The sequence below is a fragment of the Solanum lycopersicum genome, chromosome 7, assembly GCF_036512215.1.
Source record: "Solanum lycopersicum chromosome 7, SLM_r2.1".
In the NCBI taxonomy this organism is placed as follows: domain Eukaryota; kingdom Viridiplantae; phylum Streptophyta; class Magnoliopsida; order Solanales; family Solanaceae; genus Solanum; species Solanum lycopersicum.
In genome coordinates, this window is record NC_090806.1 from 67,413,785 (window position 1) to 67,557,963 (window position 144,179).

The 144,179-nt window shown below is 30.3% G+C and overlaps 15 protein-coding genes and 3 long non-coding RNA genes across 22 annotated transcripts; 6 read left to right on the forward strand and 12 right to left on the reverse strand.

Moving 5' to 3' along the window:
• Positions 1-960: 960 nt before the first annotated feature.
• Positions 961-2,823, reverse strand: LOC101248797 (probable receptor-like protein kinase At1g33260). The gene has a single exon (XM_004244245.5). The coding sequence runs from the start codon at positions 2,613-2,615 to the stop codon at positions 1,257-1,259; it is 1,359 nt and encodes a 452-aa protein (XP_004244293.2). The 5' UTR covers positions 2,616-2,823; the 3' UTR covers positions 961-1,256.
• Positions 2,824-10,517: 7,694 nt separating this feature from the next.
• LOC101248500 (protein VTE6, chloroplastic) lies at positions 10,518-15,074 on the reverse strand. Its single transcript, XM_004244244.5, has 5 exons — positions 14,569-15,074; positions 13,275-13,528; positions 12,379-12,502; positions 11,064-11,168; positions 10,518-10,976 (listed from the first exon to the last, which is right to left on the reverse strand). The coding sequence occupies exons 1-5, from the start codon at positions 14,965-14,967 to the stop codon at positions 10,890-10,892; spliced, it is 969 nt and encodes a 322-aa protein (XP_004244292.2). The 5' UTR covers positions 14,968-15,074; the 3' UTR covers positions 10,518-10,889.
• A 687-nt stretch (positions 15,075-15,761) lies between these two features.
• Positions 15,762-22,363, forward strand: LOC101248220 (large ribosomal subunit protein uL13c). The gene is made up of 4 exons (XM_004244243.5): positions 15,762-16,160; positions 17,904-18,089; positions 21,466-21,636; positions 22,020-22,363. The coding sequence occupies exons 1-4, from the start codon at positions 15,933-15,935 to the stop codon at positions 22,134-22,136; spliced, it is 702 nt and encodes a 233-aa protein (XP_004244291.2). The 5' UTR covers positions 15,762-15,932; the 3' UTR covers positions 22,137-22,363.
• LOC138337263 (uncharacterized) lies at positions 15,936-21,466 on the reverse strand. Its single transcript, XR_011210836.1, has 2 exons — positions 20,747-21,466; positions 15,936-18,422 (listed from the first exon to the last, which is right to left on the reverse strand). It is a non-coding gene; the product is annotated as an uncharacterized lncRNA (long non-coding RNA).
• Positions 22,364-28,427: 6,064 nt separating the features above from the next.
• Positions 28,428-30,435, reverse strand: LOC101250527 (transcription factor bHLH118-like). The gene is made up of 3 exons (XM_004244330.5): positions 30,007-30,435; positions 29,177-29,515; positions 28,428-28,644 (listed from the first exon to the last, which is right to left on the reverse strand). The coding sequence occupies exons 1-3, from the start codon at positions 30,364-30,366 to the stop codon at positions 28,582-28,584; spliced, it is 762 nt and encodes a 253-aa protein (XP_004244378.2). The 5' UTR covers positions 30,367-30,435; the 3' UTR covers positions 28,428-28,581.
• A 4,510-nt stretch (positions 30,436-34,945) lies between these two features.
• Positions 34,946-38,423, reverse strand: LOC101247939 (protein trichome birefringence-like 41). Its single transcript, XM_004244242.4, has 5 exons — positions 37,998-38,423; positions 37,101-37,272; positions 36,489-36,664; positions 36,016-36,174; positions 34,946-35,412 (listed from the first exon to the last, which is right to left on the reverse strand). Exons 1-5 carry the CDS (start codon positions 38,291-38,293, stop codon positions 35,031-35,033), a joined length of 1,185 nt encoding a protein of 394 aa, XP_004244290.2. The 5' UTR covers positions 38,294-38,423; the 3' UTR covers positions 34,946-35,030.
• Positions 38,424-39,500: 1,077 nt separating this feature from the next.
• Positions 39,501-44,709, reverse strand: LOC101247637 (protein trichome birefringence-like 41). Of its 2 annotated transcripts, XM_069287156.1 has the most exons (6): positions 44,587-44,709; positions 43,960-44,274; positions 42,775-42,946; positions 41,212-41,387; positions 40,957-41,115; positions 39,501-39,873 (listed from the first exon to the last, which is right to left on the reverse strand). In XM_069287156.1, the coding sequence occupies exons 2-6, from the start codon at positions 44,250-44,252 to the stop codon at positions 39,579-39,581; spliced, it is 1,095 nt and encodes a 364-aa protein (XP_069143257.1). In that variant the 5' UTR covers positions 44,253-44,274; positions 44,587-44,709; the 3' UTR covers positions 39,501-39,578. The 2 variants fall into 2 exon arrangements, with proteins under 2 accessions (XP_069143257.1, XP_004244289.2); XM_004244241.5 differs by lacking the exon at positions 44,587-44,709 and having other exon boundaries at positions 43,960-44,392.
• Positions 44,710-47,240: 2,531 nt separating this feature from the next.
• On the forward strand, positions 47,241-49,724 carry LOC101250235 (uncharacterized). The gene is made up of 2 exons (XR_011210833.1): positions 47,241-48,178; positions 49,129-49,724. It is a non-coding gene; the product is annotated as an uncharacterized lncRNA (long non-coding RNA).
• A 5,521-nt stretch (positions 49,725-55,245) lies between these two features.
• Positions 55,246-56,229, forward strand: LOC101249941 (uncharacterized). Its single transcript, XR_011210835.1, has 2 exons — positions 55,246-55,714; positions 55,900-56,229. It is a non-coding gene; the product is annotated as an uncharacterized lncRNA (long non-coding RNA).
• A 23-nt stretch (positions 56,230-56,252) lies between these two features.
• On the reverse strand, positions 56,253-63,068 carry LOC101247345 (uncharacterized). 3 transcript variants are annotated; one of them, XM_010326094.4, is made up of 8 exons: positions 62,829-63,068; positions 61,904-62,599; positions 59,987-60,226; positions 59,397-59,486; positions 57,584-57,733; positions 57,349-57,473; positions 56,868-56,997; positions 56,253-56,786 (listed from the first exon to the last, which is right to left on the reverse strand). In XM_010326094.4, exons 2-8 carry the CDS (start codon positions 62,588-62,590, stop codon positions 56,661-56,663), a joined length of 1,548 nt encoding a protein of 515 aa, XP_010324396.2. In that variant the 5' UTR covers positions 62,591-62,599; positions 62,829-63,068; the 3' UTR covers positions 56,253-56,660. The 3 variants fall into 3 exon arrangements, 2 of the variants coding, with proteins under 2 accessions (XP_010324396.2, XP_004244288.2); XR_011210834.1 differs by having other exon boundaries at positions 56,868-57,262; positions 61,904-63,015; XM_004244240.5 differs by having other exon boundaries at positions 61,904-63,068.
• A 1,575-nt stretch (positions 63,069-64,643) lies between these two features.
• LOC101247043 (BES1/BZR1 homolog protein 4) lies at positions 64,644-68,164 on the reverse strand. The gene is made up of 3 exons (XM_004244239.5): positions 67,699-68,164; positions 65,224-65,951; positions 64,644-65,072 (listed from the first exon to the last, which is right to left on the reverse strand). The coding sequence occupies exons 1-3, from the start codon at positions 67,912-67,914 to the stop codon at positions 65,069-65,071; spliced, it is 948 nt and encodes a 315-aa protein (XP_004244287.1). The 5' UTR covers positions 67,915-68,164; the 3' UTR covers positions 64,644-65,068.
• Positions 68,165-77,075: 8,911 nt separating this feature from the next.
• GGH1 (gamma-glutamylhydrolase 1) lies at positions 77,076-81,464 on the forward strand. The gene is given in 9 exon segments (NM_001247505.1): positions 77,076-77,584; positions 77,905-77,991; positions 78,453-78,637; positions 79,245-79,305; positions 80,102-80,191; positions 80,306-80,368; positions 80,530-80,618; positions 80,944-81,036; positions 81,122-81,464. Coding segments are annotated over 9 exon segments (1,023 nt in total). The 5' UTR covers positions 77,076-77,287; the 3' UTR covers positions 81,180-81,464.
• Positions 81,465-81,919: 455 nt separating this feature from the next.
• GGH3 (gamma-glutamylhydrolase 3) lies at positions 81,920-85,479 on the forward strand. Of its 2 annotated transcripts, NM_001247509.1 has the most exon segments (10): positions 82,072-82,382; positions 82,743-82,829; positions 83,023-83,112; positions 83,732-83,826; positions 83,924-83,984; positions 84,139-84,228; positions 84,427-84,489; positions 84,660-84,748; positions 84,938-85,030; positions 85,120-85,479. In NM_001247509.1, coding segments are annotated over 10 exon segments (1,014 nt in total). In that variant the 5' UTR covers positions 82,072-82,091; the 3' UTR covers positions 85,175-85,479.
• A 156-nt stretch (positions 85,480-85,635) lies between these two features.
• Positions 85,636-88,969, reverse strand: LOC101246736 (uncharacterized). Its single transcript, XM_004244238.5, has 4 exons — positions 87,779-88,969; positions 87,551-87,676; positions 86,481-86,600; positions 85,636-85,991 (listed from the first exon to the last, which is right to left on the reverse strand). The coding sequence occupies exons 1-4, from the start codon at positions 87,813-87,815 to the stop codon at positions 85,927-85,929; spliced, it is 348 nt and encodes a 115-aa protein (XP_004244286.2). The 5' UTR covers positions 87,816-88,969; the 3' UTR covers positions 85,636-85,926.
• A 244-nt stretch (positions 88,970-89,213) lies between these two features.
• On the reverse strand, positions 89,214-93,493 carry LOC101246450 (uncharacterized). Its single transcript, XM_004244237.5, has 7 exons — positions 92,995-93,493; positions 92,671-92,739; positions 92,377-92,544; positions 92,085-92,255; positions 91,695-91,904; positions 90,798-90,874; positions 89,214-90,369 (listed from the first exon to the last, which is right to left on the reverse strand). Exons 1-7 carry the CDS (start codon positions 93,077-93,079, stop codon positions 89,710-89,712), a joined length of 1,440 nt encoding a protein of 479 aa, XP_004244285.1. The 5' UTR covers positions 93,080-93,493; the 3' UTR covers positions 89,214-89,709.
• An 8,212-nt stretch (positions 93,494-101,705) lies between these two features.
• Positions 101,706-106,899, forward strand: LOC101246157 (protein GRAVITROPIC IN THE LIGHT 1). The gene is made up of 3 exons (XM_004244236.5): positions 101,706-101,961; positions 102,238-102,357; positions 105,077-106,899. The coding sequence occupies exon 3, from the start codon at positions 105,077-105,079 to the stop codon at positions 106,442-106,444; it is 1,368 nt and encodes a 455-aa protein (XP_004244284.1). The 5' UTR covers positions 101,706-101,961; positions 102,238-102,357; the 3' UTR covers positions 106,445-106,899.
• Positions 106,900-132,674: 25,775 nt separating this feature from the next.
• LOC101249386 (multiple organellar RNA editing factor 8, chloroplastic/mitochondrial) lies at positions 132,675-133,476 on the reverse strand. Its single transcript, XM_019214758.2, has one exon. The coding sequence runs from the start codon at positions 133,464-133,466 to the stop codon at positions 132,675-132,677; it is 792 nt and encodes a 263-aa protein (XP_019070303.2). The 5' UTR covers positions 133,467-133,476.
• A 7,414-nt stretch (positions 133,477-140,890) lies between these two features.
• LOC104648586 (uncharacterized) lies at positions 140,891-141,559 on the reverse strand. The gene has a single exon (XM_010326143.3). It carries the CDS (start codon positions 141,557-141,559, stop codon positions 140,891-140,893), a length of 669 nt encoding a protein of 222 aa, XP_010324445.3.
• Between the last annotated feature and the right edge of the window lie 2,620 nt (positions 141,560-144,179).

The window sequence follows — 144,179 nt, forward strand, 5'->3', positions numbered from 1 at the left end:
TTCAGATATTCAAGAATTGCCAGTTGTGTTATAAATTAAACAGGTCTAGTTTAAGAAATTATCAATATGTAAGATGCTTTATTTGGATTATGTTGATTTCGTCAATGTTGATCCCAAACTCTATAGCATGTTTGGAATAAAATTTCCGACTTCGTCATAAACCATAAGCAAAAAAACACATTGGTTTTGCATTGAGCAATGGTTCAAAGTTTTGGCGTAGTGGTATAATCCGACTGGCCTTATAAGTTTGCTGATAACATAAACTGTTCTTTTAGATGCTTTAAAAAGCCTTAAAAGACATAATAAACGTGCTAGCCTTTTACTTTACGAATCTTTAATAAAATAGTTGTGGTTGCCCATCATGTGCTTAGGAGCCATTTTTCTCCTTTTTTTGAGGGGTCACTTCTCTTGTACGTTATTTATGATGCGTGAGGATCACCTTTTTCTTTTCTTTTTTTTTTCGAATTAATCATAATTTTTCGAGTCAATTTGCTCAAACCTCGACTAATTTCATAAAAATACAAAGAAATTATTTAGCATTTTCTTTTTGTCTCTATTGAGATATGGTTATATCTTTAAGTACTAGACCACGACTAACTTTATCAAATATTTACACAAAAACTTGAACAAATGATAAAAAGCATATCATAATATATCTCCAAAAATTTGAATCTCGAACTTCATAGTTTTTAATCCATTTTATCTTTTTTTTGTTTTTCACCCTGAATTAATTGGTCTCTCGCTTCCTAACAAAAACGATTTTATATTTAGAAAAAAAATAAATTTAAAATTTTTAATTAAAAATAAATGAGTACTTATCAGTTCGCTATCGGTCTTATTTGTTATTGATTAGCAGGTCAGTTACACATTTAGTTGCATTATCATGTGTCAGGGACATTGTGCCCTCCCATTAATGTATGCCTGTAAGATTGACTTGGAGGACCTTGAAAAACTCAACTGTTGACAACTCCAATTGCATCTCATAAATTATTTAGCACAGAAAACAAAAAAAAATAAAAATTTAGAAATTAAATATGAAAACTACCCATTCAAATTCCAGCTCAAACTTGAACTGAATTGATTGCCCTATGAGTACCAAGTATAAACTCCATTTTTTTTTTCAAACCAAAAAAAAAAAAAAACAGAACCACCCTATACATATTAATTTACAGAACCTAAATCATCACACTCATAGTGACAATATTACTTATTCACTCTTTTTTTTAAAGATACTAATAATTATCAAATTATTTTTTTTAACTTTTTTGATCATGAGGAAACATAAAAGACATTGAAGAAATTTTACTTGTTATAGTATCCAATATTTCTGATGCAGATGGCCTTAGGCTTGGTGAATCACCAAGACAAAATCCTGCTAATGACACCATAGCTTTAGCTTCTTCCAAATTATAAGCTCCGTTAAGCTTTGAATCCACCATTTCTATAACTTTAGATGAATCCCTTAATATAGTTCCAGCTTTTGATATTAATCTTTCTCCATTATCCGATGAAAGAGCTTCGAATCCAGAAATTAACTCTAGAACGATTATGCCATAGCTGTAGATATCGTTCTTCTTCGAAGCAATGCCAGTTCTCAAGTAATGAGGATCTGTGTATCCTGGAGAACCAAGCATCATTCGATTTGCTGATGGTGGTAGAATTGTGGAAGAAAATCCCATTTTGGCTGACCCAAAATCGCAGAGTTTAGAGTTGTATTTCTTGTCTAGTAAAATATTAGAAGCCTTGATATCCCCATGGACGATTGGGAGTGGGCATTTGTCATGGAGATATTCTATGGCTTTAGCAAGTTGAAATGCTATAGCCATACGATTTCTCCAGGAAAGTGATTTTCTACCATCAACGCCGCCGTGTAGTTTCTCCTGTAGAGTTCCATTAGGCACATATTCAAAAACTAACATACCTTCTTCTCCGTTGTCACAATTTCCTAGAAATTTCACAATGTTTTCGTGTTGAATTTGCAGCAAAATGTCTAATTCTTGCTTGTAAACTCTCTGAAAACGCTCAGAGCTTAAATCCATGATCTTCACAGCAGCAAGCATTGAATCTGGAAATTGAGCTAAATACACCATACTAAATCCTCCATAAGCAATCAACCTCGACCTCGATAAATTCATAGTGAATTTCTCAACTTCATCACAAGTAAATAACCTCTTCACCCCTAATTTCTTCAAATCCCCATTTTCTTCTAAATCCCCTGTAACCCTAGCATCAGTACCCTTTCCCCGCCGCCTTAACTTGAACCCCAAACACTTAAACAACGCCATTAAAGCAAAGCAAACAAACACCAAAACTGAAACAACAACAACAAAAACTCTGTTATCGTAAAATGTATTTTTCTGGGTTGGAGTTGAATCAACAATACTATAAAGGGGTTTCGTCGGTGGAGTGGCGAGTAAGGGTTTTGATGAAGCAGAGGAAGAAGAAGAAATGGTGAAAAAGAGAAATATAGAAAAGAAATAGGAACAAGTGAACAAAGAACCCCACCACCTACAGACAAATGGACTATTTCTATGTATAGAGTTGTTTGATTTTGAAATTTTCTTAATATTTGACAATTTTTTACTCTTTACAGTGCTGGAAGGTGAGGCTTCCATGGAAGCAACAAAATCCAACAAGGGATTTTTTCTTTTTTTTATTTCTAAAAACAAAGATATATTATACCGATGAAAAAAATAAAAATAAGTGGAGACATAAAAAAAAATAAAAAAATCTATGTAGTAGGAATATGAATAGGAATAATAAAAGTAGGAAAATGCATATAGTTTATAAAAATGTGAAGGGGGTGACTCGGAAAACAACAATTGATTAAAATAGGCTATTTAGTGTCCCTCCGCGGTAGAAAAATCGAACCTACCGATAAGTCAGAATGAAAAAAATATTATTAGGTTAATATATTTTTTATAATTTTATAAAAATATAAAATTGGATTATCGATTTGATATCAATTTTTGATATTGAATAAATTGATAATTCATTAAAACCATAGTAAATTATTACTATACTCTTGTAAAAATATTAAATACTATTAATAATTTAACACAACTAGATTCTGCACTGTGATCTGCGAACTCATATGTCATAGCATTTCTACTTCTCATTAGAAATTTCATCTTATGTTTTAGTTATAACATGTTATTATAGTCTTCGTATTATATCTGCTCTTATTGATAAAATTTATCATTATATTTTTTTATATCATAATATTAAAGCATATACATCTAATTTGTTTGTTTTACTGTATCATACCAAATTGTTAAACAAGTAAAAAATCATATATTTATTTTATGAGTTTTTCTTATTCGTAAACCTAGAGTAATATGATTATAATTATACTCCTTGTATTAAGGGTTTAGTTTGAGTCAACTTTTTCTATAATGGAAATCAAATAATCAAACCAATTAGGAGTAATTGATTTCTGAAATATTTGAATAACAATTAAGTCGTTTTTTCACCTATTCATTTTAATTAAATTTTCAATTTTTTTTGTTGGCTTTTAAAAACGTGGCATACACTACCAAATAAAAAATTCCAGTGTCTATATTTCAAAAATAATATTACCAAGTCAATTGCTCTTTCAACCAGAAAACCGTATGCATTTGTCTAAAAATTTAGTCATTTTCAAATATTATAATAAAACTTTTCTTTTTATGATTAAAAGATGGGAAGTACTAAAATATTTCGAAACAAGAATTTTAATAGCTCAATTGATTAACATTTATAAATTTTATCTTATTATTAACGGTTTAATTTCCAATCTTATAATCTTTGGACATTATTTCTCTCATGTGTAATCATTTAAAAAAGAAAAAAAAATATAGAAGAAGTCATTAATTGAACATCTAAATGAAATTTTTGCACGTTACTATTCCCTCGTCCAATATTGTTTGTCATGATTTCTATTTTTCGAGTCAAACTATAAAAATTTTGACTAATATTTTAAGATGTATTTTTTCATCATATTAATATGTAAAAAATTGTTATTTTATAGTAACTTTTAGGATATCTATTCTTTTTTGTTTAATTAATTGAATTAAAGTGATCTAATTTACCTTTGAAAATTAGTCAAATTTACTTTGAAAATTAGTTAAATTTACTTTTAATAAGCGTAACATGACAAATAATTCTGTACGGAAGGATTATCTATTTAGCCTTTTACCTACCATAATTTTAACACATTCACGTAAAAGTCATTTAATAGCACTAATTATAAGGACCATTTGATTAAATTAATACTCGTTTCGTTCATTTTATTTATCGTGTCATGCTTTTTAAAAATCAATTTGATTAACTTTTAAAATTAAATTATATTACATTGATTTGATATTTTAAAGAAAAAAAATTAGATATTTAAAAACTATATGAAAAATTGTATAAATTGTAATTTTTTGCATATCAATATGATGAAAAAATACAATTTAAAATGTTAGTCAAAATTTATATAATTTAACTCTAAAAGTAAAAAATATGACAAATAATAGTGAACGGATAGCGTATTTATCTCCCAAATTTTATTTTACTTTTTGAAGAGAGGTCGGCTTTTTAAGAAAATTAATGTAGATTCTTCATAATTTTTTTTAGTAAAGAAGTAAGAACAATTAGTGCAATTATTTCGAAGAAACATTATTTTTTAAAATGAAAAATAAAAGAATAGATAAAATATTCTTTTTGTCCCAACTCATTTTTTTTATAATTCGTCTTAAAAAAATGTAATATTTTTATAATTAGAAAGAAAAGATTTAACTTTAAAATTTTTTAAATAAAATGATTTCTAGTCACACATTTTTAAGATTAGTATTAAATTGTAATTTTCAAAATTCTTTCTTTCTTTATGAAATTTTTTGGTGTGAAGTTAAACAATGTTACATAAATAGAAACGGAGACAGAGAACTAAAGCATCTTCGGGATTAACTATTATTCCCCCAAGGAACGTAGTACCAAGTACTTCCTGGCGAGCTTTAATATGATTCGATTTATAAGTAAGCATCTCTTATAAAATATGAGTAGTTAGCTTCGTATAATTTAGAAAACACTATTTTTCTCGAAACTTATTATTCATATTTCTCATTAAAAGGTATTATTCGATAATGTATTTCTAGCATACTCCCTGAATATCAATCATGACTAACAATCAAATCAACATAATTGGACTAATAAGAATGGGAAAATGACTAATTTAAGTTTATTAAACATGAAAGGGCCAACACTTGATTAGATAATTGCAATTAATAATTCATAATTGTAGTTAGTACATAGTTTTCAGAGGGGTAAGTAGTAATTAAAATAAAAGGGAAAGAAGTCTATACAAGGCATGAAGACAGACACAATGAAGATTTGGATCTAATGGTCAACTCAATCTAATAGTGACATCCTAACAGGCACTACTATTTTTCTTTGTGTCTATTTGTTTTTTTTTTTTTTCAAAATTCTTTTGGGTTGGTAGCCCTAGTGAGTCATGCCAAATGGCGGAGTTTGATTTTGAGTTTACTAGTTTTAGATTATTAAAAAGTCATTTCATTCAATTCTCAATGAATTATACTAAACATTAATTAAGTTGTGAAGCATAAATATAAAATTCATGTTAATATTATTGAATTTCATAAAATATACGGATAAAAATATAGTTATGCCTTAAATAAATCGAAACATATCAAAATAAGTTTTTATCCTCCTAAAACTAAAATACATTAAATAGAATTACGTATTAAAATTCAATTAGTTTTTATCGTCCAAGTCAAAATTTAAAACATGATCGATGAAGTTGACCTCGTTCCTGACCTACGAGCAAGCTTGTTCTTCAATCATAGTGACTGGTGATCAAAAAAGTTGCTTAGGAATCTACGGACCTAGTGACCAAAGCGAAATCAGGTCATATTAAAACCAGAAGAGGGAATTCAATATCAATCGCTATCTCCTAGGCACACATGACTGTTGTCACCTCTACCACGTTCTCCTTAACGTCCCTTGTTTTTTCGTGTGGAATTCTTATTATTAATTCAAGAATTTAGATTTGATTGATTTACTATTGGAAAGTTTTATTCATTTACTTTAATTAATCAATGTCTTGTAAAGAATTTAATTAATTTTATTATGCAAAACTATAGTTCATGTCATAAATTATTATGAGGGTAATTAAACACATCAAATCCATAGTCCATCAGTTTCCGTGTGTCACTGCATAATAGACTTTAGTTTATAATATTTTTTTTTTCTGTGAATAGTTACTCATATAAATGCAATTTTATTGGTGTCGGTGCAATCACTTTCCAATGACCTACATATTATATATAGTTAAAATAATTTCACAATTTTTATTTATACGAGTTATTCATATTTAATAAATAGTGAATAATCGATTCATATGTATAGTTTATCGATGACATAATTTTAAATTAAAAGATTTGGAAGTTGAAAATTATTAGTGTAGAAAATTAGTAGGTGGTTGAACGTTATCTAGTTTAAACTACTTTTTTGTTATCTCGCTCTTCGATTTTATTCTTTAAGTGTTATTTCTTTTGCTTCAGTTAAGATATTTATTTGTTGTTGCTATTATTTTATCTCTATTATTTTCGACATGACTTTTTTTTATTGTATTTTTTCTGTACTTATTTTGTACGTTTAAATTTTATACTGAAACATGAACAATATAATATGAACGATTTTTCTATTATCTCAATTCTTTTTTCTTAATGGATCTTTTTTGCTTCAGTGCAAATTAAATATGAAATATTTTATTTTTCTATATTTAATTTAGTTGATTGATATTTTTTTTTCTTTCTTTCTAATATTCATTACCAACCAAATCAAGAAGACAAACGAATCGTGACAAACATCCCGTGTACTATATTGAAAATGTTGATTAGGTTTTGTTTAAATTGACAAAAAAAAAATATCATACATCGAATTCTTCCTCTTTTTTTTAATCTTCATTTTATTTGTTGGTTTGTTGAATAAATAATAATAATGATAATTAAGAGAAGTATAGAGAATGAATGAAGTTTCACTTTAACAAACCACGTTTATCATATAGGACACAATTAAGTTTGAGCATATTTTTTTTGACAAAGAAAATTGATTTAAAGAATTTGGCTTTTTCTACCAAAATAAAAAGTTATTCTCAATCAAGACCAAACACAAGAATAATAAAATGCCATGCAAATCTAAAATTTCATGGATTGATTTATTAGTGCGAAAAGATAGATTCAAAATTTATATTTTATGTGAATTTTTAAAATTATTTTCGTTTTTTTAATTTATTTATCTGATTTTGATTAGATACGGAGTTAAAAAGAAAATAAAAAATGTCATTTTGAATCTGTTAACTATAGATATGTAGAATGTATCAAAATGCATGTAAACATGTAATGTGAAAATTTGAAATTAAACAATGATCAAAAAAGAAAAAGACATTTTTTAAAAGAAAAAAACAAACTAAAAAAGAAAATCAGACAAACAGATAAAAATTTATTGTATAGAGTATATTTCTTTTGAAATTTTAGTAATTTTTCACATTGAAATGTTTTCACTTTTAATTAGAACTGTTGAATTTAATAATCTAAAAAATAATAATAGTAAGATAAGACGTTTTACCTCTCTGATTAGATCTTTTGAGTACAAATCTAAATTAGGTGAATTAATCTGAGTTTAAGATGTCAAATCCATACAAAAACTAAAAGGATTAGCAACGAATTTCTTCTTTTCCACTAATTAACTTTGAAAAAGTCGTATTGTGGCTCCCATCTAATTTTTTCTTCGTCATATTCCCATCTTTTCATTTGTTGGCCCAATTAATACGTAACAAATTTAGTTTAATTATATAACTTTTTTGTTTGACTAAAGAAGAAATTAGGAGTAATATCTTTTTTTAGAGATTTAAATAGAGTACTCCAAATTTAAAAAATTAAAAGAAAGTAGTTAAAGCTGATTTTAATTAATTTATTTTAATTTCTTTTTTTAAAAAAAAATCAAAATAGTTTTAACTTTTAAAGTATCTTTATGGTGTTTAGTAAATAAAAATGATTTTATGCACTTGGTTTAAAGTTAAAATAGCAAAATTAATCAAAAGTTATAGATCATAATTGAACTTTGAAAAAGTACTGGAGTGGCTCCCATTCAAATTTTTTTCTTTTGTCATGTTTAATCTTTTCATTTATCGAAGCAATAAATAATTATTTTATTTTAATTTATATGAAGTAATTTAAATAATTTAAACTAAAATATTTAATATTTGTTGTAATTTTATCAAACAAAACTAATATAGTAGTCAATCGAGCTAATGACTCAAAATATCATATTTAAAAAAAAAAAAGTATACCTTGAAAGTATTATTTATTTCTCCACATAATAATATCTTTACGTAAATTAAAAATAAAAAAATAATTAATACTATGAATGCTTTTTCCCGCAATTGACGTTGTTATTTGCTTTTCATTCATATTCATAACTATCAATCAATTAAAATCTATCAAATACAAATTCCATCTTTTTGATTGAACTTAAAAAAAAAAAAAAACCTTGAAATTAATACTTTAAAATTTTATATATCGCTATTTTTCATTATGAATCTGAAATCAAATAATCAACTAACTTAGCTGTCATCTTCTTTCTACTGTACAAGAATTTAATTGGACACCTTGTAGTGATTTTGATACGTGATGAATATATTGTGTGTTCAGAGACAGGGCTAGATCAGTTCAATTGAATTCGATAATATATATATATTTTTATATAAATTTATATTTATATTAAAAAATTAAATAAATAAATATATATATTTACTCATAAATCACTTACAAAATTAATTAACGATTCAGTGCTAAAAAAGAAAATATGAAAATGTTTTTCTCATTAAAGCTGTGGATTTGAACCCCTTTCAAATAAATAAAAAAAAGCTACTAAAATGTCAGATACAATAATGATAAACATTCTAAAGTTCACAATAAGAAATAAAAATTAATCATTAGTGGCGGAATTAAAATTTCTAATAATTTAAATTTTTTTTTTTTTTTACTTGGTTACATAAGGTACTTTGTATTTTCTGAAGAAAGGGTGTGAATAGTAATGAGAGTGAAAGTCTAGCAGCAGAGCCCAGAGGTGATCAGTTAAACATCATTAGTTAATAAATCATAATATATAGAATATTTTTGACTTCGTTAGTGAATACGTTAGTAAGATGCATACATCACAGATTTGAATTTTTTAATATGTAAAATCATAATATATAAATGAAGAAGGATAAAAAATACGTCAACTAATTTTAAATTATCTAATTTTAGCGACAAAGTAAACAAAAAGAAGTAATAAGTTTGTCCTGTTGTATCCTCTTTGGTGGATCGATGCTTCCACGTAACTTTTTCCATAACCATATTTTAAAAATTATAATCGTTAATATTCCCTATATATTACTATCACACATTCAACATATCTTTATATATAATCTTTTCTTTTTTAACTTTTAAATTTTCCAAATTTGGATGGCTCGAAAGAGACAATTGCTTCAAATACAAAAAAAAGAATCAACGTGTGAATTCTCTAGCAAGTGTTTTTAATTAGGTAAAAGACAATTACATAGTTCTCATAGTTTGATTTATCTTACTGAGACGAATTATCAAACAGAAAATAGATTTTTTCTTCTTCTTTGTTATACTATAAATAAGATTACGGTATCATTTGTTTTCATTAAAATTAAGGCGTCTGAATTGGAATATATATCTGAATGCTAAGATGTAGATGTATAAATCTGAATATTTAGATGTTGTCTCTGAATCTGAACACTGAATTATTGGGATTGTTTGTTTTTAATATCTGAATGTGCATATGAAATTAAAAGTCATATTCAGTAAAACATTATAAAATTCTCATTTTAGTAAAATAGGTATTTTTACCTAGAAAATAATATTTGAACAGTTTCATCATAACAAGGTAAAAATGATTTATCTTTTAAGAATTTAACTTTAAGTTACATCATTAATATGCCTATTATTTCCACTCAAAAACTTTTAGAATTTCATAGAATGCAATGTAAAATAGTATATTAAGTTAATAAGAATAAAAGAAATTATAACGGTAAGCATGTAAAATGATTAAATAAAAAAACAGCTATTATGAGTTGTTGTAACGTATTTGAATTAAAATATGAGTTTTATTTTTGAGTCTGAACGGTGTCAAAAGTATGTTACTTTCATTCAAATATATTCAGACCAATTAAGAGACTTACAAGGAAATAAAACAAACTTAGTTAATGAACTGAAGTGCAAACAAATGAGATCTACATCTCTAATGAGTCTCTTCACACTAATTATATTCAAATTAGTAATCTACAAATACTAACAATTTGCATCTTAATATAATACATAAATGTGTCATTAACTTGATGTTATCTCTTCTCTATCCTCTAACTTTGGATAGGTAAAAAAAACATTCAAATTTATATAAAGTCAAACAAAGTACCACATGCCTCATACATGCCATGCACGTCCTACGAGAATTATAAGTGTTCATTTGTATACAACCAAGGTTCGAGAGCAGATATTATAGATATCAATTGAGGTAAGTTGACAAGACATAGTATTATGCCTGGGATCTTACATAAACAAATTTGTGAGTAATCAAATATAAAACTCTGTACAATACTAATGGAAACAATACATTTGCCACTGGAATAGGGAGTGATTTAGCAGAATTGTTTCTCAACTATACCAACAACATGAATATTCTAACAAGTGTTCGTTTCTAGCTCGGATGATTCTATCCACCTCTAAGTCCCGTTGCTGGTCTCTTTTATGTCTCGATGATATGCTCTACTCTGTATGCAATGGAAATCGGGAATTCAAGCTCCATACTACAAGTATGTGCATTGATTTAAGTTATCGCTAGCTTTGGAGTATTATTTTCTGCATTAGGACTGCCAAGATACTTCCCAAGGATATGTTTATGACGTTGACAACGTCATTGTTGAGCTGAACAACGAAGGATAACAAAAAGGTGAGTAAAATTACTTACATCTCAGAGTAAACGTTAAGACATTTGTTCAGAAAAGTACATACCCAACGAAATCCTTCTTTCTCTTGAAGTGAAGCGCCTATTAGACTTTCACCAAAGTTTGCTATCTGGGCGGCTACTACACATATTGCAGCCCCAGGTACGTTAATCTGGAAAAAAAATCTGGTCAGAATACGGATGATGTCTTCCTAAGAGTTGAATCAAAGTAATAAACGAAAAAATGAAGAGAGGTTAGATCAAATGTTATTGTATCTGTCTCTCAGCACGGGCAAGACAAAGCTATAGATGTAGTGAATGTTTCGACAGCTAACTGATCCAAAATAAAATAAAATAAAGATATGCTAGATGGGCGAAAACAATGGAAATCTCTCTGCCTCGGGTTGCTCAGCCATAAACATTTGCAAGAATATCAGCCAAACAGGTAATATAATGCAAAAATTTACCTTCATTGAAAATCACCCATGTCATAGTATATTCGGATAGAAAAATAGTTAGTACTCTTTTTTTCTAAAAATTCGTTAGTACTCTCTTTGTCTTAAACACTTCACATAATAATCACTCCAGCCTTGCACACCTTCATAGCATGAAAAACTCAATATGTTCACACAAATCCTAGAAGGGAAAGGAGAAGAATAGGATTGCTAAATGCAGACACTTTCAATTTACACTCTTTATGATTCTATCAACAAGGTTTCAAAAGGATACATTTGTAAGTTTAAAATAAAATAAAACTATGGTAACTTGGAGACTATCAAGACTGATATGATAATCATAACCTTCAGTCCTTGCCTGATTAGATACTGATAGGCAGTACGATCAACATTAATTGAGGGTGGAAGAAATACTTCAACAGCACTAACAATATCATATGCTATTGCTGCAAAAGGATGATCTTTTCTTTCTCACAACCTCGAGTAATAAGCCAAAAGTCCCATGAAAACATGAATCCCTGCCCATTGAGCCTGCAACAGTGCCACATTTAGTCCAAAACTTCTTTTCTGATAAAGAAGTCCAACACTTTCTTCTACAACTACTCTCTAGTCCCTATAACAAAATTCTATTACAGCTACTCCCCACAACAATTTCAATGTGTTTAGCTCCCAAATTTTTTTCTCCATCATTTCTGATCACCAAAATTCTTTAATGGCCTCAACCTGGACCATTGTAGACCTCAGGGGCTTAAGAGTTAAATCATGTGATAGAACCTAGATGCAAGAAAAGGCAACGTGACATTTTTGTTTCCATTTCCTAAAGCCCATAATAGACTAGTATCTCCAGGTTATTGTACTATATAAAACAAAAACTACATGGCACAAAGCAAAAAGTTTCAAAACATAGAACCATTTATGGAAGGCATACCTGACCCTTTAGATAACCAACAAAAGCAAGGAGAACTGAAGCAAGAAGCCCAGCTAAGGTTCCCTCAGCACTCACAGCCCCTTCAGTACCCCGAGGCACTACCTTGAATGAGGTGACAAGATACCTGCAATTGTTATGCAAGTACTCAGCAGACCATTCTTAAAGAGGGCCATCTGCTCCTCCTGATGACTGAACTGAGCAAATAAAAGTGATAAGTGGTCTGAGTTGCTTATGATTTCCTTTCAAAGATGAAAACTTTGTAGCTACTATCTAAAATTGTATATGAACTACAATTCGCACAACACTTAAGTGTCAAATCACAGAGCTCATCACACACCTAACTACCTCAAATGAAAGTAAACTTATGTAAAATTGCATGTTGCAATATTGACGGGCAATTCCAGCACCTACGGGTGTGGCCTAATGGTCAACAAAATGGGTACAAAGTGCAAACGTTGGAGGCCATGATCCAAATCTCAACGGAGTTAAAATATTAGATGATTTCTTTCCATCTACCTAAGACTTGATGGGTAGAGGTAACCGGTACATGCATTTATGGGAGGTAGCAAGTACCCGGTGAATTAGTAGAGGTACGTGCAAGCTAACTTGACCGGCAATTCTACAAAATTATGACACTTTTCTAGTCCTTGTTTTCAAAAGATAAATTTTGCGGTCTTCATTTTTACATGTAAAATACCTGTGTTTTTCACTAGGTCTTCAAAGGATAAATTTTCAGTCTTCATTTTTACATATAAAATACCTGAGTGTCTAGAATTAAGAATTAACAGATCTCCATACAATAAAAGAATGTATTTCCAGTTTCTACGCAAACAAGTCTTTGTTTTCAGTTCATCAAATTCTTAGTAGTTAGCCAGAGGTGAAGAGGCTGTACTCACGTAGTTTTACCATATGCCTTTCCTATCTCGCTCGAGACAGTATCACTCAACTTGGTACAGAAACTGGCTACAAATGCAAGTTCCCACAGGCGAGTAAATGCCTCCCCACCAACACCATTAATTGATAAGAATGCACAAACACAACCGGCTGCACTAGAGCCTATCACGCTTCCAGGTCCTCTCCTTCCTTTCCTCTTCTCTGCAACCCCTTGAGCCTCTTTCTGAGCCATTTTCACCTTAGTCGCAGCTGTGCCCTGTTTGGTTTAACTTATTAGTCCAAGATTCCTAGCATCTTTTTATCAGAATCATCAGCCTAAGCAGGACAGAATATGCCAATTATATCCATCATTATTTCCAGTCGAAAGACATCCAAAGATTATCTATATTGAAGAATGTGACTATCTCATCTCAAATATTAAGTTGGTAGAAAGAGCACACATTTATTATATTTTCAATAGGACCCCCCACGTGCGGGCTGAATTCTTTTTTTTTCATGAGTGAAGCACGTGGAAAACCTTTTTTTGACAATGGGGGGTATTGAGGTTAGATCCTAGGACCTTTGTCTGGACTGATACAACATCCACAAATAGATCTTCGATCTAAATCAACCCCACAAGCTAGCTCAAGAGGGAGGACGACTGCCTAAGCTATATAAGGAGTCCAAGAATCTCATTTCTCACCGATGTCAAATATTTCTCTTCAACAAACCCTTCACACACAAACCCGTTCCCGTACTAGAGTATGCACATTCATGGGCTAGCTTTTGAGGTTGAGTTAGACTCAAGATCCATTTCTTTTACATGGTATTAGAGCTAAGCCCATCACATGTAGCCCCCACACCAATTGAGGGGGGATCACCCCCCCAGTTCATGAATGTACACGCTCTAGTTTGGAAAATGATCTTGGCATAGGGAGATTGAAGAGAAATATTCTACATCGTTGAGGGATGAGTTATATGGCTTTGTCAATCTACTCCCTTTAAGCTAGCTCCTAGGGTGTGAGACCTAATTCGACAATATAGATCTGTTAATATCAATACATTTTCATCTTTGCTTATAAGGGTTCCACTAATCAATCAAAAGGATGCAATTTCTCCTTCTTTGCTCTTCCAATTTTACTTATTATCAACTATTTCATTTAACCAAACAAAAAATGAGGGATTTGCAAGCAAGCATTCATCATTAAGTATTCCACTTCATTTTCCCATTGATCTAAAATATACATAAGCATAACTTATACAAAGTTGAATCCTCAAAACAACACTTACACTACCAAAGTTCAAATTTTTACTTACAATAACAAAATATGTGGCAACAAGAAGAAACCCAGAGGAACCAAAAGCTCTCCAAGTAAGTGTACCAAGCAAGAAAGCAGCCGCAATACCAGAAAGTGACAATCCAGTAACTAAAAGTGGAGAACCCAAAGAAAAAATGATAATATTACTCAGCAAAGCAGATTGCCACGTGGGTGGTGAAGATTGAATCAATTGAATTGCTCTTTCGACAATTCCAAGATCAGACACTGATGCTTGTGCTTTCATTGATGATCTTCGATGATGTCTAGGGTTTAAAGTTGACAAATGAGGAAATTGGTCAAATGGGGTTTGGAGTTTTGAGGTTAAAAATGAAAACTTTGGTCTTTGAATATGGAGAAGTAATGGAAGTCTTGGTATTGAAAGAGTTGAAAAAGCCATTTTTAAAGAAGTTTTAGAGCTTCTCACGTAAGACTCCGGAAGCCGTGGAGTCGTCAATAAACCGGAACCAAGGTTCTTTGTTGGGGTAATTTGCACATTAGATCCTTGGATTTTGATGTGTATCATTTGTAAGCCCCATCATTTTTAAAATGTTACACAACCTAACACAAATTCAAAATTTTAATTTTGTGAATTCTTATACACAACCTCCTTAAGCTTATATATTCGTTTTTTTTTCGCACTAAATTAGATGTAAATCACCCAAAAATCCCCTATCCCAATACTTGCCTCATGCATAATGTTGTTTTTGGGAATTGAACTCACGATATCAAATAAAAAATTATAGCTCATAGTGAATAAATAATTTTATTTCTTAATTAAAATTTATCAAGTAAGCGTCGTGTTCTATCATGACTCAAACTCGGAACACCCAACCCCTGGAAAGCCTTGTCATAGGCAGGATATTAACATTATCTATCAATTTCATTTATTATTTGAGAACTCTTCTTGAGTTTTGGTGCTTGAAGATGAGATCTATGAGTAAAGTAAGATACCAACGAGTCTAAGAACTAAGTGTTCATTAAGGACTAATAAGCAAATAAGAAGTACCTCGTTTTTGTACAAATTCAAATTCTTTTTTTGAAACTATAGTTAACAATTTTTTTTTAAAAAAATAGAATTAAAAATTTTTATTATTTTTTGATCAAATAATAAATAAGATATATAATTATTAAAACAAAAGAAATAGTATATTAGTAAGTTTTAAATTGTCTACATCCAATATCTAATTTCACATCAACATTAATTTATACTTTGAATCAAGCAAAGTAAAATAGAAGGATTACTTTTTTTTTTTTAAAATAATAGTTTGCTCATAATATATGTAACAATCAATATAAATAACCCCTTCTATCTGTTCTTTTTTTATTTCTCTTATCCATTTTATATCATTGCAGCCATTTTCCATGGCTGTGCAATGCTCTTCTTCTGTAATATTTGCCTCACATTCACCAGCAAAAACCTTATCTTCCTCTCAGAATAAGACCCTTTTCTTGGGTTCCTCCATCTCTTCAAAGCCCTCCGTTGTTGTTGCTAAGACCCATCGAGCTACTCAAATTTCTTGTCAAGAAAAGACAGCACTTGTTCCTCTGGAACAAAGATGGATGTTTGAAGAGTCTGAAATTAATGGCCCTGTAAGTATTTTATAACTTTTCTTTTATTTTTGTTGTTCATTACTTGTCTTGATTTTGTCATTGTTGCTCTGGGTTTTTTGGGGTTATTGTGGAAATTGAGGATTTTATAGACTACCCTTTTCTCTTCTGTATTTGAGTTTAGTCATTTAAGGTGTAAAAGACTTGAACTTTAGTCTTAATTTGATATGCATTTGGACTTTTAAGGCTCTGGGGTTGTTTTGAGCAAGATGCTATCTGTTTAGTTTTGGGGAGAATTTGCTATGTATAGGTCAGAGTTGAAAGTTGAAACCTAGGTAGCTGGAACATATACAACATACTCAATATAATTCGATAAGTGGGGTCTGAGGAGGTAGGGTGTATGCTTCATTACACCTTGTGAAATTTAGGGAGTCTATTTCTGAAGGACTCTCGGCCGAAAAGGAAATACACTAGTGAAAAAACCATGTTGAAAATAATGGAGAAAAGAACAGTAGCAATAACTAGCACTATGATGATCTAAGCAAAAGGTAATAGAAACAAACACGTGATAAAAAGTCGAAGAATAAGATAGTAGGAGAGTAAGACTAATACATCTGATAGGAAAAACTAGGCAACACTTGACTACTACTGCTTTGAATTCATTGAGAATCAAGAATTGAGCTCAGCTTCCAGTTAGAGGTACTTTCTCTGTGAAAACTGATAATTTTATAGACATAATTTTATAGACTATCCTTTTTTCTTCTTGAGTCATTGGAGGACTTAGTTTTCCACATTAAAAGTGTAAAAGATTTCAACTTTCATCTTAATTTGGTATGGATTTGGACTTTGCTCAGGGTTGTTTTGAGCAATGTGTTGTCCATTTAGTTTTGGGGCGAATTTGCTAAGTTTGCGATTAAGAAGACATTTATAGGTAAGATTGAAACCTATGTAGTTGACACATATACCCTGCTTTTAAGTTCAATTGAGAATCAAGAATTGAGCTCAGCCTCCAGTTAGATAATTTTATAACTATCCTTTTTTCTTCTTGGTTCATAGGAGTACTTCGTTTTCGACATTTAACTTGTAAAAGACATCGGCTTTCTTCTTAATTTGGTGTTCAGTTAGACTTTGCTTGGGGTTGTCTTGAGCAAGTTGTTATATCTGTTTTTTTTGGGCAGTATTTGCTATGTTTGTGATTTAGAGGAGAACTATAGGTGAGAGTCGAAACCTAGGTTGTTGGCACAAATACCATGCTTTAAGTTCATTGAGAATCATGAATTGAGCTAAGCTTCAGTTAGTTGTTTCAGAGGTACTTTTTCTGTTTATCAGAACCTTACAGTTGATATCTTTGAGTTCTTCTTATTCTACCTAGGTGTTTATTTCTTCTCTGTCCACAATATACTACTTGATGTGGAAAGCAGTAGAATACAGAACTACCACAAAATCTGCTGTCCCATTTCATTTTAATCCCGACTACCTATGCTAGCTTTTGTTGATAATGCCTCAATGGTTCTTCTGATACCTGAAATACGAGATGGCAAGGGCCATATCAAACTAATGTAGAGCAATTATCACCGACTCGTAGTGATTAAAAGCTCAGGCAACATTAAAAGGAAAATAAAAGGGGGAAAGGCTGCGGGCCAGTGCTTTTGAGAAGTGAAATTAACAAAGAACGTATTTCCTTGCTTTAATTATGCTTCAGTACTTCGACAAATCTTTTGATCTTAATGAGTGCATAGAAGAGTTTTTATCTGATGGATGTCATTGTGTTTTTCCTGCATCCAGGACATTTGGAATGAAACATGGTATCCCAAGGGTGCAGACCATGTGAACACAGACAAACCTTGGTACATTGTTGATGCCACCGATAAAATTCTTGGAAGATTGGCATCAACTATTGCAATACATATCAGAGGGAAGAATCTGGCTACATACACTCCAAGTGTGGATATGGGTGCATTTGTAATAGTGGTATGTTCCTGTGCTAAATGCTTGTTCATTTCTCTGCATTGTCATTAGAAAGAAGAAGAGAACCGGACAAGTCCTACTTTTCGTATTAGGACTTTCTGGTTCTATTAAGGCCTCTCTTTGACTCTAAAAAGAATATAGGACATGTAGTCTTAAAAGACTATGATAGTAGGTAATAGGCCATGAAAATATAATGTGGAAATTGAGTTTTTTCCCTTTTACATTATCATGATAAGTGGTGACTCCACCTTAACGTTACGCTAGTACGTGCATTCTCCGAAGGTTTCTTCATTTTGCAATGTTCTTCCTTTTTCATAATTGTTCGAGTGGCAATATCTGTTCTGTTGTGCGGAATTTGAGATAATACGAGAAAATATATAAACGCGAAAAACAAGACAACAGATTTACTTGGTTCACCAATAAATTGGCTACGTCTACGGGAAAAGAGGGAGCAGTTTTATTATGGAGAGGCAAAAACAGAATTACAAAAATAGGGTTTGCCATAGCGAGACCCCCGTCCTTTCTGTTTGTAACGGGTCCGATTCAAGGCATTCAACAAATCTCCACCTTGACTTGAATTCTCCAAACAGATTCTTCAGACGCACTATGATAGTGCCAGGCCTCCCCCTCTTCCTCAGAATTGTCCCGCAGGGCAATTAACAGCTTCTGATGTTGAGCAAGTCCAAACAGTGTTGAAACTTGCTCTGTGGAACCGGCTTTGTGAACATATCAGCAGGATTATCAGCAGTTCCTACTTTCTTCACCTTGATTCTCTTCTCACTTCTCAGAAAATGATATCTTACGTCAATATGCTTGGTTCTCTCATGATGGACTTGATCCTTGGCTAGACAAATTGCGCTCAAACTGTCACAATACACCGTAGCCTGATCATGATGCAGACCAAGATCACTAACCAGCCCTTTCAACCAAATCCCTTCTTTTGCAGCCTCTGTCAAGGCCATGTACTCCGCTTCCGTAGTAGACAAAGTCACTGTAGGTTGCAAAGTTGCCTTCCAACTGACGACAGATCCTCCAAGGGTAAACACATAGCCAGTCATCGATCTTCTTGTGTCAACATCTCCAGCATAGTCTGAATCAGAATAGCCAGTAACCAAGCACTGAGTATCACCTCCATAAATGAGACCAACGTCAGATGTACCTCTAAGGTACCGGAAAATTCTCTTCACAGCCTGCCAATGTTCTCTCCCTGGTTGTCCCATGAATCTGCTCACTACACTGACTGCATGTGCTAAATCTGGCCTTGTACAGACCATAGCATACATCAAATTTCCTACGGCACTGGCATAAGGGACTCGTGACATATACTCCTTCTCTTCTTCTGACTGTGGAGCGAACATGGCAGTGAGGTGGATATTGGCAGCACTGGGGGTATCAATAGGCTTAGATGAAGACATGCCAAACCTCGCCAAGACCTTCTGAATGTAGCTTCTCTGTGACAAGAAAAGTTTCCTTCTCTCTCTGTCTCTAATGATCTCCATCCCTAGAATCTTCCGAGCAGCTCCCAGATCCTTCATCTCAAACTCAGCACTAAGTAACCCTTCAGCTTCTGAATGTCATACTTCTTCTTTGCAGCTATCAGCATATCATCTACATAAAGCACCAGATAGATGAACGAATCATCCTTGAGCCTATTGTAGTAGACACAACAATCATATGAGCTCCGAGTATAGCCCAACTTCGCCATATAGCTGTCAAACCTTTTGTACCACTGCCTTGGAGACTACTTAAGTCCATATAAGGACTTCTTCAACTTGCAGACGTGATTTTTCTTCCCTGGAACTTGGAAACCATCCGGCTGAGTCATGTATATCTCTTCCTCCAACTCTCCATGTAGAAACGCTGTCTTCACATCAAGTTGTTCAAGCTCCAGATTCTGATGTGTAACTATCGCTAGTAACACTCGGATGGAAGTATGTCTGACCACTGGTGAGAAGATCTCATTGTAGTCCACTCCCTCTCTTTGGTTGAAACCTCTGGCAACAACCCTGGCTTTATACTTGACTCCTTCTGCTGGTGATATCCCTTCCTTCTTCTTGAAAACCCATTTGCAAGTAATAATCTTTCTCCCCGAAGGCTGTATGACCAGATCCCATGTCTGATTCTTGTGTAGGGACTCCATCTCATCTCCCATAGCAGCAAACCATTTTTCAGAATCAGGACTTAAAATGGCTTCTTTGTAAGTAGACGGCTCAGATGTATCTACCTCTTCAGCAACCTGCAGTGCATAACCCACCATGTCCTCAAAACCATACCTCGTAGGTGGCCGAACTCCAACCCTCCTTGACCGATCTTGAGCTATACTCTGATGGATATCTGATGGCATAGATTCTGGAATATCAGTTTCTGTCTGTGGCTCTTGATCCTCCTCTTCAGGTTCTTTCAAATCGCTCTCGCTCTGAATGACTTGAAACTCCACCTGTTTATCAAGACTCCCAGTTTCTGACGTAGTTGTAGGCTTCACAATGGTTCTAAGCAGAGAACTTTCATCAAAGACAACGTTCCTGCTCATAATGACCCTCTTTTCTTCTGGAGACCAGATTCTGAAACCTTTCACTCCATCTCCGTAGCCCACAAATACTCCCTTTTTAGCTCTTGGTTCTAACTTACCTTCACTGACGGGTCCGATTCAAGGCTTCAACATGTTCTGTTCTAGTTCCCCCGCTAATATAGAATATTTAAGTATAAGTTTTTGAATTATATAGGTCTGGTTTAAGAAATTTGGAAGTACTTCTGTGCTCTTTTAATTTTCTATTCAAGCAAACCTTAAATTTCGTCCCTTTGGAACCGTTTTTGTTTTTAAAGAAAAAAACAGCAACAGGTCCTTTCGAGGATATTCAATATAAAAAATTCAAGATATCCAGACAGTATGGTATTGATTTTAAGGTGTGCCATCAATTTTTTGACATGCAGATCACTCTGCTTCTATAAGGTTTATTAAGAATGGAATGTGATTTCTATTTAGAGGTCCACCGCTCTCCTTATCCTTTCTCTTTTCCTCCTATCTGAATATTGTTGATTCATGTATGGTTTTGCATTATGCATATTTTATATTCAACTATGTTGAGATTTCTTTGTGCGTAAGAACCTTGGTGATGCTCAATCGTTCTATTATCTCTTTGCTGAGATGAAATTTGTAAGACACTTCTAATGCCGCCTTCCGGAGTCACCTAAGTAATAGAATATGGATGTTGTCAATTTATCTTTTCTGCCTGCTTGATAAGTGTCCATTTCATCATTGAGTTGCTAATTTCACTCTATAACCGTAAAATCATCCTTCTCTCCTTTAAATGTAAACTATTTGCTATTGCATGGTTGCTTTAGTATCTGAGCAATTGTCTTTGTAATTGAACATTAAAAGGTTAATGCTGAAAAGGTTGCTGTATCTGGGAAGAAGAGGTCCCAAAAGCTTTACAGGAGGCACTCGGGAAGACCTGGTGGGATGACGGTAGAGACTTTTGATCAACTTCAACAGAGAATTCCAGAAAGAATCCTTGAGCATGCTGTCCGTGGCATGCTCCCGAAAGGGAGAGTAAGTCTGTGTTACCTTTTCTCGAGATTCCATTCACTCGATGACCTGTAGTGATGTTTCTCTGCTGTGTCAATTAAACCAAGAAGATGTTGGACAGTGTCCTCATCACGTTGGACTAGGAAAACCAGAGTTAGGGACTCCCGTACTAAAATTCCATTTCCTCTAGCATTAAAGCTGTTTCTGATAGACCCTCGGCTTAAAAGGGAGGTTATTTATAATCGCGCCGACTTTACCCCTACCACACGTTCGAAGGGCAGGAAAAAGAAGGAAGGAAAAATCATTTTTTTGTTTGATAAGAGAGAGGAGAGGAAAACAAGAAAACTCTCTCACTCTCTCTTCTATTTTCTTTTCATGTACCAGTCCTAAATTGTTTGTTTGTGCAGCTTGGTAGACAATTGTTTAACCATCTTAAGGTGTATGAGGGTCCAGATCATCCTCATGACGCGCAGAAGCCAATCGAGTTGCCTATACGAGACAAGAGAATTCAAAAGCAACGGTGAACTCTAGTTTCCATGAAACGTCATCGAGAGATCAGCCTGCAGTTTCACATTTCCCATTTCTTAGCTGTTTTTTGTTATCCAGTACAAATTTATTTGATTCCAGAGCTCTTGTTTGTGTAGGTTTGTTAAGCAAATAAGCATTCATCTTCTGGTTTCAGTTTTGTATGCGAAATTTGCAATATTTTGACCTTCGTCTATAGTTTGGTCTAACTATGTCTTTACCGTCACTTCTTTCAGTTTGGTTTCCATTCATTGTTCGGAGCCTGTAGTTGAGCCCCACCCCACTAAACCCGGATCACTGCAGGGTCCATTCGGGTGAGTCTCTCAATAAGAGTTTTTTCATACCCAGGGCTTAAACCTCCTTATCGTTACTTAGTTGCTTCATTATTTCACAAATGACGTCAGCTGGTACAATTAGAAGACAAGTTAAACTTGTGAGTGTAAAACCCCAACCCCATGACCAATCAGGTAGTATCTCGTTGTTTGATAGTTGGTTAGAACTTAAAATTATGTAAAAAAAGAAAATATATAAAGTGACACGAGAAACTGTCTCGAATTTTTTTAAAAAAAGTTTATGGTGGGTGGGTGTACCCCCATTAAACCATTTCAAATCACAATAGATGTTCACTTTTTTGATCCATCTTTCACATTTGTGTTCACACATTTGATGGGCACATAGAGTAAACTACACTCAAACCAGTGTTAAAATATCACGTGGCATTGCCAAATTGAATTTTCTTTTTATTATATCTCCCATGAAATCGTTTCAAGTCACAATAAATGTCAACTTTTGATCCATTTTCACATCATGGTGTAAAAATACCCCCTCGAACTAGTGTAAAAATTTCACGCTGTCGTGTAATAATTCATCGTACCAATTCACTTTTTGAATATTTTTTTAATATTATTTTATTAGATAAATTTTTGATTAATCATTATATAAATTGTATGTTTTATTTAAATCTCTTGTATATTTAATTATTTTTTATGCAATATTTTTGTAATATTAATTTTAGATATAAAATTTAGATTTTTTATAAATTATTTTTTCTATATATGACTTTTTAAAAAATTTAAGAAGTTACTTGATATATTAATTTCATGTATTATAATGTGCAACATGATAATTGAGGATGAGCGTGATGTTAATGCACCTATTTAAGATGCGTCGAATGGTACAACTTCGACCGTAGAAATGACAAGATGAAAAATTATCAATTTCAATAATTTTTAACTCGATATAAAAAAATAAAGGACAGACAAGCTCATTTTGAACTATGTAATGCATTAATAGAGCATTATGCGAGCACCGTAGTGATCTTGAAAGTTGAATATTTATATAGAATTTAAAATAAAATTTTAATTATATAATGGTTATTTAATTGTATTTCGTTAATGATTTCACTTTTACTTGTATTATCCATTATTATGTATAATGTATAACATTTGCTAGCAATTTATATTATTTAAAAAAATTATGGTAAATAATAATTTTATATTAAACGATTATAAAATGAAATAATATAAATTATATATGGTGAATATTTTAGAAAGGACTTGTTTTATGAAATAAGAAAATACAAATGAAATAATAAATAATAATATAATAATAAAGAGAGAGAGAAATATTCCCTTTTTAATGTAAAAATTGATACATTGGGTTGGAATTGATCACATCAGAAGTAGTGATGACGCCTTATTTGATGTAAAATTTGATGTTTTGATGGGAAATGCCCAAAGGATTAAAATGTGAATGAACCAGCATTTATTTGATCTTTACTAAATGAGTTGGAAAAGAATAAATAATTATATTATGCATTTAGAATACAATTCGTGTAAAATGTGTGTATTTATTTTAATTTGGAATGTTTCGTGGGGTAATAAAACGTCCACAAATATAAGATATTTTTTAAATAATTTTAAATATCTTTTCATGTCGGTTCTCTAAAATTAATAAACACTTTATTTAGGATAAATAATGAAATAACTAATATATAAATAATTAAATTCTATTAAACCTATTTCTGAAATTAAAAAAATACACAAATTTTCTCGTAACTGAATCTTGAATCATTAATAGCGACATAACTCTGATAAACCACCCAACAACTCTTTTAAGGTACAATTATTGTCAAAATTTTAACGAGAAGGGGTAGATCGATAGATACATAAAATAGAAAAAATATATTTTCTATCTGACCAAGTTGATTGCTCTAATCGCAAATTCATAGATCTATTTTTTTTAATCATGTCTGATACTTATACTAGAGTTCAATTATTCTGAATTTGTGTCATATAATTAAGGTCTCATCCAAGAGAAAACACTCTCCTTCAAAGATATTTCTATACACAAGATTTGAACTCAAGATTTCTAGTTAATTTTTTTTTCTTTTTTCTAATTCTTTCATGTTTTTGTTACTATACCAAATTATAACAATTTATTTATGTCATCAATTCCTGCTTATTAGAGTTCTTTTTTTTTTAAAAAAAATTATGAATTAAGTGACATGAATAGTATAAATATATCGTCGTGCATTTATGAAAATTAAATATTGAAAAAAATTCCAAAAGGGTAATATGAATTTTTTTTAAAATCAAAACGATAAAATCGCTGGTGATATAGTGATTTAGGTGGGTGGAGTTAAGGAAAATCACTGCAGTGTAAATTTATTTTTTTTGAAAATTATAAATCGCTGCATGTGCAGCTATTTTACTTATTATTTTTTTTAATTTTGAAGTAAATCGCTGCCTTAGCAACGATTTTACTTAATTTTTCTTAAAATTTTTTTTTGAAGTAAATCGATGCCTTGGGCAGCGATTTCACCTATTTAAATTTTTTAAAATTTTTTTGTCATAAATAAATTATAGTTAGCCAAAAAAATTCACATTATCAAACTTCCAAATTCACATTTCACATCCAGACATAAATATAAACATGCATGTGAATTTTTTTTTCTACAAATTTGCGTGTTAATTTACTTCAAAATTTTTTAAAAAATAAAATAAATAAAGTTTACTTCAAAAAATATAAAAAAAAATTTTAAAGTAAAATCGCTGTATAGGCAGCGATTTATAATTTTTTTTAAAAAAATCATTTACCGAATCGCTGCCTTGGCAGCGATAATTTGTAAAAAAAAAAATTAAAAAAACAAACTTTACAAATCGCTGCTACTGCAGCGATTTACCTTAACGATACCATCTAAATCGCTACATCACAATGATTTTACCATTTTAATTTAAAAAAATTTTCATTTACCTTTTTAAAATTTTTATCAATATTTTTTACCCTTAAGTTTCGAAACTCATTTTTATATGAAATCGACAAAGTCTATTACGATCCACTCAAAAAACAATAATTGAAACAATAGAGGAACACCATAGAAAATATAAATAAAGATAATTCACAATTTATAAGATATTCTTAATAATTCGAGATTTTACTAGACTTTGACACCTTATATCGAATGTTCACTCGTTAAATGATTAGCCCAAAAAGATACGTTACATCACGGTCACATGAACATTTTCTATTCATATAATATTTAACTAAATATGTAAACATTTTTTTTATGTTATAAAATTCATCATTTTTTAATCATTCTCCATGATAAATATGTTAAAGATTGTATTTGAGATTGAGTTATTTAAGTTATTAAAAAAGAGTTCGTCCAAAAAAGAAAAAAAGAAATACACAATTAAAAATTTGGCTAAAATTGTTTATGTGATTAAAGAGGATGAAATTTATTATTTTGGCTAAAGTAACTCACGTTTTCTTAAAGATATTTGGACTGAAAAAGAAGAAATAAACCATTGAAACAAATAACAAATTGCACCTAAATAAGAATACAAAAAATATAAAGTCTAAATGTATGATATAATAAGAAGTAAGAGATATAGGCATATTTACAATTTTGAGATGATAGGTGTACTATTACAAAAAGGTGGGATCTAAAATATAAATTTGATCGATTTAACATTAAGTTTTAATCACTGAAAATCATTAAAAATTTGAAATTGAAGGTTTAAAATTATCTTTTTTCTATTCAAAACCACTAAGAGGGGAGTTATTCAATTTAATAAAATAAAATAAATAAAAGATTTAAATTTCTAGCCTCACTTAAAGAGTTGCATTCAATCATCATCTAACGACATTATATGATACTTTAAATGCGAGTTTACTCATCTATATTTAATTTTCTTTAAAAAAAATATAACATTAATATGTATAATTTCAAGAAGAAAAACATGAATTCATTTAAATCCAATTACTTCTACAATACGCCTTTGAAGACATCCGCAATGTGAAACAAATAAATCATTTGACGTATATGGTTATGTACCAATTAAATATTTAAAATATTTTATTTAAAAGCTGTTGTTATTTTTTCGTATTTCTTCATTTGCTTCTACCTCTTAGTCCTATGATTTAGCCATTTATTTCCTTTTATTTGATTCGTACTATAATATATATTTATGGAACCTCATCAAAGGTCAAATTAGTTAAACAACTAATTATTGTTTCACAAAATTAATATTATTGAGATTTTATTATCTCGCTTAATCTGAGTTGAGCGAGCTAATATTTGTTACTTTGTTTCTCTTTCAAAGGAAAAAAAAATGTACATAAATAGTTGAAAATTGAGTAAAGAGAAGATTAAGTAACTTACCTTAGATTGAATAATGTGATGAAGACTTTGATCAATTATTGAGGAAACACAACTATTAACCATAAGTCCTTCCATAAGAAATTTAAGAACTTTTAATAGAAAAAGTCTTCATTTTATTGAAATTTCCACTTGATTAATGCATAATTTCACTATTATTTTATCTTCATCATCATCACTATAAATAATATTATTCAATTTTTCTCTTTTTCTTTCCAAGTCCTCTATGTCCTCCTTCAAGTCTTTTACATAATCCACAATCTCTTATAGTTGATCAGATATAGCTCTTTTTCCCTATATCATCATTTAATAAAATAATTAGATTTATATACTATAAGGTTTACCATAAAACCTAATTCTTGAAAATTAGAATTGGTTAAGAGTGTGTTTGGTATGAAGGAAAACAATTCCTAGAAAATTTATAAATTCACATCAATTAGAGACTCTAATAATATATCCCCTAGCTTATATGTAAAATTAAATATTTAAAGCGTAAATAATATAACACGAAACTTACTATCAGGTAAATAAAAAATTGAGATAAATCAGATAATCTAATTTAATCCAAAAAAAAAATATACATATTTACAACAATATGGTACGACTACATATAAATCCATTTTTTTACTAGGAACGTCATAATTACAACACATTTACTATGATGTAGATCTGAATCCATTTGGTACGAATGAAAACAACTAGGTACATGGAATTTCATGTGGAAAACGAGTATGATACATGCACACACATCGGATAAATATTTGTTTCGTTTAGTTCAGTTGACAAAATCACAAATATAAGAATTTAACTAACAAACAGAGTCAAGTCCAAAAATTTTTTAGATCATTCCGCTAACAATAATTCATATAAACAAAATACATGAATAAACTAAGACACCATATTTATAACTCACACTTCATATTTTTTTTATAAATAAATATTTGTGATTATTTTTTAAATACACATAATTTTGTAAAGTCAGCCACTGACAAAATGTAACGATATGACTCGACAGTTATAGCATTTATAGCAGTAAGCAATAAATTCAATCGACCAATTATACTGGCTATATATAAATTTTATTCTTTAATTATGTAAAAATTCATTTATATATATGAATAAATTTTAAATAAAAAAATTAATATAATTATAATTATGTGAAAAATATTTTTGTAAAATAACTAAAATAAATCCATAAATATCATCATTAAAAAAAGAGCCATAAATATCATATAATATATGCATAATAAGTGATGTCCCTACCCTTGTTTAAGTTTCTGTCCTTTTTGTGGACTATTTATTTTTATTTTTTGTCTGAACGTGGTATTAGGTTCTTTCTATGATTGTTTTATACTTACTCTACTCGAACAATAATTGTTGATTATTAATTCGATTCATCACTTAGCTTAAAAATAAATAAATAATAAAAATAATATTACTATATAATTCTTTAAATTTATTAAATTTAATTCTTTGCTAAAAAAATAGTATTTAATAGTAAGGATAAAATAGACACAATAATTAAATTATCTCCTTATTCTCTAAATTGAATAAATATTATTAAATAACTATTTGTAGTATAATGTATGACTATTGTTGAATGAAGAAAGTAATAAGGAGACATTGATTAAAACCAAAAAGAGAAATATGGAGGGTATATTTGATATAAAGATAAATATTTTATCTATAGTTAATATTTTTTTTTTCTTAATAATGAACAATAACTTAAATGTACATCAAACAAAAAGGATCTAAAATTTAGAAATTTCAAAATATTATGCCTAAAACAAACCCATCAACTTGGATCGTAGTAATGCAAGATCAATATCTCCTCTTTTATTCACCTGCACATAAATAATTTCCAAATATATTTAGTTCTTTCAATTAATTAGGTCACCACGTACAAAACATTAAGATTATGATATATTTTATCCTCCTTAATAGTATTTTCTCGAATCAATTTATTTGCATGATTTTAATTTATATGGAGTTTAAAATTGTAATTTATTTTTTTAAGTTTGTGATTTCAAATTAAAGATACGTAGATTAATGTATCAAAATGCGTTTTAATTTTATGTTCTTAAACATGCAAACGTTGAAAGTTAGAATTAAATAATTGTCCAAAAAAAAAAAGAAGAGAAATAGTAAAGAAAAATGTTTTTTTTTTAATCAGTAAGTGAGTTTACCTACCTTTTTCTCAATTTAGTACTTAAAAGGTAGGACAAATAAATTAAAACGATTACTTTGATAATATTAATCTCTTTATATATATATATATATGGGAGATGTTATATTTTGTTACTTTGTTACTCTTTCGGGAAAAAGAATGTACACACATTGTTAAAAATTGAGTATAGAGAAGATTAAGTAACTTACCTTAGTTTGAATAATGTGAATAAGCCTTTGATTAATTGTGGAGGAAACACAACTATTAACAATAAATCCTTCTTTCATAAGAACTTTAAGCACTTTTGAAATAGAAAGCCCTCCTTTTATTGAAATTTCCACTCCTTCATTGCATGATTTCACTATTATTTTATCATCATCATTTAGTTTCATAGATGAAGAATTTGGTGCCAATGGAGAGCTAATATTAGTAATATTTTTCATTTCTTTCAATTTTTCTCTTTTACTTTCCAACTCCTCTATGTCCTTCTTCAAGTCTTTTACATAGTCCACTATCTCTTCTAGATGATCAGATATAGATCTCTTTCCCTGGATTATCATTAGAAAGAAAATATAATTAGAACTGGACATTTGAAACATGAACAATATAATCATATATGAGGTTCAATATCGAATAAAAAATCAATTGAGATGGTTTAGCTGACTAGTTATGCTACTATGAGAAGATATTGATTATCAGTCTAATTCAATTTTAAAAAATTAATTTCAGAAAAAAATTGTCTGGAGTCATATAATTAGAACTGGGCGTTTGAAATATGAACAATATAACATATGAGGGCCAACCCATATATTATATTTAGTTTGAGTCGAACAATAAGAAATAAATATTAGACTTAAATCGACTTCAAAAACTAGCTAAATTTAAAGATGAGTATTATCAACTAGTCAACCCTCCCACAAACCATATTTTGGAGCTCAACAATGTGTGGTTGCAAAGAATATTTTCATTCATTAATCAGATAATTTGAAGAAAAATATTTTTATATTTTTCTTCATATCAAACACACTCTTATACTAACCATGAGATACTTAGATGGAATAAGAAGGCGTAAACGTTGATAAAGCTTAGCCATATCGCGCCTTCTTTGCCTTTCAACATCTCTTCTCATAACTTTCTTCTCCACCACCATCTCTTTCTCTTTAGGTAAATCTTGAATTACTTGATCATCAATAATATTGAAATTGGTGATCAAAATTGGTTTCTTTTTAGGTACATTATGAGTACTTGTAAAAACAATATTTGAGTTTTGTTTTTGTAATGAAAATGATGAATCTTGATTACTTTGAAGAGTAGTTGGAGGCGGAGGAGGAGGAGAAGGAGAAGAAAGAAAGTTGAATAGTTGATCTAATTGGCCAAAGTCAAATTCGGAATCATCCATTATTTTTTTTGTTTTAGCTCAAGATGATTCAATTTTTTTTTAGTTTATGAAACGATGAATTAGTCAAGATTTTATAAGATCTTTTCGAATTTCGTACGTTGAAAAGATCATAACTATTACAATATTACTCTATAAAGAAATTATTTGAGCTCTCAACGTCATTCAAAGAAACATTATTTTTTAATGTAAAAACATAGTTTTATCAGGCAATAAAATTATTGAAGATAATTTTTAATCTCACATGATCAATGTGCCATAAATCACCTACTTTTTCACTTAGATAAATAATGGGAATCTAGGCATAGCCCAATGTTATTTTTGTCCATATATTATATACTTTTTTATTTGTTAATTTTCAACCCCTCACTTATTTGATCTTTCATGTTTAACTTTTATCTAATAAGAGCGAATATTCATTAAAAAAAAAAAAGTTAAAAGGGCCAAAATGTAAGATATGACACAATTATACAACCTTTTATCCCTGCTAAAAGAAAATATTTATCTCAAAATGCTTGTTATTTTATGAAATATAAATATATATATATATATATATATATATATATATATATATATATATATATTTTGTATTATCCTTATTTAATTATTCTTAAATCTTAAGAGACCAATTACACACTGCTAAATAGGATCAACAATTTTCTAACAACTTAAATGTTTGTCTTTAACTTTTATAAAATTTAAATATTTAATAGATTAGTATTTATAGTATTTAGTAGATTATATAGGAATATACGCACATATCCAAAAAAAAAAAAATTTAGGGCACTAATTAAGTTTTGGATTACTTCTAAGTAGAAGCAAAATCTATTGATTTGGCTAGTTGATTTTCTCCAATTTAAAGAATCTTGAGAAAGACTCCTTCACAATTTAATTCTATAATTTGCACAAGTGTCAATTATATTATGCATGTGTAAATTTTAAATTGTATTACCCTCCACCACTCCAATAAATTAATTATATGTCCTTCTAAACTTTTTAACAATCCCTTGATAGATACTTTGATATCATTAATCGAAAGAGTGCCTCTTTGAGTTTTCATTAGACAAGAATCAAGATATATCATAGCTTCGATCTACCGAAAATATGACCCTAAATAAAAAATATAAAAATTAAAGATTATGATAAAAGAATCATAAATAGTCAAGTATTAATACTTTTAATGTGGGAACATATGAGAGAGATTTTTCTTTTCTATTTTTTAGTATTTAATATTATTTAGTAATCGTATATTTTATTATTCTTCAATGTATATAAGTATTTGTTAGCTTCCTTGCTTATAAGTCCTTTGCTCTTTAGCTATAAAGTTTATCAGAAATAAAATCTATATAAGCTCACAAAAACAAAAAGGTAACGTTAGCATATACATAACAGTCAACATATTTATACCTTATGATTATAATATGTGTGATATTGTTGTTGTTGTTTATGTATCAAGACCACACTTAAATGGTTTGATTCAAAAGGGGAGAATATAAAGAAGTTTAAAGTTTGAGGTGTTGACGATAACAATAAATAAATCAATAGCTCACAGATAAAATAGAGTAAAATACACAATAACTTACTATTCTATGGTAAAATTTACTACATGTAACAATTTCTGGAATGATAGCATAATGTAATTTCACCAGTAAAATAATTTGAGAGATAAAATATGTATATCTTATTTATCTACTTTTATCAAATAAAAATATTCTTTTTTTGATAAATCTTCATCTCAAACAAGATACTAGAAAAATAATGATAATAAACTAGTCTGGTATAAAGAAAATTAGAAAACAAATAACAATATAAAATGAAAATATAAGATACTTGGATCAGAGGCGGAACCAGGATTTTCAATAAGGGGTTCAAAACGTGTAAAAATAAATAGCCGATGGGAATTCGATATCTACTATATATACATTAAAAATTATTTAACCATGTATAAATAATATAACTTTCATTCGAATCCCTACAGACAAGGTAGGTGGTAGCTCCGCCCCTGACATGGATATTAGGTAAAACTACTAAATAAGGCAAAAAAAAGACTAATTTCTGTCTCTTTTTCATTAAGTACTCTCTTTCTATTATAATCTTCGAATTTCGTATCTTCCCTAAAAATAAGTATAGAAAATGTAATTCAATTTTATGGACAAAAGTTATAGCGATTAAATATCAAGTTTGTAGTATTAATTAAATACAATAGCCTTGTCATCACTAGATTTCCGAATCTACCAAAAGAGATTTAATAATGGCGTCTAAAATTAAGTTTGCACAAGGATATCATTTTTATTTTCTTAAAATTGACGAGAATAAAATATAGATTCCTTCTGGACCCCATTATATTTTTTTTAATTTTAGATGTCATCCTTTATACTTAAATATTTAATTATTTCTTTAATATTATAAACCAAATAAAGAGATGCATCATAGATGGTAAAATTTACCCATACCAAGTACTTATTTAATAATAGATTTTAATTAAACACATGATGCACATAAGTTTTACCCTTTACTTCTTTCGTTTTGATATATTGGCATATTACATAATTAATTTCATTTAGATCTCAAATGTTTCATTTAATTTCTGTATTTACAAAATAAATACTAAAGAAGTGGTTAAATATTGTTAATTTGATTAAGAAGACGTCATATCAAGACACATACTTAATTTCATTAATTAGTTGAATTTGGTGAGATCATAAACCAATTATGAATATTTAGGGGAAATGATTTTTTAGTCCCTGTATTAAGGCTATATTCTTATTTTAGTCCTTGTGTAATCTAACTTAGCACTATTGACCTTCAATTATGTCAAGTGAGTGATTTTGATCCTTCAACTAACATATTCAAAAAAAATAACAGAGAGTTCACTGCTAAAAGGGATAGTTCGGATATTTCATTTTAATTCTCTCTTTTTGAAAAACAAGCTAAGTCTTTCATGTCTCTATCTTGAAGAACAAGCTCATCAATCTGAGCTACAATTTCAACAAAACCAACTTAATAAGCTTTAGCTCTCCCTCTTACATCGACGAACAATAGATTTACAGCGAAAATTCTTTTTAAAAGTTGTATGTTTTCTCAAGCAATAACTTTAAAAATACTCGAATTACTCCTTTTAGCCGTGAACGCTCTGTTAACTTTTTCGGATCTGTTAGTTGAAGGATTAAAATCACTCCCTTGATATAGGTCAATAGTACTAAGTTAGATAACACAAGGACTAAAATAAGAAATTAGCCTTAATATAGGGACTAAAATGTCATTTTTCCATATATTAATAATTCATAGCTTTATGTAGCCTTTAGGTAATAGGAATTAGCACGTACATAAAATAACAAATCAAATAAATAATTAAAATGTTTAGTTGAAACATCGTACATGATATATACCTAATCCCTTTAGAAATATATATATTAAAATAAATATTTACTTTAAATACACATATATTTTGAACTTTTTTTTTCATGGGATAGTGACTGATTTAACATAACATAAAACATTTTGAATTTGGAGCTTTGTCTGTATTATTAATAATAAAACGTGGTAATTCAAATCCAAGAGTAGGAAATATCATAAATCAAAAATATTTGACAATCATATATGCTTTTATTTAATTAATTAATTTTAATATAATGACATGCTAGTCTAATTAAGGTCTATGAGGCTATGCTAATCATTCATCTGATTATCAGAATTTACTCTTAAATAAAAGAAGCCTAATGTATTTTTCCATTAGTTTAGTGAATTATTGTCGTAAGTGGCATCGTTTAACATAAATGATTACCAACTGACTAAATATAATTGTTTTGCTAATCATTCCCTAGAGGTAAAAACTGTTATACTAATTACTATCAGGCACATTGGTTTGGTATAAAGACAAACAATTTTTTATTATTATTATTATTAATAATAATTAATAATAATAATAATAATAATATAGTTTTTTTGGAGCGTGGTATAATTTTCAAGGAAGTTGGTATTTGGTAATGAATTAAAAAGAAGTTGCACTTTTGGAAGAAAATACTTAATATATATTTCCTTGAATTTGGAGAAAATTATTTATTTTGGACCATAGAGAATATTGCAAATTCATTTATTATGGATGAAAGGAGTATCAGACATGCAGGATGTATATTAGTCAAAAAATTTATATATAAATAATTACTAGCTAGGTAGACAACAAACATTTCATTTAAAACTACCTTGTTCTAAATCAAGAAGTTTATGTACGTACAAATATAAATTAAATATTTATTGATTTGTCTAAATAATTTTAAGAATACTTTCATTTTTTTTTACCATGTCATTTGAGTTTCTGTCTCTTTAACCTCTATCAGACTTTTCTCTTATTTGCCTATTGAAGAAAATTTTAATTTATATCACTTAAAAAAGCGAGTGAAATTCTATTTATCTTATTAATCAGTGTGATGCAAACGAGCAAGAGATAAAGTGCGCTAAGATATAGCCTTCTTCGTGCAATTGTTATTCTCTTACCCTTTTTTTTTCGAGTCGAAATATACTGGATATCAAAAAATATTATGTGAAAGTAAAACATGACTTATATTAAGCAAAAAGAATAAAGTTTTGAGATATCTAGCTGTAATCATAATAATTTCAAAACAAAAAGTAAAACAAGAATTGGATTGTTATACACCTTCATATTTTTGTCATATAGTATTTGATGATTTGGTTTGTTGGTTTAGAAGAAGAGCATAAAAGAGTTGATTCCAAGTATCAGGCACACCAGCAAGACACCAATGACTACAATCATTACCCTTTTTGATCTTTGTATCATTATTATTATTACTATTATTATTATTATTATTATTATTATTATTATTCATACCATAAATTGAAGGGTGTCCATCTTTTCTTAGTTGAGATAGTAATGTAATGTCAAGTAATGTCACTTGTTTTGACATATTGCCAATAATTTCTTTCACAATTGTTGCTGCTGCCATTGGTCCTCCAGGATACACTGAGCCACTAATTGGTTGTGTCTCTCCATTGCAATTGCTACTTGGTTTGCTAGCATTCCATTCTTGCCCACTGATTTAATAAATTTGTACGAGTTAAAATGAGCTGAATTAATAAATGAACGATTTTTCAAAATCATAATCAAAATTAGTTAGGCTATGATGAGTGAAGCCAATATGGTTAAATAAAAAATGGTCATGACCTAATCTGTTCAACTCTTACTAAATCTTACAAAAATGGTACTCCTAACTTACATAAATGGTACTCCTAATGTATAAATCAAATATACAATAATTATATATTTATAATGGTAGGATCAAAAAGGAAATCGAAGAATATTCCTCTGTCTCTATTTGTATATCGTTCTTATTAAAAATATATGGTTTTTAATATTTGTTATTTTACAAAATCAATGCATAAATGACATTATTTTTTTTATTTTAATTTACCCTTCAGTTATTAGCTTTGAAAATACATATTTAACCAATACAGAAAAATTAAGTAAATAATTCATATTCATTGATTAAAATAAATTAATTTATATTTATTGATTAAAAACTTGAATTCAAAGAAAACATTAAATAAAAATAGAATAATAAATTTACTTGATTTTTTTAATGTAGGTAAAATTTAAAATATAGACATATAAATAAGAAGAGAGAAAGTATATAGTACCTGTAATGTGTAGGAGAAATGCCTTGAAAGAATACTCTTGTTTTGGTTGGATCAATATTTGATTCTACCCAATTGGACCAAGTTTTAAGTCCCTCTTTAAAGGCCACTAAACGATCCATGTCTTTATATATTTGATCTCCTTTTTGTATAAAATCCCATCTGATTTAAATACATAAATTTCATCATTTTGAGATGTAAAAAAAAAATGTTTTGGACTAAATTAGAGGCACACTTGGTTAGTGAAGAAAAAATATAAATATATAAGTTATTAATTTTAAAATTTAATATTTATGTTGTAAAAAAATTAACACATATATATACAATCGTATGTTAAAATTTATAAATTTAAATGAACTCATAGCTAATACATTATATATGCCCTTGGGCGTGAAACGAAGCAAGTTGACCAGTATATAAATAGACGTGTAATTAACCCATTCAAATTTAAAGGAGATTAATCAAGTAAAACTTACGATTGTTGGCTTCCCTTGTGGAGCCACCAATGCCAAGTATTGAAAATGAGCATGTCGAATCCTTTCCAAGCGTCGCCGTTTTGGATTGAATCAAGCTTTAGAACTCTTCCTATTTTCTCTTTTACCAAATCTACCAAAAATGCATTTCGTGATAAAATCAAAGAAACATTATAGTCCTGCCACAAATTCCCAAATGTAATTATAATTATGAACAAATTATTATATGTACATTTATATTTGTAAAAAATTCATATATGCAATTAAACTTAATAATTAAAATTGTAGCTTACCTATAATAAGTTAGGAACTATCGACAAATTCTTGAGCTAATTTCATGTTTTCTTATAGTGAAAATTGGGACATTATATTCAAAATCAACTATTTATGAAAAGGTTCATATATACTACTCGTAAACATGATGAGAGGAGAGAAAAGAATTGATAAGTAACAAAATGTTTAGATAATGCCACGTGATATAATGAATAAATAACATGTATGGTCCAAATTGATAACGATTGGATATATTCAAAATAAATTATAAACAAAAAAAATATATGTGAAGATATTCATTAAATTTAATGACATATTTAAACAGTTTTCGTTAAACTTTACCTGAAAAACAAAATTGGAAATATCTCCTTTTCTTTGGAGTGTGTAGTTGAGCTTGGGAAAGGCTGCATGCAACATACATGTGAGTGATTGCCATTGATTAAGGCTCAATGAATCCCCTATGAACATTATTTTCTTCCCCCTCACCCTCTTCAAAAAATCCAATCCTTCAAATCTGTTCACAAAAATAAATATATAGAATTTTTAATTTAATCAAAGACGGAACAAGAGTTTTTTCAAAACAAAAACAAAACCCAACACCAATAGACTGGGAGCCTACGGGTGTGGGGTCTAGGCTAGATCCTTACCATGTGATATATATAAAAAAGTACCTTCAATAGATTAAAGGGGATATAAACCTTGTTTTTAACGAGTAAAAAAGACTAATTAAACAAATTAAAAGAAAGAAAATAGCCTATATACAAATTCCTTTCCGCGACTACTACAATTAATTAACTAACAAAAAAAAAGTTACGTTTCTCAAATCTTCTTCTAATCGTGGGGAGTTGCCATTTATCGAGTTAAAATAATCCTCTTGCGCGCCTCTCTACTAGAGTTCTCGCTATAGATTTGACAAAACTCCAATAACTTTTGCCAAAATTCTGTATTTGTATAATCAAAAGCTTAGTGAGGATATTTAGTTTATAGACTTAATTTCATGATATACAATTCTTTGTTTAGTGGGTTCTGGATATAGATTATATGTACATATTGAATGAATTTTATAATACAAATATAAAGTTTGAGTCAAAATTACTGAATTCTGTCGAATCTGTAATTATCACTCGCATATATAATTCAGGATGTATAAACTCAAAATTCAGGATCGACCTCTCATTATTAATGCAAATAAGCCACAATGAGTACTTAATTAATTGATGATACTATATATAAACTTACTTGGGCAATTCACATGAATTAGGCTTCCATTTGTACTTAAGATAGATTTTATCAGGTCTTCCATTTCCTTGGCAATTGAATTGTCCTTCAATAAAAGAACAAATAGATGAATTATAAAATGGATATGAATTATCATAAATCCAATTGCCCTGAAATAAATCACATGAGTTGTTTGATTTTGATCCTCTTGAGTGGCTTAAATGTTTCAATAGTACAACAGCACTAGTTAACTCATAATTTAGGCACAAAATAGCATAAATTAAACAAATATAATTGAAATATTTTCTTGTTTCCATCAAGGAATTAAGTTGGAAGAAGAAAAAAAAGGAATTTGGAAAAAGGAATTTTTAAATTTTTTTTTTTGAAAAGGATTAGTTTTGGATCAATATTGGTGATGTATATATTGTTGGGACATGATATTTATTTGGAAGAATTTATAATTATTTTCACTTTATGTAGTGACCTTAGGTAAAGCATAAATGTTCTAATTATTATTGCTTGATATTAACGATTTGTTTGTAGGAAGTTTCAGCAATTTATAAAATTGATACTTCGAAGCAAAGTTATATATATAATTTTCTTTATTCATCTTCACATTTGGTTGTCAAGTGATATTACATGGCCCTTTTTACTTATTTATAATGTCCTTAATTTGTTCTCGTTTATGTGACATTTTTTTTTGTATATTTATAAAAGATAAACTTATTTTTAAATATAAAAATAACATTTCTTGAACATTTCATTTTACCATTATTAACAAGTTTGTTTAGCCACACAAATAGTTAACATGTTTAATATCACGAGTTTTAGAAGTATGTTAAACCACACAAATACTATGACAAACAATATGTGTATATAAGACCATAAATTTTTAAAATCTGTTTTCAATTTTGGACTCTATAGATAATTGACTATCGAATATTTTACCTTATTTGTGTGGATTTAATTATTTAATTACTATGATTTTAAACCACGTCATCCCTTGACCCTATGCAAAAACAATAACATAATACCAATATAAACTTAGAAAATAATATTTAAGGATGTCTAATTATTCAGGCGGTAGTGATAATATCTTGTATTTGAATTGATAGTTCACTTTTTCTAAGTAACGGAAGAGGATTAAAATGTGTCACTGAGTTTAAAAAGGATCATCTAAGACTGATCAATGTCCTCTTAAAATCATGAGAAAAATCTATATATTCATAATGCAATAAAAGAATAATTCACTTGTACTTAATTTCCTCTATTTCAATTTACGTATTTTAGTTCTTAAAAGAACAATTACCTTGCACTTATCTCTTTATTTTTCAAACTTTATGTGTTTCACTTCTTTTTAAAATTTAATCTTCTATATTTACAAAGTTTTTAATCTCAATATTTCATTTTACTAGTAGCGACATTATATGTATAACACAACTCGTCTAAGATCACATTATTCAATTATGTTTTTCTTCATTTAAGACTACAAGACTCAAACTAATTTATTTAAGACTATAAGACTCAAACTAATTCTTTTCGTTTTTTTTATAATTTCATATAACTGTTTAAAAAATTACATCGTGCATAATATATAGCAAATCACATAACAAGGTTATATAATATTTCATTCCAAGTATCAGGAACTCCTGCTAGGCACCAATGACTACAATCCATTCCTTTTCTTCCATTCATTCCATAAATTGAAGGATGTCCATCTTTACGTAATAACGAAAGATTAGTTACATCAAGCAATGTCACTTCCTTTTTAGTCGTTCGTAATACATTTTTTTGCACTGTCAACGATGGCGGTAGACCGGCGGGATACATCGATCCGTTTAGCGGTCGCATCTGTCCCGAGCACGATTTTATGCCTGGTTGACCCCATTCGGTACCACTGTTTATTTAAAAGAGAGACGAATTTAAAATTGGACAACTTTCACATATAGCAAATAAAAAATTCATATTTGTATGCTATAGCAAAGTTTGCATAATTGCGCTCCATATCAAACACAAAAACTGTATAATTCGCTATACATATACGGTTGAAGCAAATTGTATAAAACGAAGTGTATAAAACAAGAAAGAGAAAGACACTTGGACAGAGAACTGTATAAAAACGAATTGTATTATTATAAGTGTATAGAACGATTATATACAATTTGAATTTGTATAAAATGAGAAAGAGAGAAAGACAAAAGAGACTTGACAAGGAATATACAATTATCGAATTGTATAAAACGAGAAAGAGAGAAATTAGATACAATTTGAAAATTGGATAAAACGAGAAAGAGAGAAAAGCAAAAGAAACTGGGCAGAGGAATATTTTTATTGTATAATTATAAGTGTACAGGACGAAAATATATGTACTTGCATTTGTATATGCAATTTTCTCACGCTTTATACAAACAGAAACGCAATTTATACATTTCGCTTCTGTTTGTATAAGTGAGAAAGGCGAGGGTGGCGAGTGAGATTCGGGAGAGTGGCGAGCGAGATCTGGAAGAGGGGAGAGAGAGGAACAAAAATATATGTATTTATACAATTTTCTTTGCTTTATACAATTAGAAACAATTTTTATACACTTGTGTTTGTATAAAAAGTGAGGAAGCGAGCGAGAGATTGGAGGAGAGTGGCGAGCGAGATATTTGGGAGAGAGGCGCTTGACAATTTTTTGCAAACGTTTGCTATGTAGCACAATTAAATCAAACCCTAGCTACTCCATTTATTTTAGGTTATTAGTTTGCTATTATATACAATTGTCCCTTTAAAATTTGAATGTCAGGCTAGTTGTTGGGCTGCTTGTTAATCTATTTAAGCATCGATTGAAATGTAATTATGAAAACTCACATGTTACTAGTGGGAAGTGACAGATATCTTATGAAATAATTAGTCGAAGTGCGAAAAAATTAATTTGAATTCCACGATCATAAAATACATTTTAAAAAAAATAATTGGTATGTGCTCTAATTACACTTACTTGTAATGTGAGGGTGAAATTCCTTGAAAAAAGACCAATTGTTTTGAAGGAACAATGTTGGTGTCGATCCATTTAGCCCATGTAAGCAAGGCTTTCTCAAAAGCAACCATACGATCCATATCTTTGTAATATTTGCCTCTTACTTTAATATAATCCCATCTACAAAGATTATAAAATCAAAATATTAAAAAAAATATCTTGGCAAACTTAATAATAATAATAATAATAAGCATATTACTAGTTATGTATACTAACGGTTGAGAAATTCCTCTACGATTCCACCAATGCCAAGTGTTGAAAATGAGCATATCAATTCCTTTCCATAATTTACCACCTTTAATTGAGTCTAATTTTAATATTCTTCCCTTTTTTTCCATCACAACATCCACTAAATATACACTGCGGTCTAACATCACTTGAACTCCAAAATCCTGAAAAAAATAAAAAGGTGAATTTATTTTTTTTTATAAATTTTAGGTTTTGAAGTTAAATTTAGAGGGAAAATAGAAACAAAAGAAGTTTTAAAAAAAAATCATGAAAAGGGTGAGTTTTAATAGTATGTGATATATTAATTATTAATGTGTCATTTTATGAACTATTTTTTGTACTTATCCGATTAATCTGAATTCATATTTGTCACGTCCATCCTTGGTGGGGTGGATCGACACATAGAGAAATTGTGAGACATAAAGAAACATATTAGCATAGAAAAATCACACTCTTGGTATAAAACGATTCTTAATTTCCTATTTGAAGCGTCTTCATTTTCGGTCATCAAATACAAAATCTATTATTAAAGTTGGAGACAATTATAAAATCTACGTATAATTATTTTATAAGTAATATGATTATGTATATTTATTGTCTACACTTTTAGTACATAAAGCTTAAACTCGAAAAAAGATACTAGAAAAACTTGAGATATTTCCTCAATGGCTCTAATTACTTCGCTGACCATGCTATTCCATAACGTGGAAATATGTACGAAGCTGAAACACGACCTAACTCAATTTTTAAAAGTTAGCTCAGAAAGGGACGTTTGTTCAAGTTCATGTAAGAACACCAATTTCCCATCCCTCTATCGATACGAAACTTCTTAACAAAAATATTTTTTTTTTCTAAAAAAGGAAGTGTCTTCTCTAGCTCTAACACTTTCTTTTCAATTATTGGTACATTGATTGTTGAGGTCTTGAGATAGTAACAGTTCTAACTCCTAACAAATAATTTAAAGGCATGTGGTTCATAAATAACAAATTGATAATTTTTTATATTTTGAAAAATGTAACAATTAGATAAGATATATACGTGAACCAATTGCTCATATGTCACTATAGGAAGACAACTTATATGGTTTACTTTAGATTCATTTTCAGTCAATTTCACATTTTAGGACCCCCCCCCCCCCCCCCTCCATACTTAATAATTTGTATGTTTGTATTTAGATAAGATTCACAATAATTAGTCATGTCTAGACACTGTTGATTAATCAATATTTAATAATCCAGCCAAATCCTTCACTATCACAAAAGACTTGTTATTAAATATGTATAGGTACAAATAAGACGTTAAGTGGACGAATTTGATTAAATTTAGGAATAACGGAGTTAATAAAATAAAGGAAAAACTGCAGTCTAATTAGATGATTTTGTTTATAAAATATGTACCCAGTATATAAATAGTATATACTAAATATACATAATATATCTTTGATATACATATCTATACACAACATGTACGATTAATTTTTTTTTTAAAAAAAGAATCTTATTATATGGTGCAAATGAATATTTAGGATAAAAATGAAAAAAGGGAATTTACCAAAAAGGTGAAAATGGAGACATCACCAATTCTTGTTGTATTATAATTGGCTTTAGGCTGTGATGTGTAAAGAAGGCATACAAGTGACAGCCACTGATTTCTGCTAAGAGAATCTCCCACAAACATTATGCTTTTTCCTTTGAATTTCTTTAAAAATGCTCCTCCATCAAATCTGTATATAATATGTATATAAATATATTATAATATATATAAAGACAAAAAAAATAGTAACCATCTTTTTGAAGAATCCACTAAGAGTTTGTTATCATTTCTTTAATTATAAGATGGAATTACATGAGCTTTTTAACTAACTTCAATTATAGTGATATGAGTGTAGACTTAGCCTAGTGTAGACTCATAATAAGATGACCTACTAGGGTTTTAATAGTTATAGCTTAGTCGTTTATCGAAGAAATGTAGAGTATTACTATCAGATTCATTTGAACACAATAATCTACACTTTATAAAACATTTTGGGGGCAAAAAGAGAGAAATGTATTAGCCAATTACTAAAAGGTAAAAGGCAAAGATATTGCATTGTGGTATTTCAAAATATGATTGCCCCAACCACTTTTCTTGACTAGTTAGGCGTCACTATATTTATTTACTCTTTGAAAAAATAATTTTGAGTATAAGTTAATAGAGTTACCACCTCAAAAATCTAGATCCACTATAATAATTGCATATATTTATTAACTCTTCGGAAAATTAATTTTACAATTTATATGAATAAGCTAATAAAGCATCATCCTAAAATTTTAGATTCGCCACTCTAAGCTAATTTGACCAAAGCTTAGCCAAACCCATGCTCTTATAAAGTTATGTTTCCATTAGACTTCAATACGGAGGATACATATTGCAACTCAAAATTATATATAGCATATAATATTAGTATATATATAACTTAAATTCTTACTAAAATAATTTAACACATGTAGTAACAAGCATATTATTAGAGATAGAGGGCAATAGGTGTATTACTTTTGATCGTACACAGAATTTAAGAAATAAAATGAGATTTTTGAATTTTATGATTTTAAATTACAAAATGAATTATATATTCATTTTTATGGTCTCAAACTAGTTGGAATTGAAAAAACTTACATAACATTGAAAGAAACATTATATTTGAAACAGATTAAAAAGAAAATAAGACAGTTAAATCGAGATAGGCAGAGTGCGTACCTTGTTAAGGAACAACCATGAGGCTTCCATCTATATTTAAGGTAATCTTTATCTAGACGACCCTTTCTCTGGCAATTGAATTCATGTTCAATAAAAGGACAATGAGTTGAATTATAAAGAGGATAATTATTAGTTTCATCCTCGATCCAATTTCCTCTGAATAAATTGCAGTTTTTCTTGTGCGGCTTCGCCGCAGTTGTGTGGCGCAGAAGAAGAACTAAAAGACTTATGAGAATACAAATTAATAGTGTGAAAAATGTCCAGCCGATCCGCAAGCCTATCGATCTCATCATTATAGCTTTTGAAGATGTAAAACTATTTTAGAGAGAAAAACAGAAGAAACAGAGGTTAATAAAAAGAATTAAAAAAAAAAAAAAGAGGGTACTATTTATATAAATTATCTGTGGTATTTAAAATATATATATATATATATATATGATAAGTTTATTATTTTATTCTTATTAATTAGCAGATTCTAAACAAAAGTATTCCGTATAACTTTTTAAAGAAAGTAATTTGATACTATTAAATAAAGGATATAATAGAAAAAAATTATACGATTAAAAATAAGAAGTGAAAATAAAAATTAAATTAAAAAATATTTAACGATATCTGAAGAAGACATACTTGATTAAAGAACACAAGGATAAAAAAAAAATCAATATTTGAGGGACTAAAGTACATATATCTCAAAAGTTATTATTTTTGGGGACCATACTTTAGGAATAAGATGCTTTGGTTTATTTTAATAAATATATATTTTTGGTCAATTATCTAGTGATTGGTATTTATATTATTAATAAGGTACGTTTCTGTTATAAAGGAAAGGAATGAGAATTTATATAAACGATTTACATTTTAAAAAATTTTATTCTTAAATTTAATCTCCTATTAATTCTATACATAAATTTTGTTGTGTTTAAAGGGGGTGATAAATTATCTCTGTTTTTTCGATCCACACTCTTTAGACTATAAAATGAATTATATCTTTTAGTAAATATTGAATCCTAAGACATAGAAAAATGCAAAGACTTGCCCACCTGATAATTATATCAAATTAAATATTTTAATCTCAATGATTAAAACTCAAAATGAAATCAAATATATTAGCACACATTTACTATTTATTGATTTTGTATAAACACTCGTTTTGATTAAATATTTGTAAACTTAAACTAAATTTTTAGGATCTTTGAGACACTATGAATCAGCCATGGCCCATGGGCCAGTTTAGTGGATGAGGCCCATGGTTATGATATAGGGCCTTTTCTGGACTAACTTTTGTAATGGACCCTAAGTCCAGTTAATCTATAAGTTTAGTAAAAATAATTAAATTCTAATTTATTCAGATTTATTTTTTTTCCACTTTTCTTCCTAACAAAGTCGACTTCAAAAACGAAATCTCTCACTAAAGAAGAATGACATTCCATTTCTTTTACCAATTATTTGCATGGCAGTGGTTTTTCTGTAACACAACATAAACCATTCTTTTTTGCTTTTATTTTTTTAATCATTAATTATATTGTGTAATATAATTAATGTAATGTACATATTCCTCTTCCAGTTATTGAGATGGTAGACTAGTAGCTTATCCTTTGATAATTATATTGTGTAATATTTAAAAATAAAATTTAATGTAATGTACATATTCTTGTTGAGGTAGTAATGGATTCCCATGCAGCCATAAAATACAAAAAGAAAATTGAGCTGCGGAGAGTCGCAATTTATCTGGATATGTGTGCCCATTCCATAAAATGTCTGACATTTTGGCTATATTTCTATTTACTTTCAAAAAAATTACAATTGTTAATATTATTAAATTGAAAAGTTAGTTATTTAAATCCACACTCGATGAGGGAGGACAGCTCAGTGTATTAAGCATTAATATTTACAAGAGGATCACATATTTAGGGGTTGTGACCTAGATATGTTGATGTAAGTATTAATGAGGTATTTCATGACTCAAATTCATGATTTGTTGATTACACAAAGATAAATTTTATTTTGCTTCAAAGCATCCCTTATTATATTATAAGAGTGTATAGAAATTATGATGTGGCAAATTGTCTAAGATATATTCGAGTTGATTTATATAATATAAAGTCAGATAGGACATATATTATGTCTTATATAAGACACATATTATGAGATATAAGATATGTGTTTACTTATTTAAATTTATATAATTTTAAGTGTCTACTTGTGCATATTCAAAATTGAAGAACATAAATATAACATTCAGACGAAACCTAAAGAACACGTTTAATTTATATATTTTCAAAATCTTATTAACTCATTTTTTTTTTCAATTTGGTTAGTCAATCTTAGTTTTTTGATGTAAGTGTTTATGTTCTTGTTTCTTTAATTTATTTTTGCCCATTTAATTTTCGAATCTTAGATGGAATTAGTTAATCAAGGATATTGATATGTGTGACACACTGCAGCATAAGTTATCCTGAAGCAAAAATTGAGCTGAGAATCACAGAAATCAGATAACAATTTATCCAATTAATTATATTGGACTTTGAATGCATTTTAAGAATAAATAATATTTACCAGCATATCCATAATAATTTTATATGGTTTTAGGTCAGTAAAATGATTTGGTAATAGGATAGATAACTTTTTTTACTAATATGTTATTAAAACTTAAAAGAGACAGGAAAATATGAATAAAAGAAGTACCAGATATAGTTTATTAAATTAACCTAATCTAATGTAGATTGGTTTTTTCCTCTTAAATATTGCACATTTTTCTTTAATACTTTCTCCATCTCATATTTAACAGATCACTTTTTATTTTTTATGGTATTTAAGAAATCATAAATAAAAAGTTAATTTTACTAATTCATTTCTTACAATTTTTTTTGAAAATTTTACAAACAAATATGAATACTTTCAAAATTAGTTACAAGGGTGATATAGGAAAATTTTAGTTAATGTTTTATTGATTTAGTGAGATGATTAACTGATGTGAGATAACTATTTTCTAGTATAATGATCAATTAATATAAGATGGAGGGATTACTACGTAGCTCGAAACAACAACCAACTTTAAACTTGAATTTCTACAATGGTAATTATTTTGGGATAATATTATGAGATGAAACTAAAGTTAAAATGAGACGAAGTAATTTTTATTTTTATTTTACTTTGCTATTGGCTAATGCAAATAAGCAAATCTACCAATGTGAACCGTCCAATTGTTTAGCATTCCAAGAAAATAAAAAAAAAATTCTTCCTTATAAAATAGGCATCTTGCCTTCATTAATTATTTTCACAGGGAAGACCCTCTTTGTCCACTATCAAATTCTTGAATTAATTTTTTGACATCACATCTATGGATGAACAAGCAACGTTTGGTGAAAATGTTGTTGAATTTAATTGCAAAAAATCACCAAATTATGTCACAAATTTGGTGAAGTATTCCTTGTTACTCGGAGCTGAAAAGGTCTTAATGGATCGAAAATCTCAAGAAGCATTTTCAAGCTCTAGTTTAAATTCGTGGACCGATGAAGCAACCGCGCGCGAAAAAAGGAGAAGAAAAGGAAAATCAGTCCTTATCGATGACAAATTAGCATGTGGAACGTCTAGGAACTTTGGCATCGAGTCAAGTAAAGAGCATTTTAATTCGTTCGATTTCACTTCATTTTTAGCAATAACAATGCTCAAACTTTTTGGGTTTCAAATGAATATCCTAGTAAAACTCTTCACGTTTCCAATTTTCTTGATGAATTTTTGGATAATGGTATTGACATTACCATTAAATACACTCACTTATGCCAAAAACAATTTTAAAAAACAACTAATGAATCTTGGTACAAAATCTTGGTTAAAAATGATGTCTTTTGTATTCAACCAAATTAAGGCCCAAAAATCTTTGTTAAAGTTGTCAGTAAGGTTTTGTTGGGCTTTGTTTTGGGCTGCTTATGTTTGTTTTCTTCTAGTTGGGCTTTTGATTATGGGCTTTGTAGTAAGTGGGCTTACTATGAGACGTTTGTTGGAAGAACCAATTGAGACTACAAAGGCCTTAAATTTTGATTATACAAAAACAAGCCCAGTTGCTTTTGCACCTCTTGCATCTAATGGGCTTTCTAGTCCATTAATTTCAAAGCCCAAAATTGAAGACAGGCCCATACCATATAATCACAAGCTGCAACTTACTGTTTCATTAACCATGCCAGAATCTGAGTACAACAGGAAGCTTGGGATTTTCCAGGTATTTCTTTTCAAGTTAATTTATTTTGGGATTTTTTTCGAGTTAATTTTACGTATGGTCATTGATCTTTATCAACTAATAGTAAAAGTCCCGAAATGTATCCATTATAATAGTAAAAGTCTCAAAATGAATGGTACTTACGTACCAATGTTGTTCAGACTCAAGTACAAGTATCTGATCTAGTGTGTGGATCTTCTTAAATCACATAACCTTTACTATTAGTGGTTATGGAACTACTAGGATACAATCAATTAACACTCTCTATGAATGTCTCAAAAGCTTATACTGACATTAGATCGAATATTACCTCTGTCCCAGTTTATATACTTAATTTCCTTTTTAGTTAGTTCCAAAAGAATGACACATTTTAATATTAAGTAATAGTTTAGCTTTAAAATGTCTATTTTATCTTTAATGAAATAATTTATTACGACACAATTTTTTATCATTCATTTTTTTTGACCGAAAGTATTAAAGTTTTTTTTTTCTTAAGCTTCGTGCTGAACCAATTTACCTCACATAAAATGAGACGGAAAAAGTAATCATTAGCTAATGACTATAAAAATTTTATCGCTCCTTATTTAGTGCCACTACCCGTAGTTTTTATTGTAGAGAGCATAACAATAGAATTACTAGATTTTACTTACTATAATGAATGACTAGACTAGATCTACATGTTTAAGTAACTATTATACCATTAGTCCATTACAATGAATAAAGTTTTTATGTGATGTTAATATTAAAATGGATAACCTTTAAGAACTTTAATAAGACAAAATGAAATCATGATTGCACTATTATAAAGAGTGTAATATGTACAATTTGGTTGTTTGATATAATTCTAATTAGCTATCAAACGACCTCTCTAAAATATACGTAAAATCTGTGAAACTAATCCTTATTTTTGCATAATTAGATCTTTATTGTACTAATAACTTTTGTATTTAAAGGTAAGGGTGGATTGTTTATCATCAAATGGCAAAGTAACAGCAACTTCAAGCTATCCAAGCATGTTGAAATTCAAATCACAACCAATTCGATTAGTCGAAACAGCAATCAAATCAATTCCACTTGTTACTGGATTTCAATCAGAAGTACAAAATCTTAAACTTGTTATAAATGATTTCACAGAAGGTTTTGAGCCAACAGCATGTTTTAAAGTTGTTATTGAAAAAAGAGCAGAATATCAATCACAAGGTGCTGGTATACCAGAAATTTATTCAGCAACATTACATGTCGAAACAGAGTTACCAAAAATTAAAAAAATCATATGGATTTGGAGAAGAACTGTTCTCGTGTGGATTGGGATTCTCGCCTTTCTGAGTCAACTGAGTTTTTCTTTAATATTTTGTCGAACCTTGATTTTACCAGGGAGAAGGATTATGAGTGTTCTTGGAAATAAAAAGAATGTCCAAAAGAACAAAATTTCATGGTAGGTCATTGATCTTATTATAAGATAACAATAATTTGTTGTTCAAGAATGCATTTAGTATTTCATTTCTTGTTGTCAAGTTTGAATGAATAAATGGAAGTGTTATATTTTAAAGGGTGTGTGTTTGGTATGAAACATTTCTCTAAAATAGTTTTGTGGATTTTTTGTTTATTTTTTATTTTTGGATAAGTAAACAAATAATATTGTTTCTAGTGTATAGGGTAATTAATTTCAAGCAAGAAACTTGTTGAGTATTAGCTAATGACACTGTATATACATAATTTTATATTTGTTATTTCATTTCTAATTTATTATAAGCAAGATTACACATATAATTTTATATTACTATTTCTTAGGATTGTATATACATAATCCTATGCTACTATTTCTAATCCTATTTTTATGCTAATTAAGATCATATATATATATATAATCATATACTGCTTTGTAAAAAGGATTTTATATACAAAATCCTATACTGCTATTTTTATTTTTATTCTAAATAGAATTGTATATACATAATCGATAGACTTTGATTTCATTTTTGGTGCATAACTAGCTGAACTTTTGCAAGACTATCATTTTTGTTGCATAACTAGCTGAATCTTTTTGCAAGACTATAACAAAGAAAATTACGTACACTGTCAAGTAAAAGTAAATAAGCAGAAATTAAAATAAAACAAAATAAAGTGACTGTCAAGTAAAAGTAACTAAGCAGAAATTAAAATAAAACAAAATGAAGTGTAGAAACGAATTTATTCAAATTTCATTTTAAATTTCTTTTGTGAATATGGCATACCACTTTTTTCATGCAATATCATACTTAAGACATGTTTGATATGATCACTTTCATTTTTGCATGAAGCAGAGCATATGTCAGTCACTAATTTTCAATTAAATCGTTTTCACAAAATCAACAAAAATATATGAAAATGACTTTGACTTGATTAATGCAAATAAAATCAATTTGAAAAAGAAAAATTAATACAAAAATAAAAAGAACATATCAAATAATATTAGTATTAAGAAAAACCTTTTATAAAGTGATGTACACTGCATTATAACCTTTTTTTTTTGTATATTTTATAATACATTAATAAACATATATAAAGTGATGTACACTGCATTATACCACAAATGTTTAGGTAATTTGTTACTGATTATAGTTTTGAAAATGTTTTCACCTAACTAAGCTGTTACATAAATTTATTAAAATAATCCTAGAAGTATTTAAAAATTGAAATAAGATTTTTACCAAATTGTATATTTCAAATAGAGTATCATTTTTTAATTGTAAAAATAAGTCAACATCCAGACATGTCGTTTTACATTTAATTATTTGATAATTTGATTAGTTTGAATTTGAAATGCAAGACACCTTAAGAAATCAAAGATAATTTTACAATACCAATGTTAAAACGTGATCAATCTCAAATTGAAATAAATTAGATAAATTAAGAAGTATAAAGTAATAACAAATTTAATTGTGTACAACTTTTGATTAATAATAAAATCAATTACTCTTTTAGAAACTAGTAAATTTTGAAAATATGTGTATAAGAATTGCTAAAAGGTTGACAACAAGAAAATTTCAATTAATACAAATATACCAAGTATTAGTAAAATTATTTGTGTCTTATATGAGAATTTAATATCACACGATTTATAAAATAATACTTAAAATTTATCCGTCGTTAAAAAGCTAAATATTTAATTGTGTAGAAGAAAAAAAATAAAAAGTTTGGAATTTTCGTTGTTTTAAAATGAGATGAAATCCGTATATTTATAAACGAGAAAGGATAGTGTGAACAAATATTTATATATAGTGCCTTATAAAAAAAAGGTCACAACTATTTGAAAAAGTTGCAAGCCTTTGAAAAGGTCACAATTTTTTATAAAAAAAGTCACAATTCTTCATTAAAATCACTACTTTTCATAAAAGAAAGAGTAGTTTTATAAATAAATAAAGTAAAAGGAAATCTATATATATATATATATATATATATATATATATATATATATATATATATATATATTATTGAATAAATTTGAGGTTTTATTAGTAGTTTTAGGGTTGAGACGCCTTGTATTCAAACTTCTATAATTAATAATGCATTATTTAAGTCTTAAGCCCCTACTATTATCCCCAAAATTGTTACTCTACGAGATCCACAAACCACACTCCAAGAAAAAATAGTATGTTATCCTCGCTCTTTGATAATGTATTTAAATTTTCTATTTGTAGATTGCATTCATATAAATTTAGATATAGAATTAGTAAGTATTTAATATATATAATGGGTATACCCCATAAAATATTCCAAATATGAGTAAAGTCAATGTAGGTTAAGAAAATATTGACTATTAATATATGGGGTCTATGAGGAATGGATGATGCTTGTTGAAAATGAAAAAATTGTTATGCAAATTGGGAAAGATAATTTTTATGAGAATTAAGTTCAATCCATCCAGCTCTCGCCCCGCCCCCACGCTGCCCCAATTGCCATCCCTACGTATTGAATAAGATGATTTGTCATACCCCATAAATTATAGGAAAACTTTCACGTATAGCCACTTAAAAATAATTAATTACTCGCCATAGCTATAGTTTGATAATTACAATTTGTAGCTACATGTTATATGGAGGAGAGATGCAAGCGAGACTGGGAGAGAGGGAGGAAAGAGTGGGAGAAAGGTGAATTGTATATGTATATTGGTTAGATAATTGTATATATTTTACATATTTATTTGTATATATGGCCAGAGAGATTGGGAGAGGGAGGAGAGAGGCTAGTGATACTGGGAGAGGGAGTAGAGCGGCGAGCGATATTGGGAGAGAGAGGAGAGAGGCGAGCGATATCGAGAGAGGGAGGAGAGAGGCGAGAGAGAGAGGGCAGAGAGTGGAGAAAGGTGAATTGTATATGTATATAATTGTATATAACTGTATATTATACATATACATTTGTACAAATGGCAAACGAGATTGGGAGAGGGAGGAGACAGGTGAGCGAGATTGAGAGAAGGAGGAGAGAGGCGAGCGAGAGATGGCAGAGAGTGGGAGAGAGGTGAATTGTATGTGTATATAGGTTAAAAAATTGCATATTATATATATGTATTTGTATATCCTAGCAAATTATACATATACAAAGATGACTAATTATACAAACTCCAAGCTAGCCCACGTAATTAATGTATAATGTTAGTCGCGAGTGGTAATTATAGCAAACTGTAGCTATGATAAATAATTAAATAGCATAAGTTTGCTTAGCCACGTAATTTTCTCTAAATTCTACCCAAATTTGTTTTTTTCTCAACACTTATAATAGGAGGCTTTTCCTACCATAATTACTTTATTCGATTTTCCTATTTCCTCTACAATTATCATATTTACCTTTTCTTATTCCTACCCCAACACGAATTCCCATTTAGGATTGACTATAAGTAATCCTGAAACAAATGTTTAATTGAATGACTTCCTTCTTTTGTTTCAAATGCTATTTAAATTACGAAATTTAGCACACTTTTATTCTTTAGGCAATCAACTGATTATCTTTCTCTCCAAAACCTATAGTAATACTAATCGACATTAAAAGTACCTTCAGTATGAAATACAGGGACACATAGAATCATAAGGGTCAAGTTTGACACAAGTATGGAATATTTGAATTCTAGATAGTGTTTGAGTTCCGAGTCTTTTTCCTTTTTGCGTGGATAAATAAAAGTCCAAGGTTTTGGATTTCTTTTCTAATTTAAGTCCTATTTGACTAGTTCATTTATGCTTATAAGTCAACTATTATGGTGCATATATAAGACTTTCGCATATGTAAAGCTTTTTTTAAGTCTTATTTTGAAGTATCAAGTAGAAAGAAAAGTGAGAGAGTACTGATTTTCGCATAAACCCTAGCACCTAATTTAAAATAGCAATTCCCGCTTCGCTACTTGTCTAATTGAGCTGATTTTTGGAAAGATTGTTTCCTTCAACTTAATCTTTGATTGAAAGTAAGAGTTGAAAGAGTTCAATTTAGAGTGTTTTAGCTTTATATTTTAACTCATGAATTGTAGCTGCGTTTTTGATGATTCTGCTCCTTTTATTCCTCTAACTTTTGGTGCTATCTTATAGTTGGGACACTTGAGACACTTTTTTTATTACCATTTTTCAAAAACACTTTTATAATTGGGAAACTTTCACATATAGCCACTTAAAAATAATGAATTACTCTTTATAGCTATAGTTTGATAATTACAATTTGTAGCTATATGTTATTTGGAGGAGAGAGGTGAGCGAGACTGGGAAAGAAAGGAAAGAGGCGAAAGTGAGGGGAAAAGAGTGGGAGAAAAGTGAATTGCATATGTATATTGGTTAGATAATTGTATATTATACATATGTAATTGTATATATGACATGAGAGATTGGAGAGAGAGGAGAGAGGCGAGCGAGATTGAGAGAGGCAAGGGAGAGAGGGGAAGAGAGGTGAATTGCATATGTATATAGTTGTATATAATTGTATTATACATATACATTTGTATAAATGACAAGCGAGATTGGGAGACGGAGGAGAAAGGCGTGCGAGATTAAGAGAGAGAGAGGAGAGAGGCGAGCGAGATTGAGAGAGGCAAGGGAGAGAGGGGAAGAGAGGTGAATTGCATATGTATATAGTTGTATATAATTGTATTATACATATACATTTGTATAAATGACAAGCGAGATTGGGAGACGGAGGAGAGAGGCGTGCGAGATTAAGAGAGAGAGAGGAGAGAGGCGAGCGAGATTGAGAGAGGCAAGGGAGAGAGGGGAAGAGAGGTGAATTGCATATGTATATAGTTGTATATAATTGTATTATACATATACATTTGTATAAATGACAAGCGAGATTGGGAGACGGAGGAGAGAGGCGTGCGAGATTAAGAGAGAGAGAGAGGAGAGAGGCGAGCGAGAGAGGGCAAAGAGTGGGAGAGAGGTGAATTGTATATGTATATACGCTAAAAAATTGTATATTATATTTGTATATCCTGGCGAATTATACATATACAAACATGACTAATTATACAAACTTGAAGTTACCCCACGTAATTAATGTATGATGTTAGTCGCGAGTGATAATTATAGCAAACTATAACTATGATGAGTAATTAAATAGCATAAGTTTGCTTATCCACGTAAATTTTTTTCTTTATAAGGAATTCTTGTTGATTTTTAATAAAACTTTGGCCGTGTAATATTCAGTTTAGGTCAATACTCGTTGATGCATTAACAATCCTTATTTATAATAGTGTATCCTTTATTATATTCGGACAGACCTTATTTAAATGTAAACATGCAAAATTCTACCCAAATTTGGTTTTTTTCTCCACCGCTTTAAATGGAAGGGCTTTCCTACTTTATTCGATCTCCATATTCCTCTAAAGTTACAATATAATACCAACACAATATTAAGTTACCTAATTAAACAAAAACAAGGCTTTATACATATTCCTATTCCTAATTTAATACAAACTGTCAGACGTAAAAAAGAAGTCTATATATATACATACAGACAAACCTCGCACCAATACAGACAAACCTCGCACCAATACTTATACCGACGTAAAAAGTTTCTATATATAGAGAGAGACAGACAAACATCGTTGTTACATTAAGCTCAAACATCATGGCTCAAACCATGACCTACAAACCAGAATGTATCTCGTATTCTGCGTATACAGAGGGATTTCGATTTCATCCTACAGATAGAGAATTGATGAAATACCTTTTACATTACGTAATAGATAATCCGTTGCCTACATTAGTTCCAATTGAAGAAGAAGATCTTTATTTAAAAGACCCATGGGTATTTTTTGATGCTAGAAAAGAGAAGACGATTTATTGTTTTACAGAGCTGAAGAAATTGAAGAAAGGAAATTTGAGATTTGTTCGAACCGTTGGAGATGGTTCATGGAAATCACAAGACAGAGGAAAAGCTATAATTAGTGAAAGAGGTTCGGTTTTGGGATACAAAAGAAGTTTAAGGTATCAATTGAGAGGGTCCGAACACGATGGACAATGGCTTATGAAGGAATATTCGTTATCAGCGGAAGTCAAAAACCAATTGCGTAAACAATTACGTGTAAGTTCACCACAATTCAGAATTCTTGAGGTTTTTGATTTAAAAAAAGAAAAAGAAAAAAAAATCAAAATAATTATTCGATACTCGATATTATACATTTTTTAAATATGTATGATAGATATCAAATTTCCACCCACGGCCTCATTAAAATGACATATTAATTTCAATTTTTATTTTTTTTTTAGGAAAATAACAAAGAAAATTATGTACTTTGCCGAGTTAAAAGAAAGAATGGGGAATACAGAAAGAATGAGAAAGACGGTCAAAATGAGGCAATTGAAACTGAAGAGCTCAATGCTATTATTAGTGATCCTCTTAATGGCGTATTAAAGCCAGTACCAACATTGAATCTCGCTCTCTAAGCCTGTAGATTCTAACCATTTTAGATGATAGCTTTTATTATTATTTTTTCGTCAGAATGTCAATTCATTCTAATATTGTAAATGAATACTAATTCATTACCATTGTTTATAATTAATAATACATAATTAATAATAAAGATGCACGATTATTTATTTTTTTGTATGAACATTCAATGCAACTGAAACTGAAACACGTTTTATACATCAGTTATAATAATATATTCTTTCGAAAAGCATATATTAGTTTGCTGATGGGATGGAATTGGAAAAGGAGTAGTCCAAAAACCAGTCAGTTTGGAATAAAAGGGATACATAATTTACAACAGCTTCCCTCCTGCACACCATCGGCATAACGAGCTCGAGACTTCTAAGAGAGGAAATTTGGATACAAAAATTAGAAGATCAGCCCCAAAAATACGCTTATCTTTGTGTGATTAAAGAGCTACTGATTTCCCCCTTTTCTGCCATTAAAGAAAAATAACCACAGTAAAGAGATCAGTAGATGAACTATACATGTAACAGTCCTATTTACAGATGATTGCAGTATTATGTGGTTTTTGGGCAGGGGGGAATTCTCAAGTGTATTAAAACTCGATGCCGCTGTTCAACTGAATGGAGAAGGACGGCCTGCCAGTGTTGCCAAGAGGGGTTTCCACCTTAAGAACAACCCCTGAGCTTCCAACGTTTCCATTCCACTTTGACCGCCCAAGCTGCATTTGCACAAGAAAAAGATTTCTATCAAACAAAAAGAAAGAAGCAGGAACGTGGGTAAAAGTTCAGGAATGACTCACAGCTAATGATGCAAACGCAGAAGAGTGTGTTGCAAGTGCACAGCCACAGATGATATTTAATCCCTCCTTTAGAGAATGTGTGATGTCTGCCTGCAAACCGGGAGTGCTCCCACCAAATGTCGGGCATACGCTGATAGTGTAATGAGATTAGAAGGTGACTCATAATCTTGTTACCGCATTAAAGAAGGAAGAGATGAACTATACTTATCAAGCTCTAAGTGACTGTACATGTAAGCAGAATGCAAATGCAACGAACATAATTGTCACAACAGAGAGAAAACCAGGAAAAGGCTATCATAATTGAAGATTACAGCCTCACATTAAAATGTAGAGAACTTCTAACCAAAAAACTCCACACAATTGTGGCAGAAACGTCTCAATATTTGCTAATGCAACTGCACCATCAGATGTTGATAGAAACACCATAAACAGCAAATAGCAGAAAAGTCTGTGTTAATAAATATGAAGCAGTCAGTATTACCTTATTTGAATGGTTGGCCTATACATGAGACCAGATCTCTTCCAAGCTAATGCCTGGGTAACCCCAAAACTAAATGATTTGTCGGGCCAATGCATCATCGGTGTAATGCATGTTCCCCATTTATTCTGCATATAATAAGTGAAAATATTGTTCTTAAATAAACACCAGATAAAGTGGGAAAAGGTACAGAAATCATTGAATGTCAAATACTTCCTCACATTAAACATCACCTCACCTTGCAAGAGAAACTGAACTTGAGATCCCCCGGGTATTGACCCTGGGCTTGAAGCAAACCTCCACATAGAGGTAAAAAGGCACTGGTGGACAAACCCTCCCCAGATACGTAAGTTATTTGACCATTTGGAAACTGCAAGTCCATAAACGACTGCAAAATAAAGAGGTTCAATAAGTTACTAAGAAAGAAAATAAAGTTACGATTCCAGAAAAACAACAGTGTAGAAAAGCATCTGAGATCAAATCCTTGTGAACCAAGTCTGCTACCTAAGTGGGGAATGGTCACATACCCATCTAAGCCAGAACTGGAAAGAAAGATTACCAGGTTGTCCAAAAAAGCATCTAGATTATCTGCATGAGAGAAGTTACCGTGCTCCCTTAAAAAACTGTTCTTGCTTGTGTATAAACTAAGCATGATCACCAACAAACGAGTTAATGAAGATGAATACTTCAACGCCGCATCCTGTATAAAATATCAGGTTTGCAAGTCACCTCTAATCACTGGGTCTCTGTTCTAGCATGTGCTAAACGTAAAGCAGTGTTGGGGATTTCGCTATGGGAAATTACCGACGCGAAGAAAGTATTGTGAGACAAATAACTGTTTTCTCCAGGCCTTAAAAAATTTAGGACATCATGGCTGAAAGGTCTACCAAAAACAGCCTCTCTACCACCACCACAACCCCCCCCCCCCCCCCCCCCACCCACCCACAATTAGGGGTAAGAGGTCTGCATAACCTCCCAGACTCCACTTGTTTTTGTTGTTGATATGTGGCTGAGGGTATGTAGTTAGTAATAAAAAAATTTAGATCAAGTTGAAGCAACTCAATAGATTATGTTGTAGGATTCACTAATGGACATATATAGTTGTGCTACTGCATTTCTGAATTAATTGATGAACACCAATCTTCTTCCTTCGCCTCTAATGAGCAATCTATACTATAGTAATATAATGGCATAAGAGATGCAAAAAGAAGTTCTCAATTAGTTACGGCCTAGACCTGGAGATACTGGAGAAGCAGCAATCTTTCAATAAACACTCAGGAGAAGTGAATGTTGAGGCGAATTTCGTAGTTTTAATAGAGAACCATATAAAAATGACGCAGGTTCTCTACTTTGTATATATCAGTGGTAACCAGGACTTCCTGCCTATCAATGAACTATTACTTTATTGGCAAGGAAAAGCACCCTCAGGTCTGAAGAATGTGGAGTATGACTATTACTTAGTAAATAAAAATCTAATGCAATAATATGCTTTTCCAACAGCACCTGCCGTTTTTTACTTTTTTTTGTGGGGGGTTCAAGCAGCAAAACGTGCGCGCAACAAACAAATCAATTACATAGGTAAGAAGAGAGAGCAATCATGTGCACACCATCTCGTTACCGTCACCAGAGCCCTTAAACATGACAAAACAAATAAGAGGTACAACCCTCATCCAACAAAATCATGGGTCACTAGACTGTGAACAACACTGACATAACAGGAGAGTGCCGCAATAATCATCACCTCAACAATATGTGGACTAGAACATAAGGCAAAAATTTCAAGGATGCATGAATAGGGAAGAGTGACTGAGAGCATGCTGACTAAAGCTTTTCAGATCTTTCTGTAAAAATTAAAGACTTAATAGAGCGTGACCGCCAGGGGAATGTTACCAGCTATATCCTCAGCTAGCACAAAGTCAAAGAAAGTAACTCTCCAATGAAAGAGAAGTGGCATGCGCAAACATGATAAAAAAAAAAGAACGGGAGCAACCAAAACTCCACAAAACTAGCAGAAATACCAGTAGTGTACATGAATATAAAACTCTACTTACGCAGGCCAAAGGATTCAGACAGATCATCGACATAAGAAGCCACCTTCGATGTTTCGACCACACAGCTGGACAAATAGAATGCATTCCACGCTGTCCATTTGTCAAAAGAGACAAGTAAATTAACGTAATTATTATACACACAACTAATGTAAAAAAATGAGTCATTTTGGTATGCAAGGTTTCTGAAATTATTCAGTCAATAAGGTAATAATTTCTTGACTAAATTTGGTACACAGGGACATCAAGCAGGATCGGTATTAAAAATGATTTCATGGCATCTCATCTCCAGAATATAAGATAAACTATGTGAAAATTAGAGATGGTATATTCATATAGCGGTACCCTACTTCTAGACTGCAAATCACTTAAGACAAATCTGATTCAACAATTACATTAAACCTACCACAAACTACACTATCATGAATAGATAGACTAGTGTCTGGACAACAGAACATACTACAATAAAACCAGTACCAGTAACCCCCCCCCCCCACACACACACACACCCCCAAACAGTGCCCAGAAGGCCAAAAGTACTGGAAGACTTTTCAATACAAGCAAACAATGTCCTAAAGTTATAGTCTGGATACCTTCCTGTCATAGCCATACCAAAGAAGGTGTTGCTTAGACAAGTGAACTGGCAGAAGTAGTGTTGAATCACGGACAAAAAGTACTGGTCCAAGTTGAACAAGGAACAGGGAAGAATTATCATTTCCTGAAGTGTAACTGCCCTGTGATGCCTCTACTCTCCACAAATCTCCTCTAGCAGCCACAGAACTTTCTACATTCCTGGTCCTACTTTCATATGTTGACGAAAAGTTGATTGTACCCTGCATTTGGAGATCAAGAAAGTAAGATCTCAAAACTCGCAACAGAGGAGCATAAATCACAACATATTTCTCATCTCTAGTCAACCCACAAAAGTTTAGAACAGGTACACTCCCATAACTGTAACCACGGATCAAGAGAATTGTTACTTTACACATGCATGATACATGAAATGACATGAACACGCAGTCACTTGGTGATCTGTTTGTTATTTTTTCTATCTACAGAAACAAATTGACATTTAAATGTGGAACATCCAAGCCAGGATCTAAAAACAAGGAGCACTCAGCATATCAGAAGACAATTGCAAGCTAATTGCTAGTTGAGCTTTGGATCAGTTGTGGCTGAATGCCAGCAATGATGAATACTTTACTGAAAAACTGATAACAATAAGAAACACACAAAGAAGCTCCGATGCTACAACATGTCCTGCATAATATAAAATAACAAGGAAAATCTAGGGCTATCACCACTAAATATGAAGTACTCATTTCTCATATGTGAAACAAATTTTGTCCATACTACAGCTATCTACGTACTACTCTAGTTTTTTCCAAGGACCGAGAAATCTGTCTGGAGCCGGCTTTTCGGGCCAACCACAGCCTTTGAAACAGTGGGATGATGGGCTTGTCCCCTTTACCCTTCCCTACTTAAACACCAGAGTTGGTTCGCTTGGCGTAGGGCTTGGACATACGACCAAAGACACAAGGCCATCAAGCTTTCTCAATTGAGCTAAACACCAGGGGCACTACACGGGTAATTTAGGATTTGAATTTTAGTTTTCTTTGGTTTAGATAATTTTGTCATTCTTGTTTCCTTGTAAAATTAGCATTTCTTTATATATTTCTTTTTCCTTTTAAATGTTTCTTGATTTACAAGGATTCCGTGTTTGCTTCGGATCAGAGTTTTTTTTGCCACCTATTGTAAACTGAATGCTTGGCAACTATTCAACTTGTTATTCTCCATAAATGTTGCCTTTGGCTTAACATTTTTCTAAAGGAACTTTCAGGGTTTGGCTTTAGGTCCCCTCAAAGGATTTTCCCTCAGTTATCCTCTGAAAAGCTACGCGAACACTTCAACAGGTCTTCTGCCTACATATTCACTAATAGAACTTAACCCACACATTTGAAGGGGACCACTGTCACTACTTATTATAGGGCGAACACCATATGACGGAAAGAAAGCGAACTAAGCATTAGAAAGCAAAGCCTTTGACGTCACTAAGGTCAATTCCTACACCTCTACCACTACCTTGAGTCCTTGATCAATTAGTGCAGCATTCTAAACCTGTAGACTGTAGGCGCATGTAATATTTGCTAATGCTTACAATCAGAGTACAAGCTTTGGAAATATTCATATATCACATATTGCAGCTTAAGTATCTTCCAAGTGCAAAATCTAAATTATACTTACTAAGGCGTGACTCCAACAACAAACTTATGGAAATCTTCATTTTATAAAACTGCACCTTAAGTATTCTATAAAACAAGCATCAACCAAATGTTTGTAACATGCTAAGCAAGGAATCATATGCGTGACTGAAAACATATAAGTGACTCCTCCATCCCTGTACTGTTGTTGTCATCTTTTCATGTGTCAAAAATATGAGTGAAAATATGAAGAAATTATAGATGTGACTTCACAAGAACATAGTCCTTTCAATTTTCACTAAAATTTACCTGTGATCTGCCGAAGTGTTTGAATGCCTTCAAATTAACATCAAGAAACTCCTCTTCACTTGGTTTATCTTCAGCTGAATCATTTTCAGCATACCCATATCCCCTAAATCTTTCGGCCAACAACCCCAAATCCTCCTGCAGGTTAACACTCAAATCAGCTCTTTGGCTCTCTGTCCCAGCCATCAAAGACAATCTTAAACTCTCATCTTGCCGAAAAGGCACTGGCAACTTCCTGAAAAACTGGTGAACCATTCCATTCAAGCAAGCCCCAAAGTCTGCTCCAGCCTGCCCTATCCTGTTTCCAATTTCAAAAATCGATGAAACCCCTGGAATTGCAGAGCTATCCACGGCTATCCCAAAATCCCTCGGAATGAAATTTTGACTTGGCAACTCTACATCAAAAAGCTTAGAAGCTTGCCCTATTCTGTTCCCCATATCAAAAATTGCTGAAACCCCTGCAATAGCAGATTTATCCACAGCTATCCCAAAATCTCTCGGAATAAAACTTTCAGCCATCAACTCTACATCAAAAAGCTTGGAATTTTGAGAATATGGCCATGGAAACGACGGAGGAGTTATATGCGATTGAATCAAACCAGTAACTCCTTGAGCAAGCTTATCCGCTAAATCCTGCCCATGTCTTTGCACCTCTTCCCATGCTTCAAATGATCTCTCCACAGACATCATTTTCCAAAACTTCACCAAAATCACCACTAAATTCTTTTATAATATTCGAATAAATTCAAATCTATAACAAAACAGCATCAAACCATACTACTACAACAAGCATCGATTATAAGTTAAACAGCCTCACTTGATCCATCACAACTTAGATTCCATACGTAATAGTCTATCTCAAGTTCAACAAACTAAAATCCAAGTTCATAAACACATAAACTACCAATAAAAGTTTCCAGAAATATACCAGGATCGGCGAAGCTTCTAGAACACAGCTCTAGCTCAAATTGAACCGTTTCCGATGGCGTCGGTGCCCAAAAACAGTGAAATTACCTTATCAGAATCCACGATTAGGGTTTTTAAAAGACCATGAAAATAGATTTTTTTTTTTTCTATTTGAAGAGATAAAAAAAGACAAAAGGGAGTGGGGAAGATATGTTTTGTGTGCGTAATGCGCACACCCTTTCTCATCTAGTGCCACGTAAGCAGCGATGACTTCTGGTGGTTCTGAAGATAAAAAATTGTTTTCAAATTGGGCCGACTGGGGCCCATTGTGTTGACATCATGGCATTTTCCTATTGGGCCTTTTAAGTCAGAAACCGTGGATTGGAGATTTTTAATCCTATACAAACGCGGCATGTGTTATTTATTACTCCCTCCGTTGTGTATTATTTGTCATGGTTTCTATTTAAAAATTTTGACTAACGTTTTAAGATGTATTTTTTCACTTATTGATATGTAAAAAATTTCAATTCATAGTATATAGTTTTTTAATATCTAAATTTTTTGTTTAAAATATCAAATTAATATAATCTAATTTAACTTTGAAAATCAATCAAATTGACTTTCGAAAAACGCAATATAACAAATAAAAGTGGACAGAGGAAATATTAATTTTCTTTGGAGGAAAAAAATACTAGTAAAAGATTATTACTAAATATATACTTACTTATGTGTATATGGGTTGCTAGTGCCTTTTATTGAACCACTTAATTGTAGTGAATTTATATAGGGTAACTTTCACATATAGCAAATAAAAATTTCATATTTGTATGCTATAGCAAAGTTTGCATAATTGTACTACATAGCAAACATAAAACTGTATAATTCGCTATACATATACAATTGTATAATTCGCCGGCCTAAATTGTTTAATTCGCTGGCCTATTTCGCTGCAATTGTATAATTTGTTTTGCATACAGTTGAATCGAATTAAAATGTATGTATATTGCATAATTATAAGTGTATATCAAGAAGATATATGTTTTTCTCGCTTTATACAAAAACAGAAACACAATATATACACTTCTGTTGTATAAAGCTAGAGAAAATTGTATTTCACTACAATTGTATAATTCGCAATTGTATAATTCGTTGGCCTTTTTCTCTGCAATATCTGAAGTAAAATGTTTGTAAATTGTATAATTAAGTGTATAACACGAAGATATATATTTTTGCATGTGTATATACAATTTTCTCTCGCTTTATACAAAACAGAAACAGAATTATACACTTCTGTGTATAAAGCGAGAGAGGCGAGAAAGAATGGAGAGTGGCGAGCCAGATTTTTGGGAGAGAGACGCTGACAAATTTTAGCTAACGTTTGCTATGGAGCACAATTAAATCAAACCCTAACTATTCCATTTATTTTAGGCTATTAATTTGCTATATGGCATAATACTATGATGGTAACCTAAGTATTTATTTGGAAAAATAGTCATAATAATTAATAGTAGTTAATTTTATACGGCTTGAGATATGTTATGGAAACGTCAATAAATTGATAATAACTCAAATTAGAATTATCATTTAGTTTATAATAAACTTTATAAATCTAAATTTATTTTTAAAATGAATTTAAAACTAAGACTTAAGTTTATTTTGTACATGAAGTTTATAGCACGTTTTGAATTTCTTGAAAAAAATCTTCAAAAATTATATTTTCAAACTTCAGAAAGATATTCTGGAGACCAACAAGTGGGGCCTCCGTCTTTTCCCTATATGCTATTATTGACCACAAATCATATTAACTTTTTCCCACAATAATCCCAAAATTGCATAGTTTTTACACCAAAATGATTTTTCATATACTACCAAATAGTTTCTCAACTTCCTTTTCGTAGATTTTTTTAAATGTGTTGAAGTATAACAAAATACTAATGTAGTTTTAAAGATAGACATAATCAACTTCTTGCAGTAGTTATATGCCTTTTTTGCTCAAGTTCAACTAACATTCAAATAATGTGGAGTAATTGAATTCTGCAACTTACATTTTGCTACAAATTTTTGAAGTTCACATTATAGAATTACTGTTCTTCCATTATATAGCAACTGATTTGGAAGATGGGAAGGGGTGGATGCTATAATAACAACATGATCTCCAGTGAAAAAGCCTAAGACTTTTGGTTCATTTTAACACAACCCCGTCGACTGTCGCACCTTGACATCAATAAGAGCCAATTCTGCTTGCTTGCACACTTCCAAGTTTTATCTGCATATTGCATTGTATATGAGAAACAAAACCAAAGAGTAGGATAGAATAAAATGAACAAAAGGATTTGATTAACATATGGTGGTGTGAGTAGTTAATGTTTTGTAGACGTCATATATAGTTATCTTTTAGGCGACCTGAATGAATATACCTTGTCTTTGAACTCCCAAGAGTAAGCTCAAGATCATCTGGAACACAGTCCTCATGGATCCTCTCTCCTTCCCACGGCTTCACCATCCCTGCCACGTTGCTTCCGAATGCAAACTCATCAGAGATCATCACTTCAGCCATGGGAACATCGGCATTATGATCTAATCCTGCAGCAATAGCAGGTGAACATGCACCACTCTGTCCAGGAGTGCACATTCGAGATCCACCACGCGATAGACCATCCATTTTGAACCCAAACGGATTTGGCGAAACAAGACTATATGTTGGAGAAGGAGGTCCACTTATTCCAGCAAAACATTCTGCATTAATGAAATTCTGACGACCAGGGCTAGCTGGTGTGGATGATGGAAGGTAAGGGTAACGAAATCCAGCCCAGCCAGCATCTGTTTTAATCCGAGGGGTCCGGGCAGTTGGTGAGCTGAAAGGAGGAGTCACTGGAGCACTGATGGAGCCAGTATGGATGTGAAAGTTAGGAAGTTTGGAGGAGGAAGCGGACGATGATCCAGAGGAGAGGTTTTTAAGCCACGGGATGAGGGATTTTCCGTCCATGTTCAGGTTTGCTGCGTATGAGGACGAAGCTGGACTAGGAAAGGAAGAGGAAGCAGGGCTTGGGTTGTTGGAAGTGAAGGGGCTTGGCTGGTAAGATGAACATGGACTTAATGATGTTGAACCACCTAAAAAGTCCAATCTCTCCATTGGTTTGCAGCCCTGTCAATGTTCATTAAGGATTTCAAGAGAACTTATGAGGTGTTGCAATAGCCATTATCATACTATATATGCACTAACATCTTTGTTATGAAAAAATAAAAAAGTCAAGTTTTGTCCATTCAAATTGTCCTGCCAATCCCATAATTCTTGTGAATAACAGCCTTATCAATTTATAGATTTCTGCTGCTTTAAAACTCTTCGTATTAATGAAGGTACTTTTGTTCTAAAAAATCTTCATATTACTTAAGGTACTTTTGTTCTAAAACATACTACTCATTTGATATCCTTAGTGCTGGTTAATAAGCTTTAGACTGTCAAAAAGACAAAAGTCATTGCCATCATGTAATAAAATTGTCTAAACCACCAAAAGTAAGTATTATTTTATCTTTAATCAGATGTCTCAAATTTGAATCATAGAAATGGAGATTGGAGTGGCGCTGAGTAGAAAGTGTTATACCCCAAAGCAAGATTTCCAGTTCCAAGCACGAATTTGAATTAGTCAAACTACAAATCGAAGACCACACAACGTTCACCAAGTGAGAAACAAAAACCAAATTGTCTAAACTTCTATTTTGGATCACAACCTGAAAGGTTTTTTTCTCTTTTTTTGAGTCCACATAGCAAGTCTACCTTTCTCACACAAAAGACTCATTTTATCTTAACTCCCCATAATTGAGTTTAATACCAGGTGAATATTTTGAATATAAATTAATAGCCTCCTACTTAGGTCTCATTTTAGTTGATGCATTTCATTAAATCATTTCACTGATTACAAGGAAAAGCATGTGTAATAAGACAAGGTAAAAAGAAACATTATAGGCAGAGCCCCTATAAAGAAATGTTGAACACCCTTTAGATCACTCCCTAAATTATGCAGCTATCTAATAAAGAACCTTTCATCAGAACAGCAAGTGATAAAGAAGGAAATACTCACTTCTAAAGCTGAAAAAAGGGTTCTTTTTCCACATTTAAGCAAGGTGAAAAACTCAACCTCCCTCCCACCTTGTCACTCAAAAGTTCTCAAAAAATGTTAATTTGGCCCACAAGAAAAGCAGAAAAGAAGAAACATAAGCAAGTACATTTCTCCTACATTTTTAAACACCCACCCCTAATTCAAGGCAGACATGTGAATACCAAAAGGTCTAGTGAAATTATTGCAAGGGTATTATTGTCTTTCTAAATATCAAACTCACTTTTTCAGGTGAGAACAGGTTTTACTGGGAATCTTTGCTCGGGCCGTCGATAGAGCAAAAGACGAAAACTGACTGAAGTTATCTAATGCTTGTGTTTTGTGTTTGTTTGATAAAATTAGTAGTAGTCAGTAATAATAAATTAATTGAAATATGCACAAATCGATTATACGATATCTGTTTACTCTAACGTAGCGAGATGATTAAAGCAAAGGAAAAAAAGAAGAATCTAAATCTTATAATGACGCAAGTATTATAACAGCAAATCTCAACAAACGCCTGCTAGTGCTGCAGATAAGCTTTGCAGTACGTAGTACACACTGCGGTACTGCTACTTTAATTAGCATAAAAATCGATCCATTAACCAAAGCTACTTGTACTCTTGCTACACAAAATTACAACCACCTAACGTGCAACACGAGACTCGTTCTGACGACGGATATTTTGAATACAGAACCAACAACATTTTTTTCAAGTGAACAATTTGATAGTTGTGATATGAAAAAAAATGAAATTTAATGCGACTGCAACAAATTAAATGCTTCTATGGAATTTACCTTGCGGTAGGTGGTGCCATCGGGCTCAACTGTCCATCCGGCTTCATTGCAGAGGGCTTTTAGTACTTCATTATTATCGCAGTGTTTAGGAAGTTGATAGTTACCGTACATTCTTAATCCGGCGAATATTTTAGCTGCAATGGCTCTTCGCCGTCGTTCTCTCCTCTTATTATTCTCCCGCTCCTTCCACGTCGGCATCCTTGTTCCCGACGTCATGTTAATCGGTGCGATTAGCAAAACGACGCCGTGTAGTGCTCAAACTGCATGAACGTACACACAAATCCAGAAACAGGGGAAACTCTGAGAAGTGGAACCAACAAATGGGCAGTAAAAGATGAATTTATGAATGATGAAACGCAATCGAAAAGGAATAATTGAAAAGAGAAATGGTTGAAAATTTGATGAAAGAGTGTGGGATAATTGAAGCACTGAAAATGGGAATAGTGATGAGTCCCCACTTTAATACGAGGAAAAGGAAAAAAAGAAGAAGCAGGGGATTTCATGACGTTCAGACGTAACTGAAGTAATTGACAATAATGCCCCTGAACATAACAAAAAGCAATACTTATAAATTTTTCCATGAAAAAAAATGCGTAATACATATATTGGACCCTAAATTTGGCTTTAAATTCTAACTTTGATCTCCAATTTTCATAATGCATAAATAGACACTTTAACTATCCAACTTTTAAATAAATAAACACATAAGTCCTACATGGCAAAATATATGTTGGACACCATATGTGACAAAAAATGACATGTAGGATGATATGTAGCTATCATGTGTGTCTATTTATTCAACTTTATACAAGTTTAAGTATCTACTTGTACACATCCAAAGTTGAAAGACATAAACGTAATTTGAAGCCAAGCTAAATGACATATATTATATATTATGTCAAAAAAAAAAGTCACCTTAGTTGATTACCTTCCAACAAAATAAAGCTATTGCTACTTTGCTAGTTTATTTTGAAAAAATAGTATTTGACCATAAATTTTGAGTTAAATTTTTTTAAAAAAAATTGAATATTCATGTTTAACTAGATTTTTGTATTAGATTTAAAATTTCACCTTCAAATGTAGGTTTGACAATAGATTTTTTTTTGTTAAATTTTAAAAATTATCTTTCAAAATTAGTTGACTATAGATTTTTTATAATTAAACTTTAAAATTTACCTTCAAATATTAATCTAACTATAGATCTTCAATCAAAATTTACAAAATCACCTTCAAATATTAGTTTGATAGTAGATTTTTGTTCAAATTTTAAAAAATTACCTTCGAATATTAATTTGACTATAGATATTCAAATCAAACTTTTTTAAATTTTATTTTTAAATATCATAGATTTTGATTAGATTTGAAAAGTTTATGTTCAAAGATTAGTTTGTCTGTAAATTTTTGAATCAAAGTTTAAAAATTTACCTTTAAATATTAGTTTGAATTTTTCTTTATCAAATTTTAAGAAATTACCTTCCATTACCTTAGTGTATAGATTGACTATACGTTTTTCAATTAATTTTAAAAAAATTGACCTTCAAATATTATAGGATCACACCATAAGTGCAAATATTAGTAAGTTCTTGTGGTTCAAATAAAGTTCATTCCCAAAAAAATATAAGAATATCTATGTATAAATAATTTCGTGATAAGTTATTTTATTATATATATAATGAAAAATTTTATTTCATAATTAATCTAATTACTATTTAATACCTTTAACCAATCATAAAATAAAATAATCTTTCATTTTATTTTAAAATTATTATATCTTATATCGCACGTTAAATAAGCCTAATAATGTATTTTAAAAAGGCAAACTACCAAGAAACCTCATCTAGTTACATAAAATAGATATTTTCTTCTTAGTTTGAAGTAAAGAACATTCCTATCACTCTCCATATATTTAATGATTTCATTAAATGAATCTATCTTAGTACTATTATTAGATCAGCCATTAAAAGCAATAATGTAGTTTATTTATTTCATTGTATTAGAGTATAAAATTGACAAGATTAATTAATGTCATTTGTACGGAGTATTAAGGATATTCATGGTTTCTACTTAATCTAAGACTATTAAATCTTCCTAAATTGGAATTAAAGTTTACGTAATTATGCCGAATTTTCATCATCATCGTATTTATAAGTTGTTTATTAATAAATTGAACGACTAAAAAGATTTATAATCTATTAAAAATAGTACTACTTAAATTTATTGAGAGAAGAAATTTTATATTTTTAAACACATTTTTTTAAATAATCAGATCTTCATCATATTTGTCCTCTTCGTTTGTCAAAAATCAATACGTTGGTTTATGTGTTTGTTAGAGGTTTCATTGTCATTCAATAAATAAATGTTATCTTCAGTAATATAATTAATATAGTTATAAGCTAGTGATACTAATTTTAAAAATAAAACCAAAAAATAAGCATAAGTAAAAGTGGATTAGGATTTAGAGGGGGCCACTTGCAGCGAAGCGTGACATGCTGATTACGAATCACGCAACCATGTCACGTGCCAAAGAACTCCAACATTTCCTTCTAATTGGAGGGGTAAAAAAAGACGAAGTAACCCGTTCAATTAGTTCAAAATTTTAAAAATTTGATAAGATAATTTGATTATTGTTCAACTATAATTTATTTAAGTTTTACTTTATTTCAAAAGAATTTTTAATTAAGCTTAATTTAATTTTTAATTTTGACTCGTTTTAAGATTCTTTATTTTCATTGATGTAATAGATGTTTCTATATTAAAGGTATGAATTATTCTATGATTTTATATCTTTTAGAATAATTTATTATTTGTAATTTACTTTTTAAAAAAATTTCATGAGTTAAAATTTAAATTATGATTATAAAACTTAAATAACAATATATTAAAATTATGCAGAATAAACGGGTCATATTGGGGGTGGGGGTTAAGACCCGAACCTTTTTTAAGCGTGTTTGAGTCCAACTCATTTGAGCCCAAAATAAACTTGAGCAAATCGGAACTCATCCAACTTCTATTTCAACTCATTTTAATATTATTAATTCAACTCAACCAGCTCATTTGATGTCCCTATTTTTAACTAATCCCCTACGTCGTGAAAAAGGAAAATTGAAAAATCCTTAATTTAAGTAGATTTTGCACGAATCTTATAGTGTTAGTAGCTAATTACATTATATTCCTTTTTTTTCAAATTACATAAATTCTGTAAATTTTGTGAAATCCTTATACATCTCAAAACTTCCTGATACAACACTTACCGTGTTTGAATACATCCCTCAACATCATAATAAATCACATCTTATTTTAGATATATCACTCAATGTTTTATACATCGCATAAAATGATGTAGCCAATCGATACATCATAAAAAAATTGTAATTGTTTTCAAAGGGCTAACCAATCGGTAGCCACCTTAACTTGACATCAATTTTCATTTAGAAGTCTTAACTAGGTTTTGTTCATCTTAGACACCTCATAACATTTTCAACTGTCATTCAAACACTTTTTTTGACAATCTGTCAAATCTGTAAGGTGTGTGTAGCACACTCGATGGTGACGAATTAAATAATAATAAGTGACATATATATATAAAAAATAATTAAATGATGATTTTTTTTTAGTTAAAAAAGCCTACCAATGAATCATTGACATGTGACATTTGTTAAACTAAAAAATTTTTAAAAAAATTAATCACTTTTAATTTTAACAAAATCATTCCAACCCTCCACCCTATATTGTCTTCTCCATTATCCCACCCACCCCATCTCACTCACCAAGATTGTCTTCTCTACCCACACCACCTCCGACCTTCCCCCAACCAAATGTGTCTTAAGAAGAAGGCTTTTTTGTTTATTTTCGTCATTTTGTTAATGTCGTGAGATAAGAACGTTTTTTGTGGTAGATTGATATTTAAAAGTTTCATTTGGTGAATGTGATAATGCATTAGTTTGACCTTTTTGGAAGTTTTTTCGACTGAATTTCTGAATCATTGCAAATAAAAAATTGCTGCTTTAGTATATAAATATGGTGTCTCAATCTGATCTTTTTTGTGATTATGATGTGAGAACACATACAAATGGATTAGAACGCTAAAATTATTTGTTGTGAATATAGAATTGATAATTTAAAATATTATCCTTGCCATTTTTGTTCGTGGCATCATCAAATTTATTTCACCATGAAAAAAGTTTAAGCTTGAAAAATGGTAGGCAAAAATTGGGGAAGAAGAAGAAGAAGAAAAAATAAATAAAATTTGATAAAATGAGGCTCTCACGCGCGTCAAGTGAGTGCAGCACACGTACAATGTCATCTCAGCAAAAAGTGTCAAATTAACATAGCAAAGCATGACATGAGACATCTAAAATGAACAAAACTCAATTTGAGATGTCTAACTGCATATTAGTGCCAACTTCACCTGATCACCGATAAATTTTAATGTTTTTAAATGATAAAAAATACAATTATGTAATTAAATAATTTTTTCTTAGACGTATACTTGCTACGGAAGATTTTTCAAAATTTACATTTCGAATTAACGAATTAGTGTGAACTTATTTATATTACATCATGCTCTTTATATATATATAAAAGGCTATATAAAAGATCCTATTGATGATATATATAAGAGGAAAATATCTTGTTATGAATATAAAAAATGGAAAATGGAATTAAAAGAAGGGAGAATATTTTACACGTGACAGAGTTCGGCGCACGTGCTAGGTGAGTCAACAATAAAATAATAATAATAAAAGGTTTTCTAACAATTTTAGCCATGGTAAGTGGCCCCCTAACAAGGTTGGGGTCACACAGCACGCGAGAGGAGTCGATGAATTCTGCAACTTTCACGTGATCTCCTTGTGATAAAAGTACCATACCATATACATACACATCAATAGTCAACAAAATACAAAATATTATTTCCCTTTTTTTTTTCTAATCAATTCACTCATCACTATAAATAAATAAATATAGTTGTACCAAAGAAAAAGCAAATACAAGAAAGACACAAATTGTGTGCTCATCTAATAAAACTTAAGTAGTGGTACTAGGTTAAAAGATTATTTCTATATTTGATTACAACACAAATTTTCTATTCGAATTTTGGATATGAAAAAATCTTTATTAAAAGCGATATTCCAGATTAAGTTCTGAAATGCATAATTCAAATATAATCAGAGTTTCAATATAAACTTGAAACATAGAATATAAAACAGAAAAAAATAATAATTACTATACTTCTTTTGTTAAGGAAAATTTATCATGATATTTATTTACATTTATCGCATATATTGTAGGATAAAAGTAATATATATATATATATAGTTAAATTTGCTTGACATAAAAAAAAAATTTCTAGTTATAGTAATATACTTATTTTTATTTTGAATTGTTTTAAGTGGTATTTTATGATTTTTGCCACTAAGAAGAATAATATAAAAACCAACATTCTAGTTAGCTGTAAGACTAAAAATTGGGGCCATAGAGCTCTGCTATGATGTTGGACCAAGGAGGAGTGTAGGGGGCCGACATAGGCAAAGACACATTAGTCGAAGGATGATTCGGTGGACACTCTTTATTCAAAAAATATTATAATATATGAAGGCTAAACGATAATTATATTTAATTTTATATATTTTTGGTTAAATTTTTCATTTTATCACAAAATAAGTGAGGCTAGCTGTCACATATTATTGGAGTTAGGGTGAATCCATCGAGTTGGTTACTAATTTGATTGAACCAAATAATTTTGATTCAATTCACTGAATATATTTATTATTAGAATTTCAAATTTTTAAATTTTAAATTTTGACTATGCCGATGAATTTACGAGGAACAAAATAAAGAGAAGTAGGCTGTCATTGCAGATGATCTGCCTGCCACCAACAAGGCAAAGCAATTTAATTTGCTTTTGTTTTGAAAATTAAGTTTGCTGATCCACTAATATTACACACTAAATGATGATAATACAGCCCAATGTAATCATACACATCAAGAAAATGCCAAGACGAAAAAGCTTGAGCCAACATCAAATAAAACATAGTATCACAAAGTCATATTTGTTGGGTGGAGCACATTACTTTCCACACAACCCAATAATTCTAATGTTGTTGTATTTTTTTTTAACTTAATATATATTAATTTAATTTCACAATTTAGAATTCAAAATTTTATTTAATTTTGTCTCTTAGCCAAGGAAGGGCCAAGAAGCAATAATTATTTGATCACTTAAGAATTTTGCTAAGCATATGGGTTTAGATAAAATAAAATAATTAATTTGAAATGCTTATTTTAAATTAAAACAATAAAAATAAGCTAAATATTACTCTCTTCGTTTATAATTAATTGTCATAGTTTTTATTTTTAGAGTTAAACAATAAAAATCTTGATTAACATTTTAAGATATATTTTCTCATCATACCGATGCGCAAAAAAATTGTAATTTATAGCACTTTTCATTTAGTTTTTGAATAATTAAATTTTTTGTTTGTATCAAATTAATATAATCTAATTTAACTTTAAAAATTAGTCAAATTAACTTTAAAAAAATATAACATGACTAATAAAACTGGACAGAGAGAATACAAATTAAGATTCTCAATTTATAATTTATGGTAAGTCAAAAGCTATAAATTCGTTGAAACAAGTCTCATTTTATGCTAATATAGGCTCATGAATGGAATTTGCAACAAATGATTTGTATTGCCATATAAACAACTTGAATAATGACACTAACAAATAGTAAAGCAATGGAAATAGAATTGGAATGAAATCTTCCTTTCTTAGTTAAAAATAGAAAGATAACTAATCAATACATTTTGTATCACATATTATTATCATTTTTTTGAATAAACTAAATTTATAAATCCACACTTAAAATTTTTCATAAGATGGAAAAAGGCAATTGGTCAAAGTGTAAAAGGCAAAGCAAACCCCATCAATGTCTTTATGTCCATTCATAACACCTTAGTGGTCTCCACTTTCCCTTTCAATCATTCATTACTTTTTGTTAGATCATTTATCATCACCCTTTGTGTGGGGTTCTTGCACTCTCACAATTCAATCATACACTATTATCTTTTCTTCATTTCTCACCTAGTCATGTTCTCCACTACCATATTCAATCAATCATATACTATTTTTTTCATCAAAATGGTAGATGAAAGTGAAAAAAAAAGGTGATTCAAAAAGTGCATTTCGAAGTTCAAACTAAACATCACATGTGTATTACTCAAGAGAGGGTTAATATACACATCAATGAATGTTGTAAAGAGGCAATTTGTTGGGGTTGTATATTTGGAGCCAAAAAAAAATCTTGTTTGGGGTGTTGTCTATAGAAATGGACCATGTAATGTGTGAATTTGGATTAGTTGTGCTCAGATTCAACATGAATATCGAACAACGAATATTATATAGAAAACGTAAAATCAATTTTCATGGATAAATTTCATGCGAGTTGAATGATTCACATTTTCATGGGTAAATTTGGTACTAACTAAAAGGTGGTTTTGCTTAATTATGAAACATGACAACATTTGTTTCAAAACATAGAAAAATACACTTTATTCAACAATATACTCTACTAATTGGAATCGTTCCAAAATCGTCTTCTTACATATTTAATAAATTTAAATACAAAATTTGCGTAAAAAATAATGAGTTCAAGAAAATTCACATTATATATGCTAAATAAGCCCCCATATATAAAACTTTAATTAGTTTGCTTTGTTAAAATGACACATAAATAAAAAAAAATCATTGTAAATAGAGTCATTTCATGTATACACAAATTCTTTTAGGACCAGATGATAGGATTAGTAAATTGAATGAAAACATCCCTTCAGCAACTGGCTGACAGAAAACTTCCAATTCAAACAAGGTGGTACCACCAACTGGCAAGGCACTGACTCCAATGCATACAAAGTTACTCTCTATAATCGAGTTCAGAGCCAAAAGAGTTCACCATTTTTCTTCTAAACGCTCACATGGTTATCGTAGACATTGAAATTTTGTGAGACTCTACAAAATAAATTCAATTCAAATTGGAATTCTAGAAAAATGGGTGTTCAGATTAAACTAGAATTCTTAGATGTTATTCAACCCTAAATCCTAGTTTATACCTATATATAAAACGACACTAAATTCACTTAAAACACGTCTTGAAAATTTCATATAGAGATCAAGATCTCGAATATGCTGCAAATTGACGAAATATTCATATAGAGGTCAAATCTAAATCTTCCCAGTTCGAGAATACGCTACTAACAGTGGATAAATCTTATGAGAGAAGAATCAAGGAAGAATATAATTGTACCTGCAATTTTGATGAATAAAATTATGTTTCTTTATATTTTTTGTGATTATTAATTTATTTTCTGTCACTTTAAAAATTGTTACGAACAACCACTTATTTTATTTATATATTTTAGTTTTTTTAAAAAAATTCAATTCTTTTTTTAGTTATGTTTTACCTTAATATTAACTACTCACTCTTCAATAATTATTTTTCACATTTTTACGATTATACAGAAATTAATATAAATATTATGATATGTATTTTATTTTGTTATTATTTAATGAAAGTGGAAAGCATATTATGGACAAGTAAAATCGAACCGAAGGAATATATATGTTTGCTAGTAGGTCTTTCCAAACATACCTACTAAATTCAATAACTTCAATGTTTATTTAATTTTTGAGGCACACTTGTCGTAAAAGCACATGCCGTATCATAAAATTTAAATTTGACGAGGCAAAATTATAAAATAAAAGGAAATATATATTTAATAATTCAATAAAAGTGAGTTGCAAAAGAGAGTTTTCTAAACTTGAAATTCATCTTTCAAATTTTTATGATAAAATAATATTTTTCAAGTAAATGTGAACAAAATTATTTCGTAAAAAAATAAAATATGAATGTCTTTATCACCAAATACGTTTAGAAATCAAATTTATTTCGACTTACTCAGAAAACTTAAAGTTTTATTCATCCCTTTAATGGACTTCCTTCATGGGCTTCAACCTTGGGCCTTCGCTTCAATCTCTATCCACTTTTTTGGGAAGTTCTAGCCTCCCAAAATATCTAAAAATTGTTTGCAATAAGATAATATTATTCTTTATTGCTAGTGTTTATTTCAGTTAGACTATTATTTTTAGAATGTTGTTCATGTGTTTTCTTTTATAAATTCAGATCGGTGCGTGATAGAATCGAGTTATGTTTCAAATATGAAATTCTTTATATTTAGGCTCGAATTTGAGATTTTAATTAATAATAGAGCAGTTTCACAATCCATTTTGTTATGTTATAGTTTGAGAGTTATCAATGTCAGAAGTGAATTATTCCCACGCTTATTTGGTGTAAATTTAGTGTTTGCAATGGGATACATCAATTTTTAATTTTTCATCTTAGGGTCAATATTAGTATTAGTTTGAGTTTGTTCCAAGTCAAACATGATCCTATATAAAATTATTTTTATATTTAAAATTCAAAATATATCGTTTAAATTAAAAGATAACAACATTTTGATGTGCGATTCGATCTTTACTAGTTCAGTACTCAGATATAAGTTACGATGAAAAATGAATTTTCAAAAATAATATGGGAAACTACCTTTCGATTTCATTTCTCCTTCTTTTATGTGGGATTGCTACTGCAGAAACCCAACTCTTTAATTCCGACCTAACTCTACCGTCGAGTTGTCCTGTGCCGGACCCTGCACTTAATTACCGGCCGATCATCGGAATTGTGAGTCATCCCGGCGATGGCGCCACCGGCCGACTCAGCAACGCCACTAATGTCTCTTATATTGCAGCTTCCTATGTTAAATTTGCTGAAATGGCTGGTGCTAGAGTCATTCCCCTTATGTACACTGAGCCTCCCCAAGTTCTCAATCAGGTATGTAAAAATCAATATTTTGATTAACAAATATTTTTTATTCTTTGTAATTTTTGTCGGTGCAAATTATGCTGGAAGTATGATTATTGTATATCTCGAATTTAAGCTCCGTTGACCATAGATTTTGAGTAGTTTTTTTTTTTAAATAGTCGGAAACATTGTTTGTTCGTGAAATTTACTCAGTTTTTCAAGTTTCAAAAATCTATGGCCAAATGCTTAGCTAATTGAATCAGTCAGTCAGTACTCAGAGAGCTTCAATAGTCACAAAGGTATTATAGCATGGATTGTTTGACATTTGTTTATTGAATTTGTTTTTGCAGAAGCTTAATCTAGTAAATGGCATTATCTTCACTGGAGGTTGGGCCAAAGATGGTCTATATTTTGATGTTATTAAAGGAATTTTCCAGGTGATTATCTACTTTGCTTACACCTATATAACTCTTTTTTCACTTTGAATTGCATCATCTATTTTAAAGGATATTTTTATTGTTAAAGGATAGCAAAGATGTTTACAACAAATAACTAACACATCCAGTGCGAGTCTGATAGGGAAGAGTCTACACAAGCTTTACCCCTACCTCAGATGTAGCGATGATGTTTTCGATAGGGGAAAAATAGTCGAAAACAGTCTAGAAAATGAAGTAATAAAAACACAAGAAATAGCATATAGTAAAAAAAACAAAACAGATAGTAACAAAACAATAACTAAGACAAAATAATATGGTAGTCGAAGTTCAAGAAACAATAGATAGTAACAAAAATCGAAGGACAAGAAACTATAGGAGCAATACTACAACAACACAGCAAAGATGTTTATTGATGAAAAAAATTGTTGTGTGAATTTTAAATGCTTACTTGATACTCGCAGAAAGTTTTGGAGAAGAACGATGCTGGTGAACACTTTCCTTTACTTGCAATCTGCTTGGGGTATGAACTTTTAACGATGATCATCACCAATGACAACAATATTCTTGAGGAATTCAGTGCAGCGAGCCAGGCATCTACAGTACAGTTTGTGGAAAATGTAAATATTGAAGGAACAATATTCGGAAGGTATATGCTTATTCTGCTCATTTATGTATTCGCCTTCTTTTTGTTCCATCTCTTCCAATTTTCTCCTTTCCTCTTCCTTCTCCATTTTTATTTCACGTAGGAAAAAAGCCAGATTACCTTATTTTAAGGTTCTGAAAAGGTAACTATAACGATTGTTCATTATGGTAAATTTAAGTGTACATTGATAGAAAAACAGTAATAGAAAATTGTAAGGCTCCCGTGATATTTTTCATGTATCATAGTTGGTAATTATGGATCTCTCCGTTCAAGAAATCATAAGAAGCACATGAATGGAGAGCCTAATATTATTTGGAATACTCAAGAACAAAGCCCGGCCTTTATGTGATCTGCAAGAAGCATCACTTTATTCTCTTGCCCTTGCTATGTGTAAATGAGCTGTATTTTCGTAATGATGATGACATAGCGGAAAAGGATTGTCCATTATACATTGCCTTCCCATACTTTAGAAAGCCTATTGAGCATTTGACCTGATAGCATGCTCAACTCTATATTATTATTGAATGAGCACTAATAGATTGTCAATCGGTCAGATTTCAGTGATAATTCTTATTTGCTGATATACAACTTGCTATCAACTCCTCTGCAGATTTCCCCCCGTGTTGCTAAAGAAGATGAGTATAGATTGCCTTGTGATGCAAAATCATCATGTAAGTTTCAAAAAATTGTCCTTGTGTAGCACTACTGTTTTCTAGCTTAATTGTGATCATTACAAGGTTTACAACACGTTTTCTTTTGTCCGGTGGAGATTGAAGTTGCTCATTGGTAACTCTTGAAGAATGTCCTAAATCTTTTAGGATACTACATCTAGTAAGGCTGTATATCAGTTTTGAGTTTTAAATTTGCATCGTCCAACATTCGAGTGTGGTCTCTGAGTTACTGCCCACAGTTCTGTTTCAGCTTGTTTCGACAAGGTGTTCATATTTATCCATGAATATTGCATTGTTCATAAACTGTCAACTAGAGATCAGTCCGTAGTATGTCCCTGCGAACATGTAATACGGGAGAGACAACTCCTTCAGATGAATGATTCATGTTAATCTTTACTCCCTCCTTTCACTTTAACGTATCACGTTTGAACTTCGCACTCCCATTAAGAAAACAATTATTGATATGACTATTTACCATACTACCCCTATTAATTGATCTTTAGTATTAGGTCTTGAAAAACGAATTAGGGAATAAGTAACTAATGTTAAGGGTAAAACATGGAAACAATAATTGTCTTTTCTTGATATATTAAAAGTGACAAGTAAAGAAAATCGATCTTTGGAATAGTGGACAACTAAAAGTGAACAGAGGGAGTACAATAATACTTTTAAGCAGGCTAGATACTGCACTTGTCTTTCAGTCTCATCTTATTTGTGTTTGCTTTCAGCCTTACACGTTAAAACTTAAATATGCTGTTATGTTGATTAATTGCATGTTTCTTTATTAATGCAACAGTTTGGTATATCACCAGAAAGATTTCAAGCGAATAAAGATTTGAGTAGCTTTTTCAGGGTATTGACTACTAGTACAGATGAAAACAACAAGGTATATGTTGAATTTAACCACCTTTCTTCATTGGAATATTTCTGCCAATGTTTCCAATTGGTATGAAATCTAGTCGAGACTCTAGTTTGAACTACACTGTTTTGACTAATTCAGGTCTATGTCTCTACTATTCAAGCACAACGCTATCCTATAGCTGCTTTCCAATGGCATCCAGAGGTATATCTTTGGTTTACGACTTAGGATTTACATTTGTCTTGAACATTCAGTGTTTAGTAGTTATTAGATATAACAATGTGAGATATGACTGTTATCCTTGGATAGAATAGCTCATCTTAATGCTAGCACAAGACTAATTTAAATATTTTTGTTGCATATAGAAAAATGCTTTCGAATGGGGTTCATCAAGGATTCCACATTCTGAAGATGCAATTCAAGTCACTACACATGTTGCCAACTATTTTATAAGGTATACTCTTTTTGCTTTTCCGTCCAAGGAGGAGCTCAAGTGCAAAACGAAATATCGAATAGAGCTGACAGATAAAAAATGTTAATAAAACTGATGCTTTTGTAATAGGTAATTTCAGATTGAGTGATTCCGTTTTGGCACTAGATTCATTTATACTTCAGATTTGCAGGCTACATTTTCTTTTGGATAAAGTAAAAAGTGAAATAATTGAGTTGAATTCTTATTCCTCGAGCATGCTTTTCAAGAATTGTTGTTTTACTTCTGCATATTGTGATCACTGTTATGCTTCTAGTCTTGTGTTTTATTTCTTAATTTTAAATTGCAGTGAAGCTAGAAAATCTTCTAACAAGCCAGTGGCGCGAGAAGTGCTTGATAGTCTCATATACAATAACAATCCCACTTATGGTGGGAAGGCAGGGTAAGTCACACAGCAATTTCAGGTTGGTTGAAAATTAGGCATTGATTTTCGGAAACTTAGTTCTTTTTTGTTTCTTGTTCTGTAGGAAGGGTTATGATGAAGTTTATCTCTTCATTCCACATTCTTCCTCGAGCTCTATGTAGAGGAAAAAACAGCAGTTCAATTGAGCAATAACAACTGCACAATCTAATTACGATGCATATGAAGTTAGTGTGTGATGTAAACCGCGTTGCAACTGGCATTCAATCTCCGGATACAGTCCTCACAACCAAATGGGGAGGGAGGTAAAACTAGTTGTATCGTATTTGTTAGAGGTGGATCCATGATTTTAAGCTTATCCGTTCTGGACCACAAGCCTTTTAGCTTAATGGAGATTATGTATATTAAGTGAATTTTTTTTAAACATAAATACAGTGTCTTGCCAAAGTTATTTTAGATATTATGCATGAAATTAAACAGAGAAAATGACCATAATAGTCCTTATATTGTATAAGGTTTGGACTATTTTAGTCTTGTATATATATGAAATGGTCCTCAATGTATGAAAAAAATGTATTGTTTTGACGTAAACATCCAATGCGAGTAAATTTTTAATCTTGTATGACAGGTAACTAGTAGCATGAGCAATCATGAACTGTGAGTACGAGTGCAGCTTCCTTTGTATGGACATATGATCACTTTCAATTATTACAACTACCTCCCTCCAACTGCTACCATGCATGACTTTAAAACTCGTTTGGTATTAGGGATAAATGATAACTAATTTCGATAATCAATTTTAGAACGAGTTTATCTCAGTTATCTGATTATGCACAAATCTAATAAACAATTCTTAACATCCATGTGGCTATAAAATGTTTGAGACTTGGTAATATTAAATATAACATACCATTAATAGTAAAAACAGAAGGTCTAACTTAAAATATTTTTGACTCGAGAATATGTGATTCTCTTTGAAACGGACTAATAAGGGAATATTATGCAATATGAGTAGTAGTTCTTCTATAAAAGCTCAACAAGAGCACCCCAATCATCATCTATTTTTTTTAAAAAAAATGTCTAACTACTTCCTCATTTCCCTTCTCACCCTCTCTCTCTTCCTGGTGGTTACCACCATTGAGTCGGCGGAGCTGTTTGTCCCCGCCGGCTGTCCTTTGCCTGACCATAACCTTAATTACCGGCCAGTCATCGGGATTATCAGTCATCCCGGTGACGGAGACTCCGGTCGAATAAATAATTCGACCGGAGTGTCCTACATTGCTGCTTCGTATGTGAAGTTAGTTGAATCAGGGGGTGCTAGGGTCATTCCACTTCTTTTTGATGATTCACCTCAACTTCTCAATCAAGTATGCCACTTTATTTGCCTCCTTTATTTAAAACCTTTTACAATATAGTATATTTAATGGTCTAGAAAATATGAAATTAGCTATGAAATTTATCAATAACCGTTGTGAAATAGCTCCTAGCTAATTGGATTGTTCATATAATCCATCGCTAATCCTTATCTAACTAGAATTAGCATGGAATTTTTGTTGTTTAGCTATGAAATTTTGTTAGTCGCTAATTTCTTGTTTTTTTTCTTTTTTGTGGTTATCACATTTATTACTTACTCATAACAAAAATACATATTGATTTGGTGTAAATACATATATAAGTAAGTTTTTTAAACAATCTTTATTACTTGCTAACATGGATTTTATTTGCAGAAACTCAACCTAGTAAATGGAGTGATTTTCCCAGGAGGGTGGGCTAAGAAAGGACACTATTTTGAGACTATCAAAGCAATTTTTGGGGTAACTACGAACTTAAGTTATATACATTAACAATATACGACGTTTTACATGATCACTGTAATATAACGTGTTATAAACATATACAAATGAGTTACTATCATTTACTATGTTATCAACTAAATGCTCGTAATATATAATATTTGTCTGGTTTTAATTTTTTGAAATATATTATCATTTGGTGATATACTTGCAGAAAGTTTTGGAGAAGAATGATGCCGGAGAACATTTCCCTCTCCTTGCCATCAACCATGGATTTGAGCTTTTGATGATGATCGTATCCAAGGTTATTGATGAATACACGTAGCGATATCAGAAATTTTGTTAAGAATATTCGTGAGTGAATATAAACGTAAAAACACTAATCGTTGTTCCTTACTATGGTGTACATTGGGTCACTATATAAACCTTTCAAACATAATAATTTTGTTACATCTTTTTATTAGGACTTTTTTAAGTATTCAATAGTTTATACAGAACTGGAGCCTTAGTAACTAGTAAAGTTATTGACATGTAAAAGGTTGTGTATAATAGACCCTTGTGGTCCGGGCCAGAGGCGGACCCACTTTTACTAGTGGGGTACATGTACATTCGTTAATTTCGGAAAAAATTGTGTGTATATATGTATATCTAGATAGAAACTAGGATATCATTTAAAGTGCATCCATGAGAAGCAAGGTAGACGAACTACTCGGAGTTCTAATGTAGTTAGAGCGCTAAATTCATTATTTTTATTTTAAATTTGGATTAGAGATCATATTTGGTGCACCTGAAGTATTCAAATTATGGCTTCGCTTCTGTCTGAGCTTTCCCTGGACCTCTCCATAACGGAAGCTTTAGTTCACCGGACTGCTCAGTAGTTCTTATATTTTGCTGTTTCCAATTTTTTTTTTCCTTTGTAACAGGACAACAACATTCTTGAGAAATTCAGTGTATCAAATCAGGCAACCAAACTTCATTTTGTGGAAACTGTAAATATTGAAGATACAATATTTGGGAGGTATTAATGATCATCTTCTATTAATTAATCACCAAACTAATTACAAGACTAATATCAATGACCAATTTTTAATTACAAATTAATATGTTTTATGCAGGTTCCCACCTACATTAGTAAAGAAGTTGAGTAAAGAATGTCTTGTGCTACAAAGTCATAAGGTGAGTCCTTTGAAAATTATGTTTGTACATCTTTAGCACTCAATTTGTTTTGATAATTCTGGTGTTCGGGTTAGCTTGCACGTGCCACCTCTCACCAGCACAGATAACAGGAAATTAAATATTTTGATTTACTTTTGTTCCCCTCATGCAACAGTATGGTTTATCACCAGAAAAATTTCAAGCAAATGATGATCTATCTAGCTTTTTCATTATGTTGACTACTAGCACGGACACACGCAACAAGGTACATTAGTCTATTTTCTTACTCCAATTGTCTTGCACATATCGAAGTACTGAGAGTTTATCGGAAACAGTCTCTCTACATCTGAGGTAGGAGTAAGTCAGTGTACACTCTACCCTCCGTCAGATCCCACTTTGTGAGATTATACTGGATATGTTATTGTTACGATGAATGATCTAATTTTCTTAATCAATGAATCAGGTCTATGTCTCTACTCTTAAAGCAGAGAACTATCCCATAACTGCTTTACAGTGGCACCCAGAGGTACAATGATGATTTCTTCTTATTCTATTGTACAAGTAAAGTTGTTAAAAAAGGGTAGTATAATATCCTCACTTTAAAAAGTTTCTCGTGAGGATTCATATACCCGACTCAATATGTTTAAATTTTCTTCTTGTTGAATTCATTTGGTTTGATTTTTCACATTACCGCAGAAAAGTGCTTTCGAATGGGGATCATCAGCAATCCCACATTCTGAAGATGCTGTTCAAGTGACTCAACTTGTTGCCAACTATTTTGTCAGGTAAATCATATGGTACAGAGGCGACTCAATAGAATGGGTGACCTAAAGCCAAAACTGAAACCAGTGATAATTGGAGTTGTAAAACTCACGAAGACTCTAGTTTAACAATTGCAGATACTGTTAGTGTTTTCATTCATTCGACGATTGTATTTATGGTTGAAATCCTTCACTTCTAATGTATTAATGCAGTGAAGCAAGAAAGTCTTCTAATAAACCAGAAGCTCAAAAAGTACTTGACAATCTCATCTACAATTATAAACTAACTTATAGTGGAAAGATCGGGTAGGTAATTCTGCATTTTTTACATTTCTAATAAGCAATCACTTCAATTTTTTCAGTAATTTGATGTATTTATGTTGTTTGTCTTGCAGGAAAGGTTACGATGAGGTTTACGTTTTCAACAGTCCTGCTATGGACTCTGTTTAGATGCAGAGGAAATGCATATGACCTAAGTAAGAGTATTAGAATAACCGCGATGGTATGATTAGGCAATTGAAGAGATATTTCGAGTTGTAATTGAACTTATTCATGCTTCAAGCAATCGATGGTATGATTAGGTAATTGAAGAGATATTTCGAGTTGTCATTGAACTTATTCATGCTTCAAGCAATCGATGGTATGATTAGGTAATTGAAGAGATATTTCGAGTTGTAATTGAACTTATTCATGCTTCAAGCCATCGATGGTATGATTAGGTAATTGAAGAGATATTTCGAGTTGTCATTGAACTTATTCATGCTTCAAGCAATCGATGGTATGATTAGGTAATTGAAGAGATATTTCGAGTTGTAATTGAACTTATTCATGCTTCAAGCAATCTGCAGTTTCATTTCAGAAAAATACTAGTTTATATGTACTAATAGAATGAAATGCACATAACAAAAAAGTTTGGAACTGACATCCAATTTCTCACAATTATTCCAGTCTCAACTCCTAATATATCTAACAAATCAACAATAACTATTTCGAGATAAAGTGTAATTCAACATGTAAGATTTGGAAAGACTGGTGTATACATAGACTTTGCCTTGTGAATATTCCTAGCAAATATTGGGACGATAAATGAAAATTTTTAAATTATAGCTTCGCCACTTTTTAAAAATTTGAAAAAAAGGGTGTTATGTGTTAGAAACAACATATCCACCAAAGTGACTTTCTATTTTATTCTTGTAATGTTGTCAACCAAATCTTATCATATTTGTTGGCTCACTCAAAACGTACTTTGGTAGTTCATATTTGGTACCTGCAACAAATCATGTTTAATTTCTGTTAGTAAAATAACATATTTTTATCACTATAATATGCGTGATCAAATAAATATGTTCAATTTTTTTTTATGGCTCACTTCCGGAGGTGTGTTAGAATATAAAAAAATAAATGCACATTAATGTGTATACAGATTAGAGCTGTCAATATGGGCTAAGTCTGTTGGGTCGGTCTGGCCTAGCCTAGAATTTAATAGGGTTGGGCTACAATTTTTGGAACCCATTTGAGAAAAGAGCTTTTTAACTCGGCCTGAATAAGCCTGTTGATTTGTGGGGCTTGAATAGCCCATATTGACACCTCTAATACAAACCTGACCTCTACGGAAAAGATAGAGATATTGTTACTGATAGACTTTTGATTCAAGTAAAAACGATTTGAAACAAATAATGTATATCAATAAAAATAAAATTTTAAACTTACTAAATAATGTAATTTTTAAGGCGAAAAACATTTTTTTAATAATCACCTGATTCATCGTAGCAGATGGTCATGTTAGTGTTTTGGGCAATAATTCCAGCACTGTCCACAATTGCTTGAGCTAGTTCTAGATCTGCTTCTGCAGCGCCTCGAAGTGCATCCCAGATTTCTGTTACAAAGTTAATAAACAAAAGTCTATAAACTCGTGTCTTATCTGCTTTTGTATCATGTTGATTTGTATGATCACGTATAGTAAATAAAAAAGAAACTTTTATGTTTGGTTAGGTGTTAAGGGGTGGGGATGGGAGTGGAGGTTTGTCATGATTATTGTATAATTTACCTAAATTACGTAGTGTTTCTCTATTCTTTAACACATTATAAGTCCTTTAAAATTTATGGATTTTGGATACATAGCCGAGGGATAAATCCGAGAAGGGAGGGATGTATCAGAAAGGGGATAGGACATATGGATACATAGGGGAAGGATGTATTTGAGAGGAGAAGAATGTACGAGAGAGAGGATAGGAGCCTGATATATAGGAGATGGATATATCCGAGAGGCTAGGGATGTATCCGAGAATGACAGAGATGTATTAAGTGATATATCCAAAGAGAATTTTTTTGAATTTTTTTTAAATGGTAAAGAATTGTAAAAATTATGATAAAATAAGATTTATGTTTTGGGAAATTTTTCCATGATTATATTCGATCCAAAGATTAACTTTTCATCGAACCTATTATACTTATATAACTATATGGATTCAAACCTATGTTTTTGTTATAATTTTAATAAATTATTACACATAAATCTATCTTTCGTGTCGAAAGTTCTAGATTCAGATGAACATAATGTTTATATATAGTTGCATATGTCCCTATTGTACCTTATATCATTTCATCATCTATGCTTCATAGAGCATTAGAATATAAGTTTTATCGTCGATACACTATGAAAAGAATTTCCTGCTTGATTCATGAAAAATTAATCAAATCTACACATGAGCGATATCGTTTATTGAGGATACAATCAATCAAATAATATACGTAAATAAAAGTGTGCCCTCTCGAACACAACTTAATTAAAATTTTCTAATGAGATGATTAGAGAATTATTTGTACCTTTCTTGCCACCATAGTGTGGAGCAGTGTCCCAAAACTCTTCCCTCAGTTGCATCAATTGACTTCTTGTTATTGGTTGTGGATGCTTCCATGGTTTTGGCTTTCTTATTATCTTTTTCCCTATCCCTAAATTCAAATTATTTAAACCAAAACTATAATTTCACAAACTAATTAAGGTAAAAATAACAAGTAAATTGAATCAAGAATTTTTTTTAAAAAAATACTAACTGTTGGGCTTGACATGAGATGATCCACAAGCACCCATAGTGATCCTTTTTTAGCATACAAATTCCCTATAGTTACACATATAAATCATAGTGGCATATAAACTTTATCAAAAATTGTTTTGAGTTAAAATATTCCTCAGAATGGCAAATGAGATATAAGAAAATAATGAGGTTGAAATACTATATTACTATAACTTTGGATAATATAATATTAAAGAGGAAAGTTATATTGGTAGTTGGCTTTGAATTGTTTTCTCGTGACTACACCGTTTTATGCCACTAGATATTAATTTTTTCACCATGGAAGATAATTAAAAATGTGATCAACATAAAAAAGAAAAGATGGAACTTGTTATCACTTTAATATCTCATATACATTTTCACTTTAATTTTTAAAAGTTAAGGTTTAAAGTTTTTGGTTTGATGTAAAACATCCCATTTTTGTGCATTTTTAGAAGAAAATTAGTCTACACAGATATTCTATGATTTAGTCGAAGGTCCTTTGAAAATCAGTTTTTTCTATTTTCACGAGGTAATCAGGTAGGGATAAATCTGTGTATATTCTATTTTCCTCAGACCTTATTAGTATCATACTGTTAAAGGTTATAGTGCTAGAGTGATAATTGGTAAGTAGTCAATTATTTTTAATTAGAGATCTCAAATTCAAAGTTTTTCATTAAGGAGCGGTTTGACCCAAAATGTAACTTCTTATGGCTAACACGAATTAGTCAGATTCCAAAATAGGTACCTATGGAAAACACCAAAACAAATATTACTTTCTTTGTCCAATAATAGTTGTCAATTATAAACTTGACACATCTCTTAAGAAACAATAAATAATAGGTTGGTGAAAGGTGAGGGATATGTGGGGAGGGGTACATATATGTTTTTGAAAAACAAATTTATTTAAATAGGTTAGAACCATTTCGTCCAAACCATATTTGCCCATATTATATTTGGATGGATTGTAATCCAAACCATATTCAACCCATGCAAATCCGACTGAATCCAACCGTTTGTTACCCCTACTCCCTAACGTAATATTACTCCACTATTTTATCCTTTGACTTTATTAAATTTAATACTTTGAAAAATGTATTAAATGATAAATATTCAATACCAAGGATAAAATAGACCCAAAAAATAAATTCTCTTAATTTTCTAAACTTGATAATTATTTTGAACAACTATTTTAATATAGTATATAACTATTGTTAGGACGAAGATTGTAGTTGTTTTAGTGATCCACAAATAGACCTGTCATCCATCATATTGAGGAAGTGATAAAAATATCATACTGGATGTTGACTGGTAAGAGTTCAACTTTTCACTAATTTTTAGTAGTGATTATCACGTTAAAACTGTCCTTGCTTTTAATTTTCATTTCAGTCCCAACTTTCAACAATCTCTCACTTTTTGCAAGAAAAAAAAAACTCTTTTTCCAGCATCATTTATACATATAAATGATGAGACAGAATTCTATTGAAAATACTGAGAGATAAGTTCATACAACATACACAAAAGTCTTTATGTAAATAAATAATACTACTACACTTTCTTGTGAGTCGATCGTCGTTTCGCCTGCTGGCTTCATTAAGGAGATAGGAATGAGGATTCTCCACAAGTTAGAAACAAAACTGTTTTGATCATCAAGAATATCACGGCTGTCATCTTTCTAACCTCAGATATCACATGAATGTCTCATCCTTTTCCTATTACTTTCACTCCCCGGCAAGACGTACGCCACTACTTTAAGATTTTTTTCCCTTCCTCCAGAAAAGAGTAAAGGAAAATCTGTGAAATTACTCAATACAGCACATATGACTTGATTGACTTGACTTGCTTCCATTAATATTAGAGTTACAACTTACATGACAAAAAGGTTTGATCCTCCCTGCTTATAAAACTTAAAAGTCATTAGTGAGACTAGAGTCATGCGTACCGGGGGAAAGAGTCTCCATACTTGTTTCTCATGCTGTAATGGGCAAACTTTGGATCCTCATAGTTTACTGCTTTCGGTTGATCAGCAGGTTTTGTCTCTACTCCTGCTGCTCCAACACTTGAATCATGTCGCCGATGCTTGGTTCTTTCCTTCTGACTTTTAGACCTCACGTGCACGTATGAAGGAACCTCGCCTGATGCTCCATAGTATTCTGCATACTCATGTCGTCTGGAAGACCTGTGCTTCGTTGACAAGTTAGGGTCTTTTGAGCTACTCGATCTAATCTTGGTGGGCTTGCCCTCGGGTACTACTTTATCACCGACAGCTGGGACATGTCTGATCTCGGAAGCGGGTGGTGGAGCCCTCTGCTTTTGAACTAATGGGGGCTCAACTTCATCTTCAGGCATGATCAGTGAATCTTTCAATGGAGTTAGTCCGGGTCTAATGAAGCTCTTGGGTCTATACCGCAGAGGAACGGCATAGCCAAAAAGGGAACCCAGACCCTCTATTGCAAGCTTGGCCAAATCCCAGAGTAGCTGTCCAAATGATGGCCAACCTGCTTCTTGTTCATCTTTCACAGTTTCAACAACTGGGGTCGGCTTCTCCTTTAATAAAGAAGGTTCCTCTTGCTCCACTTCCACACGTACTTGCTGCAACTATACACGATTAGCAAATATCATGATACCATGCTCATGCCTGTCTTTTCATATAAAGCATGAAAATTTTAACAATATGACTTTGAGGCCATATAAATCTTGTATGCAATTCCTCAAGGATAAACAACTCATAAGTGAATGTCCTGACAAATGGGGTACTAGAAGAAAGTGTCACGGAACTACTATTTATTTGCCAAGATATAGACCGAACTGACAAATTTTTTGACATCACTGATATTTCCTCAAATGTAAATCCTCCATTTAATTTAAAAAATAATAGAGATTTAGTTGATCTTCGAGGGTGTTCCAACGTTTCATTGGTAGGCAAGAACATGAAAATCAATACGAACTGGACTCAGAGATGGATGCTAGAAAAATAATCACGTAATGCAAGAAAGAAGACCATGATCAGAATCACCTACCGTCTTTGAGCCAAATCCTTGCTGGAGCATGCATGCAGCGTATCCTATTATAATAGCACCAATAACCATGAGAACATCTGCAACAAGTATAAGATGACGTTAGAGAGAACCAAAGCGATCCATCTTAGTGCATTCCATACATTGCCAGGCTGAAGGAACTAATGTTAAACATCTAAAATTACACAAACAGAACAACATAATATAGTAATCTGTATATCCATTCTTTAATTGGCAGTTCCGAATTTGGGTGTGAGACTAGCTATGTTTCTCTTCTTTCTAAGTCATTTTCACATCTTCATCTGAAAGTGAGTACTAGGTGTTAATACGTTTTTACTTGGATCTAGCAAGATATGCTTATAGAGGGGAATAGTTGGACACAAACAAGTGCAAGTATAGATTGATAGATCGGATTTTTTGTTGACAACTGAGAAATCCCCGAGGGCCTTCCAATCCCGAACATGGGTCTAACTTATCGGATTTCAGTAACAAACTCAACTCAATATGTAACTTAAACAGAATAAAAGAGCCCAAAACTTGTCTTTACTCAAGAAGAAACATTACATCATCACCGATTTTCTCATACCAAGTTGAACTTCAATTCACACTGTTAAATTCTAAACATTAAGCCTTGCAAGAAATGCTAGCCAAAATGAGATCTCATCATCACTATAGATTTACAACTCCACACGTAAGAGTCTGAATACATTTCATTGCTGAAAGAGAAAATGGTAAGCACACCACGTACCCAACTGATTTCAAAGTCAGTACATGGATATACCTAGTCAGAGAATGATAGAGCTAAAGCATTGTTCATATCAGAATTCAGATATCTATCAAAGATACTATTGATGGTAAATTGAAGATTAAAGAAATCGGCTACTCTAAAAGGATTCAAACCTATGGTTGACACTGAGCTGTATTGGTAGTCACAGTCCTCCTGACTGAGAGAAATTTGCCGAAGAGCAGCATTTCCTCGATCAACAACGAGTAATGAACAAGTTGGACGGACATATATAACATCGAAGTCGCTTGAAAATTGTGCATCTTCACTTGGCCCATCCCTGTATCCCGGAACATTAGACTTTCCTCCAGCAATTGTTGTCACACCTGAAAATAAGAAAGACGAAGACCTTTACTTGATAGACAAGATCTTTTAATCATTTTCCTTTTACTTCCAACAGTACCTTCACCCTAATTCTTTCATGAGACATAGAAGTAACCCAATGAACATTAATTAGAATGTCATATGTCACAAAACAAAGGCGAGATGTCAAGCATAACAAGCACCTGCTTCTCCAATCTTCCTAATAGCCAGATTTGAGGTATCAGCAACATAAATGTTTCCTTTGTCGTCCATGGTAGCTCCTTTTGGATTTTTGAAACGGGCATCACTTGGCTTCCCGTCCACATGGCCAGTGTGACCTTGAAATGAACCAGCAACTAATCTTGCTCTACTATCTGCACAGTCAGCAATCTTAATAAGCAAAAGACACATAAATCAAAAGTAAACCACGTATCTCCATTCGTTCACAAGACAAGACGATTCTCAACCATTTTCCAACCCCAAAAAAAAGCTTACATTGAGATAACGGGGGAGTAATTCTAACGATTTTGCTATTAATAGCATCAACAGCAAAAAGTTCACCATCCTCTGAGACACGGATTTTATATGGCACAACACCAAGTTCATTTCCTTCTACAACAGTCTCAACTAAGTAACCTTCTTCGAATTGAAGAAAATTTCCATCTGTACCAACATAACACACAACAAAGTAAAATTTCCAATGCTAGTATTCAGTCACTTCTGCTCAAATCCAAATCTGCAATGTCAAATGTAAAACCAAAAAAAAAAAAAAAAAAAAAAAAAGTTAACCTGATTGAGGAGTTTTAGAGGTAGACCTAGACCATTTGAGTATAGAATTCAAGTGCTTAATCAATGGCCCTGAGTTGCACAACAAAAAAAATCAGTCAAATTCACAAAATCAATCGAAAAAACCCGAACAAATCTTAACAGCTCAGTTGATTGACTAACTAAACTTTCACCTTATTCGTGAAGATTCGATTCCCCCCATTTCCCCTTCCCCTACCTCAATTTTTATGAAAATTAAAAATTAAACCATACCTATATCATACAGAATTTATCCCAATCAACATCAACAACAACAAAAAAAAATTAAATCAGAAAATTGTATCTTACCAGCAGGAGCAGCAGCATGAACCTGAAATTGAAGATAAGCAATAAAAAAAGCTATCAAACTGAAAAATAAAAAGGAATTCCTCATAGCTATTTCTCCCCAGTACAAAAAAAATCCCAAAAAGAGCACAAAAATCAGAATAAACAGTGAATTTTTTTTTTTTTTTTATGGATCTCTGAAAATGCAGAAGAAAGTAAAGCTAAATGCTGTAAGTTACAGAAGAAGAAAAAAATCACATTGATTCTGCTAAGCGAAAAAAAAATATATATAAAAAAAAAGCTTAAGCTAAGTTCAGTACTGTTTCAGTTGTAAGTAGAGTACTTTGAAGCTTTTGAACAATTTTTTGGGGGAATTATGACGAATGAGGCTAAATTTTTATTTATTTATTTACTTTAATTTAGTTTTAGTGGCTTTAAAAATTCCACTTTTTTAATTTTATTTTTTAAGAAAGTGCATTTATCGAGAATAATGGAAAAGAATCGGTGGTAAAGTTTTTTGTTTTTTTTTTCACTTAAAAAAAAAGTACTTTTATTTATGAAAATGGAATAAATAATATTGGAAAATATTTATGCTAGTTGCATAGCTTGAAGTTGTAGATACACGCGCCTGACTTTAGTGTTGATGAGGCCCAATACTAATATGGGCCTATAAATTAAAGGCCTTTGCATTGGGTCACTTTGAGTGTAGCTTTAGACTATTCAATTTGTATTCTAACAACTTTCACATGACAAATACAAAATTTATATTTGTATCATATAGTTTAATTTGTACAATTACACTCTATAGCAAATATGATATGGCTATTTTCGCTATACATATATACAAAAGAAGTTAGGTTATTTCGCTATACATATATAAAAAAAAAAATGTATAATTCGCTGGCTCATTTTCAGATTTATATAATTTCACTGGCATGTCATTTGTATAAATTGTTGTCAGCCTCCCATTTGTATAAATCGTATTTGTATAATTTTGTTGTCAGGACAATTATATAAATTGTTGGCAACCTCTTGTTTTTATAAATCATTGATAGCCTCTCAATTTGATTTTGTGTGTTTGTATATCTGTATAAAATTTGAATTTGTATACAATTGAATCGAAATAAAATATTTGTATGTCAATTGTCGGTTCTCTCTCTCGCTCGCTCGCTTTATACAAACATAAATTACACACTGTATTTTGCTTAATCTGTATTTGTATAAAGCGAGAAAGAGAGAAAGGTAAAAGAGAATTAGGCAGTGAAATATTTATATTGTATAATTATAAGTGTGTAGGACAAAAATATATGTATTTGAATGTGTATATATAATTTTCTCTCGCTTTATATAAATAAAAACACAATTTATACATTTTTTGATTGTATAAAGCGAGAGAGGCGAGCAACAGAGGGAGCGAGCGACAGAAGGAAAGTGGCAAGCGAGAGTTTGAGGGAGATAGGTGACTAGCAAACAGTTTGCTACAGGGCACAGTTAAATCAAAATATAGTTATAACATTTAATTTGTATTATTAGTTTGTCATTATATATAACTTTCCCTTTATATTCAGAGTATAAAGGCAAGTAGATTATGATCAAATACCAAATGTTGAGAATTTGCTTTTGAAGAAGGTAATAGAACTAGTAAATAAAACCTATTGGGACCAATATAGGTTATGGTGCAGTAGTGAGATTGTTTCATACTTAATCAAAGGTCACATGTTTGAGCTCTAGTTATGGAGAAAATCATGTGTTGGGAGTGTCACCCTAAATAATCACGCAGTGCGTGATTCAAATTTAATCGGGACTCCAAAAACGGACAAGAAACAAAAAAAACTATTGGGTGCTATATTATGAAGTAAAGTTATTCAATTTTGTCGTATCGAGAATCGGGCTGAGACACTTTTAAGCCGCACTAAAATTTTTTTCACCAACAACTTCACATTTTAACTAAAATCTCTCTTACTAAGTTGAATCTGACTAAACTGATAATGTCATACGTCTCGACTTGTTCAATGCTCCACATGTTATATTCATATTTTGACTAATATATTAGTTATGAAACTAATTGAAGTTTACCTAAACTAAATCAGACACGTAATTTTATAAAATGATGTTTCACCAAGTATAACTTGTTCGACACATCAATGTGTTGGCATGATGGATATACACGTCTGATTACTTCCTGTTTAATTGGGGCATGCAAATGTAGGTTTCTCGTCTATCTTTGCCCCATACCCATTACATATTTGGAGCCTATTTCGGTCAGCTTAAAAATTGGTCAAACTGACTTAAAAGCTAGTTTTTGACTTATTTAACTGTTTGATAATACTCAAAATAACTTATTTTAAGTTAAAAAAAACTTATTTTAAGCCAAAAGTTAAAAGTTGAGGTAGGGGTGGTTTTTTTTTTTTTTTTACTTATAAGCTGTTTTAAGTTGACCACATTTTTATCTTTTTGCCCTTAATATTTTTATACAGTCTCCAAATTACCCATATAACCCTAACATCCCTTTCTTCCATTTTTCCCTTTTCACGTTTGAAATAACAACTTCAGCACTTTTATCCAAACGCATAACTGCTTATTTTAAAAATAAGTTTCAGCACTTTCAAAAGTACTTTTTTAAAGCTGCTTTTATTAAGTCCATCCAAACAGGCCCTCGATCAATTCCTTGGACATAAATCACTAATTTCAATTCCTTGACATAAATTATTAATTTAATGACCTGATCAATTCCTTGGACATAAATCACTAATTTCAATTCCTTGACATAAATCATTAATTTAATGACCATAAAAGAATATGAACAATATATAGAATTGCTTCTTTCTTTACTAAAGGTCTCGAAATTGAGCTCTGAGTATGAATTTATAGCTTAGTGGGAAGTGTTTTCGTTTGAATGAGGTTCTACACAACGAGAGCCAGAAACAATCGAGCTTCAATATGAATATGGGATTCCATCGATTATCACTTGATAATCAAATAATGACATTTATATATTTTTAAATATATATATGAAATTCACATTAAAGTTATTAAGTTCTGCTAAATTCGTACGTCTATCCACTAGGCTTTCGTGTAAAATTATTTGAACATTATATGCATCTAGTATAGAAAGAATAAAAATTGAGGATTAAGTTTTGTAAGAGTCCCATTGATATATGTTAAATTGTCAATGCTTATAATATAGTTTAACTTTATTAATTGGTTAAACAATCTATTCCAAGAGTTGCTTCAAGTAATCATATATCTTTGCTAATAATTAATTTAACTTTTCAGACACTTCAAACAACAAAATATATTATTGTGGTGTTTTTATAACCAATGTCCTTATTGAATGTTACAACACCTGCAAAACCTTATTATAACTAATTAATTATTAATTAACACTTGCAAGTTGCAATTAGCAAGTGTACAATCCATTTCGTGACAAATTATGAGAAGAGGATATCACTTAATTTAATGAATGAAAGGAATAAGTAAGGATTAAGAATTAATTGGGTGTCTGACTTATGCCTTTCCCATTTTTAAATAAGAAATCCAAAATAACTTATTGGTTGGTTTTATTAATTCTAGAGAATCCAATATAAAGATGGAACATGACATAATTAATCTAGTCTTTTTAGATCAAAACGAGACAAACATTATTGACAAAATTGTCATATTTTTAAAGTTATTCCGTCCGTTTATTTTTATTTGTCTATATATTTTCACTTTTAACATATCAGAAAATACAAAAAAAAATAACTAATATTTTACCATTAATAGTATTTTTATTCCTCAAATCATTTTAAAGACCTAAAATGCTAAACGGAATATTTTAGTTTGCTAACCTACTAAATTTGAATTCGCGTAAAAAAATTTCACATTCGAGAAGTAAAACATTTCTCAACAAACACAAGTAGGCAATTTCGTACCTAAAGAGACTTGAATTTGAAATCTCTGATTAAAGATGAAAAATTACTTACCACTTCATTAACCTTTGTTGATAAGATCTAATGCTCATTGAACTCAATTAATATGGACATTATGATAAAATTGTCATATTAATCATTATCTTTAAGGGGCGTGCAAAGATCAAAGCGAGCAGATCATAGGAGTTATATAATCAAAAACCACCAAGAAAATTTGTGAAATGTATGAAATTTCTCTACTTTTAATTAAAAGTGTTAAATCAATTTTTAAAAATAGAATTAATTTTTTTTAGTAAATAGTATGTTCCTCTCCAAAAGCTTTACGTGATACAAATTCAAACTACTTGAATCAACCAGTACTAATATCAAATAATTTATTAAAAATAAGATATAAGAACAAATAATCAAATAACAATTCATAAATGTTTGGCTATTTAGGGGAAATAGTTTCATCTTGGAAGGTAAAACAATCTATTACCAGTAAGTAATAAAAGAATTGTTTAATTCTGATTTATGAATAGGATAGGCTAAAGCAAGAAGCACGTTGATTTAGCTATTGATTTTTTTATTTTATTTTTAAGTAACTTTAGAATATCTCTTGAAATAAACTTTAAAGAAAAAGTGAAGTTTGATTTCATTGATCAAACAAATATAATTAGATTGAATAAGTTGTTATTGAATAAGTATGAACCATGATGTACTGATTTATTCAATATTTGTTCGACTATTTTTCACAAACAAATACAATATATACAAATATAATTAGATCGAATAAGTTTTTATTGGATAAGTATGAATCTTCATGTACTGATTTATTCAATATTTGTTTGATTATTTTTTTACTTACAAGTACAATATATACAAATATAATTAGATCGAATAAGTCCTTATTGAATAAGTATGAACATTCATGTACTGATTTATTCAATATTTGTTCTATTATTTTTTTACTTGCAAATACAATATATACATTAGGTATTTAGGAGTGTGTGTAACATGCGTCATTTGACTTTTAACTCTATGTAAAAACTAAAAAAGGCATAATTCATAAGCAATATTTCTAGATAAATCGATAAATATTTATTTTACTCACAAGTAAAATAAACAAAAAATATATTAAAGAGGCAAATTAAATGGAGAAAAATATGATATATAGCAACGTAAAAGTAGGACCAATATTTCAAAGTAAAACCATAATTCGTAATTGATTGATGAAATCTAGAAGAAAAATGTCACTGTCATCACCAAGATATGAAAACTACACAAGGTTAAATATTAGACCTTCTTTGAAAATTTCTTCACAATATTAAAGAATCTTAATTTTGTAGGTTTTTATTGAACAAAATGATAACGAAAATGAGAATTGTATAATAAAGATATTTTAGCGACTTCAACAATAAAACTATATTCTAATTAATACGACAAAAGCAGCAGATGATTAATCATCTATTTTCGAAAGAAATTTAAATTCTTAAATTTTTTTTAGAGAAATGAAAGGTATATACATATAACGAAAGTATATCTCATTGATTATAAAAAATTCCCCCTTTTATTTTATAAAGAAAAATAATTTATTGTTATAAAAGTTAGTAAAAGAAAATTCATTTGAGCATGTGAGAAATAAAATTGAAAGAAAAGTTAGTAACTGATTGATGAAAGAGATGCTAGCGGAATGATCGGTCGGACATTTAGAAGAAAAATGTCAATATCATCACCAAGATATGAAAACTACACAAAGTTAAATATTAGATCTTCTTTGAAAATTTCTTCACATTATTAAAGAATCTTAATTTTGAAGGTTTTTATTGAACAAAATGATAACGAAAATGAGAATTGTATAATAAAGATATTTTAGTGACTTCGACAATAAAACTATATTCTAATTAATACGACAAAAGCAACAGATGATTAATCATCTATTTTCGAAAGAAATTGAAACTCTTAATTTTTTTTAGAGAAATGAAAGGTATATACGTACAACAAAAGTATATCTCATTGGTTATAAAACATTTTCCCTTTTATTTTATAAAGAAAAATAATTTACTGTTATAAAAGTTAGTAAAAGAAAATTCATTTGAGCATGTGAGAAATAAAATTGAAAGAAATAGTAATTGATTGATGAAAGAGATGCCAACGGAATGATCGGCCGGACATTTAGAAGAAAAATGTCACTATCATCACCAAGATATGATAACTACATAAGGTTAAATACTAAATCTTCTTCAAAAATTTCTTCACAATATTAAAGAGTCTTAATTTTGAAGGTTTTTATTGAACAAAATGATAACGAAAATGAGAATTGTATAATAAAGATATTTTAATGACTTCGACAATAAAACTATATTCTAATTAATACGACAAAAGCAGCAGATAATTAATCATCTATTTTCGAAAGAAATTGAAATTCTTAATTTTTTTTTTAGAGAAATGAAAGATATATACGTACAACAAAAGTATATCTCATTGATTATAAAAGATTTTCCCTTTTATTTTATAAAGAAAAATAATTTATTGTTATAAAAGTTAGTAAAGAAAATTCATTTGAGCATGTGAGAAATAAAATTGAAAGAAAAGTTAGTAATTGATTGATCACCAAGATATGAAAACTACACAAGGTTAAATATTAGATTTTCTTTGAAAATTTCTTCACAATATTAAAGAATCTTAATTTTGTAGGTTTTTATTAAAAAAATGATAACGAGAATGAGAATTGTATAATAAAAATAGTAACTTCGATAATAAAACTATATTTTAATTAATACAATAAACACAGCAGATGATTAATCATCTATTTTCAAAAGAAATTGAAATACTTCAGAAGAAAAAAATTAGAGGAATGAAAATTATATACATACAACAAAAGTATATATCTCATTGATTATAAAAAATTTCTCCTTCTATTTTATAAAGAATAATAATTTATTATTATAAAAGTTAGTAAAAAAAATTCATTTGAGCATGTGAGAAATAAAATTGAAAGAAAGAGAAAAATTTGTCTTCCCTCCATGCAAATGTCACTATCATCACAAGATATGAGAACTACACAATGTTTTAAAGATTAGTATTTTTTTTTTTGAAAATTTCTTCACAACATTAAATAATCTTAAACTCTAGGTTTTCTTGAAAAATATGTCAACGAAAACAAGGATTGTATAATAGAAAATATATTTAAGTGAATACGATAATAAAATTAAATTATAACACGACAAAAGTAATAGATAAATTAATTATCTGTTCTCGAGAAAAATTAGAGAATAATCCACTTTTTTTTTAAAGAAATGGAAACGAAAGTGTCTCTCGTTGATTAGAAATATTTTCCTTTTTATTTTGTAACAAATCACCCTTTATTATGCTCGTAAAAGCTACTAATAATAATATATTTACGTATGTAATAAATGAAATTGGAAAGTAAAAATAATGCATGCACATAAAATATAGTACTAGTTTGTGTCTTAATGCCATATAAATATAATGGTCATCAAGTTAAATCATCATTATTGTTGGAATGTAACGCTCTATTATTTATATTCACACTATTAAAAAAAAAACGTAAACGCCTAACTTTAACACAAAATGAATTTTTAAAAATAAATAAATTGATTTTTCATAAACTAAAAATAGGTGTTTAGTTAGATGTGAAGAAAAAGATAGGAATAAAATACAAGTGCATAGTTTGTTTTGAGATTCTCATCTTCTTTGGACAGTGTCATTGCCTTATTTGGATTCGATTTTTTAGCTTAAAGACAACATAGTTTTCTCTTATTTGATCGTTGCTTATTCAGTATACTATTTTTAAATATTTAATAATAATATTTATTTAATTTATAAAATATTCTTTCTGTCTTTTTTTAATTATTATGATTTATTATTTGGTCAAAAATATGAATTTTGACTAATATTTTATAATATTTTTTATCATATTAATATAAAAAATTTAATTTATAGTATGTTATAGAATTGATTTAATCTAATTTGATTTTATAAAATAATTAAATTAATTTTTTTAAAAACAACATAACAACTAAAAATAAATCGCTCGTGAAATGAATAATATATCATTTTAATCTATTCTACCCTTACTAATTAAATACTATATTCAATTTTGAATTTTTCAGGTGCCTTATATTTAATAAGGGTGATTTGATAATATTACTCCTGTGTTTTACTATTTCTTAGTTCATTTGTTAAAGTCAATAGTGAATTATTATTGCTAGATCAATAAAATATTTGCTTGTTTTTAAATTTTAATTATAATTAAATGATATTGTATAAGTTATTATTTAGTTTGGACTATTATTATTGAACTAATTGATTTGATATAGATATGAAATGAAATGAGTAAGTATTTTCTATATTTTTAATTGATATGTTATGTTTTTGGGGACTTGATTTAACTAATTTTTAAAGAAATTAAAACCTATATAAAACCTATTATAAATTACATATTTTTTTCTGATAAATATTAAAAAATATATTTTGACATATTAGTTAAAATTCATATAATCTGACTCTAAAAATGGCTCAAATAAACAATGGCAAGTAAAAAAATAAAAAATAATATTTTACTTTTTTTTTCTTTTAAAAAAATGTTTCAAAAACCTCAACTTTTAGTTCTTCCTGAACAAAATACACCTGTGTGAATAACGCGGTGCATCAGTAGTAAATATCCAATTACCAAATCACCCTTCATCCAGCTAAGCTTCTGTTCACACAAACCACGTAAAATTATCCTCACACTTGGGACATTTCCGTCATTTACTTCGTCCATAAATTGACCCAACCAAAAAAATCTGAGTATTTTATTTAAATTCCCAATGCCTTACTAGTTGTCCCAGCACTCCTCCATTTTCTATGGTCCTTTTCGTCTTTTTCCTCTTACCCTCTTTCTCTCCACAATTTCTCACTTATTTACTCTCTACTATTTCTTCTCCCTCGAGCTCCGATTTTTTCTCTGTTCCCTAAAACACCCACTTATTTTGCATATCCATGTAGTAACAGAACACAATCATCATCCATAGCTGTTGAAGATTCTCAATCATCAGTCTTATCGTTCAATGCCAGGTTTCTACTGCAACTGAAGGTATCAATTTTTTGGTTGTAAACTTTTTTTTCTCCTTTGGTTCATCGGTTTTAGTGTACAGAGAGAAAAGAGGTTGTTTATGAGTGATGTTTTTCTGCTTCATTGAGATTCTTACAACAAACCTGATTTTTCTCCCTTTTTAAAATAATTTTTTGAATCATTGATTTTGGTATATACAGAGAGAAGACTGGATGATTATGATGTGTTTGTGCTTCATTGAGATTCGTGCACGAAATCTGAATTTTTGATTTTTGTATCGTTGATTTTGGTTTACAGAGAGAAAGAGGCTGTTTATGAATGGAGGATTATGGTGTTTTGTTGTGCTTTCATTGAGATTCGGGCAGGAGGCGTGAATATTCTCCAGTTTTTTTTTTCTGAAGGTTTAGCCCAAAAAAGGTGAGTAGCTTTGAATTTTTTTTTCTGTAATAGAAAAAATGAACGGTGATTTGATTAATTGATTAGTGCTAGTGTATATCTTTTATTCTGCACTCGCTTGTAGAGAGAGAATCAGTAGTTATTTGTGTGCCTTGTGATGAGGGAGCACGTTTAGGTCTTATCGTTGTGTTTGTTTCACTGTCTGCAACCTCACAGTAGCTTATCCTGTGCCTCTCTACACTATTGTTTGTGATCACGTGACTTGTTGCTAGTATGTTGTAGCACCTGAAAAGTGGTGTCACGTGACTTGCTGCTACTGTGGGTAAACATTTTTTTTCTGAAAAAATTAGCTTTTGTAAGTTTTGTCCGTTGGATTATATTGGGCACGATTGTCGAGGAAGCAAAGCAAGTCCAACGGGCATTTATGTGCCTTTGGATGGTGTGTGTAATCAGAGTACTGAAAGATCATCAGGGCCCATGTGATATTTTTGCAGAATGCTGAGTGACTTGTGATGAGATTGCTACACTCTTTTCATTTCGATTTATTTTAAATTATTTATTTAATTTTAATTTGATAAATAAGTATTTTTTTATTTTTGTTCGGAATTTTGATATAGTTCTATTTGTTACGGAGGTATAAAGAAAAGTTTTGAATTTGTAATTTTAAATTAAATGGGTTTTAGATGTTCTAAAATATGCTTTAATCATGGTCTTTTAAACATGTGTGGCTAAAAATGTTTTTTTTTCTTTATTTACTACTGTATGAGTCGATAACTGTACTGTGATGTGAAATAAACATGGGTTCATGCGTGGTGACACGTCTAAAGTGTAAAACTTTTTGAAGGATATTCAGTACTTCTTTTTCTAGGGCATCTAATTTAGTACAAGCCAATCATTATTGGGTTTGAGTCCTTTGCTTGGAGACTAGTGTTGTGGTTGGTGTAGGTTAAATAATTTTTAATTTAGAAATTTAGTGTCTTCAATAGACTCAGAAAATGTTTAATGTAGTAGGAAATGCTTAGTTGTTGATTTTACTTTGGTGTGAATGGTGTGAGCACTAAAGTCTTGCGTGAATGATGGTCTAACTGTGCCTTGTGGGTTGGGGGGTGGGGGATGCGTGGGGTAATCAATTATCCCATTCTTTTTGGTTCACAACTGTCTGAGATGGTTTATTTGAGTTTGAAAATCCACTTGGGATAGATCCTTCCCACCTGAGGCAATTTCATTCATGCGCGCAGTCTAAAACCTCTAGTTAAGAATGAATTATGGTCAAGAGCATGTACGACTTTGGTTTAAAAATAAGTGCTTAAAATCACTTTTTCGTTTCACCTAAACGCTATAAAAATGTTTATAAACAGTTTTATCTTGAAAACATTTAAATAAGCCAATCCAAGAAAGCTCATAAAGCGACCAAAGGGTTCAGCCAAATTAAGTAGCTTTAGTGCAAAACTCGGTATTTTTATCGAACTTTCTACTAAATATTTACATAAAGTAAACTAAGAACCCAAAGTACAAATGATATTTCTATTTTTAATTTGTTTGTCCTATTTTGATTTGACATGAAGTCTAGGAAATACTTGACATGGAGATCCTAGAATTAAGAACTCATAAAAGTTCAAATTTTGGATTCATTGGCTTGCAATTCTTATTATTTCAATTTGTTTGTCCTATTTTGATTTGACATGAAGTCTAAAAGATATTTGATATGACGATCTTAAATTTAAGAACTCATAAAGTTCAAATTTTGGCTTCGATGTCTTGCAATTCTTGTTTTTATTTTTTCATGTTCTACATCCCCAAGATTTTGGCTATTCTTAGTGGGCCTTGCCTAATCCCAATAAGGTCAGCAATCTTTGCTGTCCCATAAAGATCTTTAACATGTATTATCTGTTAATGAGGTTGTTTTCAAATGATTCTGTCCAAAGATTTACTTTTTAAGAGTATTCAAAGAGGGGCAGGGGGTGGGGGACTGAAAATTTGGCAATATAGATTGCTAAGTATTGGAGTACTATATGCTTGGGTACTTAGGAGTATGGGTTCTTCATCCCTATGGAAAAAATACATCAATTCATTAGTTGGTACCGTTTTTATTCTATGATTTGTTGTCATCTTGCACATTGATGTGGAGAACTGGCGAATAAAGGCCTATTGATTGAGAAATTTATACTATTCTTTAAGTTAGGCAGAGGCTGTTGGGTTATTAATAGTTTTGGGTCAAATCATGCCGTTTCTAAATTATTGAATAGTATAATAATATTATTATTGAATAGTATAATAATATTGCACTGCAGAAGTTCTTTATGTTCTCAGCTGACCATTTTTATATCCATGTCTACAAGTTGCTATCTTGTATCTTTTTGTACTAGTATTATATAAAAAAGCATTCTTGAAATTGCAATGTAGACGTGCCTTTAGTTTTTCTTCTGTCACTCTGTTCACATTTCTCTTTTTCTTCCAATTAACTCTACTTTTTGAACTTGCAAAAGGGAGATTGAGAGGCTAAATAGAGAACAAAAAGAAATTCCAATTGCCTTTAACTAACCTCGATTCAAGAATTAAAGTGTGTTGCTTTTTTTCTTTTGCTGTAACATGCTAATCATTTGGTAGATAGTCGTAGTTGCCATCATTTCATTCCTTTTCTCTCTTTAAATGATACTGTTATTGGCATTAGCTGAAATGATTATGTTGCTCCTACCTAATATGGTATAATATCAACTTCACAACCTCATTTTTGCTTCAGATGGATTCAGTTAATCGGTCTGCTGTGACCCCGAGTAAGAGCAAATTGGCTCGTACATTTGCTAAGGTTTTGCACATCCGATCTCTAACAGGAGGAAACCAGAAGCCAAAATTCAGTGACCATGTTAAGGATGATCTTGTAAAGAACGATGTAGTGAAGGGCGAGTTACTCAAGAAAACACAGTTTAAGTCCTTTGATGATGAAGATGAAAAGCATCAGAAAGCAGCTGCAGAGGCTTTTCTTGCGAAGCTGTTTGCGAATATCTCGGCTGTTAAAGCAGCATATGCCCAATTGCAGTTTGCTCAGTCTCCATATGACCCCGATGGGATTCAATCTGCTGATGACTTGGTGGTGTCCGAACTGAAGAACTTGTCTGAATTGAAACAGTGCTTTGTAAAGAAGCAGTTCGATGAGTATTCCCCAGAGAAAACACACCTTTTGGCTGAAATTCAGGAACAGAAGAGTGTCTTGAAGACGTATGATATCATGGGAAAGAAGCTGGATTCACAGCTCAAACTCAAAGAATCAGAACTTATGTTTCTTCGAGAGAAACTAGTCGAAGCTAATAAAGAAAACAAGCTGCTTGAGAAAAGATTGAATGCCAGCGGGCCTGTGTCTCCTTTGGACAATCTTCACTTTTCTAGCTTGAACCCCAGCCATTTTATCATGTTCCACCGGCAGACAGTCAGGTCTATTCGAAGCTTTGTTAGGTTGTTGATCAAGGAGCTGGTAGATTCTGGGTGGAAGTTAGATGCTGCAGCCAGTTCCATCGAACCCGGTATAGAATTCTCGAAAGCAAATGACATATGTTACGCCTTTGAGTCATTCATTAGCCGAGAGATGTTTGATGGTTTCAATTATCCAAACTTTTCCATCTCAGCCGAGCCTCTGCCCGAGCAGAAGAAGAGGCAAAAGTTGTTTTACGACAGATTCACTGAGCTAAGATCTGTGAAGCCAGCTGATTACTTAGCCTGGAAACCCCAATCAACATTCTCAAGATTCTGCCGTGCCAAGTACCTGCAACTAATCCATCCCAAGATGGAAGACTCCATTTTCGGCAACCTGGATCAAAGAAACATACTCAATTCAGGTGAGTATCCCGAGTCAGCTTTCTTCTCCGCATACAGCGATATGGCTAAGCGCATTTGGTTACTACACTGTCTAGCTTTCTCCTTCGATCCCATCGCTTCAATCTTCCAATTGAGTAAAGGTAATAGATTTTCAGACGTTTACATGGAGAGTCTGAATGAAGAAGCATTCATATCATGGGACGGATCACCAGAAACCGAACCCCGTGTTGGCTTCACGGTGGTGCCCGGTTTCAAGATAGGTAATACTGTCATTCAGTGTCAAGTTTACCTGTGTTGAACCCCATAGATGTGGTAAATCCAAAAGCAGCATCAGATTCTTTCCTTTATAAATGGACCCACAACAACACCACATCAACTATAATATTGTTTTTTAAAATATTGTGATATGGGAACAAAGAGACCAGAATGATGGAGGAATTTAGAATGGGGGCATGGCATGGCTGGCTGGCTGGCTTTTCAATAAAGGGGAAAGCGCGTTGATGAATTTTTGTGTCTTGTGGAAACTTGGAATAGTGTTTTACCAAACATTGTCTTTGTTTTTTTCTATGTTTTGTTTGGTTGGAAAAATGTTTACTATTATTACCAAGTAGTAGTACTAGTAATGTTATTTTTAAAAATAGAAAAAAAATCATTCCTCCAATTTTGTTAATATTAGGAGAGGAGTGATGGAAGAATCTTAGCTGTGTACATTATTTTATTAATATGATTCGGCTAATATTTTATTGACAATAATGTTTTTGTGTGTACATATTTGGATTGTATATTATTCTTTATCTGACGCAAGCTTTATTATTGTATTGCTTCTACTTTCTGGTGGGGTGAAAAACCTTTTTAACCGATGAAGGTTATGGTAAAGTAAGTTTTTGAGACCAACTCTCAGAGTTAGGTTTCGAGTTCTAGATATGAAGCTTCGTTGAGGGCAAAATAGAGCTTTACTGGACTTGAATTGAGACTTCTTTTTAATGTAAGCCTTGTGTTGTTGGTAACTAGCATCACCTACCTGAGCAAGAGTTGTGCTTACCGGGTAAATTCGGAGAAACATATCCAACGCTCCCTCGTCTGCCGCTGAAACCCCCCACTCTCTGATGCTTCCGGCTCCCGAGGCAAATCAGCACTGAACGAAAGAAAGGAGGAACTTATTCTTTCAAATATAAAACGATCTCGGGGGGAAAATTGAACTTTATGAGATTGACTCTCTTAGAGCTGTCGGCAGTTAATTGATTGATCGACTCTACAAGTATGATTAAGTTGTGTGTACACATGTCCTGTAAATATCAAATATCGAATGACAAAAAAAAATACGACTTTTTGTGGGTTGAAGACAAATAAAGGTTGAGGTCATAGTTCACACCGTCCATTTTCTTAGTCAAAAAGAGTGGACGATTCCATACTTTCCTAGTTTTAGCTACGCTTTTTTAGGACTTTAAATAGATCTGAATTTTGATAATTTATATTGACAAAATATTTTATTAGAAAAGTATATATCTAAGTTATAATTTGAGTGGTTAACTAATCCTATCAGCTAGTGATAGCAAATGGGTGAGTTTGAATAAAAACTATTCAAATATTGAAACTGGTTAAAAAAACGAAGAAATGGTGATATAGTGAATATTCTAACAAAATTTTAAATGAATTTTGAGAGCGTTTTATTGTGCTAGATTATCGCAGCTCAATAAGCAGAAATTTTACCTAAATTACATCCAAATCATCTTAAATTTCGTGTTTAACCTATAATTATTATTTTCACGCCTTAAAGTAATTTATAAGAATGATCACTGAATTTATCAAAACATTATTCAATAATTTTTTTTAAAAAAAATGTGATGCAATAATAAGCATACATAATGGATAAAAGAAAAATAGAGAAATACTTGCGACTACAAAATAACAAAAATAATGGTCATGTGCTGTAAACAATATTGGGCTGAATGACATGTCTGGAGGTATTGTTATTAATGGGCCTGGATTAGTATCAACAAAATAATTCGATACTGAATTAAGTGGTACATTTTAAAAAATAATTACTGATTTTAGTGATATTTTTTTATTTATGATCATTTATAGCAATATTGTGATAAATCTGTACTATGTATTAAAAGTGAATTATTTATGCAATATATTTGAATTATGATTGTTTTTGAAATATATTATGTTTGTTTGGTAAAAAAATTGTCATATTGTATTATAAGTGTATTAAAATGTTTGATAAATGTATTATTCATCATTAAAACTTGTATTATATGTGGATAATAAATTGTTCTTTGTAATATGTATTAAACTTGTATTAGAAATGAATTTAAAGTGGTCAAGTAAAAAAAAATGTTATTGCTATATATAGTAAATATTTTTTTTATTATAGTATATTTATGTAAGTTTGTCAAAATAAATTATGCCACTTATTTGAATTAAGAGTCCGACTCTCTTCATCTCCCTTAAAATTTCATGTGACGTCTTCCTGTAAATTCAAACGATGAAGATACTTGATGTATGTTTTGTATGAAAAGAAACATTTTTCATCGAAAAATAACTTCTTTAAAAATAAGAAAAATGACTTATATGATAAAAATAAGTGTTGCATAAAAAATGTTTCCTCTACACCCTTAAACATCACATTCTCTCTCACCCCGAACCCCACTTTCTATCTCATCCTGCCTTTAAATTAAGAATAAATTACCTATATACATATCTTTATTTTCCATAATTTCTATTATTCCCTATCATTTAAAAATATTTCTAAAATCCCTCTTTTTTCTTTTCATACCCATTGTTCCAGATACATAAGGTTATACACGTTTTTCTTTTTATTTTTACTCCTTATTTCACTCCCTCAACCTCTTCCTATTTTCACTCACTCTATCTCTTCCTATTTTCACTTCATCAATCTTTACTCCTTTATTTTTCAATTTTCAGATTTATCTCTCCACAATTTTTTAAAAAAAAACTCAAGTTTTCGCTTTACAATTTTTTCCCAAAGAATTACCGGATTCTCCTCCATTTTCACCTTCACAATATGCATAAGGAAAAGATAAAAGAGATGATGTATTCATATTGTTTCCTGCAAAAAAATCAGTTTTAGGAGATCCTCTTTTGCTAGTGAAACTACATCATGAAATGAAAAGAAGTAGTCTCTACCAGATGTATCATTTTATCATGTATCTAGTGTTGCTATGTATCTTGTACGGTTATTCAAAATTTAGAAGAATATGTTTTTGTACACAATATTAAAATATATTCATGATACATTTGTGAGCGAAGAAATCGAGGAAGGACACATGCTCGAGCTTTAAATCTATTGTTTTAAAAATTTTCAAAATCCCTCATTTTTACGCATTAAATTAATGTATCAATGCATCAGATTAATGTACCAGCGCTTATTTTAGTTATGATACGTAAATTCAAATTTATACTAAATGTATCTAATACTTAACAATTACCAAACAATAATGTATCGATCTCAAACAATTACTATAATGTATTTTTCTAAAAATTTAACGTGTGGTATTTCCCAAATAAAATAACAGACATAAATAATAATGTATCAAACCCTATTTTTAGTTATGATATGTAAATTCAAATTTATACTAGATGTATCTTATACATAACAATTACCAAACAATAATCTATCGATCTCAAACTTCAAATCTTATGGGCAACACTTACTTATTTAATGTATCTAGTAAAAATATAATATGTATCAATTCAATCAAAAGAATCTTCATGATCTCAAACAAAAGAACATACATAAATAATAACATATCATGCACTAATTTTTAGTTATGATACGTAAATTTGAATTTATACTAAATGTATCTGTGACATAACAATTGCAAAAAAATAATGTATTGATCTCAAACCTAAAATTTTATGGGCAACACTTTCTTATTTAGTGTACCTAGTATAAATACAACACTTATCAATTTAAATTGAAAGGATCTTTATGATGTATCTTCTTGAAAATTTTGATAATTTTTAATCAAAATTGAAAGAATCTTCAATGAACTAGGAGAATAATTTTGAAATTCAAAATTTTCGTCATTTTTGAATCAAAATGGAAAGGATCTTCAATGACTGGAGAAGAATTTAGAATCTCAAAATTTTCGATAATCTTGAATCAAAATCGAAAAGATATTCGATGAACTTGAAGATTTACAAAAGAAATCATTTATCCAACAATAATTCCATACAATCCTTCATAACTCATCCCGCTTTTCAAAATTTCGACAATTTTTTTTTTATGAAACAGAGAGAACGATGAACAAGAATAAGAAATTTAATTTTTTGATTTTTTTTGGTTGTTACACTATAGGATTTTGAATTCTTGATAATAATTTGGAATGGAATAACGTAATTTGTGGAATCTTAATTTAATTTTCAGTTTTCCCCCTTAACTAGTGGAACAAATGGATACTATGAGATTTTAAATTGATTTTACAGATTTTTTTCCCTTAATAAGTGCAACAGATTGATACATAATGTATCAAAAATGACGTATTCGGATCCTAATTATGTATCTGAAATATCTAAAAAATATGGAATTTATGTAATTATAAAAATAATAAGGATAGAAGGTAATTTAGGTTTTACACTATGGTATTTATGTAAGTTATACTTAAATTAATGATAGTATTTTCTTCCTTATTTGTCAAATTAAAAAAAAAATTTAACTTATTTTCTACGAAAAACTATTTTCTTCATATAAAAAATTGTTTTTTATCGTAGGAAAATCTTATTTGGTCGTATCAATTTTTATATCTAACTTTTTTTCCATGAGATCCAAAGAACTGTTCAAAGCCAATATCAAGATTACAATCTTCATGAGTATCAATCTATGTGATACTACTTAATTAAAAAATAATTCTATCCAAGTCATCTGTGATAAAAATTCTCACTAAAATTATATAAAATTAAAATTTTGTTGTTAAATTATTTCTAATTATAACTTTTTTTATCGATTAAAAAAAGAAAATGTTCAATATTTCTCTAACAATCTTGAAGCAATGAGATATAATCTATCTATGTCAAATCGATAACATTTACATCATTCAGTTAAATATTTGGAATATTTAGTCCATGCATTGTAATAGATTGAAATCTCATTAATTTTATTATTAAGTATATGTCCCTTAAAAACTCAAATAATATATTGTACAAGTAATGGAATGAAGAGAATAGAGTTTATTATGAAAAAAAGAAGTTATTTATAGATAACAAATTATACATGAAAATGTTTGAGAGATGTATTTAGAGGCGTAACACTCAACTCAATAGCAAATAACTATTGTTAAAAATAAAAAAAAACAAGTAGAAGTACAAAATAATCCCTCCATCGGATTAGTTCTTTAAGTAAATAAAATATATCATTATTTTTAATACAAATAACTTACGTTTATATAATGAAACTCATCTTTCTTTATTAAATATTTAATGTAATTCTGAGTGTTATATATGTTAGAATATGTTAGAATTCTCCGAAATATAAGATACTTTAATTGCTTGATTTGGAGTGGAGAAGAAAATATTTTCAATCAAAAAATAGTTTTATAAAAATAAGAAAATTTACTTCTCTAAAACAGCTAAAATCATAATTGTTAATTACTGTTTAAAATTATAAAAACAACAACTTTACGGATTAAAAAATAAATGTCCCACTTAGTATTTCAGTTTATCCATATTAAGTCTAATCAATTATTTGCATTTTATATGAATAGTTCTTCCAACATTAAGTTAAGACCTTTGGAACCTTTAGTCCACAAAAAAAATAATAACTAGCAAGCACATATTGATCAAATATATCATTAATTCATAAATTATCATACAAAACCTTGAACAAACTTTCACAAAATATTGTACTTAATATATTGCATGCTACTGCAAAATCAAAATTTGCACATTAACTAATTGCCATAAACATGGCCAATTTTAGGAGGTGGACCAGAATGTCCTTCTCCAGGACTAGGTCCAATATTCAAGTTGCCATAAACATGACCCATTCTAGGAGGTGGGCTAGAATATCCGGCTCCAGGACTAGGTCCAGTATTCAATTTACCATAAAAATAACCAATTCTTGGAGGTGGACCAGAATGTCCTTCTCCAGGACTAGGCCCAGTATTCAAGTTGCCATAAACATGACCCATTCTAGGAGGTGGTCCAGAATGTCCTTCTCCAGGACTAGGTCCAGTATTCAAGTTTCCATAAATATAACCAATTTTAGGAGGTGGGCCAGAATGTCCTTCTCCAGGACTAGGTCCAGTATTCAAGTTACCATAAACATTCCCGATTCTAAGAGGTGGGCCAGAATGTCCTTCTCCAGGACTAGGTCCAGTATTCAAGTTTCCATAAACATTACCAATTTTAGAAGGTGGGCCAGAATGTCCTTCTCCAGGACTAGGTCCAGTATTCAAGTTTCCATAAACATTATCAAATTTAGGAGGTGGGCCAGAATGTCCTTCACCAGGACTAGGTCCAGTATTCAAGTTGCCATAATTATGACCTTCTTTGTATGGGGCCGAAGAAGCAAGGTTAGTGACCTCCTTATCCATGTTGTTCAATTGTGTTCTTGCTTCAAAACATGGTGCAACACAAACTAACATAGTAACCAAAAGCATAAATACTGTAAAACGAGCCATCACTGATTGGAGAGTGATATCTAGTTAAAAAAGAAGATAAAAAAAAGAAGTAATGTAAGTTTATTAAGAATTTTTTTTTTATTTATAGACAATAAAAGATAAAACCTTTAAGAAATCAAGACTAAAGTTCATTTAATTAGTATTAATTAAAATTTTATGAAAAAGAAGAGTTTTGCTTTGGGTAATTGTGTAGGACTAGATTAATTAAACTAGAGCGTTTGCTGTTCCCATCTCTAATTGGACCCCTTGCTCTACGTTATTTGGATTATTAATATATGCTTAATTCACTTGGAAGACTTCTACGAAATTTAAGAAAATAGATATCTTTTTTATCTTATGTTTTAAATTATAATGTTTACAACACCTTACTTTCACCATATGACATGTTTAAATATATAAAATTAAATACATTTTGGTATATACGATATAAATTTATATTGATAAATACGTTTTTATGCTCGTGTGAATACTACAATGAGATTTAAAAAATTCCTACAAAATTATGTCAGCGAGGTAAAAGTTCTCTACAATTAGAGCCCGTTTTGAATGACAACAAAAAAGTTTTTAAGTCAAAAATAAAAAATAAGAAATCAAACTTTAATAATTTTTGAGTAAAAACAAGAACTTTTTAGAAGTTCTTTTAAACTTATTTCAAATTATTTTAAACGTTAATAATAATTTAAAATAGATTTGGTTAACTTTTAAATCAATTCAAATTGGCTCTTAAACCAAGCAAATTGATTCTGGTTAAGATAAAGACAATTCAGCTTAATCTCTTTATTAAATAAATAACGAGAGCTAAAATTGAAAATCATTAGATTACAGAATAAAAATGAAATATCACTTCAAAAATAAGAACGACAGTTCGTACAGAAACTCCTTTATTAGAGATTCACTTTTAAATCGTAACAACAATATAAAATTCTATTAAATAATATTTTCTTTTGAATAAATTTTACACAACATAAATTCAAAATAATTTAATTTAATTTAATATAAATATTGAATTTAGAAAAATTAAAAATTTAAGTTTAGAGAGAAACGAAGAGGGCCTTGAAAATGCACATTGATTTTCATCCAATATAGTTAATGTGATTTTGATTGTGATTTATATGATAATTTTAATTCTTGGTTTGGAGTGAAGATTAATTACTTTCGCGATACCTTCAATTTTCATATGACACCTTCTGAGAAATTCAAGTGAGAAAGTGTTTTACGAGTTAATATCTTAAAATATCAATTAATTTAAAAAATTAATTTAGTCATTATATTTTGTTTTATAGCGATAAAATCACTAAATAAAATTTATCATTAAAAACTATCTAATATGATAAATATTTTTCTTTACAACAGATTAACATGAATACCACTAATAAATAAAAATTTAAAAAAACTTATTAAAATTATTTTTACACAAGTACTCTAAACAAATTCCCAAAAAAAAAGAAAGAGTGTAGATCTTTTATTTTGTTTCGTTTTTAATGCCTTCTCTATGAAAATTTGTGCAATCCATAAATTTTTTGAATATAATTCATAAGTTTTTTTTGTTGGAAAATGATAATCTAGAGCAGGAAATTTCATATGATATTATAGACCTATTATATATAGTAAATATAAGAGTATTACTTTCACTAATTAAGTTTGCCCGTAAAATTTCTTATGCGATTTAGGTTTATATGTATAAAAATAATTTATTTTGTCATGTTAGTTTATTTTTAAGGGATAATACACAAGTACCCCTCAACCTATTCCCGAAATCTTAGAGACACACTTATATTATACTAAGGTCCTATTACACCCATGAACTTATTTTATTAATAATTTTTAACCCCTTTTCAGCCAACGTGGCAGTATCTTGTGGGCCCAACGCTGATGACTTTTTTTTCAAGCTAGTGCCACGTAGGCCAAAAAGGGTAGAAAATTACTTATAAAACAATTTCAAGGGGGTAATAGGACTTTAATATAGTATAAGTGTGTCTCTGGGATTTCGAGCATAGGTTGAGGGAACTTGTGCATTTTCCCTATTTTTAATGATACATTTAGTTTATTGGTTTTGTTGATACAAATACATAAATTAAGTGATTTAAAACAAAAATTAGTGACATTGCTAAATAAATTTTCAAAATTGAATAACCTTTTAAGATATTAACTCGAGATTTACTCCACCAATCTTGAAACATTTGAAATGAAACGACTAACCTTTGTGACGAAATCGCATTGAAAAGTATAAACATTTGTGACGAATTTATTTGTCAAAAGAATAATTTGACGAATCGAAAAATAAAAGTCCCACTTAGTATTTCAGTTTACCCTAAACTAAGTCTAACCAATTATTAGCATTTTATATACATTCTACTTCCAACATTTAGATAAGACCTTTGGAACCTTTAGTCAATGCAAAAAATAATAATTAGCAAGCACACGTTGATCAAATATATCATTAATTCATAAATGATCATACAAAATCATGAACAATTTTTCACAAAATATTGTACTTAATATATTGCATACTACTGCAAAATCAAAATTTGCACATTAACTAATTGCCATAAACATGGCCAATTCTATGAGGTGGACCAGAATGACCAGCTCCAGGACTAGGTCCAGTATTCAAGTTACCATAAACATGACCTATTTTAGGAGGTGGACTAGAATGACCGGCTTCAGGACTAGATCCAGTATTCAAGTTTCCATAAACATGACCAATTCTAGGAGGTGGACCATAATGTCCAACTCCAGGACTAGGTCCAGTATTTAAGTTGCCATAAACATGAACAATTTTAGGAGGTGGACCAAACTGTCCTTCTCCAGGACTAGGCCCAGTATTCAAGTTGCCATAAACATGACCCATTTTATGAGGTGGTCCAGAATGCCCGGCTCCAGGACTAGGTCCAGTATTCAAGTTACTATAAATATAACCAATTCTAGGAGGTGGGCCAGAATGTCCAATTCCAGGACTAGGTCCAGTATTCAAGTTTCCATAAACATTACCAATTTTAGGAGGTGGGCCAGAATGTCCTTCTCCAGGACTAGGTCCAGTATTCAAATTTCCATAAACATTACCAATTTTAGGAGGTGGGTCAGAATGTCCTTCTCCAGGACTAGGTCCAGTATTCAAGTTTCCATAAAAATTACCAATTTTAGGAGGTGGGCCAGAATGTCCTTCTCCAGGACTAGGTCCAGTATTCAAGTTGCCATAAATATAACCAATTCTAAGAGGTGGGCCAGAATGTCCAGCTCCAGGACTAGGTCCAGTATTCAAGTTTCCATAAACATTACCAATTTTAGGAGGTGGGCCAAAATGTCCTTCTCCAGGACTAGGTCCAGTATTCAAGTTTCCATAAACATTATCAATTTTAGGAGGTGGGCCAGAATGTCCTTCACCAGGACTAGGTCCAGTATTCAAGTTGCCATAAATATGACCTTCTTTGTATGGGGCCGATGAAGCAAGGTTAGTGACCTCCTTATCCATGTTGTTCAATTGTGTTCTTGCTTCAAAACATGGTGCAACGAAAACTAACATAGTAACCAAAAGCATAAATATTGCAAAACGAGCCATCACTAATTGGAGAGTGATGTCTAGTTAAAAAAGAAGTAATGTAATTTTATTAAGAATTTTTTATTTATTTATAGACAATAAAAGATGAAACCTTTAAGAAATCAAGACTATAGTTCATTAATCAGTATTAATTAAAATTTTATGAAAAAGAAGAGTTTTGCTTTGGGTAATTGTGTAGGACTAGATTAATTAAACTAGAGCGTTTGCTGTTCCCATCTCTAATTGGACCTCTTGCTCTACATTATTTGGACTATTAATATATGCTTAATTCACTTGGATGACTTCTACGAAATTTAAGAAAATATATATCTTTTTTATCTTATTTTTAAATTATAATGTTTACAACACTTTACTTTCACCATATGGCATGTTTAAATATATAAAAATAAATATATTTTTGATATATACGATATAAATTTATGTTTGATGAATACGTTTTTATGCTCGTGTGAATACTACAATGAGATCTGAAAAATTCCTACAAAATTATGTCAGCAAGGTAAAAGTTCTCTACTATTAGAGCCCGTTTTGAATGACCAATAAAAAGTCATTATGTCAAAAAAAAATAAAAAATCAAACTTCAATAATTTTTGAGTAAAAATAAGAACTTTTTAGAAGTTCTTTAAACTTATTTCAAATTATTTTAAACGTTTTTAATCATTTTTTAAATAGATTTGGTCAACTTTTAAATCAATTCAAATTGGCTCTTAAACCAATCAAATTGATTCTGGCTACGATAAAGACAATTCAGCTTAATCTCTTTATTAAATAAAAAACGAGAGCTAAAATTGAAAACCATTAGATTACAGAATAAAAATGAAATATCACTTCAAAAATAAGAACGACAGTTCGTACATAAACTCCTTTATTAGAGATTTCATTTTTAAATCGTAACAACAATATAAAATTCTATTAAATAATATTTTCTTTTGAATAAATCTTACACAACATAAATTCAAAATAATTTAATTTAATTTAATATAAATATTGAATTTAGAAAAATTAAAAATTTAAGTTTAGAGAGAAACGAAGAGGGTCTTGAAAATGCAAATTGATTTTCATCCAATATATTTAATGTGATTTTGATTGTGATTTATATGATAATTTTAATTGCTTGGTTTGGAGTGAGGATTAATTACTTTCGCTATACCTTCATTTTTCATATGACACCTTCCGATAAATTCAAGTGAGAGAGTGTTTTACGAGTTAATATCTTAAAATATCAATTAATTTAAAGAATTAATTTAGTCATTATATTTTGTTCTATAGCGATAAAATCACTAAATAAATTTATCATTAAAAACTATCTAATATGATAAATATATTTTTTTACAACAGATTAACATGAATACCACTAATAAATAAAATTTTAAAAAAACTTATTAAAATTATTTTTACACAAGTACTCTAAGCAAATCCCCCCCCCCCAAAAAAAAAAAAAAAAAGAGTGTAGATCTTCTATTTTGTTTCGTTTTTAATGCCTTCTCTATGAAAATTTGTGCAATCCATAAATTAGTTGAATATAATACATAAGTTTTTTTTGTTGGAAAATGATAATCTAGAGCAGGAAATTTCATATGATATTATAGACCTTATTATAGATAGTAAATATAAGAGTATTACTTTCACTAATTAAGTTTGGGGGTCCTTAAGTTTGCCCGTAAAATTTCTTATGCGATTTAGGTTTACATGTATAAAAATAATTTTATTTTGTCATGTTAGTTTATTTTTAATGATACATTTAATTTATTGATTTTGTTGATACAAATACATAAATTAAGTGATTTAAAACAAAAATTAGTGACATTGCTAGATAACTTTTCAAAATTGAATAACCTTTTAAGATATTAACTCGAGATTTACCCCACCAATCTTGAAACACTTGAGATGAAACGACTAACCTTTGTGACGAAATCGCATTGAAAAGTATAAACATTTGTGACGAATTTATTTGTCAAAAGAAGTAAAAAAGAAAAATTGTAGTTAGTAGAATGATTTTGTCACTAAAAAGGTTATTAACACCGATAAAAGTATTCCGTCACTAATTATTTTGTTCAATCAATGACGGCACCAATTGCCTCTAAAATTATATGTATTTCGTGGTTAAAAAAATGTAATTTCGTCACAGACAAATGCTTTTATTATTTTCTTTTTTATAACAAGAGAAATCCGCAGACGCTATCATTTTGTTGCAGACAGGTAAGACACTCCCTCTTACACAATATCTCACTAACCACATAGGAGAGGTAACCCACTAGGCAAGCCCGATGGAAAGAGTCCGATCCAGAAGGCAAACCCCTTGCTTTTGTTGTCAATGAATATCAAATTTGTGGCCTCCAACATAAAGTATAACAATAAATAGAAGAATATAATTGATATGTTTATTCATTTTACAATAATAAGTAAGTAGATAAATATGAAAATTTGTCAAAATATTGAGGAAAAGATAAATAGAATCTTTGGTCAAAGACGGGTGCGACTTCGTTTTTCTAACATATAGCCTATGATATATCGATTTTTACGCACAACAATATCTAATAACTATGAGAAATGTACCATAAAAATATATATCATTCAGCCATAGCAAAACAAATACATTATATTAATAAGTTTCTAAAATATTGAAAACACTCAATAATTATACTGATAAGACCATCTCTCTTAAGTTTCCTTCTAATCTCTCTTAAGTTTCCTTCTATATTTTGATGAACTTGTATTAAACTGACGTGAACATCTCTTTATATGACCTGAAAGGAGTATTACCACTATGTCCCATTCCAGAACTATAAAAGGATTTAAACTTGCGATCAACATTACTAGTTTCAAAGACTAGAAATTGTATACCATGATGTTTTTTCAATTGTTTTATTGATTCAAAACATGATACAACACAAAACTACCATGAAAATCAAAGCAACCAAAAGCATTGTTGCAAAACGAGCCATTGATAATTGTTAATGAATTGTAAAAGTAATGGAATGAAGAGAAGTGTGAATTTACGAAGAAAAAATAAGTTATTTATAGGCAACAAATTAAAATAGTAAATATGATTGAATTTCATAGTAGGAAAATTATGTAAAAGAACAAATTATTAATTTAGATTTAAATGTTATAATCACCATTTCATTTAATTCTAGTTTGTAGCAACCATTTTTCCGTTCTACCTCTCTTCCGATAGATCTTGTTGGTCACTCTCCCTGATCTCACTCGCTATTCTCCTTCGCTTCTCTCACTTTATACAAGTACAAATGCATAAATTGTATTTGTGTTTGTATAAAGTGAGATAAAATTATGTATATAAATAAAATGTATATATCTTCGTCCTATACACTTATAGTTACACAATACGAATCTTCTCCTCCCTAGTTCTCTTTCGAGTTTCCCTCTTTCTCGTTTTGTACGACACAAATTATACAAAATACAATATATAAATTTGTGTTTGTATAAAGAGAGAGATTTGATAAACAAATAGAATTGTTTTAACTCGATTCAATTGTATATGAATTCAAATTTTATGCAAATATACAATCACAAAAACCATAGACATATGCAAACACAATTTTTCTAGACACAAACACCTTATTTATACAAATTGTGTGATTTATACAAATCAGATGTCTGCGATTTTATGCAAATCAGATGCCTCCAATTTTATGCAAATCGAAGATGTCTACGACTTTTATTCAGATCTGATGCCTGCGATTTTATGCAAATCAAAGATATCGGCGACTTTTATACCAGATTTGATGCTTCATATATAGCAAAGTGCAATCAATATTTGTTATGGATCGTAAATAACAAAATTGTAGCTGTAGCATGCTAATATGATTGTTAAAATGTAAAAGTAATGGAATAAAGAAACTTGAGTTTATTATGAAAAAAAGAAGTTATTTATAGGCAAAATATTAGACATTAAATTTTTTGAAAAGTATCTAGAAGCGTAAAGCTCAAGTTAGGTTAAGAATTATAATTGAACTGATAAGAAAAAAGAAGAGATTTGCTTGTGTACACATGAAAACATCAATTTGTCTTTGGAAATTGCTTGAGAAAAATGTCATAAATAATTTCTCATCTAATAATCCCAAGTCCATCTTTACTTGTTCTTTTGGGATGTCCGATAAAATTTATTCAATTTATAAATTAAATAACGAATAATTTGTCATATTGTGTCTATTTTACTAATGTTTAGATGATTTATATTTTATAAGGCTGATTTGATAAAGTTACTATTATCATTTTACTTAGTTGTTGTGTCAAGTCAATATCGAACAACTATTATTGGAAGTAAAGAAACTAATAGTAAGTACAAAATAATCCCTCAATCAAATTTAGTTCTTTAAGTAAATAAAATATATCATTATCTTTTAATATAAATAACTTATGTTTATATTATGAAACTCATGTTGTCATGAACCTAAATATTGTAACTCTTTTAAGTTGTTTTTTTATTAAATATTTAATGTAATACTGAGTGTTATATATGTTAGAATTCTCTGAAATATAAGATATTTTAATTGCTTGATTTGGAGTGGAGATTAATTTTACTTTCGGCACAACTTTAAATTTTATGACACCTTCATGTAGATTCAGGTAATCAAGGATAATAGTGTATACAGTGCAGAAGAAAAAAATTTCATATCAAAAATAGTTTTATAGAAATAAGAAAATTTAATTCTCTTGAATAGCTAAAATCAAAATTATTGTTAATTACTGTTTAAATTATAAAAAGAATAATTTTACGAATTGAAAAATAAATCTCCCACTTAGTATTTCAGTTTATCCTAAACTAAGTTTAATCAATTATTAACATTTTAAATGCATACTACTTCCCACATTTAGATAAGACCTTTGGAACCTTTAGTCAATGCAAAAAATAATAATTAGAAAGCACATGTTGATAAAATATATCATTAATTCATAAATGATCATACAAAACCATAAACAAATTTTCACAAAATATTGTACTTAATATATTGCATACTACTGTAAAATCAAAATTTGCACATTAACTAATTGCCATAAACATGGCCAATTCTATGAGGTGGATCAGAATGACCAGCTCCAGGACTAGGTCCAGTATTCAAGTTACCATAAACATGACCTATCTTAGAAGGTGGACCAAAATGACCGGCTCTAGGATTAGGTCCAGTATTCAAGTTTCCATAAACATGACCAATTCTAGGAGGTGGACCAGAATGTCCAGCACCAGGACTAGGTCCAGTATTTAAGTTGCCATAAACATGAACAATTTTAGGAGGTGGACCAGACTGTCCTTCTCCAGGACTAGGCCCAGTATTCAAGTTGCCATAAACATGACCCATTCTAGGAGGTGGTCCAGAATGTCCGGCTCCAGGACTAGGTCCAGTATTCAAGTTGCCATAAATATAACCAATTCTAAGAGGTGGGCCAGAATGTCCAACTTTAGGACTAGGTCCAGTATTCAAGTTTCCATAAACATTACCAATTTTAGGAGGTGGGCCAGAATGTCCTTCTCGGGGACTAGGTCCAGTATTCAAGTTTCCATAAACATTACCAATTTTAGGAGGTTGGCCCGAATGTCCTTATCCAAGACTAGGTCCAGTATTCAAGTTTTCATAAACATTACCAATTTTAGGAGGTGGGCCAGAATGTCCTTCTCCAGGACTAGGTTCTGTATTCAAGTTGCCATAAATATGACTTTCTTTGTATGGGGCCGATGAAGCAAGGTTAGTGACCTCCTTAGCCATGTTGTTCAATTGTGTTCTTGCTTCAAAACATGGTGCAACGAAAACTAACATAGTAACCAAAAGCATAAATATTGCAAAACGAGCCATCACTAATTGGAGAGTGATGTCTAGTTAAAAAAGAAGATAAAAAAGAAGTAATGTAAGTTTATTAAGAAAAAAAATGTTATTTATAGACAATAAAAGATAATAAAAGATGAAACCTTTAAGAAATCAAGACTATAGTTCATTAATTAGTATTATTAAAATTTTATGAAAAAGAAGAGTTTTGCTTTGGGTAATTGTGTAGGACTAGATTAATTAAACTAGAGCGTTTGCTGTTCCCATCTCTAATTGGACCTCTTGCTCTACATTATTTGGACTATTAATATATGCTTAATTCACTTGGATGACTTCTACGAAATTTAAGAAAATATATATCTTTTTTATCTTATTTTTAAATTATAATGTTTACAACACTTTACTTTCACCATATGGCATGTTTAAATATATAAAATTAAATATATTTTGATATATACGATATAAATTTATATTTGATGAATACGTTTTTATGCTCGTGTGAATACTACAATGAGATCTGAAAAATTCCTACAAAATTATGTCAGCAAGGTAAAAGTTCTCTACAATTAGAGCCTGTTTTGAATGACCAATAAAAAGTTATTATGTCAAAAAAAAAATAAAAAATCAAACTTCAATAATTTTTGAGTAAAAATAAGAACTTTTTAGAAGTTCTTTAAACTTATTTCAAATTATTTTAAACGTTATTAATCATTTTTTTTAAATAGATTTGATCAACTTTTAAATTAATTCAAATTGGCTCTTAAACCAAGCAAATTGATTCTGGCTAAGATAAAGACAATTCAGCTTAATCTTTTTATTAAATAAAAAACGAGAGCTAAAATTGAAAATCATTAGATTACAGAATAAAAATGAAATATCACTTCAAAAATAAGAACGACACTTCGTACAGAAACTCCTTTATTAGAGATTTCACTTTTAAATCGTAACAACAATAAAAAATTCTATTAAATAATATTTTCTTTTGAATAAATCTTACACAACATAAATTCAAAATAATTTAGTTTAATTAAATTTAATATAGATATTGAATTTCGAAAAATTAAAAATTTAAGTTTAGAGAGAAACGAAGAGGGTCTTGAAAATGCACATTGATCTTCATCCAATATATTTAATGTGATTTTGATTGTGATTTATATGATAATTTTAATTGCTTGGTTTGGAGTGAAGATTAATTACTTTTGCTATAACTTCAATTTTTCATATGACACCTTCCGGTAAATTCAAGTGAGAGAGTGTTTTACGAATTAATATTTTAAAATGTTAATCAATTTAAATAATTAATTTAGTCATTATACTTTACTTTGTAGCGATAAAATCACTAAAAAAAATTTATTATTAAAAACTATCTAATATGATAAATAAATTATTTTTTTACAACAGATTAACATGAATCCCACTAATAAATAAAATTTTAAAAAAACTTATTAAAATTATTTTACACAAATACTCTAATCAAATTCCAAAAAAAAAAAAAATGTACCTTGTTTCGTTTTTAATGCCTTCTCTATGAAAATTTGTGCAATCCATAAACTTTTTTGAATATAATACATAAGTTTTTTTTGCTGGAAAATGATAATATAGAGCAGGAAATTTCATATGATATTATAGATAGTAAATATAAGAGTATTACTTTCACTAATTAAGTTTGCCCGTAAAATTTCTTATGGGATTTTGGTTTACATGTATAAAAATAATTTATTTTGTCATGTTAGTTTATTTTTAATGATACATTTAGTTTGTTGATTTGGTTGATACAAATACATAAATTAAGTGATTTTATTGATTTAAAATAAAAATTAGTGACATTGCTAGATAAATTCTCAAAATTGAATAACTGAAAAAACTCTATCTGGAAGCTTGAAATTGCTTCATTGATGCTTCTAAGAATCAAGTCGAATTGAAGAAGAAGCAGAATTGAAGAAGAAGGAATGTTATTCTTGTGAAAACCTGTTCCCATACAGATGCTGCAAATGGTGTATATATACACAGAAATGCAGTAACAACCTCTAACTTCCACTCACACTTTCCACACATATACACATACACACACACTAACTAACAGAATGCAATCCTAACTAACCACGTGAACATGCTAACAAACTAACTGAATTAACTGAAAATGGGAAAGTTAACACTCCCCCTCAAGCTGAGGGGTGCAGGATGTTGAGCACACCTAGCTTGCCTAACAGATGAACATGTTGAGCTTAACTCAATCCTTTGGTTAACAGATCAGCAACTTGTTGGTGTGTGTGTACATACTCTGTTTGGATCAACCCAGTCTTAACTTTATCTCTAATAAAATGGCAATCTATCTCGATGTGCTTGGTTCTTTCATGAAACACAGGATTCGCAGCTAATTGAATAGCAGATTTGCTATCACTCCATACCTTTATTGGCCTTTGTATTAACACATTGACCTCATTGAATAAGCCTATCAACCATGTTACTTCTGCCACTGCTGAAGCTATGCTTCTGTACTCAGCTTCAGCTGAACTTCTAGACACTTTCTGCCGTTTCTTGGACTTCCAGGATACTAAAGAATCTCCAAACTTTACTATGTAGCCTGTTACTGACCTCCTAGTGTTAGGACATGCAACCCAATCTGAATCACACCAACATGTTATTGTTGTGGCTGATTGAGCCTTTAGCCATATGCCCTGACCAACTGTTCCTTTCAGATATCTCACCACCCTAATAGCTGCTTCCCAATGAGATCTTTTTGGATGTTGCATGAATTGACTTAGTGTTTGTACTGCATAACTAATGTCAGGTCTTGTGATAGTAGCATACATCAATTTCCCCACTAATCTTTGATAAGCTGAATTATTTGTTAGCACCTCATCTTCTTGTGATCCAGCAGTTTGATCAAACTCCACTGATGTCAACCTCAAATTAGATTCTAAAGGTGTATTTGCAGGCTTTGCACCACTCAATCCTGTGTCAGAAATCAGCTCCAATATGTATTTCCTTTGATTCAAAATGACACCTGTTTTGGACCTTAGCACCTCAATTCCTAAGAAATATTTGAGTTGTCCTAAATCTTTGAGTTTAAACTTCTGATGCAATGCTTCTTTTGCTTCTCTAATTAATAGCTCATTGTCACCAGTAATGAGTAAGTCATCTACATAGATTAGGACAATAACTATCCCCTCTGGCTTCTTCAAAGTGAACAATGAGTAATCATAAGAGCTTTGGATGAAGCCTGCAGATAACAATGTGTTTGTCAATTTGATGTTCCATTGTCTAGATGCTTGCTTAAGTCCATACAAAGATTTGAGCAATTTACAGACTTTGGTCGATCCTTGAGTTCTGAAACCATCAGGCATTTCCATATATACCTCCTCATCCAAATCTCCTTGTAAGAAGGCATTGTACACATCCATTTGATAAAGAGACCACCCTTTTGAAACATCCACTGCTATGACACATCTAACAGTCACCATTTTTGCTACTGGTGAAAATGTGTCATGATAATCCAATCCTTCTTGTTGACTATAGCTCTTAGCTACAAGTCTAGCTTTAAATCTTTCTATGTTTCCATCAGCCTTGTATTTGATCTTGTAAATCCATTTAGAACCAACAGTATGTTTACCTAAAGGTAAATCAACCACTAACCAAGTCTTGTTATCTTCAAGGGCTTGAATTTCCAACTTCATGGCCTCAATCCATCTTGGATCTTTACTAGCTTGACCAAATGTATGAGGCTCTACTGAATCTGAGAAATTGGCTAGATAGCTATGATACTTTGAGGACATATGATCATAACTAAGATGATTTGCCAAAGAATACTTATTATTCTGTCCAATAGCAGTAGTCATATAATCCTTCATCCAAATAGGAGGTTTAGTGTGTCTAGATGACTTTCTAGCTGAAGTTGAATCAATAGTGGACTCTGAAACTACCATCTCTTCATTCTGAATATGCAACACTTCACTAGGAACATCATTCAAGTTAGTGGAAACCTGTGTGCCTGCAATACACAATCATCAGAAGTTGTCTCTTTAGAATCAGTTTCTTCTTCAAAGCTATCATGTAACAAGTCCTTGACAGGTTTTTGTGAGAATTTTGAAGTGGCAAAAGGAAAAATGTGTTCTTGAAACACCACATCTCTACTGACTAGAAACCTTCTAGTCTGTAAATCCATTAACAAATAACCTTTCTGAGTTTCTGAATAACCCATCATGTTCACAGGTTTTGCCCTCTCTGAAAACTTATCAATTATAGGAATAGCAGAAGCATAACCAAGACAGCCCATAACTCTTAAATGACTGATATTAGGAGGCTTAGAGAACATCATTTCATAAGGACTTTTGTTATGGAGATTGAATGATGGTAATCTGTTAATCAAATATACAGCTGCTTGAACACAAATTCCCCAGAATCTAAGTGGCATACAAGACTGAAATCTGATGGCTCTTGCTACATTCAATATGTGTCTATGCTTCCTCTCCACTACACCATTTTGTTGTGGTGTGTGAGGACAAGTACTTTGATGTATAATGCCCAGGCTTGTAAACAATTCTTTGCATTGAGAGTTGAAGAACTCTGTTCCATTATCTGACCTTACTATCTTGATGATACATCCAAATTGATTCTTTATCAAAGTAAAGAAATTCCTTATAGATACTATAGTTTCAGACTTGAGCTGTAACAAATGTATCCAAGTATATCTGCTGTAATCATCAACTACTGTAAGAAAGTAGTATTTCTTATCAAATGTGGGAACCTTGTATGGTCCTCAAAGATCCATGTGTACAAGTTCAAAGCACTTAGAGGTTTTTGAAACACTGATAGGAAATGAACTCCTAGTTTGCTTAGCTAATGGACAGACTGAACAACTAGTAAGTAAATCAGTGTTTTTATCATGTAATAGATTTAAAGCATGTAGTACTTGGTTTGATGGATGTCCAAGCCTTCTATGCCACAACTCACAGTCTTGTAATGATACTTCTGCAACTATTCTTTGAGGATTTTGAGCTTCACATCTGTCCTTCATGCTAGAATCATTTCTGAATATGTATAAGCTCCCTTCTTCCTTACCAATCCCCTTCACCCTGCCACTGTAAAGATCCTGAAATATACAGAACTCAGGGTAAAAGGTGACAAAACAAGACAACTCCCTAGTTAACTGTGACACAGACAATAGATTGAACTTGAATTCAGGTACACACAACACATCTTTGATTACTTCATTGTTAAACAAATGTGTGTCTCCTATGTGTGTTATAGAAGCCTTGTCACCTGTAGGTAAGTTCACCTTGTCTTGATGAGAACCAGCCATACACTTACTATTTTTTAGTAAATGCTCATTTGCTGTGATATGATGAGAAGCACCAGAGTCTATTATCCAACAATGAGAGGCAATATTAGTTGAAAAACAATTTGCCATACCTGTCATGTTGACCTGTTTCACTTCCTTTTTATCCTTTCCCAACATATCCATTATTTGCTTGTATTCTCCATCAGTAAATGCATGTCCTCTAGCCACAAAAGCATTGTTTACTTCATGATGACTAGTAGAAGCTTCTCCAGAGTTCTCTTTGCTTACATTGTTGGCCTCTCCAACATAGTTATGACCATTTCCTCCATATGAAGAATTCATTTGGCCTGACCTTGAGTTAAATCCAGATCTTTTTCTGTGTTTCCAATCTGCTGGATAGCCAATTAATCTGTAACAATTCTCTTTAGTGTGCCCTGTGTATTGACAATGTTCACATCTCCTTCCCTTATTGTTCTTATTACCTTGATTATAATTGTTTCCTTTGTTAACACTCATAGCAACTACATCAGAAACTTTATTAGAAATGGACACACAAGCAGTTTGTTGTTGTAGTTCATCTTCTATAATCATAGCATAAGCTTGATTAATTGTAGGAGTAACACCTTTAAGCAAAATCTGTCTCTTAGCCTGTTCATACGATTCATTCAAACCACTAAGAAACTGAATCAATCTGAGCTGGTACAGATGATCAGCATACCCTTAGGACTTTGGGCAAGCACAACTAGGAGATGGTACAAGTGCATCATATTCCCCCCACAAGTTTTTTAGTTTGGTGTAATATGATGAAACAGATTCAGTACCTTGTGAGAGTGTGTTGATTTCTCTGTGCAATTGGTAGATCCTCATTCGATTGCCTTTGTCAAACCTCTCCTTCAAGTCTTGCCAAACTGTATAAGCACTAGTAGCATACACTATTCCATTTAACAGATCTTCATTAACTGAATTCATCAACCATGATAATACGATTGCATTACATGTCTCCCATTGCTCATGTAACTCATCTCTATACAAAGCCCTGCTACAAGCTCCTGTAACAAATCCAATTTTCCTCTTTCCTGTCAAAGCAATCTTCATCGATCTACTCCACACTCCATAGTTTTCAGGCCCTGTGAGTTTGATTGGAATCAAAACTGCACTTGAAGCATCTGATGGTCCTATGTAAAGAGGATCATTTGGATCGATTCTTCCTATAGCCATTGTTGTCTTCTTTGCAGCTTATGTGATCACTATCTACTGCTGCTCTGATACCATGAAAAAACTCTATCTGGAAGCTTGAAATTGCTTCATTGATGCTTCTAAGAATCAAGTCGAATTGAAGAAGAAGCAGAATTGAAGAAGAAGGAATGTTATTCTTGTGAAAACCTGTTCCCATACAGATGCTGCAAATGGTGTATATATACACAGAAATGCAGTAACAACCTCTAACTTCCACTCACACTTTCCATACATATACACATACACACACACTAACTAACAGAATGCAATCCTAACTAACCACGTGAACATGCTAACAAACTAACTGAATTAACTGAAAATGGGAAAGTTAACAATAACCTTTTGAGATATTAACTCGAAATTTACTCCACCAATCTTGAAACACTTGAGATGAAACGACTAACCTTTGTGACGAAAATCACATTGAAAAGTATCAACATTTGTGACGAATTATTTGTCAAAAGAAGTAAAAAAGAAAAATTTTAGTTAGTAGAATGATTTTGTCATTAAAAAGGTTATTAACACCGACAAAAGTATTCCGTCACTAATTATTTTGTTCAATCAATGATGACACCAATTTCCTCTAAAATTATATGTATTTTGTGGTTAAGAAAATGTAATTTCGTCACAAACAAATGTTTTTATTATTTTCTTTCTTATAACAAGAGAAATCCGCAGGCGCTATCATTTAGTTGCATACAGGTAAGACACTCGCTCTTACACATATCTCACTAATCACATAGGAGAGGTAACCCACTAGGCAAGCCCGATGCAAAGAGTTTGATCCAAAAGGCAAACCCCTTGCTTTCGTTAACGAGTTTCAAATTTGAGACCTCCAACATTAAGTATAACAATAAATAAAAAGTATAATTAATATTTTTTTATTCATTGCACAATAATAAGTAAGTAGAAAAAAATATGAAAATTTGTCAAAATATTAAGGAAAAGATAAATATAATCTGTGGCGAAAGAGAGGTGCGACTTCAAAACGGAAACATATAGCTTATAATATATGGACTTTTACGCACAACAATATCTAATAGCTATGAGAAATGTACCATGAAAATATATCTTTCAACCATAGCAAAATTTTAGAATATTTATATCAAAACAATACATTGTATTAATAAGTTTCTAAAATATTGAAAACACTCAAAAATTATACTAATAAGACCATCTCTCTTAAGTTTCCTTCCCCATTTTAATGAACTTGTACTAAACTGACGTGAACATCTCTTTGTAATGGCACATTCCAGGACTATAAAAGGATTTAAACTTGCGATCAACATTACTAGTTTCAAAGACTGGAAATTGTTATAACATGATGTTTTTTCAATTGTTTTCTTGATTCAAAACATGGTACAACACAAACTAACATGAAAATCAAAGCATTCAAAAGCATTCATAATTGTTAATGAATTATAAAAGTAATGGAATGAAGAGAAGTGTTAGTTTACGAAGAAAAAATACGTTATTTATAGGCAACAAATTAGAATAGTAAATATGATTGAATTTCTTATTGGGAAAATTATGTAAAAAAAAAATTATTAATTTAAATTAAATGTTATAATCATCATTTCATTTAATTCTAGTTTGTAGCAACCATTTTTCTATTCGCCTCTCTCCCCATAAATCTTGCTGGTCACTCTCCTTGATCTCGCTTATCACTCTGCCTGATTTCACTCGCCATTCTTCTTCGCCTCTCTCACTTTATATAAGCCCAAATGCATAAATTGTATTTGTGTTTGTATAAAGTGAGATAAAACTATGTATACAAATACAATGTATAACTATTCGTCCTATACACTTATAATTACACAATACGAATCTTCTCCTCCCTAGTTCTGTTTTGAGTTTCTCTCTTCCTCGTTTTGTACCTCACAAATTATACAAAATACAATATATAAATTTATGTTTGTATAAAGAGAGAGATTTGTAAAACAAATAGAATTGTTTTAACTCGATTCAATTGTACAATCACAAAAACCATAGGCATAAGCAAACACAATTTTTCTAGACACAAACGCCTTATTTATACAAATCGTTGTGATTTATACAAATCAGATGTCGACGATTTTATGCAAATCAAAGATATTTGCGACTTTTGTTCAGATCTGATGCCTGCGATTATATGCAAATCAAAGATGTATGGACTTTTATATCAGATATGATGTTTCATATATAGCAAAGTGCAAACAATATTTGTTATGGATCATAAATAACAAAATTATAGCTATAGCATGCTAATATGAATTTTATGATTGCTAAACCTAAAGCTTACTCTTTCATATTTTATTTTTAAAAAATATTTATAAATATAATTAAGAATAAAATCTCAAAAAAAAAAGAGAAAAAAAATAAGTACAAAAGGAGGTCATAGAAAGATTGTCCAATTACCTCAATGTTTCTCCTTTAGATTGAGAAAAATATCATAAATAGTTTCTTATATACTTCTTCCAAATTATATTTATTTGAGACTATAAAATTAACGAATAATTAATTATATTGTGTTATTTTAACCTTTGCTATTAAGTTCTTTTTTTTTATTTATATATTTTGATGATTTAAAGTTAATATAAGGATAGTTAGCTAAAATTACCGCTATTATTTAATACTTCTTAGTCCCGTTGTAAAAATAGGAGTAGTAATACGTCCAAAATGAAACCTTAAATATAAACTTATTGAATTTAGCTCTTCAAGTTTTTGAAAATTTATCAAGTTTGATCTTCATTGATTTCTTTTTATACTTAGCCTTATATTATTAAAAAAAATGCACCTATTCATGAATTTAAATATTTTAATTCATTTTTTCAGTTTCTTATTTGAATTTTGTAATTTTGAGTGTGGTATAGGTAGAATTCCTCCCATATTTATATAAGATAATTTTAATTGCAAAACGAGCCATTGATAATTGTTAAATTGTACAAGTAAAATTGAGTTTATTATGAAAAAAGAAGAAGTTAATTATAGGTAACAAATTACATGAAATTTTTTAAGAAATGTATCTAGAGGCGTAAGCTCAAGTTAGGTTAAGAGTTATAATTTAACTAATAAGAAAAAAAAGAAGAGATTTGCAAGTGTACACATGAAAACGCCAATTTGTCTTGGGAATTGCTTGTGTTACTATCAAATTAAAAAAAAATGTCATAAATAGTTTCTTATCTAATACTCCCTGAGTCCATCTTTACTTGTTCTTTAGGATGTCCGATAAAATCTATTCAGTTTATAAATTAAACAATGAATAATTTATCATATTGTGTCTATTTTACTTATGCTATTAATTTTAATGTTTAGATGACTTATATTTTATAAGGATGATTTGGTAAAGTTACCATTATCATTTACTTAATTGTTGTGTCAAATCATTAGCAAACAATTATTATTGGATATAGAGAAGCTAAGTACAAGATGATCCCTCAATCGGATTTAGTTCTTAGTATGAAATTTATCATCAAATTTAATATAAAATAGCTTTATATATGAAAATCATATTGACATGAAGTACTTTTTAAGTTGTTTCATTCTTAAATATTTAATGTAATTTTGAGTTTTATATATGTTGAAATCTCCGAAATATAAGATAATTACTTCAGCAACAACTTTAAATTTTATGACACCATGTAGATTCAAGAGATCAAGGATAATGGTGTATACGAAAGAAAACATATTCTATCAAAAACAGTATTATGAAAATAAGAAAATTTGAATCTCTTAAATACCTAAAATTAAAATCATTGTTAATTACTGTTTTAGACTATAAAAAGAACAATTTTACGAATTAAAAAAGAAATGTCCAACTCAGCATTTCAATTTATCCTTAACTAAGTCTAATCAATTATTGGCATTATATATGCATACTACTTCCAATAATTGGAATGTTTAGTCCATACAAAAACTAATAACTAGGAAGTACACATTAAACAGAATATGTCATTAATTCATAAATGAACATACATAACCATTAATAGACTTTCACGTTAAACATATTGCATACCACTCCAAAATCAAAATTTGCATAATAATTAATTGCCATAAACATGACCTATTTTTGGAGGTGGACCAGAATGACCAGCTCCAGGACTAGGTCCAATATTCAAGTTGCCATAAACATGGCTAATTCTAGGAGGTGGACCAGAATGTCCAGCTCCAGGACTAGGTCCAGTATTTAAGTTGCCGTAAACATGAACAATTTTAGGAGGTGGACCAGAATGTCCTTCTCCAGGACTAGGCCCAGTATTCAAGTTGCCATAAACATGACCAATTCTTGGAGGTGGTCCAAAATGTCCGGCTCCAGGACTAGGTCCAGTATTCAAGTTGCCATAAATATAACCAATTCTAGGAGGTGGGCCAGAATGTCCTTCTCCAGGACTAGGTCCAGTATTCAAGTTTCCATAAACATTACCAATTTTAGGAGGTGGGCCAGAATGTCCTTCTCCAGGACTAGGTCCAGTATTCAAGTTTCCATAAACATTACCAATTTTAGGAGGTGGGCCAAAATGTCTAGGTCCAGTATTCAAGTTTCCATAAACATTACCAATTTTAGGAGGTGGGCCAGAATGTCCTTCTCCAGGACTAGGTCCAGTATTCAAGTTTCCATAAACATGACCAATTCTAGGAGGTGGGCCAAAATGTCCGGCTCCAGGACTAGGTCCAGTATTTAAGTTGCCATAAATATGACCTTCTTTGTATGGGGCCGAAGAAGCAAGGTTAGTGACCTCCTTATCCATGTTGTTCAATTGTGTTCTTGCTTCAAAACATGGTGCAACACAAACTAACATAGTAACCAAAAGCATAAATATTGCAAAACGAGCCATCACTGATTGGAGAGTGATGTCTAGTTAAAAAGAAGAGAAAAAAAGAAGTAATTTAAGTTATTAAGAAAAAACATGTTATTTATAGACAATAAAAGATGAAACCTTTAAGAAATCAAAACTATAGTTCATTAATTAGTATTAATTGAAATTTTAAGAAAAAGAAGAGTTTTGTTTTTGGTAATAGTGTAGGACTAGATGAACTAATTTAGAGAGTGCGTTTGCTGTTCCCATTGCTTATTGCTCAACGTACAATATTAAGAATCGTGAATATGGCTTTAGCTTTAATTAGAGATTTATCTTTTTTTACAAATGGTTATTTGTATTATTAATATACATCCAATTCACAAAAATAAATATTTTTTATTCTAATGTTTTAAATTAAAGTTTTTAATCTTGTCATATGAGATGCTTAAATCCATAAAATCAAATTCATTTTAATATATGACATAAATTTATATTAGCTAAATACATTTGTTATGGTTGTGTGGATTATGACATAAATATTGAATCTCAAAAAACTAAAAAGTTAAGTTTAGAGAAAAACAAAGAGGATCATTAAAGACACATGTATATATATCATATACAGTGAATTTATATTTTTCATGTGTTTCTTAATTGGATATTTATCGTACTCTTTTTGACTGTGATTTATAAGATAATTTTAATTGCTTGGTTTTGAGGGGAGATTAATTATTTTGGCTACAGCTTCAATTTTTATATGACATTGAAAACAATTTCTTAAAATAAGAAAAGTTAAATTCCTGAATAACTATAACTAAAATTTTGAAGTTAAATATTTTTAAATATTTTCAGTGTCTACTTTTATTTGTCATATTACGCTTTTCAAAAGTCAATTTGACTAATTTCAAAGTTAAATTAGATTATATTAATTCAATATGTTAATTAAAAAATTTAAATATTCAAAAACTATATGAAAAGTATTATAAATTGCAATTTATTGCACATAAATATAATGAAAAAATATATCTTAAAATGTTAGTCAAAGTTCTTATAGTTTGACTCTAAAAGTAGAAATCATGACAAATATTAGTAAACAGAAAAACTAATAAAAAGTAGATATATATATCTTAAAAAAACACTCAACCTTATGAATTATCTAGTAAAGTCATTAAAATTTATTTTGTAACTATATTAAAAACTATGACAAAATAAATTATTTTACAATGGATAAACATGAATCCCACTGATAAATAGAATTTAAAAATTCATTAAAATTATTTTTACTGACAAAGTTAATTAGTTAAACAAATAACCTTAAGATACTACGATAAAAATAAATACACAAATACTCTTATCAAATTCCAAGAAAAAAAATAAAATTCCTCCATTTGGAATTGTTTGTTATCTTGCACTTATCGAAAGTTAATTTGACTAATTTTCAAAGGTAAATTAGATCACATTAATTCAATATTTTAAATAGAAAACTGAGATAATGCACAAGTACCACCTCAACCTATGTCCGAAATCTTAGAGACTCACTTATACTATACTAAGATCCTATTAGTCCCGAAACTTATTTTATTAATAATTTTCTACCTCTTTTGGGCCTACGTGGCACTATCTTGTGGGCCAACGTCAATTGACTTTTTCTTTTTAAAAACTAGTGCCACATAGGCCGCAAATGGATAGAAAATTACTTATAAAGTAAAATCAGGGATAATAGGATCTTAATATAGTATAAGTATTTGTCTGAAATTTCGGGCATAGATTAAGAGGGTACTTGTACATTTTTCCCCAAAAAATTAGATATTCTAAAATTATATGAAAAATACTATAAATTACAATTTTTTGCATATTAATATGATGAAAAAATACATCTTAAAATGTTAGTCAAAATTTTTATAATTTAATCCTAAAAATAGAAATAATAAAAATAAAGCCGAACGAAAAAAGTAAACAAGTGTAGAACTTTAATCTTTTTTCGTTTCTAATGCTTTCTCTATGAAAATTTGTGAAATCCTTAAATTTTTGGAATATAATACAACTTTTTCAGCTGGAAATGATAATCGTAGAGCAGAAAATTCCATAATGACATCAATTTATTTCACTAATTAAGTTTGGGGGTCCCTTAAGTTTGGCCGTAAAATTTCTTATGGAATTTAGGTTTACATGGTATAAAAATAATTTATTTTGCCATGTTAGTTTATTTTTAATGATACATTTAGTTTGTTGATTTTGTTGATATAAGTACATAAGCCGAGTGATTTTATTGATTTAAAATAAAATTTAGTGATGTTTTTAGATAAATTTTTAAAATTGAGTAATTTTTTGAGATATTAACTCTTTATTTACATCATCAATTTTGATGTACTTGAGATAAAATAAGTAAGTCAAATCAATGATTGACATGTTATATGTATATTATTTATCCATTCACTTTTAATTGTCATAATGTGATTTCGATAGTTAAGTTGACTAATTTTTAAAATTAAAATTGATAACAACAATACGATATTTTAAACCAAAAATTTTGATATTAAAAACTATCATACAACAAATTCAATTATAACGACAAATGACTTCATAACTTATAAATCATATTTCTTCACTAAAAATTTTGTGTGACGAAAAAAAATTCGTCATTCAGTCGTCACTAAACGTGTGTTACTAAAAGTATACTAAGATGATTTAGTAGTTCGTCGCTAAAAAAGCTATATCAACTACAAAAGAAAAAACCGCATAGAAATGTATAAACATTTGTGACGAATTTATTTGTTAAAAAAAGTAATAAAATTTTTTTAGTTAATGGAATGATTTTGTCACTAAAAAAGTTATTAACACCGACAAAAGTATTTCGTCACTAATTATTTTGTTCAATCAATGACGGTACCAATTGTCTCTAAAATTATATGTATTTCGTGGTTAAATAAATATAATTTCGTCACAAACTAATGCTTTGATTAATTTCTTTTGAAATAATGCACAAGTACCCCCCTCAACCAATGCCCGAAATCTTTGAGACACACTTATACTATATTAAGGTCCTATTACCCCACTGAACTTATTTTATTAATAATTTTCTACCTCTTTTTTGCCTACGTGACACTATCTTGTGGGCCCAACTCTGGTTGACTTTTTTTTCAAGCTAGTGCCACGTAGGCCGAAAAGTGATAGAAAATTACTTATCAAATAAGTTCAGGGGTAATAGGATTTTAATATAGCATAAGTGTGTCTCTAGAATTTCGGGCATAGGTTTGGGGGGGGGGGGGGGGATATTTGTGCATCTTCCCATTTTTTTATAACTAGGGAAACCTGTAGTCGCTGCCGTTTTGTTGTGTATAGGGTAAAACTCTTGCTCCTACGCAATATCCTGCAAACCACATAGGAGAGGTAACCCACACTGTGCAATCCTGGTGCAAAGAGCTCGATCCAGAAGGCAAACCTCTTACTTTCGTTGGCAACGAGTTTCAAATTTGATACCTCCAACATGAAGTATAACAATAAATAGAAGAGTACAATTGAAATTTTTAATCATTGTACAATAATAAGTAGAAAAATATGAAAATTTGTCAAGATATTGAGGAAAAGATGAATAGAATCCTTGGCCAAAGAGAGGTGCGACTTCGTTTTTCTAACATATAGCTTATAATATATGAATTTTTACGCACAACAATATCTAATAGATATGAGAAATGTAAACATAGAAAATATATCTTTCAACAATAGCAAAATTTTAGAATATTGATATCAAAACCGTACATTGTATTAATGAATTCCTAAAATATTGAAACCACTCAAAATTTATACTAATATAACCATCTCTCTTAAGTTTCCTTTGACTTTTTGATGAACTCGTACTAAACTGATGTGAACATCTTTTTTGTAATGACCACTTCCGAATCTCGAGGATGACCTCAAAGGAGAATTACCACCCCGGTCCATTCCAGAACTATGAAACGATTTAAACTTGCGATCAACATTACTAGTTTCAAAGACTAGAAATTATTATAACATGATTTTTTTTAATTGTTTCCTTGATTCAAAACGTGGTGCAGCACAAACTAACATGAAAACCAAAGCAACCAAAAGCACTATTGCAAAACGAGTCATTGATAATTGTTAATAAAATATAAAAAGTAATGGAATGAAGAGAAGTGTGAGTTTATGAAGAAAAAAATAAGTTATTTATAGGCAACAAATTAGAGATGAAAATGTTTTAATGAAAAAGTAAGTGAAAAGAGAAAAATAACAACATATTTTGTAAAGTCTTTAGTCACAAAAAGAAAGATGAATAAAAATTACATAATCAATGCACATATTTTTTTAACTTCTATCTGGCTCCCACATCTATGAGTTTTTTCATGGAGTCAAACAAAAGTATAAATATGATACTACAACAATAATAAAGAATATAACTATTTAAAATATGAAAATAAGAATCTTGATTGGCTATATTTTGAAATAAAAAATATAGATTTATATAGATAAAATTATAGTAATATCATAAGGTATCTAAAATTTTGAAGTTATATATTTAGGGTTTATAAATATGAAAATTTAAAAAAAAATGAGTTAATTATTAACTAAAGTTGGAGTTCAATATATAGTATAATTTGTTGGGTTTTTATTATTAAGAAAGCAAGCAAATAAACTTCATCTTAACAAAATTGAAAAGAGGAAAAAAATACAATTAAAAAAGAAGACAATATCTTAAAAGATTGTAGTAAATATTGAGACTGTTAGTTTGTTTATTTTTATTTTTGTAATAAAGGATAATAATGAGAGCAAATAATTTTTGGGACATTTAAGTATATAACAATATATAGAAGAGAAGCAATTTATAGATTTTTTTTATAATAATAAGTAAAAAATTATGTTTGTCGAAAAATAGAGGAAAAAGATATATAGAATCCTCGCCGAACAAGAGATACATCACTTTTCTAACATATAGCTTATAATAGAACGATTTTAAACACAACAATATCTAGTAATTATGAGAAATGTTCCATAGTCAATATATCTTTCAACTATAGCAAAATTTTAGAATATTGATCAAATCAAAACAATACATTACATTAATGAATTTATAATATATTGGAAATATTCAAACATTAGACTAATATGACCATATATCGATATGAATCTTTAATTTCAACATAATTAAGTTTTTTTCTTATTTTGATGAATTTATACTAAACTAATGTGAACATCTCTTAATCTCTTAATGAATCTTTGAAGAATATATCTTTGATCTTCGTTAAAGGAAAGAACGTATCATATAACTATCTTTTGTATGATTTCTTATGGAAAAGATGAATAAAAGTTAATTAAAAAAAAAGAGAGAAAAAACTATACTGGAAGAAAGAATGAAAAATGAGTATTCAATATTTGCATGGAAGATTGTTTTTTTATAGATTTGAAAAGAAATGAATAGAAGAGATTATTTAAGTAGAGAAATATAAATAGATGGAGGTTTTTTGTAAATCGATAAATATAATTAGAATAGTAAATATGATTGAATTTTTTATTGGAAAAATTATAAACAAACGTAAACTATAAATTCAGATTAAATGTTATAACCACCATTTCATTTAATTCTAGTTTGTAGCAAACATTTTTTCCATTCGCCTCTCTCCTCATGAACCTCGCTCGTCACTCTCCCTAATCTCGCTTGTCACTCTCCCTGATCTCGTTTGTCACTCTCCTTTACCTCTCTCACTTTATACAAGCACAAATGCATAAATTGTGTTTGTATTTGTATAAAGTGAGAGAAAACTATATATACAAATATATATATATATATATATATATATATATATATCTTCGTCCTATACACTTATAATTACACATTATGAATCTTCTCCTCCCTAGTTCTCTTTTGCGTTTCTCTCTTTCTCTTTTATACAACATAAATTATATCAAATACAATATATAAATTTGTGTTTGTATAAAGAGAGAGAAAGAGAGTTTGATATGCAAAAAGAATTGTTTTAACTCGATTCAATTGTATACGAATCCAAATTTTATGCAGATATACAAACACAAAGACCATAGACATATGCAAACACAATATTCATAAACAAATTGCTGTGATTTATACTAATCAGATGCCGGCGATTTTATGCAAATCAAAGATATATGCGACTTTAATATAGATCTGATGCTTCATATATTGCGAAGTGCAAACAATATTTGCTATGGAGCTCGAATAACAAAAGTGTAGCTATGGCGTGCTGATATGATTTTTATGTTTGCTAAACCTAAAACTTACTCTTTCTTATTTTTTTTAAAAAAAATATTTTATGAAAATAATTAAGAAAAAAATCTAGAAAAAAAAAGTAGGAAAGGAGGTCATAGATTGGATGTCACATTACCTCAATGTTTCTCCTTTAGATTGAGAAAAATCTCATAAATAGTTTCTTATCTACTTCGTCCCAATTATATTTATTCAGATTATAAAATTAACGAATAATTAATTATATTGTGTTTATTTTAACCTTTCTATTAAGTTCTATTTTTTTTAATGTTTTGATGATTTATATTTAATAAGGGTGGTTTGCTAAAATTACCTTTATTATTTACTACTTCTTATAAACTTTTTGGATTTAGTTCTTCGAGTATTTAAAAATTTATCAAATTTGATCTTCATTCATTTTTTTATACTTAGGCTTATATTATTAAAAAAATTCACCCCTTCGTAAATTTAAATATTTTAATTCGTTTTTTTTTGTTTCTTAATTGAATTTTGTAATATTGAGTGTGGTATAGGTAGAATTTCTCCAACATATATAAGATAATTTTAATTGCAGAATGAGCCACTGATAATTGTTAAAATATACAAGTGATGGAATGAAGAGGAATGATTTTATTATGAAAAAAAAGAAGTTATTTATAGGTAACAAATTATGAATGAAAATGTTTGAGAGATGTATCTAGAGGCATAGCTCTCAAGTTAGGTTAAGAGTAATAATTGAAATGGTAAGAAAAAAGAAGAGATTTGTTTGTGTACACATGAAAACGTCAATTTGTCTTGGGAATTGCTTATGTTACTACCAAATCGAGAAAAATGACTTAATAGTTTCTTATTGAATACTCCCTAAGTCCGTCTTTACTTGTTCTTTTGGGATGTTCAATAATACTTATTCGGTTTATAAATTAAACGATGAATAATTTATCATGTAGTGTCAATTTTACTTATACAATTAATTTCAACATTTAGATGACTTATATTTTATAAGGATAATTTGGTAAAGTTACCACTATCATTTACTTAATTGTTTTGACTTAATTATTGTCATCAAAATATATCATTAGTTCATAAATGATCATACATATCCATGAACAAACTGTCACATAATATTGTACTTAATATATTGCAAGCTACTGCAAATCAAAAGTTGGACATTTACTAATTGAACGATCATCGACCGATATCATGACTCAAGACTGGCATCAAACTACGATCAATATATATGGCCCGTTGCAGGATCAGGTGGGCCAAAATGACCGGCTCTTAGACTAGGGCCAGACCTCAAGTTGCCGTAAACATGGCCCATTCCAGGTGGGCTAGAATGACCAGCTCCAGGACTAGGGACAGACCTCAAGTTGCCGTAAACATGGCCTATTCCAGGTGGGCCAGAATGACCAGCTCCAGGATTAGGGACAGACCTCAAGTTGCCATAAACATGGCCCATTCCAGGTGGGCCAGAATGACCAGCTCCAGGACTAGGGACAGACCTCAAGTTGCCATAAACATGGCTCATTCCAGGTGGGCTAGAATGACCAGCTCCAGGACTAGGGACAGACCTCAAGTTGTGATAAACATGGCCCATTCTAAAAGGTGAGCCAAAATGACCGGCTCCACGACTAGGGTCATACTTCAAGTTTCCATAAACATAGCCCATTCCAGGAGGTGGGACAAAATGACCAGCTCCATGTTTAGGAGGTGGGCTCGAATGACCATCTCCAGTACTAAGGCCATGTTTTAAGTTGCCATAACCTTGGCCAATTCTAAGGGATAGGCTAGAATGACCGGCTCGATGATTAGGGCCGAGATTCAAATTTCCATAAACATGACCTTTATTATTGTATGGGGCCGAAGAAGCAAGGTTAGTGACCTTCTCATTATCCATGTTTTTCGATTGTGTTTTTGCTTCAAAACATGGTGCAACACAAACTAACATAGTAATAAAAAGCATAAATATTGCAAAACGAGCCATCACTGATTTGATAGAGATGTCTGGTTAAAAATTGGGAGGAAAAAAAGGGATAACTCAAATAGTAAAATGAAGTAATGTAAGTTTATTAGGAAAACACGTTGATTGAATTTTTAAGAAAAAGAAAGAGTTTTGCTTTGGATAATTGTGTAGGTAAAGATGAACTAAACTAGAGAGTACATCTAAGCCACCGAAATATTATGGCTGTGTGGGGTGAGGAGAAGTGTGAGTTTATGAAGAAAAAAATATAAGTTATTTATAGGCAACTAACTAGAGATGAAAATGTTTTGAGGAATGTATCTATAAATATAGTCAATAGTAATAAATGAAATTGTAAGAAAAAAGAAGTGTCTTGGAAATTGTGTAAATACACACGAAAACGTTAATTTGTCTTGAAAATTGTTCTGTTTTACGGTTAAATTCATTTTAAATTAATTAAATTGTTGAGATATTTTTATATATCAAATTAACCTAATTATTAAATTTTCTAGACTAAATTTAAAATGTTATTTTAATTTTATCCTTCATTAGGTAGTATTGTAATTAGTTATTAAGTAATATTTAGTTATTTTAATAGTAAAATTAACAATATAAAGGTAAAAATAGAAAGTTATGTCGAATTTATGTTGAGTTGGAAAATGTGTTAATACACTCGCTTTCAAGCGCGTAATTATATTATTTTTTATTTAAAAATATTATTTTTTATCAAAAAAGAATAATTTATTCATTAATACACTCCAACCCGATCTCAAATTCTCTTCTTCTCCAACAATCTTCCCCATAACTGTAATGACCCGAACCCGAAATGTCATTTTTCGATAATTATTTAACTATAGTTATTTCATTTATGAATAATTTGGTTATTTTTAATAATAACGGATCAAATCTGAAATATAAAAAAAATTAGGTTAGTAAAATTATTACTTTTAATAACTAATTAATTCAGAAAAACAACAATAAAGAGGAGAAAGCAGTTCGTCTGTGCTTGCGACGAGCATAAACACATAGAACGACATCACCATCCAATTAAGTACCAAATTCAATTATTATATGAAAGTAATTAAGGATTGATTAGTTAGGAGTTAACATATATTTATATTTTCCATACATGCTACGTACAATTTCAAGTAGTTAGTGGAATGCTTACTAAAGGGTTAATGATGGTAATCTTTACTAATTATAATATTATAAGTAGTAACATACAAGTGAGAATTTATGTCTTGGATTCCTGAGACTTCGAATTTTTTTTTTGAAAAATCTTATTTAATCATCATTTTATAATTCAAGTTTATAAATGGAAATGGATATTTAAATATTGGGTTACAAATTATATGAATGTCATTCGAATTATGATATCGAAAGAATGGGATTTAAACTTATATTTGAAACTTGGAAAATATGATAGTTGAAAGGTTAGTTCGCATCAAGAATTATGAATTTGACTATAAATTTGGGTGAATTTTTAGGTTAAGGTTAAACACATAATAATGTGGGTGTTGTTAGTTCCGAAACCTTATTGTGAATATATACTTGAATAGATTGGATCGATTCGAAAGTTCAATGAAAAGGGAAGGCTAAAGTCCCAGAGTGATTATTCGATTGGCTAAGGCAAGTGAAAATCTAAACCCTTGTTAAGCATATAAAATTCGTGTATTTTCTTGTGTGATGTTTTAGAGTGATTTGGAAGCTTATTGCTTATTTGTTGATGTTGTATTACGATTGCATTGTTGTGAATTATGCCTTATTATCAAAATTGTTATTTTTCATTATTTGTTTTAAACATGTCATTTTGCATTGCATCTGAGATATGGTTGTGATAAGCGTTATGTGATAAGAAGATGTACCATTTCGAGGGTCGTATTGCACGCCACGATGGATATTATATTTCGAGGGACGTATCGCACGCTGCAATGGATGCATGAACAGATATGTCCCCCATGACAGACTAAGGGAGAGAGGGTATGCATCATTAGGTCAGACATGCATCACTGTATTTGACATTGCATTTCATGGCATTACACTTTTTGATAATTGATGAAATTAAACTTGTGTTTTGCTGATCTTGTGAGTCATTTTCTTTGAAACATGTGACTGTGGATTATTGAGTTGTTATTGGGAATTGTAATTTGTTAGAGTGTTGTTATTGAGTTGGGTGCTTGTGAACTGTTAGGTTGGGTTTGTTTATGCAGGTTGTGATATGGGGGTTTGAATAGGGTGTAAGGAGTTCCCGTATTTTGTTCTCTTATCTTGTGTTTAGAGGTTTGCTTGTTGGATACCGTGTGGTTTGATACTCACCCTTTGCTTTTACAAATTATTTTGTGGGTTACGAACCCGGATCTTCGTGATATCTTCCATTCTCTTTGTTTCCGAGGTATCTTATGGAGAATTATGAGGTAGTTGTTTGTCATCTCAGTGAACCTTCCTACTCCTATTTATGACTTTGCTTTTAAGATATTGATACATACTTTATTGAAAATGTTTTTATTGTGTTTCTTTTGTTCTATAATTATTTGTGCATGTTATTTACAAAGCGACA

Bases quoted from the DNA above. Each gene is read 5' to 3' on its own strand.
- LOC101246450 (XM_004244237.5), bottom strand. From the start codon at position 93,079: ATGAGGAATTCCTTTTTATTTTTCAGTTTGATAGCTTTTTTTATTGCT. The intron at 92,740-92,994 runs GTAAGATACAAT...TGTGCAACTCAG, and splicing joins TCATGCTGCTGCTCCTGCTG to GGCCATTGATTAAGCACTTG. The intron at 90,370-90,797 runs GTAGGTGATTCT...GTATAGTTGCAG, and splicing joins AAGGATTTGGCTCAAAGACG to CAAGTACGTGTGGAAGTGGA.
- LOC101247345 (XM_010326094.4), bottom strand. From the start codon at position 62,590: ATGATGTCTGTGGAGAGATCATTTGAAGCATGGGAAGAGGTGCAAAGA. The intron at 60,227-61,903 runs GTAAATTTTAGT...CTCCAAATGCAG, and splicing joins AACACTTCGGCAGATCACAG to GGTACAATCAACTTTTCGTC. The intron at 57,734-59,396 runs GTAAGTAGAGTT...TTTATTTTGCAG, and splicing joins GTCTGAATCCTTTGGCCTGC to TCGTTTATGGACTTGCAGTT.
- LOC104648586 (XM_010326143.3), bottom strand. From the start codon at position 141,559: ATGGATAATGAGAAGGTCACTAACCTTGCTTCTTCGGCCCCATACAAT.
- LOC101248797 (XM_004244245.5), bottom strand. From the start codon at position 2,615: ATGGAAGCCTCACCTTCCAGCACTGTAAAGAGTAAAAAATTGTCAAAT.
- LOC101250527 (XM_004244330.5), bottom strand. From the start codon at position 30,366: ATGGATGATTCCGAATTTGACTTTGGCCAATTAGATCAACTATTCAAC. The intron at 29,516-30,006 runs GTTAGTATAAGA...ATGATAATCCAG, and splicing joins TTCCATCTAAGTATCTCATG to GGAAAGAGATCTATATCTGA. The intron at 28,645-29,176 runs GTAAGTTACTTA...ATTTATGTGCAG, and splicing joins TTCACATTATTCAAACTAAG to GTGAATAAAAGAGGAGATAT.
- LOC101246736 (XM_004244238.5), bottom strand. From the start codon at position 87,815: ATGGGTGCTTGTGGATCATCTCATGTCAAGCCCAACA. The intron at 87,677-87,778 runs GTTAGTATTTTT...ATTTGAATTTAG, and splicing joins ATCTCATGTCAAGCCCAACA to GGATAGGGAAAAAGATAATA. The intron at 85,992-86,480 runs GTGATTATTAAA...GATTTGTTGCAG, and splicing joins CATCTGCTACGATGAATCAG to GTACCAAATATGAACTACCA.
- LOC101249386 (XM_019214758.2), bottom strand. From the start codon at position 133,466: ATGGCTCGTTTTGCAATATTTATGCTTTTGGTTACTATGTTAGTTTGT.
- LOC101247043 (XM_004244239.5), bottom strand. From the start codon at position 67,914: ATGACGTCGGGAACAAGGATGCCGACGTGGAAGGAGCGGGAGAATAAT. The intron at 65,952-67,698 runs GTAAATTCCATA...GAACATTGACAG, and splicing joins ATGGCACCACCTACCGCAAG to GGCTGCAAACCAATGGAGAG.
- LOC101248500 (XM_004244244.5), bottom strand. From the start codon at position 14,967: ATGGCTTTTTCAACTCTTTCAATACCAAGACTTCCATTACTTCTCCAT. The intron at 13,529-14,568 runs GTAAGTAAAAAT...TAAACCAAACAG, and splicing joins TTGCCACATATTTTGTTATT to GGCACAGCTGCGACTAAGGT. The intron at 12,503-13,274 runs GTGAGTACAGCC...TAACAATTGCAG, and splicing joins AAGGCATATGGTAAAACTAC to GTATCTTGTCACCTCATTCA.
- LOC101246157 (XM_004244236.5), top strand. From the start codon at position 105,077: ATGGATTCAGTTAATCGGTCTGCTGTGACCCCGAGTAAGAGCAAATTG.
- LOC101248220 (XM_004244243.5), top strand. From the start codon at position 15,933: ATGGCTGTGCAATGCTCTTCTTCTGTAATATTTGCCTCACATTCACCA. The intron at 16,161-17,903 runs GTAAGTATTTTA...TCCTGCATCCAG, and splicing joins AGTCTGAAATTAATGGCCCT to GACATTTGGAATGAAACATG. The intron at 21,637-22,019 runs GTAAGTCTGTGT...TTGTTTGTGCAG, and splicing joins GCATGCTCCCGAAAGGGAGA to CTTGGTAGACAATTGTTTAA.
- LOC101247939 (XM_004244242.4), bottom strand. From the start codon at position 38,293: ATGGAAACAAGAAAATATTTCAATTATATTTGTTTAATTTATGCTATT. The intron at 36,665-37,100 runs GTAAAGTTTAAC...AATTTGTGGCAG, and splicing joins TTTCCAATTTTGTTTTTCAG to GACTATAATGTTTCTTTGAT. The intron at 36,175-36,488 runs GTAAGTTTTACT...TATTTAAATCAG, and splicing joins CACAAGGGAAGCCAACAATC to ATGGGATTTTATACAAAAAG.
- LOC101247637 (XM_069287156.1), bottom strand. From the start codon at position 44,252: ATGATGAGATCGATAGGCTTGCGGATCGGCTGGACATTTTTCACACTA. The intron at 42,947-43,959 runs GTACGCACTCTG...TATTATATACAG, and splicing joins CATGGTTGTTCCTTAACAAG to ATTTGATGGAGGAGCATTTT. The intron at 39,874-40,956 runs GTAAGTGTAATT...TTAAATAAACAG, and splicing joins ATTTCACCCTCACATTACAA to TGGTACCGAATGGGGTCAAC.